General features: G+C 40.9%; 3 protein-coding genes across 4 annotated transcripts; 2 read left to right on the top strand and 1 right to left on the bottom strand.

The window, feature by feature from the left end:
• Positions 1 to 614: 614 nt before the first annotated feature.
• Positions 615 to 77,576, bottom strand: LOC121194557 (transmembrane protein FAM155A). The gene is made up of 3 exons (XM_041057493.1): positions 76,845 to 77,576; positions 3,451 to 3,622; positions 615 to 994 (listed from the first exon to the last, which is right to left on the bottom strand). The coding sequence occupies exons 1-3, from the start codon at positions 77,574 to 77,576 to the stop codon at positions 693 to 695; spliced, it is 1,206 nt and encodes a 401-aa protein (XP_040913427.1). The 3' UTR covers positions 615 to 692.
• Positions 77,577 to 91,723: 14,147 nt separating this feature from the next.
• Positions 91,724 to 96,985, top strand: abhd13 (abhydrolase domain containing 13). Its single transcript, XM_041057025.1, has 2 exons — positions 91,724 to 91,906; positions 92,943 to 96,985. The coding sequence occupies exon 2, from the start codon at positions 92,977 to 92,979 to the stop codon at positions 94,030 to 94,032; it is 1,056 nt and encodes a 351-aa protein (XP_040912959.1). The 5' UTR covers positions 91,724 to 91,906; positions 92,943 to 92,976; the 3' UTR covers positions 94,033 to 96,985.
• Positions 96,986 to 97,316: 331 nt separating this feature from the next.
• Positions 97,317 to 100,516, top strand: tnfsf13b (TNF superfamily member 13b). Of its 2 annotated transcripts, none has more exons than XM_041057027.1 (6): positions 97,317 to 97,892; positions 98,022 to 98,139; positions 98,749 to 98,805; positions 99,021 to 99,121; positions 99,423 to 99,573; positions 99,769 to 100,516. In XM_041057027.1, the coding sequence occupies exons 1-6, from the start codon at positions 97,659 to 97,661 to the stop codon at positions 99,879 to 99,881; spliced, it is 774 nt and encodes a 257-aa protein (XP_040912961.1). In that variant the 5' UTR covers positions 97,317 to 97,658; the 3' UTR covers positions 99,882 to 100,516. The 2 variants fall into 2 exon arrangements, with proteins under 2 accessions (XP_040912961.1, XP_040912960.1); XM_041057026.1 differs by having other exon boundaries at positions 97,328 to 97,892; positions 98,997 to 99,121.
• The last annotated feature ends 21,380 nt before the right edge of the window (positions 100,517 to 121,896 follow it).

Raw genomic sequence — 121,896 nt, 5'->3', positions numbered from 1 at the left:
CACCTTGGACGGGAGGGGCTCCATAAAAACATCATCGCTGCACCAGTCTGTTAGGTAGACTTTTAGGGTACTTGTCAGCAACACACACTCATTCTCTCATACACAAACATACATGCATGTGTAAAGACATGCATACAAGCACACACACTCCCACACATGCCTGCGCACATTCAGTCATGAAACACATACCGTCACACACGCATAAACTTGCAGCTAATTTTTTTTTTTTTTTTTTTTACACATTATCTGTCTTATTTAGAGACCACATTTTCTTCCTGTATGAGAGACCCAGAAACAAACACAAAGGATGAACATTAGAAAGAGATTGTGATTGTGTTATTCCATAGTCAGCCAGTGCAACAGAAACCAATAATTGGAACACAGTGTAAAAAAGCGTAGTGAGAGAAACTCAGCTATGAGGAAGCCGACCTTCCCACTCAACAAAGGCTGTGGCATTGTCCCCTTTTCCTAGTTAAGGGACTGGTCGAGTCCCTTGGTATGTCTGTTTACTTATTTATTTGTTTTGATTGATTTGTGTCTTTCATCTCAAAGCGTCCCACATTTCCGATTTGCCAGAAAGCGTTGCAGAATGTCCACAGGCACACAGCTCCCGTGGCTGTATTTTTCCACATTGGTTGCCATGGTGAGGGAATCCCCCACCCCAACAACCTCACCTCCTCCTGGCAGCTCTATCACTCCTCATTGGCAGGGCTCTCCTCCAGAGGCGTGATGGTGGGGAGGCCCAGTCCTGTTGCATTGTGGGATGCAGTGAGGCTGGCAACAGTGTGTAGGAGGACGAGGACCAGCAGGCATAGTTTGAGCCGGCTGTTACACAGTCTGCAGGCTGCCGAGGAGCTGAGGGAGGTACGATGCTGGCATGGCGGGTGAGTTCTTTTCAGGGTCCCCCGGGAGCGGTTGTCCACTTTCAAGTCCCACCGCACATCACAGCACTCTGCATCTGGGTCCACACCTGATGGATAGTCCTCCAGCAGCCCTGGGGGTTGTTTTTTATGGGGGGGAGGGTGATGGTGATGAAGATAAAAACAGTTAGCTCACACATTGTCTTAAAGATGTAGCATGTACCTTTTTTTTTTTTATAGACACCTTACTTGCTTCCTGTCACAATAAAAGTAATACTGATTGTCCAGCTTCCCCAACAAGCACAGAAAATATATAAAACCTAGTAACTACAACAGACTTCGGTGGGATTTAATTCCTATGAAACTGATTAGTCTTAGGTTGAAATTATGGTTGGAAAGCACCGTGGCCAACAGAGCTCAATGCTGTTGTTGACCAACAATAATTTTTATAATCAAACAGTTGTTAAACTCGTTTTAAGCAAAAAGTTTTCAGGTTCCAGCTTCTGCATTAACTGTTAAGTGTCTTCAGGTTTTGGACACCTGTTTAGGTAAAACAAGCAGTTAAGGAAATTTTGGGAAATTATGGAGACCATTTTCAAAGGAATCTTTTTTCATATATTTGTGTTTTGTCCATTTGCATGCTTTTATATGTCCATGTGCATGCCAACGTGAGGGAGTGAACTTTGAAAGACGTGTGTGCCCACTCAGCACAGTTTGACTGTCAAAAGCTTAACTGTGATGAGAGGAAACATGTAATTATTGACAAAGTTTCTGACAAAATCTGCATTTAGAGTGACCATGTTTGCAGAGTTATTGACAACATACACACATGCATATATTTGGATATATTATGCAGAAGTGACAGAACCAGCCTAAAGAACAGAAATAGCTGCAGTCATCTCACTCACTAACTGTACGTATTCAACTAAATGCTTGATCAGTCTTGCTCAGTGCATCAGTATGTGTTTGCACATGGTTGGATCTTCCTACTGCATAAAAACTGTCTAAAAAACAGGCTGATGCTGTCTTGGCTGTACTGGACACCTGTGCTACGACCTTGAATGATCAGATTTGTGATATTCTGTTTGTCTTGTCGACAAAAAAAGTCCATGAAAAGACCAAAACCAATGAATTAATCCAACTAAAAGCTTGCCAGAGTTTATAGTTTATTCCTCTGTGCATAGACCTTCATTATTGTCTTGGAACTATTAAAAACACATCACTGCACCACTGCACTGGCTGATATGTTCCTTCATTCCAGTAAGCAAGGGCACTGTTGTTTATTCTACGTCAATCCCTCAATCGCTGTCCTTCAACCATAAAGACAAACTAGTGCACCAAATGTTGGTGAAAATAGTCCTCAACAAATGCACTAACTCCTGTTTGAGTAACTGAGTTGAATTACCAAGTGTTACTGAAACTACAGTGCCCATCTGCTTTAGGAAATCCTTTTTTAATTACTTTCAAAAAAAAAAAAAGAAAGTTCACATCCATGACCCATTTTTAAAGATTCCTTCGGATTAAACAAATGGGCTTTGGGCTTAGAGCCACAGACAGGCTGGGGAAATCAGAATCTGTTGGGAGACTGTCGAGCACATTGCTGGTTTTGGTCTTTTCTTGTGACTTTTTGATTGTAGCAAAAATATAGAATATCACCAGAATTTAACTTCTGTTTAATTTCAGTGAAAAAAAATAACAAATGAGTAAATGAGTAAAAACAAATAAGCAACCTAAACATTGTACTTAGTTTATTTTAATTGACTATAACCTGATGCTCAACATGGCCACTAGAGGGCAGCATCAACATGTGATGTGAAATGTGTGCCTTTGTACTAATTACATTGCGGGGACAAAAATCTGCTTGCGCAGTCATTTTGTGGGGGGACTCACCTCTCATGTATATGGAGATGAAAATGTGGTCCTAACAAGGTTAACCACTTATTCAGGATTCAGTGTGTGTCCTGGGCCAGTAGTAAGCACTAACTTTGTGTAATTGTAACACCAGCACACAGAGTGCTATATAGGCTACTGTTCAGCAGAGACAGAGCAGGCAGACTTGTGCAGCTGATTCTTGGTGCTGTGAGTAATTGGCAACACTAAACTGTTGTGGTGTCTCTCCCCCAGCAGACTGCTGATTGGACAGAACATCCTGTCACTGTAAAGTGACAAGTGTGTCTCCATCAGCTGTTGTGTGTCCTTCTGAAGTATCGTTGAGGAAGACACTACACTCCCTACATGCTCATTAAGTGTTTGCCCATCGTACAGTAAGTTACGAGAGCCAAGATCATGATCTCCAGTACACAGGGTGGGCAGAGGCAGTGGAGGTTAGAAAAGCTTGTTACTCATAGCTTTGGATTTGGATGGATTGGGGAAGTAATGCTCTTTTATCCCTCAAATAGTCAACAAAGCACTCGAGCCCAACTCCTCAGTGCCTACTGGTTGAGTACTAGAGTTGCACTAGGCAGCTGCATGTATTGATGCTACTCTGTAAAATAAGGTTAGAAAAAAAAACAAACAGGAGATAAAAACAAATACACAAAAACTGTTTTTTTTTGTTGTTTTTTTTTGTAGAAGATTATTTTTTCTGTACCTGTGCATATAAAACTGGGGCTGCCTCCATGAATGAGATCATCATTGTCAGGCAGGACGAAGGGGCACCGCTGCTGCACCTCCAGGCAGTACTGACCACAGGGGATTCGCTTGCTGCAGTGCATCTGGGTGGTCTGGAAGTACTGAGAACACAGCCAGGGCTTATAAACCATCTAGGTGGGAGACAGAGAGGTGAGGGCGAGGGAGAAAGGGAGGTGCAGAGAGAGGATATTGATGAGTTGGGGATGGTTGCTTTGGATGACGCGCATACACACTTGCACACTCTCACATGTACATGCATCATCCATGACCTCTGCAGCTATTGATTCACACAGGACTGAGCAGATATCCTGGTGATCCTCATACTGTTTAATGAATGTGGCTGTTGCTGGGCAGTCATCCCTTTGCCAGTCAATGTACAGTGTTACCCAACCTCCTCTTCAGAACAGCTGAGTACTTCTGCTTACTGTGCCTGCATTTCTATAGTTTTCAGAAGGATTGCTTTTATAAGCAGTGGTCTTCAAATGGTGGAATGCATGGCATTCTGGGTATCTCCATGGCAAAAACTGTTGGCAAACAAAAGCCTTGTTTACATCAGTGATGTTTGCAAACACATCTTGTATTTTGAATTATCATCAGTTCACAAATATGACACAAACATTGTATATGGTCAAAACAGGACCTGTTTTACATAATGCAGATGTTTGTGTGCAGCAATTTGTTAATCTTTTTTGTCACCTATTTTCTCAACTCTACAAGTGCACAAGTGGGGACAAATGATTTATTTAACACCTTATTTATCTTTTTCTCATGTGACAAAGTGGTTGCCTCATTCTGTGGTATTATCACCTGCAGCAATTAGCTGGTATTTCCTGTGAACCACTCCAGCAACTGCATGGCAAGCTTGCACCTCCTGTGAACTAATCTTCACACCTAAGAACAGTGAGTTAAACCCCACATCATATCAGTCCTAAATGTAGACACTTACATGTTAGTATGGATGTTGTGTGCGTGTGTGTGTGTGCGCAAGAAAAGCTTGCATTCCAAACTGAAATATTTTTACCAGAACTATAGATGTATCTGTGCACAGTTTGTCCTTGAGTCTTCTTTGTAACATCGTATTAGTATATGCTTTTATTTTAGAAATTAGACTGAAACTAAAAAAGCAAAACAGAATGCAATATGTGATTCAACTGAGGACAAAAAATTGAATACAATGCATTAGGAAACTATTTTACTATCATTAATTCGTGCTCGCAAATTATTCGGAATTATACAAAAAATACCCTTGGTTAAAATATTATAAGTACCTATTTTTCTAGTACTCAGTTATCCTTTGTGCTCATAATAGCCTGAGTGCCATGTCCTACTGCAGCATCTGAAATGTATTATATTGCCGTAGCATCATGTACATTTGAGGGTCATGCATCATCTGTCAAACACTACATGCATGACTGACCATGTGCACATACAGAGACTGTGCACACATTCAGATACTGTACAGTAAATTGCTGTGTGCTAATAACTAGATTTCCAGCTGAAGATAAGATTGGTTCCTGAGAACACACACACACACACACACACACATTGCCCTTCTTTCTAATCTGCTATCACTATGTAAATGTCACAGATGAAATGTGGTCACATGACCCCCGTCACATCTTGTACACATTAGAGCTAATATTTTTTTAATAATTACTAACACAAAGTGTGTTCATTTGTGTGTTTGTGTGTGTGAATATGATTTCCCAAGTATATGTGAGAGTACACAGTTGTCTGCTTGTGCAACACATTTTCCATTTCATGTCCTGCTGTTCTCAGTGTTTAGACAAATGCTCATCCTGTAGCTGTCAGCATGGGGAGATAAAGACAAACAGGGCAAAACGCTGGCTTTTCTCTCTTTCAGCAACATATCACATTACACTAAGTCACTGGCAATGAGTGTCAAGCAGTGTCTGTCTTGGTATTTACCAGACATTTCTCCTACTCAGCAGAATCTCAGAAAACACTGTTAAAGTCAAGGTCTGTCCAGTGATTTGTACCGAGACACGAACATGAATCAAAAAATCAAAAGCTGAAAAATCAATAAGATCATAACTGAAGAGGTTATCTTTAAATGGCACCTACAGCAACTGATTTAGCTTTGACATGAGCCTAGAAGAAAAGGTCTCATACAAGTGGCAACCATTTTCCAATCTGTTTCACGTTTCCTTACATCAGAAATCAAGTCAGTGTTCAGTAATTGTTATTTACAAGGAAAAGAACTACGTTCTATCTCATTTACATCTAACCATACAACTATTATAAAAAAGGGCAAGCGAGCCCTGTGAGCCTGGCAGTCAGCGTAACATCTGTCTGAAGTGCAACAGATGTGGTGTAAAAACCACAGATCTTCTTGGCCCTTTGCCACACAGTTGTGTCCTTTGCCACTCGGCCGCAGTTAGTGAAGTCCACTGCTGCTGTTGCATACCAGATCTCGACTCCCTCAACCATCAGTCTACTGTGGACCCATGACTAGTAATTTATCATCCTGCTGTCAAATCTCAGAGAGGGAGAACGAGGAAGCAAGTGAGAGAGACAGGGAGAGGAGTGTCATGATAGAGATAGTGGTAGGATGGACTCTTTCTCTCATTTATATATTTTTCCCCTATCTGGTGTGTTCTTTCAACCCCTCGGGGAGAACGTAAAATATTGCCTTCTCCTCAATCACTGATTCAGTGAGTTAGAGGTCAGCCAGCTGGCGCTCAAATTTCTGTTCTCCTTTTGCTGTCACCTTTCACTTCCTGTTACATTTCTCATTTGCTTTTGCTTTTTTTCAGCAACTTCTGTCATTGTGTTATCTCTCCCATTGAGGTCGTTGAGGGCCTCAATACAGGCCTCATGGTTTCATGAGCTAATTATGCTCTGTACGTGAACTGTCAGACTTAATTTTCTGTTTTTCTGTTTTTCTGCAAAATGGCTTTTAATCATAGGGTTGGTAGATTTCTGACTTCTCCCGTCCACATGTTGAAGTGTCCTCGGCAAATCCCAAATTTTTCTTTCTGTGTCTGTATGTGGGAAAAAAAATATTTTGCTTTGGATAAAAGAATGAATGAATGTAAATGTAATTAATGTAAATGAATAGATGTAATTTAAAAGAATTTCCTCATTGACAAATGTATGGACTTAATTGAATGTTCTCCAAGTGCCCCATATGGCCACAAATCCCATTTTTCAAAGAAAATGTTTCCGTTCAGTTGTAATTTGCAATGCAACAAGGTATTTAGAGGTGGAGTGAATGTAAACAAGTCAGTGGAAAGAAGAGAAAAGAGATGAACAGATGCAGATGAGTGAACGTGACTTTAGGTGAAAACACGTCTGCTGAAGTTGAAAATAAGAATTTGCATATGTCTGCTGTGGATGACTACATATTGTACAGAGACCATGCAGTGTAGAAAGACAGAAATCTGCAGACGGGGGAAAGTCTTGAAGAAAATTAGAGAAAGTGGAGCTCCTAATTAACCTGAAAATCAGTCTGTCTACTCTCAGGCGTCACACATGCACAGTGGTCACAGCAAAAATCGGTCGGGGAAGTTCATTGTTCATCGTTCATTGTGTGTTTGTTGCCACAAGACTAAAAACACTTCAGTGGTGAAAGAGAGAGGCAATTTTGCTTTAGAAATTTGAAAATGCCAATTTAAAAAGCTTCAGCGGAGATTGTGATCCACTCTTCAGCTCTACAAAATCACAAAATATAATGCCACAATATTTTGTTAAACCCCGCTCCCGTCCTTTTACTCCACTGGGTTGCTTGCCTGCCGGTGATCTTGAGAGCTGAGACTCAGATGTCTCCTGAATTGGATTATTTCATTACAATTAGGCTATTAAGCTTGTAATTGATGGAAGGCCTTACTCTGCCCTGTAGTATTGGTTTTAAGTGGCCCCGGATGGCCCTGCCTTGTCAGTGCTTCGTCTTTAATGCTTTATCTGGACTTGTGGTTGTGGCTAAACTGCTGACAGAGACACACAAGATTACTGCGACTCATTCCTCTTCAACATGCTGTACAGTACAGCGGCACTATAGGGAGACGTGGGCACATGAACACCGGCAGAGTCTCATGAGCCATCTTGTCAATTAACTAACAGCCATTCACTACTCCACTGCATTAAGGGTATCCTCTTTTCTTTTATCCTCTTTTCTGCTCTGTTTATTTAAATGATCCTCGGCTTCAATAGTGGACCAGGTGTGCAACACAATAGCCTGGTGTTAGCGTACTTTTAATTTGTGTCAGACTGGTGCATTGGATTTAAAACAACTGAAGACAACAATAATAACTGAGTGAATTCTAGTTAAGATTCACAGTTTTTACAGATTTTCACAGGGAAACACTCTCATTTTCTTTTTGGGTCTTTAACTTTAACGCTGGTTTATAATGAGTATCATTCAGATTTTGTAGCTGACGTGCATTCCTGCTGCAAAAAGTGGTTTTTTTTTGGTTTGTTTTCCAGTCAACAGGCACAATTTAAAAAAACAAAGAGAAATACAAAACGCTCTAGTTTCTGCGTATGTAGAAGAACTACTAATGGTTATGATCTTGGATTTATTTAATGTATCTTGTGAATTATTCTTGCAATTTATCATTCTACATGTGCTCCACAGTGTTGGGTAAAATGCACAGCCCTTTCAAGCAGTGACACTGAGGCCATCTGAGATGTAAGGGGTCATATAGAGGGTGTTCTTTGGTAGGAACCAGCGTGTAAACTTCCCCTTAATCCCTGCAGCAGCAGTAATGCCCTATGGGAGCTCCACTACAAGAGGTTAAAGCAAAGCAAAGGTTACACTAAATATAATCGGAAAAACGACATACACATTCACATATGCAAACAAACGAGTGCGCACGGCTAAACATGTCGGTAAGTCAATAAATGTGACCAAGCGTGAACTCAAACACGAAGGAAAAACAAACCACTGGTCTCTGCAAAGAAAGTGAGCGAATAATCAATTCAATATCACTGCAGAACTATCACGCAAACTTACGCAGATAGCATTTAACTGGCTATGATGTAAGTATGTACATTTCCGTGTGTATACTGTACAGTGAATGAATGCATGTGTGTATATTCAGTAGCCTGGGGGCAGCACCTGGCAAGCATGCAAACCGTGTCAACAGCAGTTATACAGAGAAAATGTAACGTAACTAATGATCTGAACAACAAGAAAGGCACAAAATAAACAGGCAGGTCTAGCCAAGATGGTGAGAGGAGCCAATGAGGATGTAATAGTAAAACAAAAGGGCGAGCAGGGCTGCCTGCAGACTGAAGCCACAACACAATACACTGATTGAAACTGAAGTGAAGCAGAAAGCATTCATGCAACTCCCTGAGAGGCACCTATTCAATTACATTCATGTTACATTTGAATGACTGTGTGGACACATAAGGCCTGGTTTCTCAATAATGACCCACCTGCTGTTTGAGGCAGATGCACAACAGAAACATTCGTGCGTACAGCAAACACACACACACATGCACATAGACACACTCGATCACCGACATCTAAACACCACCTCATATCTTTTAATATGAGCTGCTCATTTGGCAAACAAAAGCCGTGCTAATGTAATTAACACACGCTAAGGACATGCGATATTATGTTGAGCGAGGTTATAAAATGGAAAATATAAACATCCAAACAGAGAGAGAGAAAGAGCCAGGGACATGCATGTAAAGCAGCATGTCCCTCAGACCACAGACAGTACAAAGTTCACCAGACTGTTATGCCGAGACATTTGACAGGCCATGCTTCAGTGTAGCATGTTTCTCAGTGAAAAGGAAAACATATAAGTACTATGAGCGCTGAATCGCAAAATAGCAGCAGTACAGGGTTACATGAAAAATGTATGAATGAAAGATGCGGTCATGGCAGCGTGTGAATTAATAATGAAAGAATGAATTTCCTCCATGCTGGAGGTGTTCACTGCCTCCAAGCGTGCGTCAGGCAGTGTTCTGCGCAGTCCTCCTGTCAGGATGTCATTCTGTCTGGACCACTTGATAAAACTATCAAACCAAACTTCCATCACAGCTAGAACTCTATTAAGGAAAGTATTGTATTAGTCTGCAAAATTAACCAAATCTCAGTGTGAGGTTCCCCTTGTATGTAAAACTGTCCCAATGTCAAGTCTATGGGCCAAGCAGGAACTGGAACAGTACAACAGATGCTGAAGTAGATCTCATCATGCAGTAAGATCAGTGAATAGTAGACAGTCCAAGCAGAAAAGTGCAAAAAAAAAAAGTGTGAACAAGCCTAATAGTCCACACGCGAGAGCTCTCTGAGGCTGTACTTTGACACAGTGCTTTGTGCTTTGAGCTACATGCCAACATTAGTGTGCTATCATACTGATGTCTAGCAGGTACGACATTTACCATGTCCACCATCTTAGTTTAGCGAAGCATCCTCTGGGCACCATGAATATCTGGACATCCAGGGGTTGTGAGATATTTGACTAAAACATCAACAGAAACACACGGATACTGCGCTACTATCGTCCACAGCTCACAGCTGTACTACATGCCCATTCTACCTACTGTTCTCAAGGCAGACAGCTTTCATTTCAGACTAAGAAGATATGAGAATAGAGAGAGACAGAGACAGTGGTGGAGAGACATACGAAAATGAGGAATTATGGACATGAGGATGGAGATGGATGGAGAGGACATTTTCTACAGGGAGCACGCCCATACGCACAAAACGTTTGCCCTAAAACTCATTTTGTTGATTAATCAAGGTTATCTGGATGTAATTCATCGGCACTGTCATGCTGACACTTACACTGATAATTAATTTGGCAAAGATAATTATCAGCGAGATGAGCCTACTGTGAGTGAGAGTGATGAATCAACACCCACTGCAGCCACTCTGCTGTTAGCTCTACCAGGCCGCTGCTTTTTATGCGTGTGCGTGTACCTGCGGCTCACTTATCAACTCTCTCTGTCCCTGTGGGGTCCAGTGCCTCCATCCCCAGCCATGCAAACCTGTTAAATAATGTAGCTAATCCCAGCAACAGAGTGAACTGTTCACCATAAGTGCACAGTCTCAAAGCAAAAAACCCCTCTTTCTCTCTCATGGCACTGCTGTCTCTCCTGCTTATATCCATGCCAAACCCCCCCCCCCCCCCCCCCCCCACCCCAACCCACCCCACTCACCCCCACCCCCTTGTCTCCCTCTGCAGTATGTACTGCAGCAGTTGGATGAAAAATGGCCTGGAAGTGGGGACTGGTGCAAGGTTGCCAGCAGAGACATAACAGATATACACGCTCACCTTCAGACACACACTGTGCTTGCTCTCTGTCTAGCTTTCCTGTGCTATTTCTCTAGCTTGCTCTCTTTCTGTCTCTTTTGCAGGAAAAGAAAGCACATGCACGCACAAATACACACACACAGGCATATAGGAGTAAGGGAGTGAAGGAGAGAAAGAGTTAGAGACAGAAGTGAAGGGACGGGTGGTGTCAGAAGGGCTTTACAGTATTAATAACTTACAGTTGGCAGTAGCTTGTTATCAGAGGGTTTTCCTCCCATGGGTGCCACTGACCCAGCCAGGCCAGCCATGTCAGACCTTGTGGAGCCTTTTAAAGGCGGATCACTAGAAACTGAATCCATGTCCTAAATTGGTTTCTTAGTTTTTCAGTTGAACACCTTTTTGTTTTAAAGGCACATAATGCAAATGGGCATAGTGTGTTTCCTGTAGTGGTTGTATGTACAGGCTAGAGATGTGAGATCCACACTGCATTTAACTGATTAAAAATGTTTATAGTCCATTTAACAAATATACACACACGTGTGCAAACACATACACAAAACTGTTCCTTTAATAACTTCTCTCAGATGTTTTGCCATTTGCATCTTCATAAAAAAGAAGTCATTCCATCCATGTTAATCTGGCACAGGCATGAATGATAAAGTCAAAGAGAAAGGAGAGAGGAATCTTCAAAGGGGTGCCACTGAAATTTATCTCTTCATTTGGCTAGGGGAAGGGGAATCAAAGCTTCTTCCAACACAACAGAGGGGAAAAACATTTTTTAAATTATAAAGTAATGCAAACATGAGGTCAACAGAAAGCAGAGAAGAAGAAGGTAGAGGGACAGGTAAGGGAAAAAGCTAATCAAATGTCCACAAGACTCAGAGGAAATTCTGGCTATTCCTCTGCAACACTGTAAAATGATATGTACACCAAGTCTAAGTAGAGAGTATGAGAAAATAAAAACCCTCACCTTATCTAAAAATGAGCATACCCTGCTCCCGCTGTTAAATATGCCCATTATAGCACATAGCTCCCACTGGACCTACAGAGCCACACACAGACTGAAGGAGACTAAGATAGAAACAAACATACCACCTGTACTTCCAACCTGTCACCTAGAATTTAAGTTTATGTACAACTAATCTGCAACAGCATGAACAAAGTAAATGTAATTTCAACATTAATGCAATGAGGAAATGTTAATTTATGTCCTTATAATTTAATATATATATGAAAAGTCACAACTATATTGATGCTGAACACATCAGAAGTGTTCACAGAAAATATATTTTTTTGCCACCAAAATATCTGATCTTGGAGTACAAGTGTGCTAGTAATGACAACAGTGTAATTAAACTTATGGTTATGTTAAGGCACTGGCAGCACTTGGTTAAGGTTAGGCAAAGATTGTAGTCTGGTTCAATCCAGGGAAAGTTCTTCAGTTACTTCAGATACAGTGTGTTTACATGTAACTAAAACCACGACTTTCCCCTAAACTCAACCAACCAAAGTCCTTTTCATGAAGAAACCTAACCAGCAGTAGGAATCGGGTACAGTTCATAAATACTTCATTCACTTAAAAACACGTTGCCTCTAATCCAGCCAGTGATTATGTTAGCCGCCGCAGCGTAACTGGGAAAAAGCTTAAGTGAACATAATTTCTAGGTGACAGGGATGGCTCTGCACATCTCTGAGTGCAGAAAAGAGAACTAGCCCTATTTGGCGAGCGGTGTAAAAGTTTAAAAGCCATGAATCTTATGAACATCATTGAAATGATGTCACCAAATTCGTAGTGCTCTATACAGTACATACAGCAACTGCTTATCAGTCCTATTTTTGATTCAGTTGTTTTTGCTAGTTGGCAAATCCTTCACACTGTTGCCACAATGTGACATGAAATCTTAAGCATGATGTTCTTAAACCTGCAGTAACTTAATCTTTTGGTGAACAGGAGGCAGTTGTGAGCACAACACTGAAATATAAGCTGATATGGAGAATTTGTTTGCAAGGAGTTGCTTATTTACACAGCAAGCACTTACAGAGCAACATTATCATTCAACATTAGTTGTGTTTCCGGCCATTTGATGAATTTAAGTCCAATATTCACTCTCCTTTCAGTCCATTTTTGGTCTACACCAACTCCTGAGGGAAATATCTGGCTCTTTAGCTGTTAAATGCTCCACTATGTTCACTAGTTAATCACCTGTCTGTCTGTCATTGTGTACTCAGCAGGTAGAATTCAGTGGCTTTTTACAGCTTTTATGCTGAAAACTACAGTGTCCTTGAGAGCTGAATGCACTACAACTTAACAAATCACCTGAAAATAGGCAAAACAAATGGCATCCAAGAAAGCACATACACAGCATTTAGAAAAAGTGAGAAAGCACAAACAAGTACTGAGCGGTGAGAGTGAACCAAACCAGCAATGGTTTTGGCCTTACAGTTAAACAATGAGCTGAAACTTTAGCTATAAAGTTTTGTGAATTTGTGAAAACTCTCTTTGGGCTCATCACTATAAGCTGCGTCTCTCATATAACACATGCATGGTTACACATGGTGTGTACCAGCCTTCGGAGGTGATTCATCCATCAGCTACCAGCATCTGCAGGTGACTGGCTCCTTCCCGATGCCACATGACTATATATAGGGTAAAGATGGCGGCAGTGCTGCACAGGGCAGGACTCATCTCCTTCTCTTCCAAACTAGCTGCACTTGCTCCTGCTGCAAACATGGTTGCCATGCTGATGGCTTTTGTTCAGTTTACAGTGGTGGGCTGATGTTTCTGATCATCTTGTTTTCCCCTGTTTTTCAGACAGAAAGGCAAGTTTTTGTAATTTGATTTCTTTGATTTTTGTTAGGTTATATCTGTTATGCTTTGCGGCTTTGGATTTGTTTGTCTGTTATGTTCGCCTGAAGTCATTTCTTAGCTCCATCTATTTTAAAACACATTGTAAATAAACAGCCCATTGTTAAATTTCAGTAGTCTCTCCCTGTGGCTGCTTGGGACTTAAGGAAGATGGGTCTTTTTAATGTTCTTTCTCAGCCACCCTTAAATGGGGCACAACAATAATGTAGTCGCATGCAGCTAATAACATCTTCTATCAGGACATATTTTACATTTTTACAATGGTGTTTTGCTATATTGTTATTTACTATCCTGTGGGCATTCATAAATGGAGTTATAGTTGTTGACAAATGTATTAATAAAAACCAGTATCTGCATTCATCTACATTTTAGTTTATATAAATGTATCTGTTCTGCATTTGGGTCGGCCCTCATCTGCACAAATACTATCAGTCTGCAGCAATAGGATTACATAGCTGAATGTTGTAGGGCCAAGACAAGGAAACACACACACAGGTTACTGGAAATGTAAAAATAAGCATCCAAGAAAAGGGCCACATGTCCCCACAGGATGAGGAATGTGTTTGAAAAGGTGACATTATCATCCCGGTATTATCATCGTCGGGAGGTAAACGTCTACTGTACCAAACTGCTAGCACTAGCACCCAAGCTCATAAACAGTAAACTCGGTTAAAACCCCAGCAGCACCTGCTCCTATCTGCCTTTTCAAGCATTACTGAGTCTTTGATAGGAACCAGGCCAATAGCCGTTTTATCACTTTATAAGTCATTTTTCAAATATATGTATTTTTATTTTCATGTGGCACATAAAAATAAATACAATAATGAAATAGCATTGCCTTTTTATATAATGGCTCTAAAGTTTTTAAAAGACATTTATCAATATATGAGAAGTGGAACAGACAGTACAGCATACTACAAACAAATATTTAATTGTTTATAATGGGATGAATTGTGTTTTGCACTGGGGCTATAAGATCTGCAAAGACATGGATAAAAAATTAGGTGCTGTGGACACGTGGAACCTGGACTATGTGAGATACTAAAACACACAGTAATGTCTGTGAAAATCCCGAGGGCACATGCAAGTACATACACACACATACATGCAGACACAAGAACATGCCCAGTCTCTTGGTACACACAAGAAAATCAGCACTATCCACTGTTTAATTATCAGATGAGGAGCCACAAGCGCTGAGGAGGTATTGATAATGGAAGTTTTGTCTGGGCTGGTCCAGCCACGGTCAGGTGTGAACCCAAGACCAGCTGCTAAAATACATTACACATAAATACATTACACATAAACACACACACACACACACACACATACTGTGCTGAGGCCAGCTCCACTGACAAGAGGTTTGAACCTCTGAACCTCACTAATCAAAATATATGGTAGTGGGGGTAAAACTGCACAAATGTGGAGATAGATTTATCCACTTGTGTCCTCAGACTTGGTTGGAGGTGACAGAAATGATAAATTAAACACTGACTCACTAAAACAAAAAATAGCAAATTTAATGGTGAACTGAATAAGTGTTGATTTAGATTAAATGCAATTAAATTAAATAGTGAAGTGTTAGAACCAATTACCCAAATTAAATGATTTCACAGTGTTAAAATGAAATTTCACAGCAAATCATTTTATGATTCTATTTGATCTGCCTGACATGTCTTTATCAAAAAGAACTTTACAGAAGCCGGTTAAGTGCATGTTAACTTGCCACTGATTCCTTAAACTAACTATAGCACTTAATTTAATATGGGTTTCAGCATTTCAGTCGATTCAATATCAGACGAACTGTGTTTCAATCAAGTGACATTTTACCACCCAATCAGTGAGCTATCTATGCATGAATCTATGTATGAAGGCATTTTGCTATGGAAAATATCATGCCAGCGGGACGGTGCACTTGCAAATTCACATGTACACACGCACAGGGCACAGATGGTGATGGTCCCCGACTGAAACAATGGAATCAATGAGAAGTCTCAGTAAAACCTTTATCATCTTTGTTGCTAGCTACATGGCAAACACCGCAGACAAACTCGTGATATGTAAGTCACATGTGAATACATGTGCTATGTGGGTTGTGTTGAGGATAAGCATTATCACATACATGATTTATCAGATGTAATGTGTTCATTTCCCATAGTTGGCAGGACAGATGTTTAACCGTAACATGATGGAGGTGCTGTTGAGTTGAGTTAATAATGTGACCTTAAAAGCAGCTTGTAATTAAAGGTGGTAGTGATTGTAAAAATTAAATTAGCCATGAATGTACCATGTCATTTGATAGCTATCAATTCCAGCCCTGATGTGAGATTAGAAGGTACCATGGTGCACATTTACAGTGGCTGTGTTTAATGACTGAGACTGAGGTACACAAAGGAAATTTTATGCTCTCAAGTCAAAACTATTGTAAAGGCAAGACCATCAAGCCAGTTAAAATAGGTGTGTGTTCACATTCATTAATGAGTAATTGCTTCTGGATGAACACAGTTCGTAACTGTGACAAAATGGAGTGATACGTGAACACAGTATGAGCAGGGTTTTCATGAATTGGGTGCATTTTGCACATGCATAAATATATAGTTTTATGTTTACACAGTGTGAAATACATCTTGCCCGCCAGTCCTACATTAATACACTCTGGAAAAGCTTTGCGAGTTTAGTCAGTCGGTGTTGCTTTCTAGACAGCGGCTGAGAAAATGTGTGTATGACAGTTTAGGGGAAATATTTCCTGATCAAAGGTAAAAGTGTGGAGCTGCTATGACACGGCTCATGTCTGGGAAGCTGCTCTTCGAACCAAGATTTCACTATATTCTGAAACTATTTCCAGCAAACAAATATTCTGAGTGTGTTAAGGGAGCTCATTTTAGATGGGCTAAACAGAACAAGTCAAGATAGGACAACTTCCTATTATATCTTTCCATCTTTTCATGTTCTCTCTGATGTTATCTCTTTATCTCACATATGGACTCGAAAGTGGGCCAGGATTCGGCCAATGTTTGAAATGCAGGACAAAATTAGAAAGGAATGCCAGAATCTGATGGGGTCACATCGTCTGGGCCAAACCTGAGACATAGCCGCTTTGCTGCTCCCAATTAGACTAAAAACTACAGGCAGAAAGTCTGAGTCTGATATATTCAACCAGGCCACATTCTGCCCCTGTGCTTCTAACTGTCAGAGAAAGAAAAGGAAGTGGGAGAGCAAGAGAGAAATGGGGAGATGCAAACATTAGATGAGGAGGAAGGAGAGACTGAAGATAAATTGGTCAGCCCTCCCCCCACCTCTTTCCCTCCCTCTGCCTCTCTCTCTCAGGCCTGCTGTGTGAGACTGCAGATAGATTCTGATGTTCTCATTTATGTCTTAATGATTGGGTTAGTATGCAGCTTGTGCTCTGCAATGCTGTGCTTAGACAGAAAGCAAGATCACAGAGGCACGCAAGCATACATGGGCCCTCATACACACATACACAGCAAAATGAAGGGATTAACACAGAGATCTAATGCATGCAGTGGCACAGATGTAGATATATGTATCAGTGAAACCACAAAGATTACACCCTATTTTGCAAACCACTCTTCAAGTACATTTGATCAGAATTAAGTCATTAATCAGTTGGTATGTTGCAATGTATTAAACTAAAATGTACCATAACTGACAGGGAAGTACATCCATGTTATACGGTTGGCCTTCGAACGCACTTGTATGCAAAGGGCGGACGAGGCAAGAGAGTGGGATGCAGAGAGAGACAGTACTTGTAATGACATGTTAAATCATCATGGGTGGTTAATGCTTGAAATTCCAGGATGAGTATCCTTTTAGTAAACAGCCATATCGTTTGAATATTTCATTGAGGCCAATTACTAGCTTGTTTACTTATTAATCTGATTGCTGCTGCCAGAATAATCTACAGCCCTGTATCATGGAGAGAATGAGAGTTTGTGCAAGCAGAGGAGAGGAGAACGTAGCAGCCCCCACACTGCTGGTAGGCCTACTGCAGGGAAAAGCATCAAGTTTACACTGAATTATAATGATAGGTTAGAGAATATTATCATGATTGAGTAAAGCATTCGAGGCCCTTGAAGATATGCATCTAAACGCACACTGCGTATCCATGCACACCATAAATGTGTCTAAAGTGCCAAACAGTTCTGCTCAACAGCCATGGATTAAAAGCTAACATTTTATAGTTACACAAATAGTAGGGTTTTAGTTAGCTAAAACCCTACCCCAGACAGCGACTGTCCAATCATAGCTGAACAACAGCAGCAACGTCTAATCATATCAAAGAGGTGTGTATATAGGGCGGCAAAACTGCAAAGATGTGTGCTTATAGGCTTTAATGCAGTCCTCTTACGTTAGCCGTGTGGCTAACTAGGTCAGCTATCTGCAATAGTAACCAAGTGTTACTTCTAAGGACAAGAGTTACCAAATGGTGAGCTAACATCATTACTTTGTGGGGTAACAAGTGGTCTTAGACAAAAACCCTGCATGGCACATCCACTCCAGAGGAGTCAGTGTAAGACGGCTCTGTACTAGATTTGAGGATGTTTCCCTGAGATGACTTTGCCAAATTGGGATGTGTACTGTTGTCTGGGACCAGTCAGCCTGTAGTCTTACTTGGCACTGCATTAGCATCAGATGTATGTAGCCATCAAATGAATATTAAGACCCCCTCCCATGGTTCTGTCTGTGCTATCACTGCAAACTGCATGCACCCAGTGCTAGATTGGAAAGCTTAAAAGACATAGCAACAGTTACTATGGGGTGCCAGATATAACAGGGTTACAGAGGTAACAGGTACTTAGTAGGACAAGATGTTATTTTCCAAAAACAACTTTGTAGATTAGTCAAAATAAAACAAGATATTAAGTGATGAGTAACTACTTCCTCACATTAGCAGGGAATTTGTAAAACAAAAAAATAAAATGTACAAATGCTTGTACTTTTTCTGCTGATCTGCTGGAAAATGGATTTGAACTGTGTATGCTCTAAAATTTAATAAATGATTCTTGTGAATGTGGACCATATGTTCAGACAAGGCAATGACAGGTCCATTAATCTAAGCTATATCCCATTACAACAGGCTGTGTAGGAACACAGTTGCGTCCCTTTCCCTGCTGGCTTATTACAACTCAAGGGCCCATTCAAACCACCTCGCCTGTCATCTCCTATCATTGATCTACACTGTGGTATAACATGTGACAGAATGCATATTGTAATCTCACATTAAGGGCTCACGACAGAAAACAGAAATACTGGATGAGGGTGGCAGAGAAAGGTGCACCAACGTGTGTTCTTTCAAGCCTTCCTTCTTCCCATCCAATATTTATCCTAGCAGGAACATGGCTGTAATTCCATTGGGCTATGATGACAAAATGGACCATCTAATAGCATCATTGGGTGGGAGAGAGCTACCCTCGGGGCCCAGCTCACCACTGCTTAGGGGAGTTGATGTATGAGAGGAGAGCAGGAGGGAGGAAGAGCAGTTTAGGGGCAGCAGCAGTTTCCCATAATAGCAACACTGCAATACCTGCAAAACCCATGATCACTATGCTGTGTGTTTAGCACAGGTGCACAGGCGTAGCAGAGTTTTACATAAGCGGGGTGGGTGGAGCATGTGTACAGTAGTGTGTGTGTGTGTGTGTGTGTGTGTGTGTGTGTGTGTGTGTGTGCATATCCCTGGGTCAGGCTCTTCATAATCCAACGATTTTCCACTCTGTTGCCTCCATTGTGAGGAGCAGAGAACACAGGAACTCTTGGTGCACTCTGCTCCACTTCCAAACACGCGCTCCATGTAACAAAGGCTAATACTACACTTTGGCCTCATCACGTATATGTGTCCTCTTCAGCACTAATCACTAGTCACCCACTCATAGAGGGCCTGCTTAATGAGGAACATTTCCACCAACTGTCTGCTGTGATGAAAGTACAATATTTTCTGCAAACAGCAATAATAGATAGCCCATATATCGCTTCAATAATTGATAGCCTCTATCTCCCCGGAGTTCAGGGCTGCTCAGCCGGACGTTTGAGCTCAGGGCCCTTTCACATAAATCTTCTAAGAAGGGGGGTTAGTGCCAAGCTGTAGTAGGATCACAAGTCCAGTCAGACGAACAGATTCATTTCAAGGTTACCTTTGCTCTCAAGGATAAGTGTGATGATATTCTATATTTTTAATATTGTCAAATAAATACCATGAAAAGATCAAAACCAATAAAATGTTAGTCTGTCTCTCAGTGCTTTCTCACATACTGTGTCTGTGGCTCTCAGCTCTAAGCCCATTCATCTGTAATGATGCCATAAATCTTTAAATATGGGTCTGAACACTGCATATACTTTCAATTTTAAGAGCACTGTAGTTTTTTATCAAATGTTGCTAAAACTTAAGTGAACAGCGCATTTGTTTCAGGCTATTTTCAGCTGCGGTTTTGACGCACAAATGTGTATTTGAAGCTCTGGATGGTGTTTGTAGAATTAACCTTAATCATTTGTGTGGATAAAATGTGTTCCATCTGTGGGTGATACACTGTACATTTGGCACCTTACCTACAAGTATGAAGCTCTCTTATTCGGATGATCTCCTAGTGTTGCTCTCACCCATATTTGTGTCCCTTATTTTTTTTTCTGACCTTTATTATTACTCTGCCCTCTCTTCCCAATTTCAGTTCAATTTCTCTCACCATTTGTCATGTCCTTGATTCTCCTGTGTTCCCTTTGCACACTCATTCCCATAATCTGCTACTCCATTCGATTCAACAAATAAAGGTGGTCATAAGTGTGATAGGTTCTGTGTGGCAGAGAAGTGCCTGTGTATGGAGGCATGGTTTGCTGAGCCACGACACCGTGTTTTATGAAACTGAAAATTTGGAACATGTTTCTGCATAGTCACTATCCCCGGTGAGTCTGTTCTATTCCATTATGTAAACGAGTCTGTTACTCCTGAGAATTTATGAAAGCAGGGCAGACATTTATAAAGACACTGCATATGCTGCATCCTCCACTAGGCTGACTGCAGTGGCTGGACCTGTAGCTCACCGAGATACCATGACATTATGAATGGACACTAACCAACAGCTCTTGAAAATGTGGCAAAGCTGCACATGCTGTTCATGACACAAAGAGTCTGCTGACCTTCTTCAGGTCATTCTCTGGGAGATGTAATGATCCCACCACGTCCTGCCCTTGGTGATCCTACTGACAACAGCCAATCATGGAAAATATACACAGGACTCTAAACATCCCTATACTACACAAACATACTACAGCCCACTTTACTCTCCTCTGCTGTCTATACACACTTCTAGGAGCTCACATTCCCAACATTTGCATTTAAATCGAAAACACAGTAAGTAATTCCTTAATTCCCTGAATATCCACAGTCCCAGATGACCCCACTCCACAGTGTCCTCCCACACACATCTACAAGAACAGAACAGTCTTTTCCTGGATACCACTGTGTGCTTGACACCTCCTCTTCCTCCCCCACATACTATGCACAAAAGGGTGCACATGCATGAACACAAACAGATTGAATGCACTGGAACACGCGCACAAAGCCATGTCAGCGCCAGAGGAGGACATGTGAGGATTTGTGTTGTCAATGGGGAGGTAGGGGGACACAATGACTCCTGCTCTGCTTTGAGCTCTTCTTAGTGATGACTCTATTATGTGGCCAGTGGCTGTGTTCTGAGGACACCCTTTGTCTGCTGCGTTCCATCAATCAGGGAAATGATGCTTAGGGAGGCACAATTAACTGACACAAAATGTGAGGAGTCCCTTTCTACCGCACTGACATAATTTTGAATGGATTCAAATTCAGTTCACATTCCCAGGCTACTACTTTTCACAATCTGCTGAAACACATACAGTAGATGCATCACCCCTGCCAAAACTTATCCTAACTCTGTTTCATAAACAGCTTGCTGTTCTTTAGGCCTGATATCTATTTACAGATTGTAAAGCCCTGTGAGGGTTATGTCAAAAAAAATGTCTGGAATTTATCAAACTGACCCAAAGGACCAAAAGAGGAAATCTGAATTGAAGTGTCAGCAGTGCTGTGACCTTCGTTTTAAACCTGTGGTATGCTGAAATAATATAAAGTTCCATGGTCTGTTCAGTAATCATTTTCATATCTGGTATCTAGTTTGTAGTAAGTGTCATTACTGTGTCATTACTGTGTATACTGTTTATACTTCAGTCAGCCAGCTCAGATTAAAGCATTAAAGTTGGCCTCAGGCTTCTGACCTTGTCCACATGCAAATATTAAGTTCAACATGGTGGGCAGTGGGAAGCAATGACACTAACTTCCCCCTGTGGACAACAGGTTACATGGGATAGCCTCACAGGAACCATGATACACAATATTTGGTCATGGATTAGGTTGAGAGCAACCACTTCCAGCTTGCTTTCACATGACATGTGACATGATACTTTCATTGCTCACTGGGACACTAAAAACATTTAGGGTGCTTGAAAACACGTGCGTCCACTGCCTCAGGTGCAGCATGGCCTTAAATGTTCCACAGTACACAAGCGGCTACAACGGCAACACCAAAATGCCAGGATGCGTATTGCCTGTATACCCACTGGTGCAGTGTTGTGGCATCACAGTGGATTGTGTCATCTGTATGTGACCTGCAGTCCTGCTGAACAGCAGGCCAGAGCAGAAACGCCAGCAGGCTTCACTTTTCTTATCATTTAACTCCTCTGAAGCACATTTTAACCATGGAGAAGTGTATGTGTAACTTAATAGCTTAGCTAACTTAGCATACAAAAAATTATGTTATTTAATAGAAGCCGGGTGTAAAAGCCCTCTATCAACGCTGAAAAACTATACACAGCAGGCACTGATGTGCAGTCATTTTCCTTTTTACTGCTGGTTCGCTCTGAGAGTACTTCTGTAAAAGATGCTGTGATGGCAAATGTATATGATAACAGAGCAAACAAGCATGTCTTATGGGGACTCACTCTACTTCTCCACATTATTCTGTTTGATAGTATGACTTCGGTCTACCAGCTTACAACCATGTCTTAATGTCTCCATCATTTAAATAAGGTCCCCTGACTCCCTGCTCACTTAAATGTCATCAGCATGCAAATGCAGTAGCCGCAAACCTCCCATAAGTGGCTTCTGCCTCTAAGCCTTGAAGGAAAAGGTTCCTGCCTTAATATGCTAAGTAAAGATGAGCGCCCCAATGCTCTCCTGGTCTGTATCACTTATTAATAAAAGAGCTAAGAAGTCCACTCTCAAGGGTTCTGATCAATGCTGAATCGCTTAATGTAGTTCAGTGGGTCTGTGTGTGTGAGTGCTCGTGTGTGTGTGCATGTTAATGTTTAAATATCAACACCTGTTTATGTGGTCCACATTTTTTTACATCTTATATGAACTTGATAGGTGAGTGCTTGACCTGTGATTACGAAGGTGACCTACAAAATGAAGTGTGGCACAAATATTTACGCTATATAGATTGTAATTACTCTATGTGCCATGCAAGCAATCTACACTTTACGGTTTTACTTTGGAGATTAGTCATAAAAAAATTAAATATAACAGATAATCTGAAGTATTATAGGGACTGAGTAGTTTAAGACGCATAACGCATAACTGCTCCAAAGGCAAGGCAATTTTTCATCCTGGGGGTATTAACATTCTTCATTTTTTAAATAATACATATTTAATAGGCTGGTTCTAGTATTGTCAACTCAGTTTATTTAATTTTGACTACTTTTACACCAGCACACTGGAGAAATAAGTAAATGATTCAGTATTTCACCATCAGAATTTTATGTCAGAATAGAGCAGGCTTCGAAACAGTATTTCGTCTAAATAAACTGGAAAAAGCACACTTTTGACTGTACCTGGGTGTGGCCAGGGAGAGCAGTGAAGCACTGCTTTTAAGTGTGGTGTTAAGTTACTCTTTAAATACTTTACATTTGATATCTTGGGCCCACCACCCGTGGGAGGTACCATAGGACTTCAGTGCATTGTGGACTGGGCAGCAGTCGCCCTGCAACCTGGGCCCGGACCCATATAAGCGGCAGATGATGATGACATGACATTTGATATCTGGTCAAATTTTCCAGAGGGGGTACATTGAGTAACTTAAGTATAAAGGCAGAAGTGCCATAAACAGTGAAGAAAAAAAATCCAGAAATGTAGGAAAATAAATTCTCTGTTTTTTTTTAAGAATTGCCTTTTGCTGCTCTGCGTAATACTTGTTTTTTATAAGATAAGCAAGTGAACTGCAGAGGGGGTAAGAATAATTAAGTTTCAACCCATTTTCACAGACTAAATTTAATTTGATGCTGAACAGATGGGTACGTGATTTGGCAGGGAGGACTTCTGCAGTATAAGCACAAAGGGCTCTGTAAGGAATTTTATACTCTTTACTGTAAATTTGCATGCTGTGTGTGTGTGTCTGTGTGTGAGTCTGTGTACGTATTTACAGCGGCTTATCCAACTTCTTGGCAATGGCTGATCATATTCTAGCTGACAGCTTAATATTCTTTTGACATTTAACAGACTATATTTCATCCCCCTCCCACATATTTTACTCTGTGAGTTATGTCCTTACATATCTTGTGTTTTTCCAACTGTCCTGCTCTACCGTCAAGGGCTCTATCTTTTGCTTCTCTTGTATTATTTTCCTCTTGACACAAAGGTGAGTTTCAACTTATTTTTTTTTTTAGTCCTGGCCTTCTCTTTTGGCATTGTTTGAAGTAAATGTGAAAAATGTGTTAGTTTCTAAGTAAAATGTCCTTAATTGAAGCTGTTTTAGAATCAGGATCTCACTTAAAACAGAAGTTGCACAATTCTCATTTCAGTTCTAGATTTATTCTACACAGCATCAGCAAAACAAGTATAAAGCTAGCAAAGGAATGGGGTCCTGAGGTCATGTTGAAACAACTCAAAAGAAAAGAACATGTCTCCTAACCACTGGTTGAGATAACAACTTTTGACAACTGGTGAGAGGTATGATGTGGATGGGAAGAGGATAAGGATGCAGCAAGGTCAAGATAAATAAACCCATGGGTGTTTTTAGCTGTCAAAGAGACAAACAGCTGCATCAAACACTAACTCAGGTGAAATCTGCCCATTCATTTTCTCAGTGCGAGCTGCCACTGGAGCTGTTGTTGCTGCTGTTAGCTACAGTAGCAGGTTATCACTCCCTCAGCACACGTAAACAAACCAACATCACAGGCCAGTGTGATACGAGTAAGCTACATTGCTTCCAGCTCCTGAAGGTGTGCAAATGTGTGTGCGCGCAAACTAGGACTGTTTATATGGTAAAGTGTGTGTAATGCTTATGAGCCCTACTTTCTATTTAGGTCCTTTTCAATACATATTTTCATGTGATTCACTGTTTTTACATGTATATTTATATATTCGGTTTTGTTTTTCCTTACAGTTTTTTTTCGCCTATTCTCCTTTTTTCACTATTTTGTGGATTTCTTTCTGGATACAAAACACATAATTAAGGAATAAACTACCGGTTCCTGTGTTGTTTGCAGAACATATATTTATAAGTGTAAATGCATGTCTTCCCTTACAGCACATGTAGCACTGAGATAAACAGGCAGAAGATGAGCCACCACTTTTGTGTCTTCGTTGTGTCTTCGTTGACCATGTGTCATTGTTCAACACAGCTACAAAGACTATGGATGCAGTACCACTTTATATTTACTATTTGTTTGCTACACCAGCTCCAGGTCTGAGATCCTGAGACTGAATTTAGTTCTTACAATGCATCATGCTTTTTGATATTTCTTTGTTTTCTTTTGGCAAGACCTTTGGTGATGAGGGGCCATTGCTTTGATGCATTGTTTGCCTCTTCTGCTTGATCGCTCTTAAACAGTGTCTACATTACATTTACATCACTGGAGTTCAATAGAGCAGCAACCAAACAAGCATGGGCTGTTCTACGCATACTGTAGACAGTATACACTGTTGTAAATTATGTTATTTGCTTGTTAAACATGTGGCCTGCACACAGCTTATCTTCCTAAAGACATGGCAGTTGACTCTCTTTGAACAGCGCCACAGTCAATTCAAACTAAAGCTTAAAGTACTTAGAGGAAGATGCTGTTTGCTGTCAGTGGGTACAGTATGGGTAACTATATGACATATTTTTAAGACTCTAAACGAGATATTACTGGAGCGATCAAATACGAGATTTATTAAGCTATAGCACAGGTTTGTGAGGTGTGGAGGGAGAAACGTGACAAAGATGCTGCTTGAAGTGAAAGGCAATTAAGCTTATTTAATAAAACCCTTATTGCCTGATTGTTGCAATTTTCATTTGCATCATCATTTACATATCCTCTCTGAGTCATAACTCGGTCTAATCTGAACACACAGACATGATACACAAAGTTTTAGACTCTTGAGTGGCTTACACTTTCGGAGGATATCATTATCGCCTTTCCATCTCGAATAAATGTCCATAAATTTGCTCAGAGATCATAGAAAAACGCAGAAAAAGCTCCTCATCATCATGTTTTCAAGTTTTCTTCAGCCCCAAAGTACTTCATAGTTGTGCAGTGACAATCATCTGTATATCTGTTCTTTTTACATCCCCCAAAGCATTATGGGAACTGTAGTTGCAAAACTTGAGAGAGCATTATTTTTCCCCAAATCAATGTAAGACAAAGAACAATAATAGCAATAAGCTACCAGTATTTTTTTGTTGTGGACATTGGTGTAGTAGATGATGGGTGTTGGGGAGGATGCAGTTGTGTGAGTGGTAATTTTGTCTGAGTGGGTTCCCACTGTGTCAGATTTTAAAAACCTCTGTGCAGTAATAGGTGTTGGTGGCAATTTGAAGCCTCTTCAGCAATATTTTTTTTTAAATGCTTCAGCATGATTGTAGAATGCCATTAAATTTTCATAAGGCTAAGAAATAAAGAAACAAAAGCCTGTAAAGCTACAACAGACTGTTCCCACCATACACAGAGCCAAAATCTATGCAACAAAACAAAGTCATAACCAGCAAGTCTTATGAGACCTCATGAGTGTAAGGACACAAAAAGATTTTAAACAATTTTGTTGTTTAACAAAATAAGTAAAAATCTCTTATGCTGCAGCCATGTTTAAGGATAGACATGTAAGACCATTGTTTGAGCAAAATTACAATTTCTGGTTGACTTATTTTCTTTCTTTTACTGCAACATCTTCACATCAGTTCATTGGAATGCCATGAAATTTGGTACAGATCTCCACAGTGCTCACAGGACGAATCCTAATGACTTGGTGACTCTAATCTTTCCTCCTTCACCATCGTGAGGTTGACATTTGCGGTTTTGAGTGAAATGCCTCAACCAGTATTGGATAGATTGCCATGAAATTTACTACACACATTCAGTCCGCCCTCAGGATAAACTGTAATCACTTTGGTGGTTCTCTGACTTTTTGTGCAGCACCCCAATCAGGCCAAAACTCCTTTTTGTATTTGTCCAAAAGTTTTATTTTTTATCAAATATCAGCAAAATTAATGACATTCCCAACAGCACCACACGACAGGTCACTTGCATAGGATACATAGCTACGCCCTACCAGCAGCCCTCCCTTCAGTTTTGTTGAAGGTGAGACTGATATCATTATTAACTGACGTGCTGACAAATCAGTAAACAGGTCACAGGAATAAGGTCACTAAATCAAATTTTGTGTATAGTAATCACTGTTTGGATACGTGCGCGCTTGTATGTGTGTCTGTGCCTGTTTTGATCCATGTGTTGTGTTGTCTTGCTGTGCTTCAAAGCTGAGAGTGAGTGAGGATAATAAGTGTGATGCTCTGTAAAGTGAGAATGAGACAGAGAGAGAGAGAGAGAGAAAGAGAGAGAGAAATGGGGGGTTTAGCTCTCACTGAATGCACAATGGAGCAAGCAATGAGACAGGAATGTCAATACATCCTGTGAGCGAAGCCTGAAATACGTAAACGTGCTGCCAAGCAGAGACACAGTAGGACAGTGTCAGCCTTTAGGTGATGTGTGTTGCAGTCGTGCAGTAGTGTTTCCACTCTGTGTGTAACATCAACAGCTACCAGCACGGATGGTGCTACCCAGACACACACATCAACTGCACACACACACACACAAGACAGAGTGACATCTAATACTCTCCTAGTACCTGACAAGGTCAACTTACAATTTCCTTGTCATCAAAAACCTAATAGATTCAAATTGTAAGAGGCCAGTAGGACAAACAACCACTAAAAACAATCACAGTTTACACTGATAAACACACACACATACACCAAAAACACGCATGTGCAGTGCTTGTGTAATGACTGAGTGAGGGAGACAGATGGTGACTCATACCCCACTTAAGATTGCCAGCACTACATTTCCCATGAGACCACTCGTAACGCCTGCTGTCAGAGGCAATGTTCTTCCTGTTTTTCTGTGATTGGAGTGCAGCCTCATGGGAGAAGGTCAGATGTCAGAGCAAGAGAGGGTGAAAGATTACGAACAGCATCAATTATGTTCTGTTTAATAACTGGACTCCAGAAGTTATTTACAAATTAAATGGCCTATATTATATATATATTTTTTTTAGTTCTTTGGTAGCCTTTAAGGAGTGTTAAAGTCAGATACTATTGTCTGAGCATATATTTTCTGAACATCATTTTTAAAATGCCTTTTTCTTTAAGGGTTTTTCTTCAAAGTATTCATTATTTCATGAATTAATCTGTCGATGACAATGATTTTCCAGAGCCCAAGATGACAGCCTCAAATTGGATTTTTTAACAAACTAACAATCAACGATATTCAATTTACAAAGATACTAAAGAAAGAAAAGCAGAATATGTAGCCTTTTGGCTCAAAAACTAAATATGAATAAATAGTTGCCAATTAATTTTCAGTCTATTGACAATTTGATTGATAAACACGCTGTCACTTTGTATAAGTAAGTTGCCACATTAATGTAATGTAAAATACCACGACCCTGCTTGCTCTGTGACTGGACACACAAACCTTAAGAAGTTATGGGTAACATGCCTAATATAAATAATGTCTAATTATTTATATTAGAAGACGTAAATCCTCTCAAAACCTGTCCGCCTTAAATTTAACACCTATAAATGCTCTATAGAATGATTTCTTATGCACCAAAAATCACCTAGAAATCACATTGTGAAGGTTTTATCTCTTTTTTTTGTTTGTCTGTCGCCTCTATTGCCCTGTTCCAACTTTTATCTAGTCATTTTGAAAGTGTCTTTCACCTCACTAACCTACTTTTATTCTTCTGTACTTTTTTCTCTCTCTACATTGTATTGTGCTGTTGTGTTATCGGTTGAAAATCAGTTCCAAAAAGTGTTATGTCATCTGTATTTGCCTGTTATGCATGAGAATCCAGCAAACAACAGTGCTGTAGGTCCCAGGTTTTCTTGGCAAGAGGCTGTTTGTCTGACAGAGTTATAATTTTTGAGGGTGAATTTAGTCCTTTCAGATTATTTGTGTTCTCATATGTTAGCTGCTGAAGTCATACTGGCATGTTGGCTATAGAGGAGCTAAAAGCAGGCTGAAAGGTCTCTTCAGCCACCTTGTAATGCCCTAAGGCTATCGCTTAGAGCTCTTTTACATTTTCCTTTAAAGGAGAGTAGGATTGATGCCCCAGGGAACATGTGGAAAGTGTGTGTGTGCAAGTGTGTGTGTATGTGTCAAATATGTCTACAGGGACAGACAGATCCTCACTTTCAGAACAGTAAGAGCTGACAGCTGCTGGTCAGTGGCTGCGAGCTCTGGAGAAGACTTCACTCTTCCTCTATAAAGGAAGGTGAGTCAGCTAAAGCTCAGAGAAGTTCTTTCTACAATAACACAGTCAGAGGTTGAGCTACACAACTACAACCCACCCAAGTTCACACTTGTATGCCCTCCACAGCCGCAGGAGGAAGAGTCAAACAAGTGCACATACATTAAATTTGTTGCTGTTTTACAATTAGTCCATGCTGCCTTGTTTTCTTCATGTTTTCATATTTAGCCTGTTTCCAGGCGATTGAGCTGAAATGTCCAATGGGAGAGCAAACAGGAAGCAGTCGTACATCACCCGGCATTAATAGAGCGGTTTCCATGCCAACTGCAGACCTACTTCGACCAACAGCACTTGTTAGGAAGCAAGAGTGGTGAAAAGTGCAACCATGTTTTCCATTGTACGTTATTTCTACAAGGCTAAATTTATAATCTATTAGAGAGAATTACAGCAAGTTCATAAAGCATTAATCACACCATTTTCTAAGGAGTATGAATGATAAAGGCATTTTTATAGAATGTCATTCATTCAGCTATCCACTCAGCCACAGGACACTTAAACATAAAATTGACATGTACAAGGAATAACTTTATTCAGTATTCAGTCGAGCGGTGAGTAACACTTTTAAATACATGATAGTTTAAAGTTTAAAAAAGTTCCGCCTGCTCTATCTGTATCATTGTACCGGTCATCCAACTCATTTTTGTTATATCAACATATCCCTGCTAGCAAATTTAGGGTTTTTCATACATTCTCCCACATTTTGTAAACAGACAATGGTGTTTACATGTGTCAAGTTAAATACTGAGCATTTGAACATCCAGAAAGTAAATATGTATGCTCAGTGGAAAGGATTAGATAAAGAAAGGCTGGCCCAATCCTAAAAACAAAAAATTATATGACAAATTTCTAACCGATTTACAGAGTACAGATCTGGTTCCCAATTATATTTCTTCTTTGTGCAGTAAATTGGACACAGCCAGCCATGTGCCATGGAGCGCCCACAGTCAGCAGCTCTTTATTCCACCTCAACAGGTGGTTTTTCTAACAAGTTCTTACCCTTATCTTGAAAATGTGGTTAAGGTTTTGGTTGGAATGAAAAACTGTAGCTGCTGGCTCTCCATGGTGCCACATGGTTTGCCACCGCTGCTTTAAATTATTGAAAAGTTTAAAGCATTTGAGTGCTAAAAATATCGTTTTTAATTAAACTCTCTCAGAAAGTTAAGAGCATGCATATATGAACATTTGTGATCATTTAAAAACCATTGCTGCGTAAATAGAAAACCAGGGTGACCATACTAAGTGAACTTCATATCATCAAGACACAAAAGGTCCAAATTATGGACCGTTTAAAAGGTATGGATATAGCATCAGTGATGACAGCCAAAGATATTTATAGCTTTGGGTTTACTGCTAGCCGTTGTTTTAACAGCTACTGAAGCCATGTAGACAAAACATGAGGAGCCTGTGCAGGACTGAGGCAAGATGAGCAAGTGGCAACACGTCAAAACACCCAATGTGATGCTTAATCAAACTGGCATGTACCTCCAACACTGGCCATGAAAGTCATGGCTGACAGTATATGACAGAAAAGCTCCAAGAGACATATCGCTACACCAGCAAAAGGCAGGGAAGATGAAGGCTTCTAGGCAATGTAAATGTGGACGTTCACAGTGCAGGTTTCAAAACGTTCAAATTATTGGTTTTGCAAAAGTTTCATGAGGAATGAAATTCATTCAACACATTTGTAAAGACCTACAAGACACACACAGTCTGTTCTGTTCTGAAACACAGACCATTTGTTTACGAGAAAACTCCACAGGGTACCTTAAATGGAACAACTCTTAAAATCCCCACCAGAACACAAACAAAAAGGTGATAGTTAAGAGATGTTTTTTTTTTACTTTTAAAGACTATTTCAAGAAAGAAACGGTTGGATTTTCAAAAATATAAACTCTGCTCTATTTTATAAGATGTTACACCTTTTACTTTTGTTCAAAACAAGCCAAAAAAAAAAGATCCGGGATGCTTTCTTCAGTAACAGAGTCAATAACAGAACTATACGTATGTCTACAAGCAGCATTATTTTAGATTATTTTCCTGTTATGGTGTAATCCTAGACCCATACCATTATTGATAGTGTGTGACACCAGCACATTTCCATGTTTTTGTTTGTTTTTTATTTGCACTCAGTTGCAAAAGTCATGATTTACCTGCAGCTCATAAGTCAAGGGACAAATGCAGTGATAATTTAGAAAAGGTATGTTTTTCTAATGATTCTTAGGATAAAATGTGATTTCTACGGTGTTAACTGAGTTGCCACCTGCCTGCAGGATGAGCTGTTTACAGTTAGGGGATTATGTATAAGGTTAAAATAAAATGAATATGCCTAGCATATCCAAACTTTTCATATATACACTTTTGCAACATGAGTTTTTTTCATGCATGTTATTCATTGGACAAGCGTTACCGCTCGACTGGGAGAATGACCCAGCTTGTTTTACAGGCCTACATGTGCCTGTAGCTCTCACTGATAAACGAGCAGAGTGATATTTACAAACACGTGATCAATCAGCGTATTAAGCTTATCTGATAACATGGTTCCTCTGAAACACAAGTACACATGCAGACAGACACAGAACGCTGGTTATGATGTTACTAGCAATCTCCTCTTAGATCAGTCTTGATTCTTGTACTGCAGTCCCATTTAATATCAGCTCAGAAACTGAACCCAAACAAATGCAAAAGACGTGTGTGTGTGTGATTTCAAAGGCTTTTATTGTCAATTCAAAGGCTTTCAGAGGGAAGAAAGACAGGGATTTCTTTTTTTGTACTCTATATTTTACTTTTTTTTTTTTTACAAGTGGCATGACTGAGGGTCGCTAATATTGTCAGCTGACTGATGTCCACTCATGGCTTTATTCAAAATTTATGCAGTGACGATGTAAAATTCATGTAAGAGTTAATTATTCATATAAATACTTTGTTTTAGATTCACTTTATAGAATTGTGCTGTATTGAAGAGCAGAGCGTATGAGGAAAGTATGTGTATGTGTACCAGTATGTGCGACTGACAATCATTCACCTATAACTACAATATGCACACAGCTACAACCTGTAGTTTGTTTTTTTCTTTCTCATAGAATCCTAGAACTGCACTGATGAAACCACACACACTCACATGATTTAAAAGGTTTTCTTAATACCTGCACAGACAACTTCCTGGAATTTACGTTTACATTCATCTTATTAGCAACATCAAATACATTTTGTAGGAAACAAAATTGTCATTACACTTTCCGTTAACGTAATGAAAGGCTGTTAAATAGGCTGTTACACATCTGGCAAATCGCAAATACCTTGAGACTCAGTGTATCAGTAATATGTTCACAGACAATGTATTTGTTTTCCATCAAAATATGCAATCTTGCAGTTCGAGATCCATTTGCAGAGGCTATGGCTTTATTACATTTTTTTATGTTTATGTTTAGGCACTCACAGCATTTCATTGAGGTTCAGAAGGGTCCAGAATCCATAAAAACTTCAGAGTGACTTCAGACACAATGTGTTTATATTCAACCAAAACCGTGATCTTTCTATAACCTTAACCAAAGTGCTTTTGTTGCCTAGGCCTAGCCTCACATGTGACTATGGATGTGTAACCTGGCCTGTGGTGTGCACCTCCTGGTGACTTCACTGCTGTTAATAAATGGAGCAATTTATTAATTAAAAAAAAAAACTGCCTCTGAACATAATCCAGCCAGTAATTATGCTGTTACCACAACATAATTGGGAAAATAGTTTAGCTGTATGTGAGTGTAATTTACAGGAGACATGGTTGGCACAGACAATACTGATGAGCCTCGAAAACCCGCAATTATGCAGGTCATTCATTTAAACGGTGGCCAGATTTAATTTACATATGTCACACTTGATGTAAGACACCTGCTCAGAGATTGTAATCACAATCAATGCACCAAACACTGATCTGCTACATCGAGTCATTAAATCAGCTATAAGAGTAATATTTTTATAATGGCTGATGTGTAATGGGAAAGGGGGTGCTTGTAATGACAAACCAGAGAAATATCACTTGACTCAACCCCTCAACTCTGCTATTTATAACATCTTTTAACTCATTGCTTGCCTTAGCCGTTTGGTTAATATTTTAGCTTATATGTACCTACAGTTGTTAAGTCCAAAGCATCACCACAGTTTTATCTGCTGTCCTAAAGCTAAAAGCTGCACAGAGCAACAGAGGAAGACTTAGGTAGTAACTCAGTGGGACGTAGTGAGTGAGCAGCTATTTTTATTCAGTGTTTCTATAAAATAAAAGCTTGACTGAACCTTTCTTCTATGAAATAATTCTGTTGAAAGTGAGCAGTTAAAAACAGAGTGAGTCAGATCACAATGACGCTTGAAATGAAAACTTAGAAGCACCCACAATATGCAGATTTTTACATATTATAAAACTTTAACACTCACTGCTTGACTGAAGTTTTGTTTAGTGCAACAACACACAAACACATACACACACAGTGATAAACTACACACAGACAAATACATATGCACACAGGTGCTCTAACTTGTAACTGATTGAATTTACAGCACCCTAAGCCTGGTGAGCGGAGTCTAGAGATCATCCATGGCGTGTGTTTAGAGGTCCCGCAGGACTATTAAATCAGCCCAGAGTGGATCAGGAAGTCATTGCCATAGCGACAGGGGAAAAGAAGGGACCTGATTTACTGGGGCCCCACCAAATGCTGTAAACACACTCTACTACCACAGTCAATCACACACCATTGTCACACACACATACACAAATACACACATCCGGGTCTTCCTTCTTTTCCTCCCCTTAGCCATTTAATCCTAGGGTTGATGGTGTGAAGCTGGGTTCTGTTTCTGTAGGCAGAGCTCTTGAACAGTAGTCAGGACCCTGCCACCGTCCAGTGGCTGAGGAGAACCGGTATAACAAAATAGGGTGGTGCACCTTTTGGACCTATTTCACTGAAGTGGCTTAACTTACTTACACACACTGCGAGGTAAACATTTACCGGTAACATTCAGATACCTTAGTGAGGATGTGAGTATTATAGAATCAAGGGGATTATCAACCTTCATTTGCCCTGAAAGCAGCCCGCACCAGAGCACGTGTGAATGAAACCCTGCAGTGTTTACCAGGAGCGAGACAGAAGGACAGAGGGGGGGAGGCAGGAGGACTCCAGAGCACTGAATCTATAGGACAGGAGATGTTAAGTTGGAGGTGAGAAATAACTGGTGCAATGCAGGTAAGGAAAGAAGAGGTTTAGCGGGGGGGGGGGGGCTAGAAGGGGGCGAGCGTCAGGCCTCTGCAGTGCTTTGCTGTAGGAGAACATCAATCCAGAGCCCACTTAACTGCCATCACTCCCTTCAGACTCCAATGGGAACCTGTATTCAGAGAACAGGAAGGACATGAGCCAGCCCTGCAGCACTGTACACCACTAACTATGCTATGCAACAGCGTTATTCACTTTTATTACTGACCCCATGTGTGCGTTGCAATAAGTATAATCATCTTGTATTCAGTTCCTCAATCATGCTTCACTTTTATGCAAGCACTATTAAATCTTCCGGTCTGTGACAAGGATAAAAAAAAGGTGAGGCTCATATTTTCTGTCAGTATGTCGCCATACAGTTTACAAATCATCCTGCTAACTGGTTTTGTTTTTCATGACCTTTTGTTTATTCTTCTCTCTTAACAGTTTCTGTCGTAATGACCCTCTAAACCCCGCCTTCCTCCTGTGACCCAGCTGCAACATTTCTAATCGCTTTACAACTGAGACAGCGTCTTTTCACTGGCATAAGGAAGAGTCCCCTCCAGCTGTCCAATGCAGAACATCTGAAACAGGAACAATTAACGGCTACGTTCTCACAACGCTCCGATATGTAAAACGCCAGCCCAGTCTCCATTTATATCTGTGTAGTTTGTGTATATTCTAGTCCCCTTCCCTCTGTGTTGTTTGGTTTGCCTCCCATTAGAGTGTTGACAGACAGTGGATGCTCCATGCTGTGGAGATGCAGAGAGTGTGGGAGTTGATGGCCAGGATTATGCCACACAGCGCAGTAGATGCCTGCTTCATCACATTCAGCCATTATCAGGAATCCATCTCTAAGAATCTGTATGAAGCAAAATGTATTTTCTTTCAATATTGTTTTGTTTAATTCAGATATGAGGTGGTTTAAAAGCATTTAGCCTGTACATTTATCATGTTTGTGTGCTGCAATTTTATTTGTATTTCCCAATAACCGAAGACTGCGGTGTAGCATGTGATTTTTTTTTTTTTGGATGATAATGATGAATTTTAATGTCAGTGTTTATGATCCTATCATATGATCCTAACCCGGGTCTGTTTTTAATTTTTCACATGATTCTGCCTTGAATTCAAAATTTAATTCAAAGAGTTTTCATTTTCACATTTCCTAACCTGCAGTATGATATAACGCACAGAAACATATGTGTTAATGCCTTACTCAGTTTAGCCTCATACACCTACAGTACATCTCTCCGTTTCTCTTTATCTCCCACACTGCAGATTAACTGAAGCTGTTTTTCTTAACCTATCTGTCCTCTCTACTTTGCCTCCTTTCTGCTTCCGTTCTAATTTTCTTCTCTCCTCTCTCTAAATCTATTTTCTGTTTCTATCTGATTCTCTTAAAGAGCACTCTGAAAATACAGAGCGTCAAACTGTTGATAAATCATAAATTTCTTTATCAAAGGCGGCTCAACCAAAAATAGATGGCCTTCAGTAATGCAGACTCACAAAGAATATAACCCTTTTCAGACATGCAATCACTAACATGGCTGGTTTGATGCATCTGTGAAAAGTTGCTGCATAAATGCTCTGTACTGGAAGTATTCAGCTGTGACAGAACCATAAACAGAGTTGAAATGCCCATGCATTATTTGACATCTGGTGAATCTACTCCAGCAGTGGACTTGCTGCTGGAGAGCAGTGGTGAGCATTTAAGTATAAGAGTAAGTAAGTATTGATATCAAGGAGAAAGAAAAATACTGTTTTTTAAAACTTCTTCCGTAGCTATTATTTATCTCCATGGCTCAAAGATACCCTGCAGAGTTTTTTGCTCACTGGTGGCGCTACAGAGCCACACCTCATCGAGTGTCTCCCCTGAGTGTCCCCTAGGATGATGAAGGAGTTGTATTTAACACGTTTCGTAGCTCTCGTGGAACCACACAATGTGCATATAGTGGACAGAGCATTCAATTGAACTCACAAGCTACTAGAAGAAGTTCACATGAGTGAAAGATAAAAGCTAGACTGATGGCCTGACAATTAATGTGGTTTGCCAGAAGAAGAAATTGAATGAAGACTGATCTGACTTAAATGACTTTTATAGTTCTCCTAAAAAGAGGAACAAGACTATATTATATTAAACCTTGACTGTATCAAATTAGTGCTGGGAATGTTACAGGAGTGTCACTGCTGTTGGTTTGATCCAGCAATATTGCCATCATGAACTAACTACGTACTAACTTAGGAAAGCTAACATCAAATTGCCAACAAATTTGAGGGAGCAGAGACAGACAGAGGAATTGTCTGAAAGGGGCTTTAAATTCTAAAATGCTTTTTCTCCTTCCTACTTCTGCAGCTCTGTAAGAGGACAGCTCATCTAACTGATGCCATCTTCTCCTCATTGCCAAAACCCAGGCAGTTTTCCTTCTCCTAACTGGATTATCAGTAATCAATAGTGATTATGGGGAGGAGCTGCCTTGGCCTATAGATGGGGTATGTGTGCCAGGAGTCAGGAGTCAGTAATCACTACAGCGGAGGGTTGGAGAGAGCCAGGGCCTTTTCTCAGCCAAAAAACACTTGTGCCAGGTCAGCACAGTTACGCTAGTCACACACACACACACACACACAGAAAGAGGAACATTTTGATATGTAGACATACTGTATGTTCTGTAGAGAAATGTGTATCCAAAAATATCCACACACACGCATTCACGGACACCTACAGTAATACGCATAATGTAGATCATATGATACACCTGGAAGCAAATGACTGATGAACGTGAGTTATCACTCAGGGTTATTTTCTGATACCCCTGAGGGTTCCTTTATGCCATGAAGACAATTAGTAGTCCTGAATCATAACTGGCTAGAACCAGGAGTGTAGGAGTGAAAGCTGCTAAAAACAGCAGTAACAACACCCTGATGTGAGGGTGAAAGCTACTGTTGAATGCTAATTTTCCAATGTGAAACAAATTCTGCTCAGTGAAACACTGCAGCTAGAGACTGCAAACTTACCGGCCTAGATCTGAGTGGTAATTCATTTGAAGTGCAAAAGGTGCTCAGTCTCATACAGTTGCAGCTGTTTAAAAGGGTGAAGGTGTGTTGCATATGAATGCGCTGCCTCAGATACTGTAACAGTGTGGTGGCTTGGTTGCATAATGTCCTCAAACTTCTCACGGGAATAAATGCACTTTCTTTGTAGATACGCTTTAGGCTCACATCATATGCATGTAAATACAACAAACTGGCTCGCCAATAAGATGCTCACTAATACAAAAAGCCATGTAAGGTAAGGAAAATCATTCTGCTGATTGGAAACGTAAACATTGAATTCTCTTACACTGTAATATACAGAAATCTGTTTGTTTTGTTTTTTTTTTGTTTGTTTGTTTTTTTACAACAAATAATTCCTACCAGATTTTCGGAATGTATAGCTTAAACTGGAGAGAAAAAGTCACAAGCCCATTTCTTCCAGATTTTACATACCTCTGTTTAATGCTTAGTAACTTCTCACGTGAACATCACAGAAACACAGCTAATGGATTAAATCAAAGAAAACACAATTGTAGTGTTAAATGTGTAAGCACAAAATTACTTAATTTATCTCAATGGAAATATATAAGACTTTGAACATACTTTTTTGTTGTTTTTTTCACTATGATTTTTATGCTAACATTAGTAAATCATAATAATCATTTCCCTGTGTTACAGCACATTGTTAATGGAAAATATTGCCCCACAATGCAAAGCAATGTGAAAAGGGATGAGTGAAGAAATGAGCAAAAGTGATGTGACTGTCACAGCTCAGAAAACAAATGAATTAAGCAGTCTGTCAAAACACATTTTACAAGCTATTTATGGTGCTTGGTGCAAGAGTTCTCAGAAGTAGAACATTCATTTTCTGTTAGTATGAATACGGAAACGGTGGCACATTTTTGGTCTTACGAGTTAAAGAAAGAAAGAAAGAAAAACAGAAAGAAAGAAAGAAAGAAAGAGAAATACATTCATTTTAAAATGTTTTCTTTACACTGTGGTCATGAAATGTTACCTGCATTGACATGTTAAGTCCTTTTATGATGATACATTTCATTTTGAATGAGTGATTTCCTTTGGCTTCAAACCTCTAATTTTAGTACTATTGGCGGTAATTATTGAGTACACACACACACACACAATGCACTTGGGTTTATCTTATACATTCGCAATTAACATGCAGACCTTGGTCCCTGCTCTCTTTGTTTTTTCCTCTGGTCTTGCAGTGAGAACACAAGAGTTGGAGAATTAGGTTTTCTGTTCCCCTCTGGGTTGATAAGCTCAATAAAGCATCAATCACAGCTCATGTGCATCAGTCTCTCTCTGCTCTGCTCTGCTCTGCTCTCTACGGAAAACTTTATTCATGGTTTGGCAAGACGTTGTTGCACAGGGGACTCGCAAAAACAAGACAAAGCTTTTCATGTGCATTCCTGGATATATATGTGTGTGTGCGTGTGTGTACTTGTGAGATCTATCTTTGTGAGGACCAATTTGAGCATAAATTTTTGAGGACATTTTGGTCAGTCCTCACAAGTTTAAAGGGCTGTTTGTGGGTTAAGATTTGGTTTTCGGCTTCACGTTAGAATTATGTTTCCATTGGGGTTATGGTAATGAGCTAGGGAATGCATTATATGTCAATGAGTGTCTTAACAGATATCGATATAAGTATGTAAGTGTGTGTGTGTGTGTGTGTGTGTGTGTGCATGTGCTTGTTTGTCTGTGTGTAATTATTAATTTGTAGAATGTTTTGCTGCCAAATCTACAGAAAAAAGCACAATTGTATAGAGACCTGATCACATACACTATGAGCTATGTATTCCAACAACACACACACACACACACACACACACACACACACACATACACAGATTCTCTATTGTGACATCTATGACTCACCATTGAGACATCTGTATCTTTTTTGGACCCAGTGTGACATTCTCACATCACAACATGCTTGTTAAAAAGAGAGGACACATTCTCACCTCTGTCTTAACATCCTGAAATAGTAATCAGACTTATTTAAGAAGTTGCTAATTCTCAGCCTAAAAGAGGCGTCATAATTGTCATTTTTAGCAACAATGAGAAAAAAAAGCAAAGTCTTTTTTTCCAAATGTCCTCTCTGTCTCTTACACACAAACAACACACACGCTGTCTTCTTGCTCTCAGTGCTCTTCCCCAGAAGCCCGAGGTAACTGGCATTTCTGTGGTTCCTCTCTGAGGAAGCCAACACCTCCCACTGCTTTCCTCAATCCTGCCCTTCTGTCCTCAATTATTCTTACCTCATGTCCTCACATGTCCTCACCTTGGGTCTCTAGGTGCTATTTTTGCAGAAAAGGTGGAATTTTGACAGGCAAAGCTGTATATTCCTTTACCTTTTCTTTTTTATAACGCTTTGCTTTGCACTAAAGTGGGACAACAGCTGCAGTAGGGGTGTATCAATTGCAATCCAGCGGAGAACTGCATTTCTGGTGTAAAGTATGACTGTGCTTTGCATTGTGTGCCACCCACCTGCTCTAACCAGACAAACAGTGCACTGGGCAGAGCACAAAAGTGTTTGGTTACATTAAAGTCAAGAAACACTTGTGGATAACTCTCCAAAATCACCCAGTCCCTTCATGCATTTTTGTTTCACTTTGACTATAAATCAGTAAACACATTCAAATGCACAGCAGACATATGACTTCATCCTGTTTCTGCATCTAGAAAAAGTATGTTTTATGGCTTTAAGGGTCATGGAGACGCTTGCTTTGCTTAAATATGACAGCTTTAAGTGCTAAGCTCACTGACAAACACAATGCATTTCCTGTGACTACATCATAATAAAATATTGGCTGGCTTTTTCCCAAATTTAAATAAAATCTGTTTACCTCAAATCTGGAGCTCATTGGTACCATTTCTATGTAAGGTAAAATTAAGTCACTCAGGCCAGGCATTACTGTGCAGCTGAAAACTGAGCTGGCAGCCTGACATGACTGAATCTGCTCGATCAGATCGGTTCATCTCTCCCTAAAGACATAATCTCCTGCTTAAAATTTATTTATTTATGGTGCAGTACATTTATAATTGGACTGTTAAATGTGTCCACATTATGACTCTGAACATCCTGTGTTCTCTTATAGAAAAAGCTGTGCTGTAGTTTCATTACAGTTATCAAGCTTTTGCAATGTCATGGTATGAGAAAGCTGCTTTAAAAGAGCCGATACAACTGGCATTGAGTGATACCAGACTGCAACTAACCTCTAACACATGCTCTCTGACAAACTTTAATCATGGACTACATCACTTTCCACACTCCAAGTTTACCTGGGTACATTGCATACCTCTCTTGCCACAAAGACACCAAAACAGCACCCTTCACAATACTTTGGCTCTTTTTTTTTTCTTTCTGCATCCACTTTCTCTTGGTCTGTGTGACTGCAAAAGAACTGCTCTGCTCCTGGTACTGTATTTGTTGTGAAGTGGAGGCCATCGGAAATAGGCTGGTACAGTAAGTGATGACTGTGCCGGCCACAATGACACCCATGAGCCTAGAGCTACAGCACACTCGCTCAGAATGTAGCACAGTCTCTAATTAACTAATGAAATATTAACCACCTCTTCATTCTCCTTCTATTCTGTCTGCCTCTTTCTACACTTTTCCTCTCTGTGTTTCTTATTACCCATCCTCTTTACCCCCATTTTTCATAAGTGTTTCATGTCCTTATATGCTGTGTAGATGAAGCCAAACCTCTGTAAAATGGGGCAGAGATATAAGATGTACGTGTGCATTTCCTGCTCTCGTTTTACATGATATTGATTTAACACCACGGTGCAATTTTTTAAATGGAATAAATCATGACATTTAAAAATGAGAGGCTGCAGCGTAAAGAAAAGCAGAGCAAAGCAAGTCTAATGACACGCGCATGTTTTACCCTATGACTATCTACTTTGCAATCCCAGGTTAGGCACAATTTGTACATACAGGTAAGTGTGTGTTTGTGTGTGAATGCAGACATGGCAGTTGTGATTTCAAAAGCAATTTCCTTACATGCCCATAAAGAATGTTTTAGCCGAGATGTGAGAAAACAAAAGCATAAAAAACCTTAAGTGGCACAATACAGACATGCACATACAGTACACAAAGCAGCCAAACACACACAAACGCGCACTAAAGGACAGCCACTAGGTCCATGTGCTGCTGTGATATTGACAGCCCAGCTCAGTGCCTATCAATAAAGCTCTGGAACAGGCCAGAGGGCCAGGACCCCATGCTGTTCTCCCAGGTGCCTGATCTATATTAAGGTGGGTTTCCAGACCAGCTGAGCCAGCAGGGGGTGCACAGCGAGGGGAGATGGAGCGGCCTGAACAGTGGTTGGCTACCTCCTGCCACGACTATCTCAAAGGAAAACACTTATCAGCCACACAGACACAAAAGAGCAAGCAGATTAACACATATAGTACAAAAATTTAATTTCTTGTGACAGTGGTTTGGCAAAGGAGGGTCTAACAGCATGAAGTGAAGCATCACTTCACTGTGGATAAACTTGCCGTATTATCCACATTTTTGTCACTAGAACCAAAAAAAACACATCACTGTGTTCCTTAAGGTCTCGTGGCTTTGACGGTGAAATTTGTTTAGCAATATCATGTTTGGTTTTTGAATAAATATCAGTAGTTTGACAGGCCAAAAAATCGGCTGATAATGAGCACGTCGGAACAGCTGTGAGGTGCTCCGAAAATTTCCCAAAGGCAAAACATCAGCATACAAGGAAACAAGAGAAAACAAAGTCCTGTGAGGATTCCAGTGTCCTGACATGGTGCAGGCACATTAGATCCATTCATAGGATCAGACACATTATTACTGTGATTAGTGATAACAGTAGTCATACTAATTGCAGTAAAAGTCAAATATAAAATAGATAAAAATAGTAACAGCAGCAGATTTAGTGGTCAGCAATTGCAATTGCAGCAAGTGCAATAAAAGGGAAAAATGTAAACATGTTATTGTTTCTGAATAAAAACCTTTAAATCTGTGGCTCTAAACATGGGGACAGGAACCAAAAGAGGACCTTAGCCAAAGGTCGTGAATGACAGCCAATAGTAGTTTTTGCTTTTGTTTAGTTATTTGCACTTTTTTTATTTGCCCTCTTCCGTTAAAAACTGAACAAAAATCTTAACTGAAAAAGTAAAATTTAAATTTTGACATAAAAAGTATTTTTTATTTGCCTAAAATCTTTGTCCTGTGTTTTATTTTGATCATAATCATGATTGACTAATTGAAAATTGAAAAATCACTAAATCATTCAATGATCATGAAAATTCAAAGTTTCAATTTTCATTCAAGTTTGCATATTGCATTCACGTCATTATGATGAATTGCTCCGCCCTACACAAAAGTAGATAAGCTGTTTTTCTGAGTATAAAAGTATTGATATTGGTATGGGTATCAGCAGTACTGGACCTGTATTTACTTGGTATGGGATCATACCAAATTTTGCTGTATCTCACACTCCTATTGGTTTCTATGTTTTGTTTCGTAATACCTGGCCTGTGGTATTATGGTCTGGCTCAATTATCATTGGCCAGTCATTAGCCAATCAGAGATGATGACCCACCTGGTTGTTAGAGGGCGGGCTTAAAAGGGGAAAGTGCCGGTCGGGAGGACGCTAGAAACAGGTGGAGACGCTGGTTGTGAGGTTATTCACATCTGTGAAATACTGATGTTCATTGGGTGAAGACCCGGGACTTTGAGTCAAAGTGTAACCTGATAAAACCGGACGCTGAGCCGTGTGTTGGAGCTAGTTTCAGCTCGCAGTTCAGCTAAACCACGGTACCACTGTGACCACCACCCCGTACACCAGGTCCGCCATTACCGCGCCGGTTTGGAGGAGAGGAGAGCGCGTGTGCGCGGAACGCAGACTTTCACCGAGTTTCTGAGCGAGCATGGACACAGTGCGAGCACACTGAGGGAAACAGAGCAGGTGTATCAGACCAGGTGTATCAGCCTGTGAATCTCTGTTCTTCAGATGCTGCAATAGAAGCACCCGGGGCCTTTCCACCCTGTGAGCCACAGACGCCACTTTGTGCTCACGCCCGCGCACACGCTCTCGCACACAGCCTCAGTGCGCGTGTCGCCATCGCACCGCTCACCATGGACAGACGGCTTGGAAACGGCTTTCTGGGCTTTCTACGAAAAGTGAGTACACACAATATTTCAATCCACGATTTCAGACGAGCCCCAACGAGCGCGCACACGACATGGTCCGAAAACAGTCACAGTTTACGGTGCCATGTTGCGCTGGTGCCACCTTAGGTTATATTTTAAGGTGGAGCTCACCTGCTTCTGTAATAAATATTTCTTAAGTCTTGGTGGTTTGACATATTTAAATTCTGGACCGTGATGTGGTTCATGTGGTAAAGATAAAGGCTGAATATGACACGCGGGACAGCGCAGCCGCACAGAGATAATTAGGCCTCAGCGGCCTCCTCAGTTTAGGTTAGTAAACCCTCAGTTCACCTCCCATGTGCTCAGGTTATCAGGGGTATGTGGAGACAGGCCTGTAAATCCTCAGAGTTTTTACCCACATAAACATTTATTAGTTATATTAGAGTCCAGAACTGCAGGTCAGTGCGCGCGGACTGTGGCTGTCTGGAGCGCACCTGTTGCTTTGGCTCACAGGTGCAGCAGCGGCCTGGCTGAAGGTGAACCTGAGGGCCGTGGTTCGCGCTGAGTGAAGCTCGGACGGTAAAATACCGTAATCAGTTTTATAAGTGCTGATTTACCGTTTTACTCGTTGAGCAGAATTTAATCAATAAACAATATTTACAGATTGTGAAACGCTGCTCAGTGAAGACAACATGCTGCCGATCTCTAAACCACCTTCAGTAATTCTGAAAATCTTCAACTTTCAGCTTTACCACAGTCATCCTCACTCACACATCACAGTCTCCTATATGATCAATAACTACGACAGGAATGTTCCATAAGCTCGATCACAGCAGGAGAAATTATTATTCCTTGATCAGTGTGAGGTGTGTGTATAAAGCTTCACACAGATGGATTTATATTCAGCGAACTGATGTCCACAGAGTGTGAGTGTTAGACAGGATCAGTCCACTCTGTCTCTTCACAGGTGAACTGGCTCTGACCTGCAGACTCAGACTGAGCTGCTTCTTCTTCTTCTTTCAGGTCCACAAACAGATCAGCATGAGAATAAATCAACTAATTGTAAGTGAAGTTTTTATTCTGCTGCTGGGGTGTGTTTGTGTGTGTGTCTCTCTTGCATACACACACATACGCACACACATACACACACACGCACACACACACTGCCACTGTGCCAATCTGTCTCACCCTCTTTTCTTTCTGTCTCACACGCAGTCACCATGCCATAATTATTTGTCCGCCCGACCGTTTGCCCGTTTGTCTCTCTCCCTCCCTTGCACGCTCTCTTGCGCTCTAACCCTTTCTCAGCATTATAGCGACGATTTTGACTACGTTGGATGAAGAGGCTATACGAGGTATTAGTTTCATTTCTTTGATGCTGGGATGTCTGGCCGCCGTGCCATAACTTTTCCTCCTACAGAATTTGTTCCTGTCCATCCTTCCAACCTGGCTGCTGTCCGTCCGTCCATTGTTATTGTGAGTCTTCAAGAAATATATGGTGTCTGATGTTTGCTCAGCCACCGTGCCATCACTTTACCTTGTCTTGGCTGCTGTGCCAGTCTGTGTCCTTCTGTCTGTCTCTCTCTGTCTCACACACAGACTCACACTCACACCTCTGTCTCTCTCCCTCCCTCTAATCAGCCTGCTAGGGGTTGATCTAGGGGCCCAGATCAATTTGATTTTGGCCTCTCCCCTCCCCATCCCCATTAGCTTTATGTGGGCTGATTTCCCCCCCCACATTAGCTGCCCCATTAGCTTTATTGGCAGATCAGACCAACCTAAACACCAAATTTCCAAAGCAGACAGATGATTGGCAGAATATATAGTGATATATATCAGCAGTTATGTCACATGACAAAATGCTTCAAATAAGACAAATTAACTTGAACTTGTGACCATGGTGTGTGTTCCACAAGTGTGGAAGGACAAGTAACACAGGCAGCTGTTTAAAAAAAAAAAAAAAAAAAAAAAACCACCACAATCAGGCATTTTGATAAGTCAGACCCTCCTTTCAACTTTCAGTTTGGATAGTTAAGGTCAGGTTAGGGTAAGGAGCTAAAGCATTATGCTTCAGTGTGTCCTCACAACTGAAGTAAGACAAGAATGTGTCTGTCATAGGTCTATTGTATATAGAAGTGATTACTGTTGAAGTAAAAGGTAGTGTGAGCAAGGAGGCCATCTACAGCCGCCATGTTGGTGTGCTGGCTCTGATGGCTCTGATGGTGTTTCCTCCAAGTAGGTGCTGTATTTTAGTTTAATCATAATCTGAATGTTTGAATGAACATTTTAATTTTTTTATTTATTTATTTATTTATTTTATTTTATTTTATTTATTTTAACTGTTCCCACTTGTGCTTCCCTGTAAATTCTTTTAATCTGTTGATTAACCTTGTTATTCACTGGTGATAACTTCTCTAGGATAATTGTAACTGATTAGGACCAAGACTTTGATAATGACTTACCTGTATTTTGACAGGTCTAAATGGAATTATTGATAGAACATTGCTATTCTCATCTGGTTGTAAATGTGTTTCTGATGTTGGCTTTCTCAAGCAGTCATTCAGGCCATGGATGATGTTTTATGAATGCATTTAAAATCTGTATTGGCATCTGAGATACATTTGTGATCACATTTTTTAATACTGAGTAAAATCGTTGTTAGGTCAGTAAGTTGTTAAGTTTTCCATCATTAAATGGTAGAGGTACATGGGCAGGTCTGATGTCGATCGATTGGGGATCCTCCAAAGTAAGATTTGGGTTTTTTTTTTAGTAGTGTTCAGCCTGTGTCCTTAGCATAGTTGCACAGCTGTCCATCATCACCACCCAAATTTTGATAGAAGCTTTATTGTACAGGGAGGGTGAGTTGACTTTGAGGTCAAACACTGGCTTGTCTCGCTCTGCCAAGTTTCGTTCCAAGGGGAGACTGGAGTAGGAACTGTCTGGGTTGACGTAGGTGGGTTCGAACTTTTTTTTTAATTGTATGGTGGACAGGGTAAAGGAAGGAATCCTGGCAGAGAGACGACTCAGAGGACTGTAAAGATGGTAGAGAAACCTTTCACTATGTTTTAAAAACAATGTCAAAAACACTGGAGGGGAAGACACAATTAAGGCATCATTCCAGGTCTTGAAGGAACAGAGTGAGGAAGACATGTTGAAGTTTGGACAGACCATAATGTCAGCTTAAATGATTCTGTAGCTGCTGTAGTTCAATTATGAGTGAACTGAGGCTTTATTCTGTGGCTGAACTTCCAGTGATTGTGTTACTCTCTTTATCCATGCTGTTTATTTTTACATGGTCTGTTGCACACATTTCTCCCTTATTGTCAGTTTTCTGTCCTTTAGCAAATTTTTCATGTACTTGTCATTTTATTTATTTTAGTTTAACTTTACATTTATGTGTATGGTTTTTGGTAGTATGGTATGGTTTTCATAGTTATCGTTTTTCTTAAATTTCTTTGTCATTGTTAATTTATTTAACTTTGTCACTTGGATGAAGAAAACCTTGTACTCTGTAGTGCTTGATCATTTGTCTTGTCTTGTCTTTTTTTTTATTTCTTACTTTACGTTTGGACTTTTCAGTCTCTGAGCCTAAGACATGGAGCTGTCAACCTCTTGATGTTAGTTTGCAAAAGATGTAAACTGCAGTAGAAGACAATAGTGTCTTCTCAGCTTGTCTCCATGTACGTTAGGACATTGGACTTGCTAATTACTGCTGAGCCTCTGTGGAAGGGTTTGTAAAGATCACAAGACCACGGCAGAACATGCTGAGGAGGAGTTCCACGGGCAATACAGAACTGGAATGTGATGAAGTTTCAAGTTAATGGACTGATGGATAGATGACTTCAGAGGCTCCCAGCAGACTTTCCACCCTGCAGGGATGGATGCACTGGACTGTTTCACCACGATCTGTGAAAGCAGCAGACACCAGAGTCAGGAGAAGTGAGAGAGCAGCAACCAAAGGTAAGATCTGAGGTCACGTTAAAGGTTTGCTTTAGTCTGTTTGCATTTTACTTATTACTAATGATTGATTTTTTTTTTTCTCTGTTTGAGTCATATGTCCAACCTTAAGGAAGGCTGGAAGAGGAATGCTGTGGCCTGACCTGATCAACCAAGCCCTGGACACTGCCTAGATCTCTGGACCTCACCTCTGAAGGACTGTTGCATCCCACATCGCACAAGTCTGCAAACTGCTCTTCAAACTACAGGACACGACCAGGAAGTGAGTCTGCTGCATCTAGGAGGTGGATGGGCTGATTTTCTGCGTAGGGAAGCTCAAGTGCTCATTAAGCATAGACTCTGACCATTTATTTACTCTGTTGTTGGAACCAAAGTTTTACCAGCTCTTCACTTGTGATACCTCAAGAGGACACGGTCTCAGGAAAGTGCAAAGGAAACAGTCTGCGAAAGGTGTAAAGTGTAGTAGGAGACAATAGTGTCTTCTCAGACTGCCTCCATGTACGTCAGGACATTGGACTTCGAAATTACTGCTGAGCCTCTGTGGAAGGGTTTGCAAAGATCACAAGACCACGGCAGAACATGCTGAGGAGTTCCACGGGCAATACAGAACTGGAATGGGATGAAGTTTTGACTTAATAGACTGATGATAGATGACTTCAGAGACTTCCAGCAGACTTTCCACCCTGCAGGGATGGATGCACTGGACTGTTTCACCACAGTCTGTGAAAGCAGCAGACACCAGAGTCGGGAGAAGTGAGAGAGCGGCAACCAAAGGTAAATCTGAGGTCATGTTGAAGGTTAGCTTTAGTCTGTTTGCTTTTTACTTATTACTAATGATTGATTTTCTCTGTTAAAGTCAAATGTCCAACCTTAAGAAAGGCTGGAAGAGGAATGCTGTGGGCCTGACCTGATCCACCAAGCCCTGGACACCGCCTAGATCTCCGGACTTCACCTCTGAAGGACTGTTGCATCCCACATCGCACAAGTCTGCAAACTGCTCTTCAAACTATAGGACACGGCCAGGAAGTGAGTCTGCTGCATCTAGGAGGTGGATGGGCTGATTTTCTGCGTAGTGAAGCTCAAGTGCTCATTAAGCACAGACTGTGACCATTTATTTACTCTGTTGTTGGAACCAAAGTTTTACCAGCTCTTCACTTGTGATACCTCAAGAGGACATGATCTCAGGAAAGTGCAAAGGAAACATAGCTGGATCTGTGATGTTGGCTTTCTCAAGTAGTTATTCATCTTATAGATCACGTGTTAGGAATTAATTGTCCAGCTGTGTTTTTGTTAAATTCATAAACACAATCTTCTTTGTGTGTTAGAGTCAGAGAAACTTTATTAATCCTTGGAGGGAAATTCTTTAGTTACAATCAAACTCCCAATGGAAAATGAAGAAAAGGCTGCATAATATGCAGAAGAGTTGGAAAACAGAAGTAAAATAAAAACAGTTTTTAGATAAATTTAAAGTAAAAATAACAAATAGAATAAAAAAAAAAAACTACAATACCCACCCTTTAGAATATACATATACCCCAATATCAGAAAAAATAAAAATGTCTTCATATTTATATTTACGTATGTACATCATAGGTCTGCTGTGTATAGAAATGATTATTGTTCAGGTAAAAATGTAGAGTGTGAGCAAGGAAACTGATGACAGGTCTAAATGGAATTATTGATAGAACATTGCTGTTCTGATCTGATGAACTGGTTGTAAATGTGTTTCTGATGTTGGCTTTCTCAAACAGTTTTTCAGCCCATGGATGATGTTTTCTGAATGCATTTATCTGTATTGGCATCTGAGATACATTTGTGATCACATTTTTTGATACTGAGTAAAATTATTGTTAGGTCAGTAAGTTGTTAAGTTTTCCATCAGTAAATGTTGGAGGTACATGGGCAGGTCTGATGTAGATCGATTGGGGATCCTCCAAAGTAAGACTTGTTTTTTAATAGTATTCAGCCTGTGTCCTGAGCATAGTTGCACTGCTGTCCATCATCACCACCCAAATTTTGATAGAAGCTTTATTGTACAGGGAGTGTGAGTTGGACTTTGAGGTCAAACACTGGCTTGTCTCATTCTGCCAGGTTTCCTTCCAAGGGGAGACTGGAGTAAGACCTGTCTGGGTTGAAGTAGGTGCGGTGAGGAAAAGTTTTGCGATTCTTGCGTTTTTTTGGTGTCGGCACAAAGGGAGGCCTCCCGGCAGGGGAATATTTCCCGCCCCTGTAAAGCTCTATGTACTATCAATTGCGGACAAGATTCATTGCAGTATCAAGCGACGTGGGGTTATTTGGGTCAGATTTAAGTGTAGGTGGGTTCGTACCTTTTTTTTTTTATTTTATTGCGTGGTGGACAGGGTAAGGGAAGGAAGCCTGGCAGAGAGACGACTCAGGTAGCTCAGACTATAAAGATGCACCCAGTTTGGGTATATTTGCTTCATTTTCCATCTAGTGGTGATGATGAACGCAGTGACCACTGTGAAAACCTAATAGATGTGTCAAGTTTACCAGCTTGAATGATAATGATATTTTGCTCCTACTGAGCTACGTCCTATTGACATACTTGAAATGAGACATTGTCATGGGCTGAATTGAAGAGAAGGTCTAAAGGATAACAGGCTTTGTCTTGAAGTATAACTGCTAATCTTTATAAACAGATGGTAGAGAAACCTTTCATTGTGTTTTAAAAACCATGTCAGACACTAGAGGGGAAGACACAGTTAAGGCCTCTTTCCAGGTCTTGAAGCAACAGAGTGAGGAAGACATGTTGACGTTTGGACAGACCATAAATTCTGCTTAAATTACTCTGTAGCTGTAGTTCGATTATGAGTGAACAGAGGCTTTATTCTGTGGCTGAACTTCCAGTGATTGTGTTACTCTCTTTATCCATGGTCTTTACTTTTACATTGTCAGTTCCACACATTTCTCCCAAATTGTCAGTTTTCTGTCCTTTAGCACCTTTTTCATATACTTGTCATGTTATTTTAGTTTGACTTCACGTATTTGTGTTTTTTTTTTCTTTTTTTTTCATAGTTATTCTTTTTCTTAAACTTTTTGTCATTGTGAATTTATTTAACTTTGTCACTTGGATGAAGAAAACCTTGTACTCTGTAGTGCTTGATCATTTGTTTTGTCTTTACATTTGGACTTTTCTGTCTCAGAGCCCAAGACATGGAGCTGTCAACCTGTTGATAGGATTAGTCTGCGAAAGGTGTAAACTGCAGTAGAAGACAATAGCGTCTTCTCAGACTGTCTGCATGTATGCCAGGACATTAGAGTTGCTAATTACTGCTGAGCCTCTGACCTTTAGCACCTTTTTCATATACTTGTCATGTTATTTATTTTAGTTTGACTTCACATATTTATTTATTTTTTCTTCTGTTTTCATATTTATAGTTTTTCTTAAATTTCTTTATCATTGTGAATTTGTTTTGTTTTTGTCTTTTTTTTTTTTTTTTTTTTTTTAACTTTACATTTGGACTTTTCTGTCTCTGAGCCCAAGACATGGAGCTGTCAACCTGTTGATGTTAGTCTGCAAAGGGTGTAAACTGCAGTAGAAGACAATAGCGTCTTCTCAGACTGTCTCCATGTACATCAGGACATTGGACTTGCTAATTACTGCTGAACCTCTGTGGAAGGGTTTCCAAAGATAACAAGACCATGGCAGAACATGCTGAGGAGGAGTTCCACAGACAATACAGAACTGAAATGTGATGAAGTTTTGACTTAATGGACTGATGATAAATGACATGATAACAGGCTTTGTCTTGAAGTAGAACTGCTAATCTTTATAAACCTGAACGGAGTGACAGCCATTTCAGAAGGCAAAGCTGAAAAGATGTTTACAGATGGTAGAAAAACCTTTCACTGTGTTTTAAAAACCATGTCAGACACTAGAGGGGAAGACACAGTTAAGGCCTCGTTCCAGGTCTTGAAGAAACAGAGGAAGACATGTTGAAGTTTGGACAGACCATAAATTCTGCTTAAATTACTCTGTAGCTGTAATTCGATTATGAGTGAACTGAGGCTTTATTCTGTGGCTGAACTTCCAGTGATTGTGTTACTCTCTTTATCCATGGTCTTTACTTTTACATGGTCAGTTCCACACATTTCTCCCAAATTGTCAGTTTTCTGTCTTTTAGCACCTTTTTCATATACTTGTCATGTTATTTATTTTAGTTTGACTTCACATATTTATTTATGTTTTCTTCTGTTATCATAGTTATCGTTTTTCTTAAATTTCTTTATCATTGTGAATTTATTTAACTTTGTCAGTTGGACGAAGAAAACCTTGCACGCTGTAGTGCTTGATCATTTGTTTTGTCTTTTTTTTTTTTTTTTTTAATACTTTACATTTGGACTTTTCTGTCTCTGAGCCCAAGACATGGAGCTGTCAGCCTGTTGATGTTAGTCTGCAAAAGGTGTAAACTGCAGTAGGAGACAATAGAGTCTTCTCATACTGTCTCCATGTACATCAGGACATTGGACTTGCTAATTACTGCTGAACCTCTGTGGAAGGGTTTCCAAAGATAACAAGACCATGGCAGAACATGCTGAGGAGGAGTTCCACAGACAATACAGAACTGGAATGTGATGAAGTTTTGACTTAATGGACTGATGATAAATGACTTCAGAGACTCCCAGCAAACTTTCCACCTTGCAGGGATGGATGCACTGGACTGTTCCACAATAGTCTGTGAAAGCAGCAGACACCAGAGTCAGGGGAAATTAGTCAGAGGAAGTGAGAGAGCGGCAACCAAAGGTAAGATCTGAGGTCATGTTGAAGGTTTGCTTTAGTCTGTTTGCATTTTACTTATTACTAATGATTGATTTTCTCTGTTCAAATCATATGTCCAATCTTAAGGAAGGCTGGAAGAGGAATGCTGTGGCCTGACCTGATCCACCAAGCCCTGGACACCGCCTAGATCTCTGGACCTCACCTCTGAAGGACTGTTGAAGCCCACATTACACAAGTCTGCAAGCTGCTCTTCAAACTACAGGACACAACCAGGAAGTGGGTCTGCTGCATCCAGGAGGTGGATGGGCTGATTTGCTGTGTAGTGAAGTTCAAGTGCCCATTAAGCACAGACTGTGACCATTTATTTACTCTGTTGTTGGAACCAAAGTTCTACCAGCTCTTCACTTGTGATGCCTTAAGAGGACATGATCTCAGGAAAGTGCAAAGGAAACACAGCTGGATCTGTGATGTTGGCTTTCTCAAGTAGTTATTCAGCCCATGGATGATGTTTTATGAATGCATTTAAAATCTGTATTGGCATCTGAGATACATTTGTGATCACATTTTTTGATACTGAGTAAAATCATTGTTAGGTCAGTAAATGGTTCAGGGTACACTTACAAAGTAAGACTTGTTTTTAATAGTATTCAGCCTGTATCCTGAGCATAGTTGCACTGCTGTCCATCATCACCACCCAAATTTTGATAGAAGCTTTATTGTACAGGGAGGGTGAGTTGGACTTTGAGTTCAAACACTGGCTCGTCTTGCTCTGCCAAGTTTCGTTCCAAGGGGACATAGGAGTAGGACCTGTCTGGGTTGAAGTAGGTGCGGTGAGGAAAAGTTTTGCGATTCTTACGTTTTTTGGCACAAAGGGAGGCCTCCCAGCAGGGGAATTTTTCCCGCCCCTGTAAAGCACTACTCACGGTAAATCGCAGACAAGATTCACTGCAGTATCAAGCGACGTGGGGTTATTTGGGTCAGGTTTAAGTGTAGGTGGGTTTGTACCTTTTTTTAAAATTTTATTGCGTGGTGGACAGGGTAAGGGAAGGAAGCCTGGCAGAGAGACGACTCAGATAGCTCAGACAACTGTAAAGATGCACCCAGTTTGGGTATATTTGCTTCATTTTCCATCTAGTGGTGATGATGAACGCAGTGACCACTGTGAAAATCTAATAGATGTGTCAAGTTTGCCAGGTTGAACAATAATTATATTTTGCTCCTTCTGAGCTACGTGCTATTGACATACTTGAAATAAGACATTGTCATGGGCTGAATTGAAGAGAAGGTCTAAAGGATAACAGGCTTTGTCTTGAAGTAGAACTGCTAATCTTTATAAACCTGAACAGAGTGACAGCCATTTCAGAAGGCAAAGCTGAAAATATGTTTACGGATGGTAGACAAACATTTCACTATGTTTTAAAAACCATGTCAGACACTAGAGGGGAAGACACAGTTAAGGCCTTGTTCCAGGTCTTGAAGGAACAGAGTGAGGAAGACATGTTGAAGTTTGGACAGACCATAAATTCTGCTTAAATTACCCTGTAGCTGTAGTTCGATTATGAGTGAACTGAGGCGTTATTCTGTGGCTGAACTTCCAGTGATGGTGTTACTCTCTTTATCCATGCTGTTTACTTTTACATTGTCTGTTCCACACATTTCTCCCAAATTGAGTTTTCTGTCCTTTAGCATCTTTTTCATATACTTGTCATGTTATTTATTTTAGTTTGACTTCACGTTTATTTTTTTATTCTGTTTTCATAGTTATCGTTTTTCTTAAATTTCTTTATCATTGTGAATTTATTTAACTTTGTCAGTTGGATGAAGAAAACCTTGTACTCTGTAGTGCTTGATCATTTGTTTTGTCTTTTTTTTTTTCTTTTTTACTTTACATTTGGACTTTTCTGTCTCTGAGCCCAAGACATGGAGCTGTCAACCTGTTGATGTTAGTCTGCAAAAGATGTAAACTGCAGGAGAAGACAATAGCGTCTTCTCAGACTTGTCTCCATGTACGTCAGGACATTGGACTTGCTAATTACTGCTGAGCCTCTTTGGAAGGGTTTGCAAAGATCACAAGACCACGGCAGAACATGCTGAGGAGGAGTTCCACAGGCAATACAGAACTTGAATGGGATGAAGTTTCGAGTTAACGGACTGATGGATAGATGAGTTCAGAACCTCCCAGCAGACTTTCCACCCTGCAGGGATGGATGCACTGGACTGTTCCACAATAGTCTGTGAAAGCAGCAGACACCAGAGTCAGGAGAAGTGAGAGATGGATGGATGATGTTTTACTAATGCATTTAAAATTTGTATTGGCATCTGAGATACATTTTTGATCACATTTTTTGATACTGAGTAAAATCGTTGTTAGATCAGTAAATGGTGGAGGGTACACTTACAAAGTAAGATTTGTTTTTTTAATAGTATTCAGCCTGTTTCCTGAGCATAGTTGCATTGCTGTCCATCATCACCACCCAAATTTTGATAGAAGCTTTATTGTACAGGGAGGGTGAGTTGGACTTTGAAGTCAAACACTGGCTCGTCTCACTCTGCCAGGTTTCCTTCCAAGGGGAGATTGGAATAGGACCTTTCTGGGTTGACGTAGGTGCGGTGAGGAAAAGTTTTGCGATTCTTACGTTTTTTGGCGTCGGCACAAAGGGAGGCCTCCCAGCAGGGGAATTTTTCCCGCCCCTGTAAAGCACTACTCACGGTAAATCGCGGACAAGATTCACTGCAGTATCAAGTGACGTGGGGTTATTTGGGTCAGGTTTAAGTGTTAAGGGTTCGTACTTTTTTTTTTCCCCATTGCGCGGCGGACAGGGCAAGGGAAGGAAGCCTGGCAGAGAGACGACTCAAATAGTTCAGATGACTGTAAAGATGCACCCAGTTTGGGTATATTTGCTTCATTTTCCATCTAGTGGTGATGATGAACGCAGTGACCACTGTGAAAACCTAATAGATGTGTCAAGTTTACCAGGTTGAACAATAATGATTAATTTGCTCCTTCTGAGCTATGTGCTATTGACATACTTGAAGTTGAACACGTGTACATGTGATGTTACATGTGTTTTTTAAAGAAAATGGTATTTAAAATTTATATAGAGAGAGAGATTGAAGTAAAATAAATTCGTTGCCCCTTTTCTCATATGTTTCTCATTTAATTTTGTCACTTGGATAAAGAAAATCTTGTACTTTATACTAGCCCATGTTTAATTCTTTGTATTTTATTTAGTGCTCACATTTTGGCGGTAATTTGGTGTCATTAACAGGATTCAATTAGCCAGAACTTCTCCATTATGTTATAAATAAGGTGAAACTGAGTCGATTCATATGACGTAAGGTGTGATACTAATATGACATAGTGCTGTTGTTCATTTAGACTGTTGCTGACTCTGTCATAAAGCTGTATTTTTACCAAGAGCGATTTTATGAATGAATTTCAAATCTGTGTTGGCATCTGAATTATGTATGTTTAACAGAAGAAACCATAGAAAATTATTGTTCTAACTTTAGGTTCTTATGATATGGATGTTCTGCTGTTTCCAAGGTTACCATTCTCAGTTTGTATTGTGAGGTCGGTATTAGCTGTTATTGTGCTCTCTCCTGATTGGTAGCTCATGCTCTGTGTCTTTTCCAGTCTGTGTTGAAATGTTCATGATATAACTGAATGTGATGTAATTAGAGATCCAAAATAATTTGTTCATGTTTTATTGAATTTTATTTAAATGACACACACACTACTATTGACATTATTCCATCCTTTATCCTCCCTAACTCCTCTTAAGATCTCCTACTCATTTTTATCCATCTTTTCCTCCCTTTCCTAACCCCACTGTGCCCCCATCCCCATCCATCCGTTCTTTCTGTATCCTTCCTCTACCCTCCCTCCCCTCGTTCGTTCCATACGAGCCCATTTTTATCATTCCTCTTCACTCTGTGAATCGGACCCTTTTCTATGCATCCTACGCTCCCTCTCTTTTATCATTCTTTCATTTACAAAGGTCATGAATATATTTTGGTTTCTGCTTTACAGTAACAGTACGCCGCACCACTCTCGCAATTTCCCGCAGGGGAATTGTCTAGTTTAATTTCTTATTGGTTTGTTTTTGGATGATGTTTATTAGCTTAATATTTAAAGTGAACACAGTTTTTATTATCAAATACATTTTTCCAGCGTGTGCTTTTAGGTAATGGAATTATTTAAGTTTTTTGAGGGACAGTCTACTTTCTGGGGTTGTTATCAATCACTGTTTTTGTGTCATTAGAATCAGACAGTCTGATACAGATCACTGATCAGCTCCTCCTGTTAAGTCTGTTTACACCCCTTTGGTTAATGTCTGTCATCCACACTATGTTCAAAACTAACTCTAAAATATATTTCTATATACCTTAGTGTCAAGCTCTCTTCATCATCTTCCTGCTTCTTTTATCCTTAGACAACCTGCATGTTGGCATGTTCCCTCCGCCCCACTCAGTGCTTTTTACTCTCTCAACATCTTGGTGCATCGATGTGTGACACTGAGTGCTACCAGGTAGACCAAGGAACAACTAATACTCAGGCTCCCTACTACGTTTCAGGGCACTGGGCTTATATTAGGTGACAAAGCTGCTGGTTCTCTTTCCTCAAAGGGAGAGAGAGCATGACCTTCATCTGAAACAGGCTCATATTAGAGACAGGCTTATTCCTAATGTTTCTTATTTATTCATTTCAGTTGCTTCTTCTTGAATGTGAAATATCCCAAGAGTTTAGATTCACTGATAGCAGCGAAATATAAAGCAAAAGAATTTCACCCATCTTTTTCTCTCTGTGCTAGACATGGATATTATGTGAGACAATTAGCTATTTATAACATTACTGTATATTCTATTATAGCACATGCAGCAACTGTGTCCTGCATACCTTACATATTTTGGAGAGGTTTTCTATCCTGATAAGACAATGACTTTTCCATTTCTTTCACGCACTTAGTAAAACCACATACCAGGAGACAGCCGCTAACATCAACAGTTCATCTAGACTTTGACGGTCATAGCAACTTGGTTCGCCACCTTTTGCATGTCAAGTGGTTGTGGTTCACAAAATATGATGAAAAGCAAGAAGCACCTGCCCAAAGCATCTGACCTGCTAACTTCCACTGAAAGCCCAAACATTCAAACAACTAAAAAGAAATCTTCCAAAAGCCTATTTCCATTTAGAAATATTTTCTTGCCAGGCCAAAGATACACCCGTCTACCTGTGTCCCATAACGGACCCACCACACAGACTGGACAGCAAAAGAAAAAGAAACAAAATTGCTAAATTTTTTTTTCTTCTTTCTGACTGATGAAATTTAAAATGGGGATCTAAAAATCATGTGATCTGTAGATGTAGGTAAACAATAGATATAAGCTAAATGTTAGTAGTAAATGTCATAAATTAAAAAACATATCTTCCATGCAAGATTAATTTGATATAAAATGAAAAAGAAAAAAATAAACTGTAGTGCATCCATGTTTCAAGTCAAAAAAAAAAAAAAAAAAATCGTATGTTTCTTATGTTCGGGTACTACTCAGTGACATTTGGTCTGTTTCTTCCTCATAGCTTTCTCATTTCAAGAATGATCCTTCCCAGTAGCAAGGCGGTATCATTGAAATTCATCAGGGGCTTTGTCACCTAATATAAACTCTGTGTCCTGAAAGGTGGCTGAAAGAGTGCGTATTGTGTTGTTCTCTGGTCTGCCCAGTTGTTTTCACCATCACAAAGAAATGCATGCTGCATTGTGTGATGTCAAAAAACAAACATGCAGGTTTTCTAAGGATAAAAATGAAAATGAAGATCTTGAGGACAAGAAGAGGAAAGAATCTGTGTTGATGCTTTGCTCTGTTTAAAGTGACTGATTCTGCCCAAGAACCATTAACATTGCAAATGTAATTCTCTCAGTAATTTTTTTTTTTTTTTTTAAGTTTTACCTCACCAACAACAGCCTCACCATTTATTGTTAACTCTCTCCAGTTGCACCAGAGGAGTTGTTAGTATAACGGCAAAAACAAACCGAACATTTTCTCCTGCTGCTGTTTCACATTAAAAGATCTTGTACAATACAGGGTGGTTTTTAGAGTGAAGCAGTAACAGGACACACCATGTATTTGTCACTGAGATTAGCACTGACTGTTCGTCAAAAATGCATCTACAAACCAGGACGTGGTCATTTTCTTCATTTTTCATTAGTGGTCGATTTGAAGGTTTAAATTCACTGCATATAATGTGTTTGTTTTTTTTATTGTTGTTCTTTTTTATTGTTGTTGTGGTTTTTCATGATATTTTTGTTTGCTCCCTATTTATAACAGAATAAATAGGGAGCAAACAAAAGTATCATGAAAAATCGAGTCTAATTGAGTCATTTCTCACTAACTTTCTGTCAAATAACACTTTCTGCATAAGTTATGGTGCGCAGACTGTTCTTATGTGTTTTTATTTTCTTATTACACTAAAACAAGAAGAAAGAAGTTCAGGCTATTTCCTCACATAATTTAATATCTCCAGCAGTGCTGCCAACTTAATGAATTTCTTGTTAGATTTTATTGCATTGTACAGAGTGCTGTCTGCCATTTATATTTATAAACTAACCTTCAAATAAACCACTGAATCAACATTTGATTTTCTGCATAGCTGCTGTATTAGACTGCATTAGTTTTAGCCTGGTGTTTCTAATAAAGTGGCAACTGACATTATGTTCCACAAGTTCCAACATATAAACTCTAATTAGACAGAAGTCTCAAATAGATGCTATGTGGCCAATTAAGGCTACATTATTCAGCCTTCCGCCACGAGATGCTTCATTATCATCTCTTAGTCCTGTGAGAGATTATACAAAAGGCTGACAGGCTGATTCAGACCCATAACTGGACTTGAAACACGAGACGGATTTGCTTGAAATAGCTTATAACAAGCCAATCATTAAATGTTCAGCAAGGCCCATGGTGGGCTTGAAGAAACCTCTCATACTCTCTTCTCCCTCTCTCCAGCCCTCGACCAGGGACACCTGGAAAGGACAAAATCTACCTTTCATCACCAGAGGTCGATAACATCGGGCTTCAGAGATACACAGGTGTTCAGCTGACACGGACTCTGTCTCTCTGTGTTTGTGAGTGAGCAAAGCAACACAAGCACACACACAGGCACTTACATGGGCAAATCTCTGATAGCTAAGGGGCAAACCTTACAGAAGTTGCAGGTGTGATATGTACAGCTGCTCTAACATCATCTTTCACTGAAATCTGCGCATACGCTGTGGAATAGTATGACCTTAAATCAAATAACAATGGCGGCAACACTGGCATAGTTGCTCTGAAATATGGATGGATGGTATAAACGGGATAGAAAGTACACCATAATGAATTTGCCCTACAGAATGGATTTTAACCTCGCAGGTTATTTTAATGCCTGGTACCACTAAAGGTATATTACCCGAAAAATACAATGAATATGACAAAAAATGCAGCTGATTACATAATACTTTACTTTATGTCCAATCAAGTACTAACTGCTGCAGAAAAGAAAACATGGAATGCCTAAAAGCACTGTTGTTGGCAGTACAATGCCATAGCTATTGACATAAGAACTACATATAACTACATATAAATGGCTACATATATTTTGTTGTTATCATTATATTTGTCCAAATAAATGTACCTTTAGTGGTCCCAGGCATTTAAAAAAAGACCAAGAAATTGAAGAAAACAAGGGTGGTCTAATAATTTTTTCCATGACTATATATACTCTATAAGTACTCTAAGTGCATCTAACCCATTTTGTCTCCTATTTGTCTCTAGTCTCACAACCTTTCAGCACAAACAAACTTCTGTTTTCTCTCCTCGTCTTACTACAGGAACCACGGAGGGCATGAAGCTATGAAGCCTCATAGAGACGGGCCCCCAACCTGAGTCCCACTCTCTGCATGGGTTCCTCGCTATACCACCTTCTAGCCCATCATCGATCCACATTTAATCCCTCCATTCCAAACCTTTACCACCCCACACCCACACACACCCACCTTACCTGTCATTCCAGTAAACTTATTTGCACACTTACATGGTCCATTGTTTGTTAGGGAAAGTAAAATTCAAGATGAGAAATGTGAGGAGGCCAATTGATTTGCAATGTTTAATAGTGAAAACACAGAAATTTTCCAGCACTACTGTATCTTTTTTACAGCAATATTTTTAGGGTTGAAAAAGGGTTACAGGTAACAAACATTTCAAAAATATGAACAACGGCACCAAAAATGAAAGCAAATATAAATAATAATATAAAATACTACCTGTGCCAGTAATAATAAAGGAAAAAAAACATTATTATGTAAGTGGTAAGTGGTAAGTTAGTGGTGAGCAGATCGATTTCTACCTATTTGAACTCTAGTTTTGAGCATCTGCACAAGTGACAATGGAATCTATATCTTTAACACACTTCTCTTGGTGCTGCTATATTTGCACCTCTGCTGCTCTGCTACTCAGAATTTAATATTGCACTTACCTCATAAACCATCAAAAAATAACAATAAAAAGCATTAATATTGGTATTGATGATCCTGGCCCAGGTTATTACTTGGCATTACACCAAAAACAAATTTTGTGGTATCACTAGTCCTTCATACAAATTCAGAATACTTTATATTGTAGAAATCCTGTATATTCAGAATTTTCGTTTTCTAATGTTTTCCTTTGTGCAGTAAAAGTGGTGAGGCAGGTTTATGTAATTCAATTAGTTTTAAATATTACTGGAAATAACATGTATGGGAAGCTGTGTTGTCAGTAAAAGTCAGCGTCTGCATGCTTAAATGAAACTATAGCTGAAGTGGTAAAGTGCTGCTGTATCAAGAGCACCACTTAGCAGGTAAGCATAGTAATAAAATACTGTGGTTGTCATCAAGCTAACTCTGCATGACTAAGTGAACCTGCTTGCTCTGTCATTTACCTTTACAAAAGGAGAATACTATTGCCTCTATTATATCATTAAGCTGGCAGCTAGTAAGAGCTCTCTCCATTTGGTAACCGTATAGAGGGGCCAATTTAGTATCACACAGCCCAAAATAATAGAGCTATGTGTTAATAAAGTCAATTTGGCCTGATACTTCACCTCACGTTTCCAGCTTTATCAGTGTGCTTCAGATTTCTATATTCACTCTTTAACACCAACACCAACTTTGTACTTTGCAGTAGAGCTGGCATGGCATCTAGGATGCTACATAATGCAAACCAGAGACCCCATTTCCTCCAGAAAAAAAATGAATAACTGTAGCAGCCAAGTCCCACTGCAGGTGCTGAATGTTCATTCCCTGAGCTTCTCTGTTTGTCTCAGCCCCTGACCCTCGAAATGTATTCTCTCTCTCTCTCTCTCTCTCTCTCTCTCTCTCTCTCTCTCACTCTGTTGTTCCTACTGCAGAAAAACTGCAGATCTGCGTCACCAAGGACACAAGAGACAAGTCTGATGGATCTGCTATCACTGGGACTCTTTTTCTTGCGTTCACTTTTTGCTGCCTTTTTCACTAAACCTGTCTTTTTAAGAAAAAAAAAAGCATTAATTCGGGGAAACCACCTTGACCCACAAAATCTAGTCTGTTTCAATCAAAGCTGCTAACAACAGGGAAAGCTGGCTCTTCACATTGGCATGCTAATGTTACATCCAGGCCATGCAGACCAGCTATGAATCAGTCTCCCAGTGTGACACTCTTGAAGAGTAACAAGAGCATGCTGGATCATAATATCAGCCACAGGACACAATTCCTGTGCACAACAGAGTTGATTAGCTCTGTGTTAGCATGTTAGCATCATCCTCTCCCCCTAAAAGAAACTAGTAAGGCAGCTTGCTTGTGCATTAGCATGCCAGAGACAGTGTTTGAGGCCGGTTCGCTGGAATGTGTGATATCAGACAGAACCAGTCTGAGTGCAGACGCCCATATCCTCCACTGACCCACTTCACTCGCTCGCTCTGGTTCTTTTACTTAATATGCTTGCTGCAAACAACTCAGTCTAACTTGGTGCAGAGCGCTCATAGCCATGCTTATTCACACAGCATTCAGAGGTGGGTCAAGGGGTGGGGATAGAAATAGGATCCCAATATCTGGGTGATGAGAGAAAAGAAGATGGAAACAGCAGCGCAGGCAGCATCTCTGGTTACAATTGCACTGGTAGACCATATTGTACAATAACTCATTTACTAGGGTTTCCACTCAGTAAAACGGTCTGCACCACATCTTTTACTCAATTCCAGCCCGTTTCCTGTTACCATAGCAACCTGTCTCTTCCTTCTTCCCAACTATTCCTTCTTTCCACCTCTTCTTTCTCCTTCTTCCCGCCTTACTTCAGCATAAGCTGCATCAAATAGTGTGTCTAAAAACAGAACTGTTAAGTTATTTAATGAAAATGTGGTGCAGCAAGAGGTGATTCATCTCATCCGGCAAATCACACGACATTACTTATTATTCCTCAACTTTTTAAAACTGCATGCTACTAAACGAAGCACTCGTGTACTGTTTTATCTAATTTTGCCTACATGAACAATGAAATTGACAGCACATTAACGACTAAGAAAAAATGAGGAGAATGGGCGCAAGAAATCATCCGTAGTGTTAACTTAAGAAGCTTTCACCCTCTCTCTCACAAACACATATATACACACAGACATGGTGGGTAGATTTTGCTGCAGTGGATGTGTCGCTGGTGTCTTCACAGTGACATTGGTGCTGAGTTACAGTGCTAATGAGAACTTTAATGTCACCCACACACAGATTCCTAGCAGACAGATTAGAACTGTGATTACACTGAGCCCCAAGAACACATGGGAACACAATGATACACACACAGACACACAAACACACACCACGTGCATGCCCGAATCACATTCACACGTCGACAAACAAACATAAATTAATTTGAGGTTTCTCAAGCAAAGACTTATAAAAGCATCATGTGCTCCACCTGCGATCTTTTTCCTCTACTGCTGCACTGTGCTACTGTTTATGCAGCTTCAAGAGCAAGAGACTCGTAAGACAGAGAGAGACAGGCAATGGAAAAGCATAGTGATGCACCAATTCAAACTTCTGGATGGGTTTTCAACACTGATCCCGACCTACTTAAGCAAATCAGGTGTCAGAGATCCACATGAAACACACATACTTAAGGCTACTGCTGATATGTTGCTACTTCCTGTGTGTGCTTCACTATACATTTTAACGTGAAGTCAGTGGTAGGCCTTTCTTGTGAAACCGGAAATGCTGACAGTGGCATTAGTTACCTGCCATTACCAAACATCTCCTCTAGATTTTTAACTTTTTCTTTAAACATTTTCTGCACTTTTTGCCTCAAAATCTTATTGAAACTTTGCACATATTCAACACGTTTTATTGCATGTTTAACAAAACTCGATAAAGAAGAATAGCTCCAAAAATTAGGTCACAATCTATTAACAACAAACGTTTTAGCAACTGGAGTAAAAAGCACCACTGGATCAGCCACACACAGGTGAAGTGGTTTTCTTGAAGAGATGTAGAAGGATGTATTTATGTTGAGGGAAGTCGGTCACAACAGGAGTCACTGTAAAGCATGAACTGTATGTCAGACAAGGACAGGATGATGTCTCTGTCCTGTCAGGAGGTTGATGCATTGAGTGACACAATTTCAAAACCCTGCTGAAAGTATAAACATTTCCAAGGCCAGCAGTTATGGAATAACATTATCGTTCATCTGGAGTCGTGTAAGTCCAATATTAACTTTCTTTTAACTCTGATTTTGGTCTCTACTAATTTCTGAGGGAAATAAATCTTTAGTTGGTAAATGCTCCACAATGTTCACCAGCTAGTCGCTAACCCTGTCTGTCTTCCATTTGGTGCTGAACACATCGTGTACAGTGGGTTTTTAGAGGTAACAACCCTGGGAAAGTCGTGATGGCTAATAAGCTCTGTAAAGCCGAAGGGAGCTGCAGATTTGGATGAGGCACTGGTTTCGGATTGGTTCTCAGAATCAGGAGATACCCCAAGGTCGGGTATCACCATCAGTAGTGCGGTCGAAAAAGGTCAGATCAGAAAATCCCTAAGAAGAGAGAGCCAAAGAGAGAGAGAAAGATTCTGAGTTGATGGTATGGTGGGTTGGGTGAGGTGGATGTGGATGTAGGACAGAAACAGAGGGAGAGATGAAAGAGAGAAAAAGAGAGACAAAGTGTTTCAGTCCTGCTGTCCTCTGTACAGAATATGACCCTCATCGTCCCCTATCAATCAATCACAATCATTTCCTATGCCAGAGTTGTGCTACCACCATCTGTGCCTTGGCTCAAAGCATCAGTTTAAGATGGGGGCGGTGTAAGGTCAAGCCCCTATACTTCCCACCACCAGCCGCCCCCCTGTTTGTCAACTCTCATTCTACATGTGTGTCCAGCTCACTACATTTCAAATCATCATCAGTTTTATTTTGTTGTCAACCTCAGACCCACCCCCTTCTCTTTTTGTCTTTTCTTTCCACCTCATTTCTTCTTCTTTCTTAACGACTCCACCTCCCAATCTCCACCGTCCAAAACCTCACCCCTGCTTTCAAATGGGAAATCAATAAGTCAGTTTGTGAACGTCGCCCTCGTTCTCTCATTCTCTCTTTTGATTTACTCACTCACACACACACACACGAACACAGTCACATACGTAGTAATGTGCCTTCCCTCTTAGCCCACCAACACTGCTACTAATGCAAAACAAATACTAAATCTTGGAATTTTTCAGAAGTTGTCTGACAAATTCACATCTCTTTTTCATCTTGTCCTATTATTAGAAGACGCTCTACTAGAGGAATGAAATAACACACCGTGGATTATAGTGTAGGAATTATGCTGAAGTGCTGCAATGCATACCACAACTAACTGACACCAAGGACAAGAGGACACAGGAAAAATGAGGAGCCCAGACATTTATTTACCCACTGGAAGTGAGGACAGTCAAATTTGTAAAGGTGGCTGATGAAAATAAATTTGGAAGCCCCTAGCCCTGTTCACTGCTGTGACATCCACTGCGTCGGAGACAGTCCTGGATGATTCGCACAGAAAACCTCAGGGAAGCAGTTGTGTGCAGCAGAGGTGGGGAAGGTTAACCAGACAAGCATTTGCCAAACCAGCTTCTTAGTCCTCATCCTTAGATTATTTTTTCTTGCCGAAGCAAAAGATATTGTTTGAAAACACCTTCAATAAAGCATGAATTTAAACTGTGACCTGTCTGGGTCTATTTTTGAATGCGAAAGCAAACTTCAACAAGTGACATAAAGGTGGGATTTGTATCTTATATGAAGTGTTTTCAAACATTTTTGGCCAGACTACAAGAGTGGGGCAAGTCCTATAAACACGTACGTCTGTGGCTGACTGACTCAGTGATGAAATAACGCCATTGGTCATCCAGCCAAATGTTGGAGTTTCCCCGTTGGCTGTTGCTCTTTTCAAATAAATTGGCACAAACAGTTTCTATGACGTCATCAGGCAATATAGCCAACTTAGCACCTTTATTGTTGGATGTACTGACTTCTCTGAACCCTTTAGTACCTTGAGACAAATCCAGCAACTTTTTGGACAAACCTCAGCTACTTTCCGTATAAGGCAGTTGCCAGTATTGCCCCACGAGCATGAGGTCAGACTTTCCCTCCCCACTCACCCTTGTCTAAGCCAATTAAAAATCCAAATGTCCCCGTTTTCAAAATGTCTTTCCCTGACCTTTCTATTTCTATTCATTTCTGTTTCTATCTATAAGTTCTTTTTAAGTTTTGCATGAAAATTCTATAGTCTTTTCCATTAAATTTAACCATTTAAAATTGTGGGTAGTTAGTTTGTTTTATCGACCTTCAGGGATTTCCTTCCATTGTGCTGCTGAATTTTATGCTCTCCAAAGAGCATGGCCCTGTAACTGTGGAAGCCACCGTGAGAGTGCTAAAAAGGGGATATGAAGGGGGTACTGCGGTAAATCCTGCCATAAAGAGAAAGGATGGGAGACAGCTTTATCCAGCTAAGAGCCTGCACTGGAGGATTAGGGCTACAGGGAGCAAGATAGTGAGAGGAGGGGGAGGTGATGAAGGGGGGAAGTGATGGTGTGACGGGTAACCACCTTGATAAAATGAAAAGAGGCATGGAAGGGATGCAAAAAGGAAAATGGGTAGGACTGAAGACAGTGTGGAGGAAGTGTCAGTATGGAGGTCAGACTTTATAGGATTACAGTGGAGAGATACACCAAAACAGATGCATGCCCTCCAGTTTAAAGCCAACACACAGATCCAGTGTCTGTCTGGACACCATGAAAAGCTACATTTTAAGTGAAGCTCATCACTACTGTCATCACACAGCAACGTGTCTACTGTCTCAGCTGTGCTATGTTGGATTCATGACACCCGGGTATGTATACGCATACAGAAACACAGATGAGAATTTAGCATATGGGACATGAAGTGTGACACATCCAGCATGCATCGATGGGCCTCTTTGATCAAACGGTTCCTGAAATGAAGAAATCTCTGGAAGAAACCTCAGGAATTAAAAAAGGACCGAAAGTTATGTTTTAGTACATCTATGTTTCCATTTCCATGACCTTTCTAGATCCTCAAGGATTGGACAGAGTAAAAAGCATCAGTCTAGCTTGAGATGTAATGTTTGCATGCAAAGAGACATGAGTCATGGGTACTTTTTATTTACCGCTGTGTGCCTGTGATGTTTGTTGAAACAGGCTGGAAAGAGGATATGCAGAGATGGAAGGGAAGATGGTGTTTTTTTTTTCTTGTATACTGTGTAAGAGTGAAATGTATATTTACAGTATATGAGCACCAGATACCCCCATCTAATAGTTGCTATATTCATATTTTGTAGCAGTCACTGAAACAAAACTTAATCTGCGTTTTTTGTGTGTGTCAATTTGAGAATGCATGCTTTACATTTTTGTTTTTATGTTTACAAAAAAGTGAGCAGTGTCACAGTGGTTTGGGAGCAAAGGAGGAGTGTTCCAGTTCTACCTCTGTGCTTTTGAAAAGTCAATGACAGACAAACAGATGAATAATGTACAAAGAATCAGTCAGGGGCTGTCAATGCCACTGTAAAGCAAAACTGCAACAAAAGAGACAAAGCAGGACAAGACTAAAGCATCATCCAAGTTGTACAGGTCGTTTCAACGTAGGGAAAACATCTAAGAAAGAGAATAAGAAGAATGAAGCCTAACAGTAGGAAAGACGGAGTAAAAGGTGAAGGAAGAATGGCACAGCTGCAGTTGACAAATGGCAGATGGGGTTGAGGACAAATGGACAAAAGGGTTTTAGACAAAGAGGGAAACTTCAGCAGGTGAAAACCCCACTAACCCTTCCACCATCCATCTACTTCACACACACATACACACAAATAGAAGGCAAAAAAAACCATTACAAAGAGGTGCCGATAAGACCCTCATCATCAGGTCAAGCTCCCCTCCATTCCTCTTCTGTCTTGCTTTGTTCCTTTTCCATGTTCTATCTGTACCCATCAATAACCTCTTTCTCTCTCTCTCTGCCCCTCCCTGCTCTGTCCACAATCAAATTACTGTGTCAGACTGGAGGAGGTATGGGGGTGAGGATCCTGCTTGCTTAGTTTCAGCCCACTCGCAAAATCTTCATTTGGACCACTAAACGTAGGCCTGACATACTTACATACAGGCCTATATCACACAGCAGAAAAGGCTCCTCAGTGGTGAGGTGGTTGCTAGGTGCCACTGGAGTAATGATGTGAATAATCAGCCTCTTTGACTTCGTAATGAGGGCTGTGAGGAGGACAGCACAAACTCATTTGCATCAGTCTGAATGGAGGCGTTCAGTTTTAAAATGGTCTAAATGCTATTTTGGAGGTTTTTCCTCTCTACCTGGAAAATGCTTGTTTGGAGAAACACAGATGATCACAAACAAACCTGCATGACAAAAAAATGTTTCAGCAACCAAAAAATTTTATTTTACTACAGCTCCTTTCACTCCACATACTAAATTTATGACAAATGACAATGGAAACAATTAGAACACATCCCACTATGCCACCATGCACTCATGCATGCACACATGCGATCTCACACAAACAAATACACACACACTCATTCATTGACAGAAACACTAGCCTGATTAAAATGGAAAGGATTAGGTAGGACCAGGTGCTCAAATGAATTGTTTGTACGAAACCCAGAGAAAATACAGTATGTCAGGGGATCTGACACAAGCCCATCATGCTGCACACACCTCTGAGTATTTCCTCTAATCTAACCATTCATTTGTCATTCACTCTCCCTCTCCTATTTACTGCCGTGACCTGATCGCGGTCAGCCTTCCCTCCTGTGTGTTTGTGTGTGTGTGTGTGTTTCTGCTCATGTCGTGTATGTGCAGTTCAGTATGGGTGAGTTTATAGACACGAGACTGCATGAACATTTTTCTATCCTCTCTCCCCGTTCTCTGAATCAGGACATGCTGTGAGCGGCCGATGTTGATGATGACTCAGTAATGTGAGAATGTCACCAGAGTCTGGGAACTGTGACTGGTTTCTATCTCTCTGCCAGTGATGCTCACACTGTAGCTTTCTCAGCACACTTCGCTATTGCTGCTGTCAGTTTCTTTTTGTTCTTCTCTTCTCTTCTCTTCTCTTCTCTTCTCTTGTCTCAGAACCCATTTTCAAGTGTCTCAAATGCAGATAAATTCCAAATGCGATTTAATACACTTTCAGTTACACTTAAATCCATCGCCGCTAGCCAGATCCCAAATCGGATTTAGGCTTTTTGCAGGCTACATGAAAATCAGAGTTGGCCCTACTTCAGTCCAGAGAGTGGTGGTAATGCACCTGAAGCTGTCTGGCTAAAAAAAAAACATTAGAGGAAGAAGAATTTGTGCACTTTAGCAGCATACTCACAACATTAGCACCTTAGCTAGGTAGGTAACAACTATTCATAAACTAGCACAAGCACATGGATGACTCACATGGATGGAGCAAGTCTCTAGCAAGGCAAAAGTTTTGCTCGTCACTGCAGGCTCTTGCTCACTCACAGTGCTCCCTCACTGATAACTGATCAGAGCTCTCTCACCCACTCAGATCATTCAGTGGTTGTGCTGATCAAGGATATGATAAGCACCACTGAGGCAAATTATGTCTTCTGTATGGCCTTATGTGTTGAAAGCACCGTACTGCTTTCTTCCTGTTGCCTTTAATGTGACAGCTACAATGACGGCTAATTTCAGTGTCACTTCAGATTCCATTATCATGCAGGATATGAGGTCCTTTAAGTGGCTACTTCCACAGACCATTTCATTATGTAGCTGGGAGGACAAAACTACCTAATGCATGAGGACATAGTACGTATGCATCTAGGAAAGATGGATGTACCCCTTTCTGGCTGGAATGCATGCGATAATTTGTTCTTGGATTTAGACACAGCTTTTCTGATACTGTATATCTAACCAATCTTTCCAAGATATATGAAGTGGTTAAGCATGTCTGGCTGTTGGTAAAATCTGTGGTTATCAGTATTTTGTGAACATGCATAAAAACTAAAAACAATGAGCCTTTCAGCCTCAGCATGGTTAAAGTCAGGGTTGAGATGTTTTACGTGTGGGTTAGAATTTGACAACCCCATGATTTGAAAAGAAGCCCTGCCTCAGGAGTCAAGCTCTGGGGAACAATGTGCCCTGGAGTCTAAGAATAGCAACCAACCACTCCTGTAGGTAAGCAGGAAATGGATGGAGATTTAATAAAACAGGCTTGTTTAAGATAAGTCCCTTCTCGCTTGTAAAAAAAAAAAAAAAAGGATGAGAGCCGGTGGGTGCAGCCGGGGGAGGTGACAAAAAGCTGCAGTCAACTTGAACCATAAAGCAGCATCAGCAGTATATGGAAGGCCCAGTCAGAATCAGACTGAAGTAAATGTTATTTGGCTATCTAATCTGTCCAGCATTCATAATTGATAGGCCTTTACCTGCTGGAGAGTTTGTAAATGAAATGTGATTTGCCACTCCATTCCATTTCTTGTCCGACATGTACGACATCATTAAACAGCTTACTGACATCACTCTAAAAATAGTGTCTAAATAGCACACACTTTCACTTTATGCTCTATAAATGGCTTCCACAGAGCTGCTTCAATGAAGTTCTGATTAAATGGATTCCATTTTTATCAATGACTCATCCCACTGAAAAGCCAGTTTCTCTTCCTTTCAAATAAACAATTGAGTCTACAGATCAATGCCATGCTTACAGAACAAGCTTAACACGTGCATTTCAAAACAGAGTACTTCAGACCAGAAATGTGAACGAGAGATGGGCTGTCATGGCACCACTAGCGTATCTCAGAAGGTTTGGGTTTTTATATATATATATATATATATATATATATATATATATATATATATAATTGATTTTGTTCATCCAATTGTCATCTTCCATTTGTTCGCCATCAGCTAAAGCTGCATAAAACTGAAGTGGCAGATACCAGCTAAATCCAGGATACGAGTGCAAATTCTGCTGCATGGAAGCATACTGGTTATTGTTCTAAAGCTATGACACTGTTGACTGTTTTATATAGATATGGTCTGTTAAACACCGCAAATTATCATTAGCTTGAACAAATAAAGGCCTGATGTTTACCGATCTGATATCTCCAGATTTTAATGCATTTTGTATGGAGTCAGTTGTCAGTAGCAGCCATTTCCCCTCTTTCTAGCCCCTTCTCTCTCTTCACTTTGTCACAGAAAATCAAACATAACACATCTCCCACTCATCAAATCATTCATGTAAGCATAACAGTGAGAAAGAGGAGAGAAGAGACAGACAGCAAGGGGTGCATTTGTAAAAGTCATCATTTGTTTATGTCGTAGATCTGATTGAATTTAAAGCATTAAGAAAAAAATTCATTGCAAGTTTTATCTTTTCATGACTGGAGATGGGCTGTGGCGTACAGTGAATTACTGGATGCATGCAGCTTGTTCTTGCACACAGGCACAAAATGCAGTCGCACACGTGCATGGACAAGTACACTCTGTAGTCTTTGACTTTTTCAGCAGACCCAACCAGTACCCACGCACAAGAGAAACAGGACATCACTCCTCCATAAATTAACTGTGTGAGGATAAGGACTTTTTCAAAGTAACAGCCTACAGAAGAGAGGGAGGAAAATATATGGAGAGACAGAAATGGGTGTGGATGTGTTGATAGGAGATGAGGCCCAAGGCAGTAAAGGAGGGAGCTGTACAGTCTCATTGTGCTGCGTAGATGGGGAATAGAGGGCGAGGAGGAGACGTTTCCATGGGAGTGCTGCTGTGTTCTTCTCGAACAGACGCATTCCCTTATCTCCTGCCTGGGGAGAAACAAACACTGGCAGCTCATATGAAGGGGAGTTTCCCTGGATCTATTTGAGAAGTGTAGAGAAGCAACAGAGCCCTAATTGAATTTGAGGGAGAGAGAGAAAAGTGCAGGGCTTGCAGTGGGGCCATGCCATCTGTGTAGATAGCAGAACAATATGTACATTTTGTCCTGCATTAAAGTCGTCTTTAATCATTTCAACTGTCAGTTTAAACAAATGTGTAGTGTAGCACAATATGCAGTTGTATTCAAACAAAGGTGTGTCTTCTCATAGTGTTACTGCCTGTGAACAGGGTAATGCACTGTATATAGCTGTGATTTTTATTATATTTTCAACCAGCTATTGCCACCAGAAGGCTGGCACTTTTGGTTCACTGTGAAATACTTCCACAGTTGCTGGACTGCTTGACCCAAAAAAAAAAAAAAAAAGGAAAAACTCACCACAATGTTCATAATTAGCTTAATTACCTTTATTATCTTATTAACTTCAATTTTTTATTTTTTCTTAATGCCAAAATAGAAAAAAGAACTGGGAAACATCACCTATAATGGGCCTTGTGGAGAGATTACTGTTTCCGAGCTCAAGAACGAACTTTCAGTCTCTGCTATTGGATGGATTGTCATGAAATTTGGTACAAACACACAATGACGTCTAATCACTTTGATGATCCTCTAATTTTTCACATGGCACCATCATCAGGTCAAAATTTCAGTTTGCCCAATACTTCATGATTATTATAAGCAAATGCTTTAAAACTAATGCCTCAGCTGCGCTGTGTGTTTAGTGCTACTGTAACACATACACCTAAACGGTTAAATTAAACCTGGGGTCAACTGAATAGTCTTGTAGAAGCAGAGATTGATAGAGGAGAGGTGACTGAATAAGCAAAGGGCCAGAGTGGCTGATGAAGGAGCACACAGTGGGATCTGAGGGGACAGGCCTGTAATTGAAGGGAAGGAAAGGACCTTAACCTAGATCAGTATCTATCACTCCAGCCGGAAAGCCCATATATTTCCAGAAAGGGGAAGGGAGAGAGAAACCAAGGCCCCTAGTAGGAAGAAAGCCCATAAGGAGGAGGGAGAGAGGAGTGGAAGTGATGTAGATCAGATACTGGACGTGTGTGTGTGTGTGTGTGTGTGTGTGTGTGTGTGTGTGTGTGTGTGTGTGTGTGTGTGTGTGTGTGTGTGTGTGTGTGAGATATTGGTTCCTCAGAGCTCTGACACTGATGAGAGAAAGACAAAGAGGGAGAGGATGTGAAAGTAAGCGAGAAACAGTGACAGATAGAGGGAGGGAGGATGTCAACATGTTGAGACAGAGCCCTGGAGACACAGCCACCAGAGAAGCAGAGAATTATGGGAGTGAAAATTAAATTACACCGGAAGGGACAGTCAGGTCTGGACCTGCAGGAAACACTGCACATGGGGCTCTTTGTGTGTGTGTCTGTGAACACTTACAAGTGTGTGTATGAGAGTGTGTGTGTGTGTGCCGATGGTTGTACACACCTGTGTGTACAGTTAATCTTGTGATGTTATTCTTCCATTTCAGATGATAGTGGATGATAGATACTGAGAACTTTTTTTTTATTGTCAATCAATAGGCCTTTCTCACAGCAAACATTTTGACTCTTCGTGGTAGGAAAACTACTGGTGTTACTAATAACATTAAACATGGGTCTGTTTCATTGGTGAGCCACAGTAACAACATGTCCTCCTGCCTAATCAACCATATAGGTTGTTTGTCCCTACCCTCTGATACAACCCACAGGACCGTCTCCTAAATTAGCACAAATGCTGGTGGCAGGAGATATGCTACAGATAAACTGCTAAAAATCACAGATGAAAAATAAATGACTAGCCTTTTTATGATGTGGCAATGCTATGGTAATGGTTTGGTTTGGTTTAGGGAAAGATAATAGTTTAGGTTCAGATAGGTACTTCATTAAGGTTAGAGGACCTTTATCATCATGGTTACAAAAGTATAACATATGGTTAAGGTTATGGGACAGTCGTAGTCATGGTTAAAAGCAACAACACTGATGATCGGTTTTGGGAGGATAGTCTTCACAGTAAGCCATGACAGTGTAACAGTGATCCAGCACATACAATGCCAGGACCCTGAAACTTAAGTAGCTAAATGGAATTCAGCCATTATTATTATTATTTTTATTTATACCTGTGCTTTTCCTAGTGTGACATGTCAAAATATCAGACAAGAAAAAACAATTTAGAGAAAGAAACAGCCACAGTAGTAAATAGTATATTTCGTGGGGAACAATTTTCAGCTGCAGATTAACACATATTTGGAGCACTAATGGGTATTTACAGCAGCAGGACGGTGTATGTGGATTGAATCAAAATAAACTACAGTGCCTGTGTCCATGGCAATGAAGAAACATCTCACCTAGTTCCAAAAGTGTGGCTCACTGATGTGTTTTAATATGTTTTTGGACAACAGTGGAAGCTATACAGGTGAATAAAATATGGGGAACCCAAGTTGTTAAGTGATATTTGGTCACATTTTTAAGTTAATTCTGCAGAATGTTTTGTTTGTTTTAGTGTCTTCTTCTCTTATACCAACCAAATATCCAAATACATAAGTGGTTTGCTTGTTTTGTGGTGTATTTTGATTTTATTTTTCCAGCTTAGCTTACTGGCAAACTCTAGTAACACATCAGTCTCTGGCAATAAACAAGGTCGGCCCAGTGCCATACACCATCCAGGTGAAAACTGCTGTTTTCAACGATGATGACAACCCACAGTTTACATCTGTTCACTGTGACTGGTAGGCTAGTTGTGTCTTTTTATGCGTGTAGTATGAGTGTGTATACTGTTTATACTTGTGTTAATATTGTTGCCTATAGATGTGACATTTTCCCACCTTCAATGTAAAGTTATTTTTTCTGTTACCTCCTTTAAATTCACCTCTTAATCTTATCTCGCTTATTCCATCGCTCCCCCTTTCTTTTTATCTTGTTGCCTATCTGTTCTTCTTCATCTAAACTTACACAGCACTAACAACACAACATCTATAGCACACAAAAACACGATGATGACACCATTCCAAATCACTTAAACAATTTGAAAAGACACCTTGTTTAAAGTTGAGAGGTTTGAGATTAGAGAACTTCGAGAGATAAGAGTTAACTCTGAATAGTCTGCCTTTTTATTGTCCAGCAGAGTGGTTCTTCAAGGAGCAGTGGCTTGTGATGCAGGCCTGGGGTGCTGTGCTTTCACAAAGGTCACACGAACACTGAAGCAGATTAGCAATTCAGATTGGGCTAAAGGGGCTAAAAGGCTGCTGTAGCCCTGCCTGAGTCTTATTACATTAGCAAAGAGTAAGAGTGCAAATGCACACTACTGATTAGATTGCATAAGTAAGAAGCTCCTATAAGCTGTTATAAGAAATAGATTGATGCACATACATGCAGCACGTACCGCATCCATATATATGCAAGTACACACTCTCTGACGAACAAGCAACAATAAGGTATGACTCACGATAAACAAACATATGAACAGCATATGATTCCAATGTGAATATTTATCCAAGGACCGTCCACCCAGTGCTTCTTCACACACACACAAACATGGATTAGCAGCACTCACAGCCCAGCACCCTGACCATCTGCCCTTGTACAACATCCATCTTGTAGAAATTACTTTGGTTTGCAGGATCATTATTTGGGCAGTTTTGCTTTTGAAAGTTCATCCCCTGACCTGTCTTATAGTGTTGTCATGGTGATGATGCAGCTCTCCTGGAATGAGTCGTATTTGGTAACAACTATCATTGCAATTAAAAAAAAAAAACCTTAATGTTCCAGATGAGAAATTCTGTCTATGTATGGTGAATCAAAAACAAAATGGTACAGAAAAGGTGAAAAGTTGATCCGCCAAGCATAAATAAAGCTAGATATGTTATATGCAGCATGATAATGCATGTACTGCATCTGTATCAGATACAGTACAAGCCAGGCTCATAATAAACCTCTGCTACCCTTGTAAGGTGTAGTCCCTACTGTCATTAACAATGTTCCATGTTCTCAGTGGCACCAATTCTAAATCTTGCTCACAGAAGACTCCTACACTGCATATTGTACATCTCTCAGGTGTGTTCAGCCAAAGAAGATCTCATGAACACACCTGATTTACCTAATCAGGTAGGGGAGACAGAGCCTTTGCAGCAGTCCAGCGTACAACAAATGAAACAGACTGAAGTGTAGTAGTTTAACCAATGTATCCCCACTGTTTCTGTTTATAGGTGAGTTTTCATTGTTCAACACAGACTTGATGGCTAAAGTAACACAAGACCCATTGTGTGTGCGTCTATGTGTGTGTATGTGTGTGTATAGATGATATGGTCCCAGGTATACGATGCTGCTGACAAGCACAACATGTACTCCAGAGCCTGAGATATGTGCTCTGAGGCTGCCATGTTATTGGAACAACAAGCAAACGGGGGACAGTACAAAGCCTGGATTAGGTGCAGAAATCCCTCTCGTGCTATTAACGATATTGAAATGAGCACCACTCAGCGCCCTCTCTCACAGACCTGTGCTGCAAGCCTGGACCTTACTCCAAATGTCAAATGTCACATCCACAGTCACAGTTCACAAAGTGCTCTATATTATAAAACTCAGAAAGACGAAGAAAGAGAAACAAGGAAAATGTGACCTGCACTCTGGTCCCTCCATGCTGTTTTCATGACATGCAGCTGTGTGTGTGTGTGTGTGTGTGTGTGTGTGTGTGTGTGTGTGTGTGTGTGTGTGTGTGTGTGTGTGCGTGTGTGCGTGCGTGCGCGTAAACGCTGACACAGGCCAAATGATGCAGCAAAGGCGCAGGTAGCCTAATAGCAGTCTGAACTCAAAACTAAATACCAGTATACTGACAGATATGCCCAACGGTTGCCATGACCACTGTGAACCCACCCCCTTAAATGCACTAACGTGTGTGTGCGCGTGCGCGACCTGGCCTCGTTAGTCCTACCTTGCATTCCTCCATGCACGTCCTAACCGAGTATGCATCCGTTTCGTATTTCTGAACCAGCAGTTCAAACTCCCGGTAGTTCTTCTCCGCCTCCAGGTCAAGATCCTGATAAGCCCGGACACACTCGCTGCATCCCAGCAGATCCACCCCCATGGCCATATCCAGGGTGCAATTCAAATCGACCGGACTCGTAAACCCGTAAAACAAATCCAAAAGTGAGTAGGAATTACAAAAAGAAAGGTACAAATCGCTCAGATTCACGTACGCCGACTGTGTCCCCTTTTCCCCTCCACCGGAGAGGCCCAGGCACACGGTCTCCGCGTCCGTGAAAGTAAAGCAGTCTTTGGACAGGCTGTCAGGGTGACAGGCGTCCATTCGCCTTAGAGACTTGGTAGAATTCCCTAGAAAAATAACATCTTGCTCTCTGGCGAGACGGTGGGGGTCAGGTGATGTTGGGATGTGGTGTGGGTTGAGGGGGTTTGGGTACTCGCCCATGTCCGTAATTTCAAGCCCCTCGTCCGATCGCTTGTCTCGGGTTCGCGTCAGTTTCGCCTCGGCGCAGAACCACAAGTGATCAGAGAGCAGGACGGTGATGAACAGCAGAGAGGCCAGCGACAGTCGCCATCTCTGGGCCCGCTCCGACTCGGTAAATGGCTTCTCGTTCTCTCGGGGTGCAAACCAGTATTTTAAGCCTTCATCATGCTGCCGACGCATCCAAGCACCCCTGGTCATATTTTAGGAAAGTGCTGCCCTGGCCGACTCCACCGCGGGGGCTGCTCTGCCACAATACTCATTGACTTGGGGGGAGAAGGAGTCCGGTTGGTTCTCCTCTGTAACGGTGGGGTGCCGTGCCTCCGCCGGTCCAGGGCGCTCCTCTATCGCGCCCGCAGCAATCGGTGCTATTCCGATCCAATTAGCGCGCCCGCACAGATTAAGCTTCGCGCTGCCGCATCCCGGTTCTCCATGGCTCTCCGGGGGGAAACGGCGTCCTCTTTGACCGCATGCCACCCTCTCCCTACAGTCCCTCCCCGGGTTTGTTCTCTCGTCGGGGGTGCAGGGAGACCAGCTGTTGCGAGCCTCTCGGTACTGATGCTGCGCGTCTGCCGCCGTTCGGTTTGCAGATTGACTTAAAGGAGAGCAACAAGCCCTTCCGATGCACGCAGGCTGGTTTCTCTGTCCCGTACCTGGGCGGAAAGCCTAGAATCCTTTCTCCCGTTGGCCATTGTCATCTTGGACCGCGGTTAAGTTGCCGCCATGTTCGTCTTGAAACACTTTTTTGGAGAGCTGGGTCTGTTTGCGTCATCTCCATCGTTGCGATAGCTCCATCGTTGCGCAGTGGCGGAGCACACAAACACACACACACACACACACACACACACACACACACACACACACGGAGGGAGGGAGGGAGAGCACAGGCACACATAAACGTGGTTAAGGGTGTTTTGGCTACCCTCTCTGCTCTTCATCAGTCATAGTCGCCAAATATTGTCTTGGCAGGGCACACGCACACACATAAAACATACACACAGACACACACTTTTGGCGACATCTTGTTTTTGGTGCAGGATACATGCGAGTCCATTCACAAGAACAACAATGCAGTTAAGTCATCACGCTCGCTGTTTCCACACACTCATAAAGATTCACTGATCTGACCCATTCTGTGCACAATATCTAGGCTGCACGTACCGTAAATCATTAAACGACATTGCTTTTTTTTAACCAAAGGAAAATAAGGTGAAATTAAGATGTAAAGTGAGGCTCTGATAATACCAATGAAATCTAGTCAGGCTGGAGCCTGTGGACAAGTGGAAAGCAGCTGAACAAGCATAAGGTCTGTGCTTGTGGGTTTAACAATATCATGTACCTGTTGGGTCCCGTCTTATCAGCTGAGTTGTGTTTGGTCTGTGAGTCTAAAACAAACACAACTTACAGTACGCTATGGCCTTATATGCAATGTTCCTCTGTGTGTGTGACAGAGAGTGAGAAAGAGAGGGAGGGACAGATAGGTGGTAGTAGCTCTTGGGGTGCTGAAAGTAAATTACAGTATTTATCCTCGTCCTTAAAGCTACTAATCATTGTCAGCATGCGTGGCTTGGAGTGCTACCAACGAGAGTGTTGTTTAATGTTAATGGGCAACATATTGGGGATAAGACAAGAGATGATTACCTGATTAATTTGTGCTTAAGGCTGGGTAGGAGGCCGCTTATTCTATAATTTGTTGTTGAGAGAAAAGTGCTCATCTAACTCCAATCCAATTAGTTTTAGTGCAGCCAGTGTCCCTCTGCCAAAATAAAAAATGATGCAACAACATATTGAATATTGCAGGGAATTTAATCCAAATGTTACATATTGGTGGAAAACTTTCAGCACTGAATTTCAGCACCAAGGACAACTCCCCACTCACTGTTGAACTGTGTGGAAGCTGCAGTTTGACCAGTTTCCTGTCGGAGAGGTGTACTTGCTCCCAAACACAACAATTAGAGGTGTTTAATACCTCTTGTTGTGTAGTTGATGGTACTTCACTTTCCACTGAGTGTACTTGTTTAAAGAAAAAAAATCTACCCACAAAAATCCCAAAGTTAACAAACTGCATTCAGAAAGCCTTTTGTATTAAACTTCTTTTCAACGACAAAACCAGTAATGTAGGTCACTTCTGTTATGTTTTCCTGACACTAACAGAATTTACTTCTTTACTTCAGAATGTTAGCAGGTGCTCACACAAGGAGATTCACTTTGCTTGATGTTGAACTCCTTGATCTGTGATTCACCTCTCATCAAAACTGTTCACCGTGCCGGGTCTGGATTTTGGTCGGAACATTAACTGGAATTGAAACCTTGGATGGTGTAATGACAAACATCTGTTGTGTCGTTGCTATGGGTGCTTGAATGCTCATCATTCATCACTCATAGCTCTCACATATTATGTCACTGCAGGATGCTGCCATCATGCCTCGCAGGGATAGATGTCCTACTTCGGCCCTAAGCTGTAGTTGTGTAGTTTCATACTCTGTCTGTGACCCTAGCTGTGGTGTATGCGTCTCCCATCCCCTGCACTGTTAGTAGACAGATGAATATAGGAAGCTGGCCAAGAGCCTCTAAATACCATTTCCGGATCTGTAATTTGATTGGTTGGATCTGAATGCGTGACTTACTTCAGCACGTGAGAGGTGGCCAATGTGTGTTTGGCACAACAGTGAGTTGTCAGTTTGACACCACCCCCAACACTTTCATACCTGTGTGTGTGTGTGTGTGTGTGTGTGTGTGTGTGTGTGTGTGTGTGTGTGTGTGTGTGTGTGTGTGTGTGTGTGTGTGTGTGAAGACAGAAGCAGTGTGAGGGCAAGAGTGAGACAGAGTAGAGAGACAGAGACAAGGTGGGGGGGGGGGTTAGAGAGAGAATATCTGTGAGATGAATGCAGATTGCTGGCCCTTAAATCTGGAGCCATCACAGTAACAGTAAGGGCTGGCAGACATGACTCATCCACTATCCATGCTAGGGAACATGTGTGTGTGTGTGTGTGTGTGTGTGTCCCTTCTGAAACAACTGTACATACATGTGTAGAATTGATTATATTATCTCGCTGTACTGATAGCACTTGCTAAATCAAAGGTAATTTGCACAGCTGAGGCCTCTCCTTTTTTCTATTTATGTTTCTAGGAATTCAAAAGCAAATGAAAAGTGCGTTATTCAGTGTCAGAACCCTTTTATATCTATTTTTACATCATTGTCCTGTCTGGCTTGTCAAAGGCACTCCAAAATACAATTCGAGTCATTCAGATTAGAATGTCTATTTAAAACATTTTGTAAATAAATCATATCAAAAATAACCAAATGGAAGGTTCAGTGCCTTTTCTAGGATTGTCTTTGATGCTCTTTAAGTCATTCTGATTCTGATTGAGTTCAAACTATAAACAGTAACCACATTTCTGAGTTGTTTCCACGAGTCATGCAAGAAGCTTAAACTGGTGCTGACAAGGTTGGTTCTTTAAAAACTCACATTTAATGAACATTTTAAGTTTTTGTCACCCTGATGTTCACTGTCTCGTCACAATGTGTCTCTCCAGCTGTCAGCCTTCCTGGTGGAGGGAGGCAGGGAAGAGGAGAGAGGTGTTTGCCAGACTGGACCTTCTGACAATCAGAGGAGGTGGAGGAGGAGAATGGAGTGAGAGAAAAGAGACAGGTGACATCATCCAACTGTGCACATGGCCATTTGCCAACTTGTGTCAAATACATAACCTTCACACCTCCTACACACTGTGTCAGGATAGAAATGGACCTCTTTAAGTGATTCTGTCACTATATCTCTTTCATCTCCTCCTCGCCTTTTACAGCTGGTTTTGAGATGCATGCTCTTCATTCTTATTCTCTGTTCTTCAATATTCTTTTTTTTTTTGCATTTTTACTCTTTTCAGTGATGTGTCTGCATCTCTTTCCTCATTTCTACTGCCACATCTCTCTCCTTCCTTCTCTCCCTTCTTCTCCCACTCAGCTGACCCTATGCAACTCCTCTGATATGACTCTTCCTTAAGCTCTTGCTCACCATCAACCTGTCTTCCTCGTTCTCCCAGTCTCTCTCTCTCTTTCCTCGCTTTCATCTGCCTGACGTCAGAGAGGAAAAAGAGACAGTGTCAGCCTCTCTGATTGGTCAGAGAAGACAACACCCTCAGCTCAGGCTTACCGTCCCTGAGTGGATGTTAGGAATTTGACAAGAAAAGTGTGATTTCAATGTGTTTGCACCTGCAAAGATATGTTTGATATCATATGTGCATGCATACATACTTTTAATTAGTATGTATTTTGTATTGATCAAATGATCTGAGCATAAAAAAAATAATTCTTGAAGCCAGGAGTAGTAGTTTGATAAAATACCTTTCTTGCTTTCCCACAGCAACTGATTTCCATTTGTCTCCATATGGTGTGAAAATCAAATGAAATGAAACACATATATGGAATAAGTTAATGACTCCTTCAATATGCTTGACTGCACTGTTTGACAGCTGTGACTTTGACAAAAATAAATGCATAGTTGATACTCACTGTGATGGATGGCACAACCAAAGACAGTCTCAAGAGTCAGCCAATTGATATTCAACCACACAGAAATGAATGGAAACTAATGGAGGCCTGGAAGGTAAAAAAGGAAAAAAAAAAAAAAAAAAAATTCTAAATCTGAAACATCTGAAACAATGGTTTATGAAATAGTCAGCAATGATGTAAAAATATTCTTTACTATGCAGAATTACTGGTCCTTGCATGTGTGTGAGATGTGCTTGCAGACACAAATGTTAATTTTTCAGAGTGGTCAATTGGTCAGGGGAATTCAGGGGGATTAGAGCGATGATGGAGATACCATCATTCAGTTGAACCTCCCACCCCACCCATCACCACCTCTGCTCCGCCTCAGGGTTTTACTCTCCTGATCGATTGGCTCACCCCATTTCCATTCCAGGAATCCCTCAGCGGCTTATCAACGTAGCTCACTTTCCCAAGGACACTGCCAATATCCCCGATCCTGGATTCCTGACCTATATTCGCATAGTGCAGTCTGGATCTCTGTGTTGAAGCCTCCAGCTTCAAAGGAAATGTGCCTGTCAGGGAAGGCAGCTTTCACCCTGGCAAGGAAACATAAAGAATACAAATACATGAGAGAGGAGACTTGTTTGTGTTTGAGTCAAATCTACTAATGTCATGTCCTTGCGTTAGCTCATTTCTACTGTGTTTCGCTTATGGCACATTGTACAAACTGAATTATTTAAAACATTCTTGTGGAGAACATCTTCCAGTGATATCACAGTCACAACATTTTGCAACACTTCTATGCGTAAAAACATTGTTGAATATGTGCATAACATGATTAAACATATTTGTGTCTATTAGGGTGTGTGTTTGTCTTCATCCTCTCTTACCCTGATGTTACATCACTGATGGCCTTATGCACAGTCTCTACACAGTCTTTTGCATGGGGAAATTGCTCTCTCCGGGAAAGAGAAGGCTGTAGAAATTATAATTACACAGTGAGTTTAACTCTCCTTACTTTAGTTCTCAGAGCATAACCGTTTTAACAGACTTTGCCTCTTTAATCAGTAAGTAAGATTTTTTTTTTTGCTCAAAATTTGTGTTTTAGAGTTCTCTTAATAATGATATAATGATTATGGTGGTTATAAAGAACTGATTAATATGGTATTGTTCTATTGTTTCAAGTGTTTGATTTGATGCACAGGTTTTAATTTTTCTTGCCTGATTCTAGGAATGGTCCAGACTGTGATATCTCAACAACTATTTAATGGATTGCCATGAAATTTTGAACAGATATTCATGATGCCCAGAGAATGAATCCTACTGCCTCAGGTGATGCTCTGACTTTTCTTCCAGCACCAGCATCAAGAAAACACCAAAATTTTGTTTTGTCCAATGATTTGGTTTATATCAGCAAAACTAATAAGATTTCCACCAGCCACATGCTATTAGCAAATATTATTACTCTAAACTAAGATGATGAACATGGTGTAAACTTAACGTCTGCTAAATATCAGTACCATAACATTGTTGCTGTAGACACGTTTGTTCAAATTAGAGTCTTAAATTCAGGGACTGTCTTGATCAGCATGGGCTTGCTTCCTCCAGATGGAAGGAGCGGACCCGTGTAACATCAGCCTCAGACATAGTGTAAACAGCAGAAGGCAGGATTTACAGGATCACCAGGACAGAGACTGCAGCTCCACACTCCAGCAGAGAGAGCTGAGGCCCAGCCCAAAGAGTTTCTGTCACCAAGCACCCCTGCTGTCAAGACCAGGCTGAACTGGACCTGCAGAACTTTATTCTTTCCTTGCCTCCTTATTCATCCCCACCTCATAGTCCTCTATCTTCACGTGAAATTCTGTTTACTTAAAAATAGAGATCAAATCAATCTGATGTTCTTCTGCACCTGCACGAAGCTGTTGGTATCACTTGAACTCAGTATTCCAAATATGATTTGAGTTTACATGGAAATTACATATGCTGAATTTAATGGGACAACACAATGAGGACCTTGGATGAACCATTTATTAATGCAAAGCGTACTAAAGGCTCAGAGTGTGAGCAAGGAAAATGAGCCTGGCGTTTCGAAATGCATTTGCTTCTCACTAATCTGTGCTGTCAGAGAAAAGCACCTCCTGATAAAAGGGATAGGTCTGCCCCTAGATCCAACAGGAAAGTGGGAAAAAATGCGTAGTAGGTCTACACCCTTTGAAGAACTGGGAGTGAAGTCAAATCCTGGTTAACATGCAATCTGAGCTGCATCCAGCGCCGAGATCCAGTCACCTTTCATCCTGTAGGAGTGATGTATTCACAGGACCCAGCCTGCGCCTGGGATGAGGCTGGAGGAAGGCCAGTGTAGCTCTGCTCCAATCTCCCATCTCTCCTTCCCTCTCCTCCTCTCTTCTGTTAGGAGTGTTAGTATGCTGAGCCACAGAACATCACCAAGCAGCCGCTACCACTAAAACACAGTGTAAAACACCGCTCACAGGGCTAACCACACTGGTATATACCAGTTTCTGCTCTTCGATTTCTGTCTCACTCATCACCGTCTTACTGTGTAATTGCAAAAAATGATCTGCTGTGGAAACTGCTTAGATCAGCTACATTACACCAGCAAAAGTGACTTATTTTTCAATGAATATGTTATTGCTGCTATTTTTGGCAGCCTTATTGCTTCTCATTTGACCAGTTTACTTATCATTTTAGGCCATGCTGTCTGCATCTCTCTGTACATGGTCAGTCTGTCAGTCAGTACTCGCTTTGAAATTCTGTACAACACATTGACGTTATAGCAAATGTTAGCAGTGCTAACATGCTAAACTAAGATGGTGAACATGGTAAACATTATAGCTGCCAACTTTAACACTGTTGTTGTCTGCTCACCCTCTCTGTATGGCGTCCATGTATAAAAACAAATAAAGGTTCATTTGCTATCTAATCTAATATGCGATGTGGCAGTGTGTGTGAGCCTGGGCCTATGTGGCACTGTGCTGTACTCGGCCTAAGCCCTTACTCTGCGTCATCTACCTCATCACACAGACTGGCCGACCTCAGATGACTTTGCAGACACACTCTGCAGTCTACCAGTCACGTGCGAACCTCTCCTTTTCTCCCTGTGGTGGCTTGCTCTACTTCTGATCCCAGCACACATCTGTGCATCTCCTGGCAATCTAAAATTTTTCCCTAAGTGAGACAATCAAAGGAGGTGTGCCATTCATTAGCAAGAGTTCACAAGCTGCTTTCTGGATATGCCATTGTAAATTCAATTAACCTTGGACCATTTTAAATGTAAAGATTGTGTCACAGTACATTTTGTTATTCGCCCCCATGCATTTGCACCCATCAGCTCTGCTAACTGCTCCCTCAAAGCTGCTTTGGTATGAAGGAGGCAGCAAGTCACACACATTCACACTCATGACATCCTTCCTTCCTAAGCGACCATCCTCTTTTCTCTCTTGGACACTTATCCCTCTCTCTCCAGCAGTCGTTCTCCTCTATGTAAAAAAAAAAAGGCTCTGTAAATAGCTGCCACAGACAGAGTAAAGTTCAGGAAAAGGTCAAAAGTGATAAATTCTGTGCTGGTTCTGTTTCATTCACATTCACATTCACATTCACTCATGCCTTTCATTCCGCACCTTTCTATCAAGCATGTAAACTGTTGCTGTAATCATTAAACAGACCCTCTCAGCAATGATCTATGGAAGAACATCAATCCCTCTCGCTGTAGTCCTCTAGCCTCACTGGAGCTGTGATGCATTGCACCACTGAGAGACTCGAATTGAAGGAAGGAGACTAGGGGAGAGTAAATGATATGCTGAAATTATAGCTGTAGTTATATCAATCAGCTCAAGAAGATAGGCATCATCTGATTTTGCGAGCTCCCATCATGCAGTGGGGTTAATTTATGGGGTCACAGTAGGGTCACAGCTGTATCTGCAGTGGCAAACTGTAATCAAGCTGGGGTCTAAAGAGCCGATGCCTGGGGAAAATAAGTCAAGCACACTATATACTGCTGGGTGGCGAACTAACACACAAATGCACACTCACACACAGCACAGCAGGACAAATAAACTATAACTCGTTTAACCAGGTATCATGCACTGTCATCAGGGCGCACACGTTCACACACAGACACAGAACACCCTGCTCCCTGCTAATTCCACCCATTAACAGTGACATTTAAAGATATCTCCCCAGTGCACTACTGCCAGTGTAAAGTACCTTTTCATTAAGCTCTTATTGTGTGGGCCTCAGGGGTGAGGAGGGGAGGTGCCTGAGAGTGTGTGTCTGTCTGTGTGTGTATGTGAGTGTAAGTGCATGGGTAGAAGCAACAGAAAGTGAGTACAGACAGAAGAGAGAGAGAGAAATAGCTTAAAACAAACAACAACTAAGGGCAAAGTGTAGAGATACAGAGGGGAAGAAGAGGAGGGGAGGCACTGATTTATTGTCCAGATTCACAAGTTGAAACTCTTGTCTTTAAATCACATGGCTCCCTGAGCAATGGCTATTTCGCTGACTTACTACAGGGTCATATGACTGAAAAGGGAGTGATACAGGACACCAGATACATATTTTACTGAGTGGATTTGTATGTTGGCTCATCCTCTCACTCATTCGCGTTCCCTTGTGTCTCTCCCTAGTGCCTTCTCTCCCACTCTTTTCTCTTTTCTCTGTTCCCTCTTTCGCTATGCAGGAATTTCTACCAGGAGGACTGACTGTGTATGGGTAAATATGTCACATTTTGAAAATTGCATGCTGTGGTACTCCCAGGTTATTTACTCTGATTTTCCAGTAGCCATCTTATGTGTCTTGCTGTATACTTGATAGACATATGAATTGTAGTACTGGCCAATCAGTCCAGCGTGTTCTCTCCAAGGTCTTAGTTGGATGGATAATTGTTATGCCTGTGGTGCTTTAGAAGCAATATTTGGTGTTAGTAGACTTATTTGCCCCCAGCTGGGCTATTAGTCTTTATTTATAACACACTCCTGCAGGAACTGTTGAGAGCATTAGCCGCTGATGAATAAGTACTTTCCTCTCCCATTTTGAAGCATTACCTTCAAGAGAATATCATACATTAGTAAATGACTGTGCGCTGAGTACTTACAAGAACCTATATTCTATTGCAGTGCATGTACAGCAACATTCTTGAAGAGCTTGTAAGTTTTTCTTCTCGTGTGCATGAGTTTAAAAAAGTCACAATCTAATGCAGTCTTTGACTGTGTAAAAGATCCATTTTGCAAGTGGTCTAAATTTGTGAACTTGGGAGTCAACATGGGTATTATGAAAGCACCATTGATCTGCCTTATTTATCAGGGGTACGTATTAGTTCACTCTCCTTTCAAACCGACCATTTTCGCCCATTCACATACCCATACCCCTACAAACCCACACTCACGTGCACAAACACACACACACTTATTAAATGAGAAATGAAAGATGGCCTTTCCATCCCCACAGGATAAAACAGTAACCTTTAATCTGGACCACAACCCTGTCTGTTTCCACTGGCGACCAGCGTCTACATGTCCTCTGGTATCAGTTCAGTCAGGAGTGATCTCCCAAAACAACTCAAACAATCACTTATTACTGGTTTGACTGACCTTCACAAAGTGACTGAGCTTGCTCCAAATTGAGTGAATTTGCTCTTTAAGTGGATGGCAGTTACCAACACAACCGCGTGTGCACTCAAATTCCTGCAGTTTACCCTACCTTTAGAAAACTCGGCTTCACTCAGACAATGTGGCTGCATTTTTCAAGGACAGTGGATTCTATTCCTCCGCAGAGACTGAAGTCTCCACAGGCCAAACTGAACATATTGTAATTACAGCGTGCCCTTGATATTGCACTTTTTCAAATACGGCTTGCTGCTGACACCTTTTCATGGTTGTGTCTCCTTCAAAAAGAAAATGTCCTTCACAAAGATGAGACATGTTTTGGTTTTTCCCGATGTGATGAGCTCTGGGTATAAGGTAGCTGTTAAAATATTACTGTAACCAGGATTGATAATGATGGTAACGATGATGAGGAGGATGATGACTACCGGGGTGGTGGCAGCTGGGGTGGTTATTGCCTCAGAGGAGTAGTTTGACATTTCATGACAGATGATTCTTCACTTTCTTGCTAAGAGTTAGATGAGATGATCAACACCACTCTCATGTCTGTAGCTGGAAACAGCAGATGATTAGTTTAGCATAAAGACTGGAAGCAGGGGGAAAGAGCTAAGGAAGCTCTTTCCAGTGTTCAAAAATACATCTACCAGCACTTAAAGGTCACTGATTAACATGCTGTATCTATTTTGGTTGTGGTTTTACTATATAATAATTTCTTGCCAAAACAGTGTCTGGCCACAGTGACTTACTGGAGTTTTGTTGTCACTGTAAGGTTGCCAGGCAACCAGCATACTCAGGAAGTCAAAGAAATAGTTACAGCATGTAATCGCTTGTATAACACAACTTTTATGTGTGAATGGATTAAAGAACTGTAATACAACAAGTTAATTACTGATCTTCTGATTTCAGCTTCATATTTATGGCATGGTCATGAGAGTGGTGTCAATGTCATCATCTCATCCTTAGATAAAAACAAATGTGCATTTTTTGCATTTTCTCTGTGGAGGCTGTTCAAGTGTCTGAAGGGCCAAAGGAAGCCTTCTCTGAAAGTGATAGTTTCCTCCTTATTTTTACAATATAATAATAATAATAATAATAATAATAATAATAATAATAATAATAATAATAATAATAATAATAATAATAATAATAATAATATTGTAATGAGTACAGACCTGCTCTATATGAAAAGGAGCCTGATATGACAGCACCATAACAGCTTGACTTAAGGCTTTGTTGCACACCCACAATGCCAGGTTGGCAAGCCTATTTCACTAAGTTGATAAGGCAGTCACCGTACAATGTACAACCTCACTAAACTTTTTTCGCTGACACTGGAATGGAGCCATGGGAGTTACAACAGCTCCTACTTTTGCTATTATGTAGCTGTCCTCTCTGACTTAAAGCAAAGCTCTGTCTCCAAGGTGACAACACATTTACATTGTAGCCATGGACACCACATCCATCACCTTGTGCATGGCATTCAGTGACTTGCAAGTGAGGAGGAGGAGGAACACTCATGATGATGTCAGACAAGCTAAACTATGTCTTTCACAAACCCAGCAAAAAAAATGCAATTACAGCAATTCTTACACATGCAGAGGTAAAGTCACAGCACTGGTTATAAAAAATGCTGACTGACAGAAAAATCAATGTGTATCAATAGCTTGGCTTCTGCATAAAAGCCAAGTGCAATTTCTCATTTTATTAGTGGGAACCATGGGTGCCTTGTAGATTTACACTCTGCTGCTCCGGTGTCCCTAGGAGGCCATTGTGTGCATGGCATGAGGTGAATGATAAGCATGTCCCTTGGCCCAATGATATGATATTCCCAGCCAGGTCATCAAAGTCACTCCTCGTCCTATAGCAGGTCTGACTTTGTATTATTGAGCTCAGGCCCTCCAGCTGTTTAGAGTGCTATAGTTCAAGTAATTGAGTAGTGGGATATGGGAGTGGAGCAACAGAGTGTGTGTGTGTGCATATACCTGCCAGTGTGGGTGTGTGTAATAGATGTTTTGACTGACATGTCAAAGGTAATTGAGCAGTAGGTAAGCGAGAGTGAACTTGCCAGCTGTCAGTCTTATAAGCTGAATCCATCAGAATGCAGCACTCCCCATAACCTAAAGAGACAAGTGCCTGCCAGTGTGCGTGTGTGTGTGTGTGTGTGCGTGCATGCGTGCATGCGTGCGTGCGTGCATGGGTGCGTGCGTGCGTTTGTGTGTATGTCTGTCTGTATGTGTGTGTGCTTATGGGTGCACCCACCATGTATCCTGCTCCACAGATACTTCACCTCCTGCCAGATGCAGGCCGGCTGCCATTGCAAAGACCACTGCGCAATGATTCTGTTATTATTATAATATATGTATTTTTTAGCATGAACAGAGAGATGAACACGGACATAATCGTAAAGTCAATCAGTTCAAGTTGAAGAAACAGAGGCCCTCATTCTCATTCTTCAGTCTCAATGATTTAGATCAAAGAAACCATCTTCAGTCTCAATGATTTAGTTCAAAGAAACTATCTTTCAATGATTTAGTTTCGAAGAAATCATTTTCCCTTTAGAGGCTGTTTTCTAAGTGAATTCTTACTTAAAAGGAATTCTATGGATTGTTTTACCGAAAGAAAAGAACTTAACATCTGCACAAATGCCAAAACCTTTGTGTTGGTCCTCATTCTGATACAAGCAACAGTGCAGCAATGCCCCTAAGCTGAGGCAGGTTATCAGCTGTAATTCTGAAAAGGCAACAGCTCTGAAATGTTGTCATCAGTGTCAAAAATACACAAACACATACACCTGAATATCAAATCCTGCAATTTACCTGATAGATTGTCAGCAGGCCAACCGCAATATGTAGATTATCTACATCTTTCTGTTGAGACAATAATTTGTACACCTACTGATAGTACATGGTTATCATACAGTATACAGCGGTCATGCCATCATAGATCATAACCACCTCCTCCAAATTGTTGCTTCGGTTCTGCTTGCTAAAGGCTTAAATGCTTGCTATTGTTGCAGTGTCAGCATTTCTGCCTCAATGATAATTAATACACATTAACCATATGCTCTCATGTGCAGACTATATTTCAGGGGTATACTGACTTAAGATTGGTAGCCTATACGTTTTATCTAACAGAATAGAACGGCATGCTCTATCTAAGGGTTTTGATGCTGACTTAGACACCACAGAATCAAATCAACTGACCTCAAGGACAGATCTGAATGACCAACAGCTGTGCTAGTCTGCACATAATCTGTCTGTCTGCTCCAAGGTCACGCTGAGAGTGAGCAAGATGTTAAATACTGAAATACCAATGGCCAGCCCAAGAAGAGGGGAAAACATCAACATACAATATTCAAACGTATGTTTGCTGTACATTTTCAATGTCATGTTAATTTTCTGATTAGCTTCATAGATCATCACCATATGGTTGTATGTAAAGTCATTACCAGTTCTAGAAATAGCAGCCAGTCACAATCAGTCAGCCAACTCCACAGTATTCTCACCTTTGTTTACTTTGTTGACCTCGCCCTGTATTAGCAGTTGTCAGAGCCTGGACTGAGTCATTCTCCCAAGTAAACAGGAACTGAGATGGACGTTATGTGCAGGTTGACACGCTTTCCTGTCCTTACTGTTCTTTCATCGGGGGACATTTCATTTAGGGATATCTCTCTCTGAGCACCCTACCTGTCAGCAGCCAAGAGTGTTACAGCTGTCACATCTACAATTTGACCCACTTTTATAAGCTCTGAGATGTGTCAACTGTGACTCCACCAAGGCAAAAAGAAAATTTAAAAAATGTATCGTCTTAATAGCTTTTATAGTCAGTATTGTTCCATTGTCCGTTGTTTATGGAACAGCCCAAAACCAGCTATATTAATTTAGGGGGTTTGCTTTCTTGTTTTTAAACTGTTAAACTAACCATCACTAAGTGAATGTTCTGGATTTTCTTCTTCTTTCTAAGAGCAACACCTGGTGTTCAAAAATCGAATAGCACATGCCATGGTGATTGCTCAACTTTAGATCAGATGGATGTTTTAATGTGTTGTATGATATATTTATTATAAACATTATAAGATTAATATGAGACATTTGAAGTCGTTGCTGCTCTCTCTATCACAGCATTTAACACGTTGCTGGACAGTTTGAATGGACGTGGGCAAAAACCATGTTTTCCGCGGAACCGTTTTCCTTGATCTCATGTCAACACGGAACTCCTGAGGGCTACACCGGTGATGCTAACCAGCTGTGCTGCTAACCTTGCCGGTTGCAGCTGTCAGTCACTCACCTTGCGTTTTCACCTGTTAGCTCTCACTGGAATTTAGTTCATTGGGACAGAGCTGAATGACAGTGACTGTGCTGCCCGTGTGTCTCTGTTTAGTAAAAAAAAATTCGTGCAGCTGAGGCCCTAAAAATGAGAGAAGGGTGAGTATGTGGCTGCCCTGGGTGGCTAGTAATAGCAGCGCCGATAGCAGTAGCCGTGGATATATAGAAGCAAATAGCTAGTAGCTCAATAGTTAGCATGCTTCTTACTGACCCAACTCGCTGCTAGCTTACGTTAATTTGAATAAGGCTTCCTTCAGTTTTATGGCCGAAATGGTCAAAGCTTGTTGTGTCACCGCGGCTGATTTCGACAGCCTGTTTTGTTGAGAGGTCCAGAAGCAGATTTCTGAGTAATTACTGATGTTAACCTTAAACGCTAGTTACCGTTAGCTAGCTAACGTTAACTGTCAAAGCTTTCCTAACGTTAGTCGTATGAGCTTCTCAGGTAGGCAGCAGCAGTTGTCACCAGCTCTTCCTTTTGGGTGGGGTCAAGATATTTTTAAGTCTTGTAATATTTGTAAATGTAACCAGCAGCACTAACGTTAATTTAACGTATTCCCTTCAGTGGTGCTCCGTCCTGGCGCTGGAGAGTACCGCTACTGCATAAATTTGCTACATCTGCCAACACCCAATTAAATAAAATTGGGGTTTACACTTAAAACTTGGTGCCCACTTGGTCTTAACTGGCTGAACTTCCCTGACCCACCTAATCAAGTGTAGGTGCACCAGGGAAAGGTGGAAAATATGCAGTGGTGGGGCTCTCTAGGACCAGCAGTCAGCACCGCAAACTGTTTTCTATCTGCGTATGACAGACTGACGGATAAGTGATGGTTGGGGATTCCTGCAATTGAAATTGTGCCAGTCACGTGATCAGACCGTATTTTTTTTGTGTATTACTCTGAACTAAAATAAACTCTAAAATTGACGGCACTGTTCCCAGTAGAAGGGAATGAGTGACATAATCAGTCCACAAATGTCATTTTGGTTATGTGGGTCTGGGGGGGTCCAACCTTGCATGTTGTTTAATGCCCCTTGTGGAAGGGCTTCAGCTTTGATGGGATGTTTTATCAACAACTTCACTAAAGCATTCCCTTTTTTCTCCCCTGTACTTTCTCTTTGGTTCTTTCTGTATTTGCAGAGTGTGCGTTGTGTGACTCTGCTCTTGTCTAGCCATGGAGAAGCCCTGGAGGCTCTGGGGGGCAATAGAGCGTTGTACACTGACTCTGGCCTCCTGGTCCTGGGGTGCCTGTCGAGTCTCCCTGTTGGCCCTCATTCTCACCTTCCACCTGTATGGAGGATTTTTTCTCCTTGCTCTCATCCTTGCCTCTGTGGCAGGCATCCTCTACAAATTTCAGGATGTGCTCCTCTACTTCCCTGACCAGCCCTCTTCCTCTCGCCTTTACGTTCCCATGCCCACAGGAATCCCACATGAGAACGTGTACATCCGCACCAAGGATGGTGTGAAGCTCAACCTCATTCTGCTTCGCTACACTGGAGGGGACACACCCCCTGGAGTCACCCCTGGCAATCAAAGCAGCCCCACATCCTCTGCTCCACCCACCATCCTTTATTTCCATGGTAATGCAGGTAATATTGGTCACAGGGTGCCGAACGCCCTACTGATGCTAGTCAATCTGAAAGCCAATGTAGTGCTGGTGGACTATCGTGGCTATGGAAAGAGTGAGGGTGAGCCCAGTGAGGATGGGCTGTACCTGGATGCAGAGGCTACACTGGACTATGTCATGACCCGTCCTGATCTGGACAAGACAAAGATAGTACTCTTTGGCCGATCACTAGGAGGTGCTGTGGCTGTGCGTTTGGCATCGGTCAACCCTCACCGTGTAGCAGCCATTATTGTTGAAAACACCTTCCTTAGCATTCCCCACATGGCAGCAACGCTCTTCTCCTTCTTGCCTATGCGCTTGCTGCCCTTGTGGTGCTATAGGAATCAGTTCCTGTCCTATCGGCAGGTGGCGCTGTGCCGCATGCCCTCGCTGTTTGTATCTGGTCTGTCAGACCAGCTCATCCCACCAGTTATGATGAAACAACTGTATGAGTTATCTCCTGCGCGGACTAAACGCCTGGCCATCTTTCCAGAGGGAACACACAATGACACGTGGCAGTGTCAGGGCTACTTCGCTGCTTTGGAGCAGTTCATGAAAGACCTGCTGAAGAGCCACGCCCACGAGGAGAGTACTCAACCCTCAGCTAGTGTCACCATTATCTGAAAAAAAAAAAAAAAAAACAGTCAGGGATTGACTGTTGTCTGCAGGTTATGGGTGCGATAATGTGACAGCTGTAAAGGTAAAGGAAATTGATTTGAGGGACTAATTAAATTTTGGAAAGAATGTACATTTTCTATGCTTTTTTTCTGCATTTTTATTTTGTTTTACTCTTTCTGTAAATTTAACATTTGTGAAATGATTTGACTATTTCAAGGTTTTAAGGGAGGGTAACAATGTCCTCCTGGGATCTTTTTTGTTGCAGCTATGAATGCATGTATTTATGACCTCTTACGAATGAAGCCAGAGCATACATGCCCACAATGCAAGACATCACAACCACAGAAGAATTTGCTGTTATGGGTCTGCTGAAATGAATTAAATGAATCAATGAAACAGTTGCACATAGTATAATGACCATACAAGAACCATGGTTAAGTGAAAATTGATTACTACTATAATTAAAATGACACCTCTAACATACAAAACTATATATGTATAAATAATGAGCAATACTTGGAGGGGCATAAGGATGTTTTTTTTTTTTTTTTTTGGCTCTGGACCTTTTGGCGTACTTTTTTGAGTACTTGCAGCAGCTTAGCATGTCTTGACATTGTAGTGATTAATATTTATATATACCCTCGAAAATTTTGTCTGGCGCAGTAGCATTAAAATAATTTGTTGTTGACTGACTGAGATGAAGCGGTCACTAAGATAAGGTGGCACGTGATCCTTCTGCCTTTAAAAATAAGTTCTTGACATCTTATTTCCTGTCAAACTGCTTCTGTTTAAGTGCGATTGAGATAAGCTACAAGATATTCTCTCTGTTACTGTGTCATGTTAAAACACAACTAGCACACAGGATAGTGTTTATTCTTGAATGAGTTGCTATTGAGCAACTTTTGCTCCTGTGGTTTGATAAGCAGCATTTGCTCCGTGTGTGGTTTGTTATTAAAGAATGGGTTTAGATTTCTTTCAGTCTATCTTAGTACAGCACTATAATACTTGTTTTTATGTACACTGGAAGAATTAATGGTTGGAGTTGATACTGACCATGAAGAGATAATTTCCTAAGATAATATGAGGTTTTGTCAGTCTAACACAAAACAAGTGAATATGGAGGAAAACAAGACTAACTTTCAAACATACTTTCCACACAAGTTATCTACTTCAGACTGATAAAGCAGCATATTAACTTGGAACTGGATTTTAGAATGAAATTTTACACTGATAGAGCACTGTGGACTTTGTCCCCCTTCTCTTACACTTTTGGGAGGGATTTCTTAACTGCCAGTACTGACAGGAAGAATGATTGCAGAGACCAGTTGCTCTTTCAACATACACAGGCATTTGAGTCTTGTATTAAGATAGTCTTGAAAAAACCTGAAACTTTCTTAAGAACTGAAAATAAAATGTGAGCTTTTTTGTTTTGATCAAATGTTGTAATTATTTGTTAGCTATTATCATCTCTCCCCATGCTTATGTGGCAAAATGGCTTTACTCACTTGGAGGGCTTTTAATGAGTTAATTAACCTTTCCCGCATGTCTTCCAGGGGGTGGAGCAGAGCTTGATGATTAAAACACTGTTATCTAATGCAGCACACTGCACTGCAGTGGTATCAAAGCCATTTGAATACACTCAACAGATCTTAGCCATATTTGATACTGTTCGTAAACAGAACGCTAAACAAAATTTAAGAGCACGAAAAGACCAAATTTGTTTGTGTCAGTGTGATAACAGTGAAATTGTCTAAAGGCTACTATGAATGTAAATTGTGGTCTTAAATTAACAAGCGTGCTTTATAACAAATAATGTATAGACAGTCTTTTCTCCCTTTTGTGTGACATTTTTTTTCCACCAGTGGCACTGAACAGTTTCAGACATTTTTGTATTATATTGAATCCATAAGCTGAGTTAGATGCATTCAGTTTTTTATCCCTTTACACATTTGGAGTGCACATTGTGCAATCTGAATTCAACCATGTTAATATACACTCATTTTGTTTCACATGCTTTGCTTTACACACTTCTGCTGTTAGTTTGCATCATAACATTTCTTCACTCAAGAATAGATGTGGGAACTTGTTGTCATTTATTGTTTTGGTGGCTAGCCTAAAGCAAATTTAATAATTAATAGAATATTGGAGTTTTTATCCTAGCCAAATGTATCGTCCAACACCCTGTTGATGAAAAGAGATGGACTCAAACTGAATGTCTTTTTGTTTTTTATAAATAAAAATCATTTGCCAGGTCCCGTGTGAATGCACTGTGGAACATATTTTTGTATGGTCATACAGTTGTGAATAGAGTGGAATGAATGCAATTCAAAGTGTTGGTATCATTTGGAATTTACTAGTTACATTTGCAAGCTGGCATGTGATTATGTTGAGTCTCGACAAATTTCTGTAATGAACCTGCATAGTGTTGACATACTTTGTGTATATCTACCATAACTTACAGAAGTGGTTCTCAAACTGGTGGACTGGTGGGCCAGGACCCCCTGGGTTGAGTGAAACTAAATTGAATGAACATGATTTATGTAGGAAAAGTCAACAGGAGTTTGCTGATGCTGCCATGCTGACCTTTATTTCACTAAAATTCAACCTGGATCCTTTTTAGTTAGTTGCTTCAGCTCTCATTGTTTATGATTGATTAAAAAAAAAAAAATGTGCATTGGGGAAAGCATAAGTAAATGGGGCATGCCGGAGAAAGTTTGAGAACCACTGACTTACAGTAACTCCACACTGAAGAAACATTGATGGGACATCTGAACAGTTAGACATCTGAATGATTCATCTTTATCTTCAGTATGAAGCAGTCAGTTTGAGTGACTTTCAGTTTCAAAGTTGTTTTTCTTTTCTATTTCGAAAACAATGTTGACAACTTCTTTTGTAAGCACACATTTTCACTTTCTATTTTCTGTACTGTAACATGCAATAAATTGATACATTAAAATGGCTTGTTTGATTTTTGTTGTTGTTGTTGTAAACAAGCTTTTTTAATGATACAATTCCGAACTGACGTATGTAACTTGCTGTCACTTCACTTTTTATATTCTGAGAAATGTAGTTAGTTTTGTTGTTATGTTTCCATTCAAAGTTGAAGTAATTTTTGCACTTCCTTCTTTCACTGCGGGTTGGCTCCTTTCATGTGAAATTCAAATGTAATGTCTCTTTTTTAGTCTGAAATCACCCCCCTCGTTTTCCTTGCCAGACTGCCAAAAGATGATCGCATAGTTTATTTGATACAATGTGGAGAAGCGCTGTGTTTTATCATTTTGGAGGAGCAAGACGAAGAGAAAGGGGATAGAGGCTTGTAGGGGCTGTTGGTCAGGCAGGAAGCTGAATGTGGTTAGCTGAGCGGAAGAATAGAGGGGAAGCTGTTTTTTTGTACAGTATTTGTTCTGCGTAGTCCCTCTGACTTAAGTAAAACCGGCCACAGGAGGATAAAAGCAAGTTAAGAGAGACAGTGGAGCCTGTAGCGAGGAACTGAGGGAAAGCTGGAAGAACTGGATGAAACTTGATGACAGACGCAAACATCCAACATTCCGAAGCCAAGTCTGTTAGAAGAGAGGCATCGTAGTTCAGACGTGACACCAGTCATGCTGCCAGTGTGAGCTTTCTGGAATTGTATGGGCCCTGCAATGGCAGTCTTGGCAGGTGTGAAGCCTGGGACTGGACAACGGACAGGTGAAGGGAGGCTGTCCTGGCCGGTTTTCCTGCTGACACTAGCTGCTGTCACCTCCTCCTCTTTTTCAGCTTTGTCCCTTTACCAACTGATGGCTCTCAGAGCTGAGGTAGAGGGACTCAAATTAGAGGTCTGTCGCAGGAGAGAAGAGGGACAAGAGGCCGTGCATAGGGGCCAGGTAAGAGGCAACCAGTCCTTTGGGACACAACAACAAACACCTCATTTGCATAGGGCTGTGAAGACATACAAGACATTGCATTTCACTTGCAGTACTTGTGATTCTAAGGACTGTATTCTGTCTGTGCAGACTGAGAATATTGGTGGCCAGAGAAGCAGCCAAGAGCCCCTTCACCAAACTGAGTCTCAGCATACTTTGACCCACATGAGGAGGAAGAGAAGAATGGTGACTGGAACAGAGACGTCAAGTAAGTACACATTGCACCTGAGCCTGACATTTGTTGAAAAATTTATGATACAAGTGTTTTGGTTCACTTTCAAATACAGTATGTGACTAATTCCATTTCTCTTGTTCAATGTGGTGATTAAGGTCTTCATTTCTTATTGTTATGATATTTCCTATACCTGTCAAGTTTATTTATATAGCTCAAAATCAGAAATTTGCCTCAGAAGGCTTTACAATCTGTACACACTCTCTACCTTTAGACCCTTGAAAAGTAAAGCAAATGCCACCCCCCCCCCCCCCCCCAAAAAAAACACTGTCAAATAAACTAACAGCCAAGTGTGAAGTACTCATCAGCTTTGGTGATAACTATATTAAAAGCAAGTTTGATATCAGTTAACTGACAGTGTGAACGTGCTCACCATCTGGATGAGCAATTTAATACTTCCTGGGGTTTACAGGGCACCATTGTTTATACTGCAGCTGAGTGCTGACGCAGTTTTGAAATTTCATTCGAAAAGGAAAACTGGAGCCAACAGAATGGACAAAAGAGACATTCATTGGAATAGGAAATGTGCAGGGTTTATTAAAAAACATCTCTTGTTCATCTCATTTCTCTTGTGTTTTGTGGCAGTTTCTCAGCCTTGCCTGCAGTTGTTGGCAAACAACAGCAGGAAAACCTACAGGAAAGGTACAGTATGCCTGGCAGTTAACATTAAAATTACAAGTAATTACATGAAATATATTTCACACTGAAAATGATATAAATATGTATACATCATCTACTACAGCAGCAACTAACTCTGGCTGACTCCTGGGACAGATGTTTAGCTTTAGGTGCTTTGACGTGTTTTCTAATATATTCTTACTGGTTCTGATCAGAATTTGCCTTGGAGCCGTACACAGGTATCCCCTGGCAGACTGGACTGAGGAGGGGCTCCGCTCTGGAGGCAGAAGGAGACAGCATATTAGTCAGAGAGGAGGGCTTCTTCTTCGTGTACAGTCAGGTAGGTCCGTTTGTTGTCATTTCATATTTTTCCCACAGGGAGGTGCTACTGCTCTGTCTGCCAATAACCTGATTTTATATAGTAGGGAAACTTGCCTCCATACTGTACAGTGCATAAAAAAAGGGTGTGCTCAATCTAAGCGTGCCGTTGGTTAACAGACCTTGAAGAGAAAATGCAAATGATGCATGCATAATAAATGACACAGCAAGTGCTACACCACCCACCTGACTGTTTATGTGTGTTAAAACCCATAGCCAGAACATATCTCCTGGATTTAACCCAGTGGTTGTAATTTACACAGGTCTACTACATGGACAGCACCTTTGCAATGGGTCATGTTGTGATTCGGAGAAAGAGGATTGTGGTGGGAGATGAGCCCCAGTATGTGATCCTGTTCCGTTGCATCCAGAACATGAACCCTGTCTACCCTTACAACACCTGCTACACAGGAGGTGAGCCCATGGACACCGTTTTTACAGCAGCTGTTAGGGAAGCTCAAATAGCGTTTTCCTCTTTAGTCAAGCTTAAGCATGTGTGGGGTTTTTGTGTGCCTATGAATGGGCTGCATATGTGTGTCAGTAGTTGGGTGGAGGGGAGAAAAAGAAAATGCCAGTTCAGGGTCTGAAGTGTACATTTGTACCCCTCAGGTATTGTGAAGCTGGAGATTGGGGACCACTTGGAGCTTCTCATCCCCCGGTCCACAGCCAACGTGTCCCTGGATGGAGACTCCACCTTCCTGGGTGCTGTCAAACTGGCTTAAAGTGAATCACCTCACTTTGGGCCCAAGGGACGCTATTGTCATGGGAGATAGGTAATACATTTGGAAGAGAAGGAGCAACAAGGCACAATGCAGCTGACCTTGCCTGACTTTGGGTGTTTGAGAGAAGAATACAGGAAGCAGCCATTTCTGCGCTGGCTGAATGATAGACTGTGCAACTCCTTGCTAGGCCAGCCTGAGCAGGCATGAAGGGGACTATGAGTTGATGGCATAGTCTTTACTCTTTATATACACTTTAGATGCACCTTATAGCTGCAGCTTCATTTGTCTTCATTTCTACCACACATCAAGACAAAATATGGTAAAAACTGCCAGAATCAAATACTTGTTCTTCAAATAATCACAAACAGATGACGTGGTCTGACTTTTAGGTGTGTTACTTGTGTGAAATCATTCTTATACTTTTCAATGCACTGCTCAATAATCTTTCCTCCTGTAGCAACAGCATTACCATACCACTGAAATAGTTCTTATGCTTCATTTTTTTACATACTTTAACAGAAACAAGAGTCTGGTTATCATCTAAATGCCACAATTTGAATTACGTTTACCTGTATATGTCTAAATGAAATGAAAATTCAGGTACAATAAAGTGACAGTTCTTACTCAAGAGATGACATCATCTAGAGTCTGGGTGGGGGTTGTTGTTCCAATGTTGGCCACTAGAAGGAATAGGACATCTTGCCAGGCAGCAGAGAGATAAATCAAAATAAGGCTGTGCAGGAACAATGTACAATGAATCTGCACTGCCTGAGGATCATGGAGGAAACAGTGAATGGATAATTCTTCAGTTTATATTATACTAAGCTGGGAATCAACACAATATATGGAGTACATTACACAGTTAGACTCAGCAATGATTCAATCTAATCTTTTATTGATCTGTAGTGGAATTGTATTCTGATGACAAATGATATAGACATAATGTCATATATTATTTTAGAAATATATTTGGTTTTAAGGAGCTGTGTGTTTTGACAAATGCAGACTCACTGCATTTTGTTAACGCATATAGGAGAGTCATGTGAGGAGCCATTCATCGGTTTGGGGCAAAACACAAAATTGATTTTTCTGATTATGAAAATGTGAAAAAAAAAAAGAAAATCCACATCTGTGGTAAGATGCCCCCTAGTGGTTTAGGGCAAATCGCCCCCAGGGGAAAACTTCCCCCCTCCTCCATGTTGCTACTCTGATTTTTGTTGATGTGTAAAAAATGAATAAAAGATAAGATACAGTACCGTGATGATAAAAAATCAATTAAAGAACATGAACTCAACTCTTTCTCTGGTAATACTACCAGGTTATTGCTTAGAGAAAAATCAAATTGCAGTTAATATTCAGATAAAATGATTAGTGAAAACTAAACCACAATTCAGTCACAGACCTCTTTAAAATGTAGAAATTGTGACATATGCTGAAAATTGTTTATTTTGATATTATTTTACTTAGTATTTTAAAGTGATCACCTTGAAGAGATTGAGGTGAAATATTTTTGCACTGAAGTTCTCTACTACCTGCCACACTCTGTCCAGTCTGTTTCTCCCTCTCTGTGGAGCTCTCTCTCACACACAGGCCTTCTGTCTGTTGGGGCAAAGTGTTAGACAAAGCCCAGTGGGTGGTCACTTCTTCACTAGGCATTTTGCCCTTGGAGTCATGGCTCCAGTTGACAAGAAGAGAGACCAAAAGAGGGGGAGGGAGGAAGAAAGTCTGAAACAGAAGTCTGGGAAAGAAAGATTTCAAATGAACTTAATGGACAGCAGTTGCCATTAGTGGACGAGTGAGCGGAAGAGAAGAGAGAGGCAATGAAGCAAAAACACATAAGGAGACAAGGCCAGAACCAGAGCACTACAGCCATGGAAGTCAGAGAAGCGCTTTGATGATCTGGTAAACAGAGCAGGCGGCTGTACAAACACAAATCGAGAAAAAGAAGAAGGAGGAGGAGGAGGAGGGTATAAGAGAAGAGGGGAGCATAGCACAGACCTCACCCATAAATGTGTCAAGCATGATGCTCCCCCTCCTTCTGGGCCAGAAATGTCTTTGTGTGGTGCCATAGTGACGGCTGGTGTGTTGGCGGAAGCTGATGTCATTGTGGGCTTGGTTCTCAAAAGAGAAACCAGCGTCTGACCGGGGAATCAGGAAATGAGACCTGCTGTGTACACATGCTGGCACTGTGTATAGTTCTCACACACACACACACACATGTTGCTAGTACACAGAGCCATATTATCAAACACACAAAAAAAAATATGCAGTGTGTATCACACACACTACAAACACAAACCAAGTCACTATGTTAACAATGATTAATGTATATTAAATGTATATTTTTTTCCATTCTAAACTTCTGTTGAGTATAAAGACTTTTCTTTTTTTCAGAATCAGTTTTTTCAAAATGGGTAAGACAAACGTAACCCTGAAAATGCATTAGCAGAATAACTTTGTATCTAGATTTTAAATCCTGTGCATGTATGTATGTCTGTTCCATGTATCCTTGTTAATTGTTTTTTATTGTTTTGCAGTGTAAACATTTAGGAAAATCAGTCCTTTTTTGTCAGATGTAACCCATACAGCCCCATCAAATGACCTCAAGCACCCCTTCATTGACACCGCCTCGTCATGTTTTAAATCAGATATTGTTTATTAATTATATAAAAGTGGATATTGTCACAGTATTTTATTTAAACAACTGAACTGTCGTTCATTAGTGTAAAATAGAATACAAGTGGCAGACATTTATCCTTTACTTTTAGCCACAGTACCAGTTGCAGCTGACTCAATATTTGGATTTATATTTTTTATCAAATTATAATTTCAAGTCATTTGAGCTACTCCGTCTGTCTCCTCCATTCTCTCATTTTTGTGGCTGCATCAGTTGTCCCCATCTGTCCTTTTATTTCCTCCCTCCTGCCTCCTCCCTCTTTCCCCATTTGAGAGCTTTAGGACAGGTCTGACTGATGACAGGGGCTAAAGGTGAATCCTGAATCCTGATTATAAAACCCAGCATGCAGCTATTTCTGCAGCAAACCACGACAAACACACTCCTACATGCGCTGCAGGTTTCGCAGACAGGCATACATTTGCACATGCACCTAGAGAAAAGATTCATGGACACACGTGCCTACATGTTCACTAAATACTTACAAAAAGTACAGCACCCACATCATCTCGCTGTGCTTCGGAGTACAGCACAGTTGTTCCATGTACATACTTCTCTAGTATTTGGGGATTACTTTGATCTGCTGCAGTCAGCCCAAAGTAATCAGGCTGATCCAGAGCCCTCAAGCTGAACTGGCAGCAGCCCTCTGTGGATTTCTCATTTAAGTGAGGATTTGGTTTATCAACAAACTGGATTGGGCCATCCATTACTCTAAATTCTAAACACCATGTTCTGTGCTTGCCATGCTGTAGATTTTTAATTGATTCAGCTTGAGCAGACACTAATTGTTTCTGATCTGAAAAACGTGACTGATCCAGGAGAATGAGAGGTTTATTTGTTTTCAGCAGCGTTACAGTTGAACAGGTTTAGTTTTTCTCCACTGACAACATAGGATCTGTTGGAATATAAGCTGATCTATAATTCATATGGCTCTGCCTCTGCCTGGAATCAAACCACGATGAGACGCCAGTCGTGCAATCTGCATGTGTGCAAGAAAAGTAAGAGCAGATTTAAAAGCTCAGTCTGATAAATCTTGCTTTTTTTCTGGCTTTTTTCTCAAGGACATCAGCCTATTACAGAGAAGAGGAAAAACATCAGATGGATAAGAGGAGGGAAGGATTTTGGTTTGCCACAACTCTGTCCCCCCATTCTTTCTCCATCTCCAGACTCCCACCCTCTACTCTGCTTTATGGCTCCTTTGGCAGACACATTCACAGAATCAGCAATATTTGTCTAGGTTTGTTTTTGTGTCGTGCTAAAACATGTTCTATATTATTTATTTGTTTATCACATACATTGGAATGAAATTACTGTTATTTTTGAAAGGGAAACATGAGTTTACTGCCACACTAACAGCTCTGTGAGGCTTTACATAACCACAGCCATGTTTTGAGCTTAATGCCAAAATCAGCGTACTAATAAGTTTACAGTGACAAAGCTAACAAGCTGTATCTGCCAAGTAGATGCAATGTTTAGCAAATTCACCATCTTAGTTTGACGTGTTAGCATTGCTAACATGTAACACAAAGTACAGCAGAGGTTGATGGGAGTGTCTCAGCAGACATTTAATCATAAACCAACGTACTGGATAGATAGAAATAAATTGATAAAAAAAACTTCTGAGCAAATGATGGTGCTAGTAGAAATGTACAGACATCTGTACCAAATTTAATGAAAATCCATCCAGTAGGAAATATTTCACTCAAAACCATAGTTATGAACCTCATAATGATGCTAGAGGAAATGTCAGGAAATGACAATTAGGATACATCATCTGGGAACCATCAGTGTCTGTACAAAAGTTGTGTATGTTCATCAAGCAGATGCAGAGGAATTTCATCTGGTCAGTGAACACTTAGACGTGCTAGTGGATTGAAATGAGAAAAAACGTTTCATTGCAATCCATCCAATAATTATTAATTTTATAAAAACCAAACATGTTAAACTCATGGTGGCACCAGAGGAAAAGTTAGGGGAGTCAGTAGGGTTCATCCTCTGGCAACCATGAGTGTCTGTACAACATTTCATGACAATCCATTCAGTAGTTTTTACAGCAGGAGCTGTCCTCTTGCTCGGCACATCTGCTGTGTGCTGCTTTTTTCTCCTCCTGTTTTCACTCTCTGGTTTCACTTTTAGTCCATTGTTTGAGCGTTTGGTTCTCCTCCCCCTAACACTAACGCACAGCATGCACGCACACAATAGCGTAGCGGAGCGTGTGTGAGTTGCGAATCCTGTGTCAATCATCCCCACCAGCTGCTTATGGGCTTGTGATAAGCAGTTGTAATTAGAGATTTAAACTCCCATCTCACTCTCTTTCTATTTCTTTCTCACACGAACACACACCCTTACTCACTGACAAACTCCTAAATCTCTCTCTCTCCTTTCTCTCTCACTGACTCATGCTCTCTCTCCCTTTCAACTACTCCCCCTTCATTCAGCCAAATTGGCACACTCCCCTCTCTCTCCCTCTCTCTCCCTCTCTCTCTCTCTCTCTCTCTCTGATGGGATGTCAGTGGTGGATTTTACCCTGTGGGTGTAGATGTAGTGGGAGCTGGGAGTTGATTCCTCTCTTGTGCTTACTCTAAGTGTTTCATATCTTTGCAGCTGAGACCAGATCGCCTCTGGATTTTATTTACTAGCTGGAAAGGAAGCATCAAGACCTACGGAGGAATGTTACAGTGAGGTACGGTGCCACTTGTCTCTTGTTTGTCTGTATGTTTTTGCTGTTGTTTGCTGTAGCTGTGTGTGAGTTACTCTGTGAGTTCTGGCCATGGAAGGCCTGACGCCAGACTATTGGGCCTTTGGCTCACTATGACTTTGAATGTGTTGTCCTTTGTACTAATTTGTTTCCATAACTAAACAAATATCTCACAAAGAGTCAAATGTTTGTCTCTGTCTGCATTCATTTAGGTTTATATATTTTCCAATAAAAAGACTTTCTTTTCCTTAAATTGCATTATCTTTGTTCACTGCCTGTAGACTGCCCTTTGTTTCTATCCCTTTTTTCCCCCTTCTTGCATGCTGTTGTTTGCCTTGAGATGTTGCATGTGTGCCGGCTGGCAGCGCAGAAAAAGAAAAACAGGTTTGTTGGCTTGTTCACTGCACACACAAACATGCACCTCTCCAAAAACCCTTTGGGGTAGTGGATGTCATTTGGGAATCGTTCCAGTTTCAGAGGACCTTGGGGGATCTTTCATCCAAACACTGTGTGGTTTTGTGATGTGTACAGTGCCTGCCTGCATCTTAGCATTTGGAGAAAGTGAGACAGGGGAGAGTCAAATAGCAAGAGAGGTAGACACAGAAGTAAGGGAGGGAATTAGAGACACAATACAGAACATAGTGGTAGGCAGACAGAAAAGAGCAGAGAAGAGGCAGAGAGGAGAAAAGGTTTTACAGTATGTGAAGCTGATGTGACAGAATGTAGCTGAGTAACACACAAGAACGTAGCTGAGGGTATGTTACCCCACAAAACTCTGCTTTTGTTTCATAGGAGCTCACAGATGGGCTCATTCAGACAGCTGAGAGTCCACACACCCCAGTATGTGTGTGTATGTGTGTGTGTGAGGGTGTTTATGTGGGTTGAAGTTGTTAGTGTTAAACCCTTGGGATGACATGATGCAGAGCGGTGACTGTTGAACACTGTGTAAAAAAATCAATCATGGTAAACTGATGTACAAGGAGGACCAGCCATTTCAGTCACCCCCCACTCCCACCCCTCCAGCAAGATGTGTGTGTGTGTGTGTGTGTGTGTGTGTGTGTGTGTGTGTGTGTGTGTGTGTGTGTGTGTGTGTGTGTGCGTGTGTGTGTGTTTGTGTTTGTGTGCTACACCCATCTGTCCTCTTGCTTAGCCAGCTTGTGGGCCTCTGTGTCTGGCAGCGTTGCATGGAGGTATCACTCTCTCTTTGAACTGAAAAGATAATCTCCACCACACACTTTCACAATGGCCATTTTCCAGCAGTTGCGTACCAGTTTCTTTTGTTTCTTTTTCTATACTTTCTATTTTTTTGGAGTATGACTACGGGTGCAGCACTGGTCTTTGGATGTAGCTGCCAAGAGACTAATGTCTGAAATCTGTAGTGGGTCGGTCTGTGTCAGGATGCAGCCCAGTCCCCCTGTGCTGTGGTCAGCTGTTGAGCCACATGGTCTCAAGACTTAGTCACCACCCTCCCTAATAATTATGTTGATTTATAAGAAAGAGAGGATGATGACGGAGAGCAGGATTGAGGGGGGAAATGGGATGGCTGTGCAAAGACTTTTCCCCCAAGAAAGGTTTTTGATGGATCTGCTGCTGTCAGAACTCCAGAGGTGTTCACACCCCCCGCTGTTTCACTCATGTAAACCAGCCCCACTGGCTGTGTTGAGATGCTGAAACCCTGTGGCTTTGGCAAGATTCAAATGACACCTTTTATGCATGATTAAAAAGGGTGATACTTGTTCGCAGAGGTCTGTGAGGACATGCTCTGTGGTTGTCAAAGTCACAGCCGCATAAAATTAAGAAAGGTAAAACTAGAAAATAGTGCCACCACCTGCCACTTGAATATTTTTGTCTGCTGTCTGATCAGTCAAGTCAGACTGGAGAAAAATTCCTGTTTGCTAACACCTCAAACCATGGGCCTCCTATTGGCCAAAAGTCTTTGTCTACATTTTTTTTATGTCTAACCCTTGGTCTGTCAACCAGTTGATCTATTCTTGTTACCCCGCTTACTGGATTTCTTTTCTAGCTCCTCTGACAGACACCCCCCCCCCCCCCCCCCCCCCCACCCCCGCCAGTAAGCCCCTCAGAAAAAAAGCACATGTATGCACAGACACTGAGTAGATAGATGCATTTCATGTGCCTGATGTCAGAAGGCAGACAGCTGACTGGGCAGACAGAAGTGGGGGTGGGATGGGATTAAGGGGGTTACTGTTCATCTGAGGAAGCCATAGATTTCTCTCACCATTAAATCTGATTAGTGCAAACTGTAATCCATCCCAACATGTGCTATTTATAATTGGTGAACTTTATGTATGATTTCAGACAGATCTCTGTTATTTATGACTGAAAATGTGCAATATTCACAGAGGAAACAGAGGTGTCATCTTTTTGATTCCACACATTCTGCTTCCTCTCCTACATTACCCACAATGCAACCACCAACTGTTCGGTCAGCGATTTGGGTTTGTTATGCACTAATGCACTAGACTACAGAGGTCTAGTAAGCTCACATCTCATAAAACATATAGAAAATGTTTGGTTGTTTTTAAATTCTTGAATTATTAAATAATTAAATTAAAGCACAGTTGTCTTGGGTTAAGTTTCAAAGAGTTTATTTAACTGTTCAACTGATCGTGTCCAAAGCTGGAAGTTGGAGCTTGTCTGGCTGGACTCAAATTTCTGAAAAAGTAATAAACTGAAGTTAAAAAAAAACAAACAAAAAAAACCCCCAAAAACAGGAAGTGTAATTCATAACCTTTCTTGTCAGCATTTTCTTCCTATATATCTCAGGTGTCCGAATGAGATGAAGAATAATCTTGAGATAAGGATGAAAACCCAGACTATTCATATAAGTGAGGCCCATGGGACTGGACAGTTGGTCGACTCAAACAGCAGCTAAAGCTAATGACAGGTGGTGGGAAGCACTGCTGGCAGCAGCAGCAACAACATGTTATTTGGGAGTGGAACACTTCCAGCAGGCTAAGATTAAATCCAAACCTTTGGTCTGAGATTTCCCCTCATCTGATGAAACAATATCATCAAAGCAGAGCTGTCTGCATGGATTGAGTACTAAACAGGTGCATACAAAGGATGACCAAGCCCTATATGATAGCCTTTGTCAAAGGAGGGGGAGGTTATTCCCCATGTGACCTCATCTTTCTATAGAAGACTTCCTCATACTAATACGGGCTTGCTGCCACTGGCATGTGACTAGCGGCCTTGCAGACTTTGTTTCCCTTCCAAGGCTATCATTGGATCCCATGTCAGTAAGGGACGTCTATGTCAGGGTCAGTGTCTGGGCTTGCCAGGACTTGCTTCTCCTACATTTCTGTGTGTGTGCAACACGTATTGCCTCTCACCATGAGCTTGAATAGAATAGTTGTATTTTATTTGTACATGGAGTGGTAAGAAAATTGAGGTAGGGTGGGCAGTGCTGGAATTTATACTTGTGAAGAGAAAAAAAACACTCGATAGTTACTGGTACTTGAATGTTATGAAGGTAATTGAGTGTGTAGGAGTGGGAGCTGAAATGACTAGATTGTGTGACATGGTGAGGATGGTGGCAGGGGAAGATGGTAGAGGTCCTTCTCAGCGAGAAGAAAGAGGTGGGAGGGAATAAAAGATAGAAAAGATAGAAAAGGGCTAGGAAGCAGCTGGTTCTCTCCTCTTTCTGGAATGCGTATGAGAGCAGGTGCATGAAATGTAGCCGCTTCACTGCTCCCATCACTAGCAAGCCTCTAACATACACACACACACAAAAACATGCACATGCACACATAGGCCCTCCCCCTTACACACAAACACTTGTCCACCTACCAGGTTCTCTTGCTTGCAGCTAGACAATGTACTGTATATTAGAGTGCTGAGTATGAGCCCAGCTGCATTGCCATGTTAATGATTTGAACAGGATTGGTTAAGTATTCCCTTTAAAAACACTGCTTTGATCTATTGAGAAGCCGTCGGGGGAATTTATGCTGAGATGAAAGATAGTGTCTGGCTGTGATGTTTGTGTGCGTGATTTTAAACGTCATCTCTCACATTCAACCCTAATCAAATTAGGTCAGTGCTTAATGGTGCATGATGCTCCCCACTGACAACGCTATAATACACTCCCACTTACTATCATGCTAATGTTCTATGGATCTATAACAGTGGGCATGACGAGGATGGAGGATATAGGAATGTAAAAATAACACAAGAAGCAGCGTATGTGAGGCAAACAGTTGAGGTAACGTAAAGATAACTTACAGCATAGTCGGACTGATGGTGAAACAGTGAAGGGAAGGAGAGGGGATTCAAGGTGAAGGTTAATGTGAGTGGCAAAGAGAAAGAGGAGGTATGGAGGAAGAGACAATAAAGGATTAGGCCTATATGTTAGTTTTGTTGTATTCTCTGGTAATTTCTCAAAGTGTAGATAAGGGTTCTGAAGAGAGGGATAATGTTAAAATGACATTTCAGACCATACTGTGGAGGGAACTGGTTTGGCTTTGGATTACAGGTTCCCTCCTGAGGTGTGTGTGCGTGTTGGGAGTGTGTGATTTGAACCACTAGTCTGGTAATTACATGCCCGTGATGGACCTCAATTCCAAGATTTAATACTCACTCATCACTGAACCTCTCCCACCCCTTTCCTCTGTCTCCATCTTCCACCTCCATTCACCCCCTCTTACATTTACCAATTGACCTTATACCAGAGTAGAGGGAGTTTAGCTCAATTGGAGCCATGACCACATGCTTACCTCTGTGACTTGGGGATGATAGGTAGACGAATGCAATAAAGAGCTGTCACAGTTAAGTGTGATAACTCCAGGGGTTCTGTACCAGTGCACTTTATGGCACACATCTGTATGCTGAGTATTTGTCCCACATAGTTACAGAGACACTGATGAGTGGCACATTTTGCTGCTGTGTGGACACAGAATTATCACAATTATATGACCCATTAGAACTACTAATTAAGTAAATTAATTTAATCATTCAGTTCTGGTTGTGTGTGTGTAGCATGGGTGAGAAGCATAAGCAAAACTGCACAAATAATAAAATAAATAAAGCATGCCTAGTTAGCTAACACACTATAAATTGCAGTGATATGTTGGCTAATCTCAGCAATACAAGTAGACTGGAGGCCCTCAACGTAAGAAGAGGAAATTTAAGGAAACTTAACTTATTACTCTGAGCGACCGATTCGCCATTTTATTGCTTAACTGTTGTGAAAGGGTGTTTTTACATAGTACGTAAAGCCTTAAAGTTGTTTGAAACCCACTTTCAAATTGGTGAAATATTTATTTATTTATGAAAGAAAGAACGGGAGATTTCTCTGCTAGCCCCCCACATACATAAACCGCACTGCGGATTATTTACCTTTTTAAATCACCTGTCCTCCGAGCCGTTAGCCAGATTAGATCACGTGATCACGTATGTTCACAAACCACCGACGCTACTTTAAGGTAACGATACCTTAACGGGACAAACGCGCAGTAGCGATAAAGAACAGGTGGAATTAGGCATAATAACTTTTAAGTTAATATGTATGGATGGCGGTCGTGCTGGCAACAGGAAAACACCCTGCAGCGCCAAAAGACGTTTTAACGAAGGTAAGACAGCTGTTACTCCAACTAAGCTAACATTGACTCGGTCATTAAGATGCTAATTAAATGCTAGTTAGCCAAACTTCCTCTCTACTGTGGAAAGTTCATGCCACCGCTGCACAATTGCGAGGTCAGAACGACTGTAATTGTTTCTCGTTTTAAAAATGATTGCATTGGATTGTGTTGTGGCTTTAACTGAGAGATGGCGCATCTTTTTTGCGGAAATATTTTGAAGTGATTTTTATTTTTTAAATTTACCCTAACGTTAGCGTTAGCGTTAGCCTTGTCGTATGCTAATTTGAATGATCTCTGTCTGCGCTTTTATTTTCCCACTGGAAAAATAACTGTTTGGGTTTAAGCATCATAAGCAACAACACTAATAGTTAAACCTAAGTGACTCTTTTAAACCAGCTTTGACTCTGGCTGCATGTTAGCAATTTATAATGTCCACTAAAATATGTATGGCAAACTAGCTGTTTGGCTGTTCAAAATGTGCTTTCCAGCTCTAATAAAGTTGCTTCTAACAGAGATTAAAAAAAACAACTTTATCAAACAACCTCTTCCTGTACGCGTCCAGGTTGTCAGAATATATCAGCTGACAATAAAAGTAAAATTTGACTTACTGTTCATGGATAAAAAGGCTGAAAACTGAAAACTTGTATTGTGTTGTTGGTGGGGTAGGACCACGGTTAATTATGTGATAGGCAGCCAAGAATGTATGATGTAGAGATATCTCTACATCTGTAGAGACAGATGTAGAGATTTTCCAGGAGGAAAGCACGGAAAGCACGGAAAGCTAATTAAAAAGCAGATGATGCGTAAAGACAGAAAGATCCCTCTATTTTCAGAGATACCTTCCTCTTTCTTTGTCTTAATTTTAGCACTTCTTCATTAACTTGGTTATTGCTTAATTACTTTTTATACCTCTGCCTTTGTGTCCTTTGTTTCGCTGCAGAGCATAGTTTCCTCAGAGACTGTCTGACAAGTTGATGTTTTGATTTTTTTTCCCCCCTGTCTCTGTGTTTTGATCTGTTACTTTTTGTGTGTGTGGCTGACATCCAGAATGGAGAGTTAAAATATGAAAACAGCAGGGTGGTGAGTGGTAAGTGTGCAGGGTGAAATGGTTGAAGCAAGGCAGTCGTGAACATCTTCTGGAGACTGTGAAGAAGGTGCTTGCTTGGAGGAAAAAAATGTGGACTGAGAGAGAAGGGGGCTCATAATTGAATAATAGAGGCGGCTTCAGACAGGGCGATGGTGTGTTTAAGTGTGTGTCTTTGTTTGATTTGTCTCTCAATGACCAGGTTTTCCTCCCCCGTTTCCCAAGGTCAACATGGGGATTATTAGCAGAGAGGTACCTAAATAATGACGGCGGTGGTCATTAACTATTCATCACCTCACACTACACTGCGGAGCTGAGTGTTTGGTTATATGTGTGTGTGAGTGCGAGTGCATTTGGGAGTTGCAAACACATGTGTGCATCAGCATTTAGGCTCCATTACATGTGGTGTTTTTCTGTACATCTGTGTGCTAATGAGACAGCTGGCTCACGTCTAAACAAGAGATTTCCAGGCGCACCTATTCAGACTCTGTTTTGTCTCCCTTGTCTGGCAGTTCTCTTTGTCTGCCATTTTATGGGTCGCCTTGAAAAAAGTATGTCTGTTTGACCACAAACTCTTCAGGGCGTGTACGCTGCATGAGGTGAATCCGGGAGCCTCCCCTTTTTGTGTTTTGTACCCTCCTACTCGTTTTTTACACCAGCTCTGCGATGCGATAGTGGAGAAGAAGGGGGTGGATGCTAGAGAGGCTTAGGGTGTAACTGTACCCCCTCAGATGGAGAAAGTGGGCTGTCTTCACTTTGGTCTGGAGAGGGGGAGGGACATAGAAAGAGGGAGAGAGGCAGATGTAGAAGAATGAACAGGTCCAAGCGGCAGAGTTGCCATGGCTACGGAGAAACGGATGAATGAGTGACATCACAGTGGCGGGGAGGTGAGAGAGTGTGAAATTGATTTGGTGGTGGTGCACGGGGAGGCGGCTCTTGTAAGGTTTTCGTCGGGCAGACACATTTCTCTCTCCTCAGTACCCTGGTGTCTCCTGTGGTCGGGCTCTCACCGGTAAGACTCTGCTTTTTTTCTTTTCCCTCCCTTCTCATTAGAGTGAAGGCTGATTATAAGGACGATGCTGAGTGTAGGTGTGATTTTCACTCTGATAACTGTCTTCAGGTCTTGACAACATGGAGACGAACATAGAGAGAGGACATGTGTATGATAATGTGCATAGATGTCATGTGCTGCTCCCGGCGTGCCACAGGGAGTGAAAGGCAAAGCAGATGTACTGTGCAGTTGGTCTAAATATATAATGAGATGCTTAGTATGGAAGAATGTGTGTGTTTCTGTCAGCTGATTGTGCAGGAATAATTTCACTGTGCTGTGAGAAATCTGGTGTACAAGTATAGGTTGTCACACTTCAGTGCTGTATTTGAGCATGAATCTGAGTGATTATATTTATCTCTGTTGGAGAGAGACATGCCGTCTTGTTGCGGTGTTGTTGTCAAGCAACATGGTGTGTTGATACTCCGTTATCGTGATAATGTTCTGATCCCTCAGGGAAATTGTCTTATCACTTGTCCCACTCCACAAACCAAAGTGTCATCTCCTGAACAGTACCCTTGGAGCTTTTACAGTCTATTTTAAAACACTTCTGCAGAGAAGCTGCTTCTTCAAAAGAGTTTGAACCTGGCTCCTCCGATTTAAGGGTGGTCTTCTTCCTTTGCAGTGGACCACCCTCCTGTGAGTTCATTGGCAAAGCCCGTGCCATTCATCTGAATGTGTGATTAATGACGAAGTTGACCTGTATTGACCCCTGAGGGACAAACAGCTAGAGCTGAAGGGTAGGGGCTAGAGATCACCTCAAAGCCAATCAGAATCCTTAGCTCAATGTCTCTTCTCTTTGGCCTGCCTCCTGAATGGGGAAGCAGATCACTTCAGGGATCAAAAGATCAACATTTAGTCTAGATTTGGAAAGTGTAATCCATTACTAGGGCTATTACTTTGTCTGCATATCTGTTGGTATGCACTGTGTCTCCTTTTATTTAGGTGAATTTGGGCTGGTGGGCTATTTCACATCTTTTCAGTGGCTGCCATCAAGGCCACACTGTTGTTGAGCAGAGCATTCAAGCTCCAAGGGCACCATACCATGCAGACAATCTAGTATTTTGGCCCCATGTGAGAGGCATGTGTGAACCATGCTGTGTGTTTGTACCTAGAGAGAATATGCAAGGAGATACATTTACATTTGTATTTGCATTTAGTAATTTTTCTGCCATTCCTAACCAGACTGTCCTGTTTTATTCAGAAGTCACGGCAACCAAGTATATTGTTTAAGGGTAGCTGTGGGAGATGTCATGGATATACTCGATGTATTGCAGCTTGTTCTGTGAGGGATGTAGTAAATGACTGTGTTACAAACATCGAGCACAAATTGTCACGTAATGTTTTTTAAGCTGCCGGCATGAGACTCGCTTTGGCGTTTAGCTTCTCCTGCTCTCTCTCCTATGGCTCTCTCCCTCTCACAGACACACACACAAAAAAAAAAAAACTCACATACATACATCACACACACTCGCCCGCCCATCCAGACCACTCACCTGGGCAAGCGTGTGTGACAGTGTCTGGAGGGACTAGTGAAGGAGCCTGGAGAGAGTGAAAGAAGTGAAGCGCCAAAGTGAGTTTATGTGTGTTGAGTTTGGAAGGGGTAAAAGAAGATGGAGGTGGACAATTTTTTCCCGAAAAGAAACAATACTGGATCCATTGTCTGGCAGTGGTTTGTGAATCGCAAGGAAGATGCTGTGCAAACAACAGTTATCTGCAAAATATGTAGCAAAACCATCGCCAGGAAAGGTAGCAGTACCACAAATCTGCATTTGAAGTGCCACCCACTGCTAAATGAAGAATGTCTGAAATGTTCACATCTCCCTTTGATTCATATAATCAAACAAACCAGGCAGGTGCACACAGGCTTTTTACAACTGTTAAATGAAAATAAGTAATGGAATGATGTAGACTCTGCAGGACAGTAACAGTCACATCATAAAAGCGTGAGCTTGCTTGTTTATGGTTTGTGTATGTGTGTTATTTAACACTAATGTTTTTAAGTGATGTCAACATCAAATGTGAAATCAGTTAAAGAAACATGTAGGCAGCTGTGTTATCTGCAACAGTAATGACTAATTAATATAACCAAGACTGTTGTAATACAGGAACGTGTTGCAGGAACTGTACTGCTCTTACACTTAGGGCATCAATTATGAATAGGAAGGGAATTAATAGACATGAGGCTATTTTAGACAGTTAATTTAACTCTGAGGAAATTTGTCCTTTGTTGATGTGGGTCACCGTATTTTTGCTTGTGCATAGTCCTTGCACAGTATACATATACATATGTGTTGTGAGGAGAAATCAGGGTGGATGTTAAAAGGTTCCACTACGGACAATATATGGCAGTGCTGGCATGTGTTTTAAATCAGTTTAAAAGCTCCCCTGAGTGAATGACTCTGAATCAGCCAGCTTTTGGGATGACGTGGTTGGGGGCACAAGTGGGTCAGTAGTGGAGATCTCTCTCTCTCTCTCTCTCTCTCTCTCCCTCTCCCTCTCTCTCCCTCTCTCTCTCTTTCTTTCTCCCTCCCTGTGGCGAAACACAGCTCAACAAAGTGTTTTTCAGTGTTGTAAGTAAATGTTATAAATAAATAATAAGAATTTGGCTCCAAACCATTCTACCCTTGGGCCTCTGATACTACATCCTTTCTTATGTGATTTGGTTAAACCGTGAGGTTAGTCTTATTCTTTTGTCTTTAAGTTCACTCCTTGTTCCTCTCTTTTTCACAACTACTGGAAAGGCAGAGGCATTTCAGGCAGGTTGCTTAGTGACATGATTAATTGTGTTTACACCATGCTGAGGGCTTGTGTCCGTGCGTGTGCAGTCAGTCTTTCCTCCTTGTGGTGTCAGCTGTTTGGCAAGGCTGTGGTCAGATATGGTGACTGGACCTGTGCACAAACACTGTCACGTTTAAACATGCCCACATACACAGACTGTGTGGAAGGTTCAGTTATGCAACCTTATGAGTTATACAGAGATTTAGTCTATTCTAAAACTGTGTGTCATCAGTAACTACCGCTTTCATTCAGCAAGCGTTCAGGCTGACCAAGCAAGTTTTGTGGGGCATCATGATTATTTTTGCATGGCTGTGTGGACATGTTAACTCAGGGACATGGACGGCTCTCTTACAGACTGGTGCCCTCTCTTTCTCAATCTGTCTCTCTCTCTCTCTCCCTTTGACTTGGACTCTCTACTGCACACTTTTTTCGGTTTTCCATATGGTCTTTTCACTGCAGAAAGTCCCTTTTAAAACTTCTAAAGCTTTACCTGCACTTCACTTGCAGCTTCAAGTCATGAGTGTAGCAGTGCACTCACTTAGTCAGCACAAACTATCTTACAAACCTCCCTCCATTTTTTGTTCATGGACTGAAATCAATAAATAGGCCTCAATAAATGCTGCTGACTGGTCGAACACAAGCATTACGAGTGCTACAATTTGTATATAGCATTCAGTTTGAGCTTTGGATGGTAATTGTAAATGTAGTATAATGTTATTGTTACTGATGGGTTGTGGAGAGTGAGAGAGACCTGAGAGTGACAAATCTTAACTCCACTTTGCTTCAGTGCATTGATGTGCTAAAGCAGAAAAATAACAGAAAAACACTCTGCAGTTTTAAAGTATTGGCCTCTCTGCCTTTTTCCATCTGCTTTTTCACCTCTGCACAGCAGCTTTCTAATATCAGTTTAGACATCATGCAGTCATGTCACATTAAATCATGAAGAATGATAAATGATTCTGTTGTTGTCTAGCCTTGTACGAAAATTGTGCCTCAAATCAATCTGTCACGTTTCAGTCTTTTATTAGTGTGATACTGCTCTACTCAGTTGTCCAGATTCAAAAATAGAAACAAGAATGCACAAAAGCTGGTTTGCAGAAGTTAGTTTCTGTGACTGTTTGGTTGAAAAGGGCCATTACAATTTCTCTCTCTCTCTGTCACTCGTTTCTTTTAAATCTCTGTTTACTTTTCTGGTTTTGTTTTCTTTGGTTTATCCAGACTTTGTCTCTTCTCTTGTAGTCTGCAGAATGGATAGACAAAACTGAACTTGAATAAAATTGAACTATTTTTGGTGGCACTGAGACCAAATGTCTCTGTACTTACTGTGTTTGCCTTCAGGTCTGTATGTTTAATGACGCTTGATGGGAGAACTTCAGAGCTTCAGCAAGTCTAGCGAGACACTTGAATGTCCTCTGTATTTCAAAGCTGTCACAATTTGCATATGATACAGATAGTGCTATAAAGCTTTTTTCTTTAAATCATTAGTCATGATTTTCATTACAATGATAATTAAACAGTCAATCCGTTCTTTTCCTGATCTCTCCATATATGTTTTATCTCTCTACCATTTTGCATCAGTCTCTATGTTGCTTTTGCAGTATCTGGGTTTTGCCGAGGCAAAACAGCTGGTTGAGAAAAACTGTACACGTTTAGGAATGTGTGCACAGTACTATGTGTGTGTGGTTGTGCACATAAATAGCAGGTATCGTGGGGAACATTGGGACTTGAATTTGAGCAGCTGTGAGCTTAGCATGAGAACATAAGCAGAATGGTGATGTGGGTTATCCAACTGTTCATGAGTCTGTTAACTGACTGTGAGTCACAAATACAGTGTGTGTCAGGCAGTGGTCATGGTTTTCACACTTAGTCTGCTGGGAGCAGAATAAGAGGTAAGAGGAGGACACGCTGTCTCTGTACTGAGTGCTGCTTTAGTTTGGCGCTGTTCACACACAAGGTTGTGCTGTTCTTTTGTTTGTCTGGTTATTGATTGTCTCTCGCTGAATGTTGCAGGCGTCCTTTATGTTCCCATGTTGTCCATTGTGCCAGCTGCTTGGAGCTGGGAGCTAGGGGTGAGGGGAGTAAAGGATAGACAAAAAACAGAAAGAGATGGACTCGCTTCCAGTATAAGGGATTTTTGAGTGGACGAGAGGAGGGGAGGAGAGCCGATAATTATAGGCAGAATGTGAGGCATTCAGCTCCAGGACGTGTAAGTGTAAACTGGCTGATAAGTTATTAATTGTTATAGATTTCCTCTGTCTGTGGTTGCCTTTGTTATATACTAATTTTCTTCATTTGTCTGTCAAATTATCCTGACTCTGACAGATTTTTTTTTTTTTTGCTTTACTCCCCCTCACCCACAATTCCAGCTTGTCTTTTTCTTCCCCCCTCCTAGCCAGCAGTGATAATTAGCTGAATCAGCTTGCCAGTCTTCCATTTGTAGCAATATACCAACTGAATGATCCTACAGATGTTATCTCTATCTACCTCTGTCCTTGGTTCCCTCATATTCTTCTAAGGTCCAGCTGTTGATTCCTGAACTGTGTAATTACAGAAATTAAGGTTTACCTGGCTGCTGCAGAGTCCAGCCAATGTATGCTACAGTTCATGAATAATTCATAAATAGTTAAATTAGAACGTGTGATACCAGTTAGTCTGCCACTGGGCTATTCTCAGTTAGGATCATATCCTCTCATCAAAGCTAGCAGGAAGAATTATAATTAGCTTCTCTTAAGTTTTTTTCTTGTCCTGTTTCTGTGCTAATAGGGAATCTTGATCAGCCATTCAGAAGGAGTTTATCCATTTTTCTTCTGATGTGAAAGAAGTACAGTTAAAGATTTCGTACATTTAGCCGTTTGTATTGAGCTGACTGATCTAACAGTGAGTGCTCATTGTTGCTCTAAGTATGTACATGTATGACAAGGCTGTAACTGAATGACAGACCAATAGAACTGGCACAAGGGTCCTTTCATACAAGCAGGAAATAGCCTGGCTCCAAAAAATCGTAGAAACTGTTAGCTGACGGTTGTGATACTCTATGCCACAGACAAAAATATTAAAAGTTTGAAACTAAGACTCAGGGACTGTTTTCATTTTGATGTTTCGTTTTACTGTAAACAGGCAATGACTCTGCAGTAAACTCTTATACCAGTTAAACATCAATATATCCACTGTTGGTTAGTCACTGTCAGGTAGCAGTCATTCAGCAAGTAATTTTCTTCTTTTCACAAAGTTGAGCGGTGTGTGCCCATGTGCAGCGACTGAATTCACAAGTATTGCTTGTTTGTACTTGTTTGGTTTGGGACGAATGGGGTAAAGGTGACAAAACTTGCCATGTGTCAAGAAATGTGTCATTCTGCAGCCGTGTCTGTTCGATCAGCGCCTGTGAGCTGTTGAAAGCAACACTTGATAACAGCTGTCAGTGATTGAGTCACACTGGCAGAACTATGATACCTCCCCTGTACAGATGGTTTTTTACATGGATGCCATTCTTACCTTAATGTGTTTTCCACTAATGGCACTGATTCAATGCTGTGGAAGACTTAGATATCTGTAACTATACACACGCCTCCTTTAAAAACTTAGTAGTAACATGAAATGGCTGTTCCAGGCTAACCTCTGGTATGTCAGTGGTACAGTGTAGCAAATCACAGACATGGTTTTGAAGAATAAAAAAAAACAAAAAACAAACACGGCTGCAGCCCCTTTCCCATTAAAGTTGCATTAAATAATATTATTGACATTAAAAATAAATTTGAAACGTTTGCTTTCCTTTTTGGATTTAAAAGTGGGTAGTTGTACCTTATTCATAGCACAGCACTTCATAAACTGTTAGTGTCAAGGCTTGGTGCTATTTGTGAGTCTGTCATAAACCTCTGTTTGATTCAGTGGAGTTTCTCAGTGCTCTGCAACATCATTCAGAGAAGCACTGAATGATGTCCCCTTGCAGGCAATGATCCACCTTGGAATTGACTGATATTGCTCCTAGGCGATTGCCAGTATTATGGATATTGGATAGTAATGCCTACTGTTGAGTTTAAACCTGGACTGAGCTGCTGATTTAGAGGAAAAAATGGTTGGATTACAATATAATCCAGCCCACAGGATGATAGATAAAAGCAGATTTCACACACGCAAACAAACATCTATGGGCAGAAAACTGTATCTGTAGTTGTTTTTAAGTAAGTCATCAATTATTAATTTAATCAAAAACCCTTGACAAACATCCAAGTGAATTTTGGCATCGCAAATTTCTTCATGTTTGCAATATTTGTACTGAAATAAAGATTGAGAATATGAGAGCAAAGTTAGGAAACTATACTTTTCTTGTAACTTTTTGCTTCAGTTGTGCTGTGTATTACACTGAAATGTCTTGTTTGTGGTTAATGCATGTTTCTGTCTTGTTCCTGCTGATCTTTGTTAGATTCTGTTTGTGCCATTGTACATGCTAGACACTTCTATTTATGCATGTTGGTTTCTGGTATCTTGAATCCTGTTTTAGTCAATAAAGTCGCTAGTTAGTGCTCCACTAAAAAACATAGTGAGGCTGTTGTGCATTTTATTATTTATGAATCAATTTATTACTTTTTTATTTTGCTTTGCTAAGGATCATATTATCCTTTCCATCACTACACGAGGGGAAGCAACACTAAATCTTCTTACCTTGTGTAAAAGCTGAGGTGTTACAACAGCAAACATCTTCGCATCTTTGTATTGCCAAAGGATATTTGTTCAGTTTTTTAAAGTACCACTTCAGTGGCATTTGGACATAAATATTTTATTATTACATTTAGTTCTTGCACATTTTTATCTCTCTCGCCCTGAGTTCTAACAAATATCCACCAGGGTGTAACTCATCGTGTAGACTTTCAGTACCCTGTTTGATGTATGACTGCTCACTGCAAAACCTAGTTATTACATATTCTAACATATTTTTTAACTAATCCTTCAAAACAACAATCATGTGGCTAAAAAGATACGGTGCTGACAATACTTTTTTGTGTATTAAGGTAAGCACTCAATTTGATACCGTATGTTATGTGGTCTAATTCAGTGCATTGCCTCACAGCTCCATTTTCGGTTAGTTCAAACCTAATAAAAATATAGTGTGTCACATAAAGAGATACTAAAAAAATAAACTGTGAACCATTTCAGAGTGTTTCGTCAGTAGCATGATTAACAAAAACAACAGCAGTGCTTGGCAATATAACAATAAAATCTAATGTAGTGGCAAAAAACACAAGCTGTTACCTCAGCTTGAAAACCATAGCGTGTATTGCAGCGTGTGTTGTATATTTAAGCAATATACGCAGTAAATCATAAAATTTACTGTATATTTAACAACGGGAGCGACATTATACAATAACACATACTATTGTTTTGCGCTCGAGGGTAATCAGATTACTTTGAGATGCAGATGCAGAAGAGAAGGGTTAGAATAAAGACAGGAGTCAAGGGAGTTGACGTAATAGAACAGAGAGGGGCTGGATTAACCTGAATGGTGTTTGTGTGCATGTGAGAGAACGAGATAGAGAAAGAGAGTTTCTCATTAAGAAAAGATTGTAATCACACAGTCAAGTGGTCCATTGGGGCTTAAGGGATTCTTTTTTCTGGTGAATGTGTGGATGCAGGTGCACATGGACAGCCAGTACACTAAGTACTGAACACAGAAACATTAAGCAATCCATAATGCATGCAAATAGCATTCAAAATGTGAAATTTGGATCGTAAAATAAATAAATATTTATTTGTGTAAATCACATATGATGAATAATTAATCCAAGGAGACCTCTTTTCATATATAATGCATCACCCCCAAACTTACCAAGTGCCTTTGGCTTTGCCGTAATTGGGAAAATTTTCTGCATCAGACATCCAGCATTATTAGTGTCACTTGCACAGATTGCATGGAAGCATGGACCACAGATATGCAGATACTGTAGGGTGGTTGCCATAAAAATCATGGTAGTAACACAGTCACAGTATTGATTGACACCTGAGGGTGATGATGGCAGAATGACAGCTGTGTCAAAGAGAATGAAATTTGTCATCTCCTGTGGGACAAAAGCTGCTACAATGAGTTTGTTAACCCGATGCGCCAGATGGTTCGCTTGCGAGAAATCCAGCTGCCTTG

This window comes from Toxotes jaculatrix, chromosome 15, assembly GCF_017976425.1.
Source record: "Toxotes jaculatrix isolate fToxJac2 chromosome 15, fToxJac2.pri, whole genome shotgun sequence".
Taxonomy (NCBI): Eukaryota; Metazoa; Chordata; class Actinopteri; family Toxotidae; genus Toxotes; species Toxotes jaculatrix.
Note: the sequence above shows the minus strand (reverse complement) of the source record. Positions and strands in the feature narration are given on the sequence as shown.

Coding starts and splice junctions, on each gene's coding strand:
- LOC121194557 (XM_041057493.1), bottom strand. CDS start 77,576: ATGACCAGGGGTGCTTGGATGCGTCGGCAGCATGATGAAGGCTTAAAA. Junction 3,623..76,844: donor CGTGCATGGAGGAATGCAAG/GTAGGACTAACG, acceptor TCTCCCACCTAG/ATGGTTTATAAGCCCTGGCT. Junction 995..3,450: donor CCCCAGTTTTATATGCACAG/GTACAGAAAAAA, acceptor AACAACCCCCAG/GGCTGCTGGAGGACTATCCA.
- abhd13 (XM_041057025.1), top strand. CDS start 92,977: ATGGAGAAGCCCTGGAGGCTCTGGGGGGCAATAGAGCGTTGTACACTG.
- tnfsf13b (XM_041057026.1), top strand. CDS start 97,659: ATGGGCCCTGCAATGGCAGTCTTGGCAGGTGTGAAGCCTGGGACTGGA. Junction 98,140..98,748: donor GACTGGAACAGAGACGTCAA/GTAAGTACACAT, acceptor GTTTTGTGGCAG/TTTCTCAGCCTTGCCTGCAG. Junction 98,806..98,996: donor CAGGAAAACCTACAGGAAAG/GTACAGTATGCC, acceptor GGTTCTGATCAG/AATTTGCCTTGGAGCCGTAC.